The following is a 144,179-nucleotide window of genomic DNA, read 5'->3' as shown; positions in this document are numbered from 1 at the left end:
GCACCGCAGAGCTTGGAAGTGAAGGAGCACCGTTTGACTTTTTCAATGCAGAATTGGCTGGAATTGAGATCGGATGCCATGTCGCGTTTGGAGAGTCCCGGATGTGCCTAAACAGTGGAAACCCCCCACAAGTGATACCATTTTGGAAACTAGACCCCCCAAGGAACTTATCTAGATGTGTGGTGAGCACTTTGAACCCCCAAGTGCTTCACAGAAGTTTATAACGTAGAGCCGTGAAAATAAAAAATCTCATTTTTTCTACAAAAATGATCTTTTTGCCCCCAAATTTTTATTTTCACAAGGGTAACAGGAGAAATTAGACCACAAAAGTTGTTGTGCAATTTCTCCTGAGTACGTCGATACCCCATATATGGGGGTAAACCACTGTTTGGGCGCACCGCAGAGCTTGGAAGAGAAGGAGTGTCGTTTTACTTTTTCAATGTAGAATTGGCTGGAATTGAGATCGGACGCCATGTCACGTTTGGAGAGCCGCTGATGTGCCTAAACAGTAGAGACCCCCCACATATGACACCATTTTGGAAACTAGACCCCTTAAGGAACTTATCTAGATGTGTGGTGAGCACTTTAAACCCCCAGGTGCTTCACAGAAGTTTATAACGTAGAGCCGTGAAAACAAAAAAATCGCATTTTTTCTACAAAAATGATCTTTTTACCTCCAAATTTTTATTTTACCAAGGGTAACAGGAGAAAATGGACCCCAGAAGCTGTTGTACAATTTGTCTTGAGTACGCCGACACCCCATATGTGGGGGTAAACCACTGTTTGGGCGCATGGCTGAGCTCAGAAGCAAAGGAGCGCCATTTGACTTTTCAATGCAAAATTGACTGGAATTGAGATCGGACGCCATGTCGCGTTTGGAGAGCCCCTGATGTGCCTAAACAGCAGAAACCCCCCAAAAGTGACCCCATTTTGGAAACTAGACCCCCCATGGAACTTATCTAGATGTGTAGTGAGAACTTTGAATGCCCAAGTGCATCACAGAAGTTTATAATGCAGAGTCGTGAAAATAAAAAATATATATTTTTTAACAATAAAGATTTTTTAGCCCCCAAGTTTTTATTTTCACAAGGGTAACAAGAGAAATTGGACCCCAAAAGTTGTTGTCCAATTTGTCCTGAGTATGCTGGTACCCCATATGTGGGGGTAAACCACTGTTTGGGCGCATGGCAGAGCTCGGAAGGGAAGGAGTGCCATTTTGGAATGCAGACTTTGATAGAATTGTCTGCGGGCGTTATGTTGCCTTTGCAGACCCCTAATGTACCTAAACAGTAGAAACCCCCAACAAGTGACCCCATTTTGGAAAATAGACCCCCCAAGGAACTTATCTAGATATGTGGTGAGAACTTTGAATGCCCAAGTGCTTCACAGAAGTTTATAATGCAGAGTAGTGAAAATAAAAAATATTTTTTTTCCCACAAAAAAGATTTTTTTAGCCCCCAAATTTTTATTTTCACAAGGGTAACAAGAGAAATTGGACCCCAAAAGTTGTTGTCCAATTTGTCCTGAGTATGCTGGTACCCCATATGTGGGGGTAAACCACTGTTTGGGCGCACGGCAGAGCTCGGAAGGGAAGGAGCGCCATTTTGCAATGCAGACTTTGATAGAATTGTCTGCGGGCGTTATGTTGCGTTTGCAGACCCCTAATGTACCTAAACAGTAGAAACCCCCACAAGTGACCAAATTTTGGAAACTAGACCCCCTAAGGAACTTATCTAGATATGTGGTGAGAACTTTGAAAGCTCAAGTGCTTCACAGAAATTTATAATGCAGAGTAGTGAAAATAAAAAAATATATTTTTTTCCAACAAAAAAAGATTTTTAGCCCCCAAGTTTTTATTTTCACAAGGGTAACAGGAGAAATTGGACCCCAAAAGTTGTTGTCCAATTTATCCCGAGTACGCTGATGCCCCATATGTGGGGGTAAACCACTGTTTGGGCGCACGGCAGAGCTCAGAAGGGAGGGAGTACCATTTGACTTTTTTAGCGCAAAATTGGCTGTCGTGTTTGGAGACCCCCTGATGTACCTAAACAGTGGAAACCCCCCAATTCTAACTCCAACCCTAACCCCAACACAGCCCTAACCCTAATCTCAACCCGATCCATAATCCTAATCACAACCCTAACGATAATCACAACCCTAACCCCAAAACAGCCCTAATCTCAACCCTAACCATAACCCTAATCAAAACCCTAAATCCAACACACCCCTAACCCTAATCCCAACCCTAACCCTAATCCCAACCCTAATCCCAAACGTAACACTAATCCCAACCCTAATCCAAACCCTAAACCTAATCCCAACTCTAACCCTAACTTTAGCCCCAACCCTAACTTTAGCCCCAACCCTAACCATAACTTTAGCCCCCGTCGTCACAAAAAAAGTTCAATGTAACCTTTTTTTTGTACGTCGCGTCCGCCATTTCCGCGGATGCGTGGCCGTAACTCTGCCCCCTCCTCCCCAGGACATAGACTGGGCAGCGGATGCGTTGAAAAACTGCATCCGCTGCCCACGTTGTGCACAATTTTCACAACGTGCGTCGGTACATCGGGCCGACGCATTGCGACCGCCCCGTACCGACGCAAGTGTGAAAGAAGCCTTAGGCTACTTTCAGACATAGCGCATTTTTGAGCGCTATTTTGCGGGCGCTTTTCAAAAATGCGCAATGTCATTTTCGTCTGCCGGCAAAGTGAATGAGAAATTCACTTTGCCGTTCAGACACACCGCAAAAAAACGCGGCGCTTTTGTCTGCAAACACTCCGGCGTAAAAAGAATTGACATGTCAATTCTTTACACAGCGGCGTGTCTGCGTATCCCCCTAGGGCCCCATATTACCTTCCACACACAGCGCCTTTGTCCTGGGTGTCGGCGTCTTTGTACGGAGGGGTTGACACCCAGGACCGGACGTGACGTCGGACAGGAAGAGGGAAGCCCCCGCCCCCCAGTGAAGCAGCATGGAGTCCTTCTGTGTGTGTGCGTGTGTGTGCGTGTGTGTGCGTGTGTGTGTCCCCATGCGACGCTAGTGCCACCATTGTGCTAAGTCGCCGTATGGGACTACTACTCCCATCCGGTATTAGGATGGGAGAGTTGTCCCTGTGTCCGGCGACTTAGCACAATTGTAAAGTTACACAAAACACCTACACACAATACACATACATGACACACAGTACATACAACATATAACACAGAGTATATACTCACCAACAGCACACTTGTAGGCGAAGCCCTCGATCCTCCAGGAAAAAATCCAAAAATAATAAACCAAATTCATACTCCCTGTCCGCAGAATCCATAAAACGAGTGTCCCACGCCGATCGGCTGCTCTCCGGCGATACACTGCCAGGAGCGAAGCTCCTAGCAGTGTATCGCGTACTGTTCCGGAGTTCAATGACTCCGGCGTCTCGGTTAACAGCAGTACAGCTGCGTTGAACTTTCCCACGCAGCACTGCCGTTAAGCGAGAGTGCCGGGGTCAATGACCGCCGGTAAACTCGCTCGCGCATGCGCAGTGACACACCGACAGGAACTATGGCTCCTGTCAGTGTGTTGCTGCAGCCGTGGAGAGCAGACATATCTCTGGATGTGTCTGTTCTCCATGGAAAATCTTGATACGTGGCACTTAAATATGTGGCAATTAAATACGTGACACGTGGCACTTATACGTGATACGTGTCACTTAAATACGTGGCACTGAAATACGTGATACGTGGCACTTTGATACGTGGCACGTGTCACTTAAATACGTGGCACGTGGCACTGAAATATGTGGCACGTGGCACTTTGATACGTGGCACGTGTCTCTTAAATACGTGGCACGTGGCACTGAAAGATGTGGCACGTGGCACTTTGATACGTGGCACGTGGCACTTTGATACGTGGCACGTGGCACTGAAATATGTGGCACGTGGCACTTTGATACGTGGCACGTGGCACTTTGATACGTGGCACGTGGCACTTTGATACGTGGCACGTGGCACTTTGATACGTGGCACTGAAATATGTGGCACGTGGCACTTTGATACGTGGCACGTGTCACTTAAATACGTGGCACTGAAATATGTGGCACGTGGCACTTTGATACGTGGCACGTGTCTCTTAAATACGTGGCACGTGGCACTGAAAGATGTGGCACGTGGCACTTTGATACGTGGCACGTGGCACTTTGATACGTGGCACTGAAATATGTGGCACGTGGCACTTTGATACGTGGCACGTGGCACTTTGATACGTGGCACGTGGCACTTTGATACGTGGCACGTGGCACTTTGATACGTGGCACTGAAATAAGTGGCACGTGGCACTTTGATACGTGGCACGTGTCACTTAAATACGTGGCACGTGGCACTGAAATATGTGGGACACGTCGCACAAAAAAGTTACATGTAGTTTTTTTTGTGTCGACGGTCCGCCGAAGCACGACGCATCCGTCGCACGACGGATGCGACATGTGGCAATGCGTCGCTAATGCAAGCCAATGGAGAAAAAACGCATCCTGCAAGCACTTTTGCAGGATGCGTTTTTTCTCCAACGACGCATTGCGACGGAAGCCAAAAAACGCTAGTGTGAAAGTAGCCTAACCCTAACCCTAGCCCTAACCCTAACCCTAAATTTAGCCCCAACCCTAACTCTAACCCTAACCCTAACCCTAATTTTAGCCCCAACTTGTCTTCTCCTGCCGGCCGGCAGATGGCAGCAGATGGCGGGCGCACTGCGCATGCGCCCGCCATGATGAAAAAGCCGGCTGGCAGGAGAAGACAGAAGAGGACCCAGGGACCCCGGGTGAGTATGATAGGGTCCCCGAATCCCCCTATTTCTCTGTCCTCTGATGTGCGATCACATCAGAGGACAGAGAAATAACTGATCGCTTTTTTTTTTTTTTTTGCGGTCGCCGGTAAACTGTTAATTACCGGCGATCGCAAAGCAGGGGTCGGTGCAAATCGACCCCGATCATGTTCTTTGGGGTCTCGGCTACCCCCGGCAGCCGAGACCCCAAAGAACATCCGGGTGCCGGGCGGCGGGCGCACTGCGCGTGCGCCCGCCATTTTTTCCCGGAAAAAAGATGGCGGCGCCCATGGGGAGACACGAGGAGCACCGGGGGAGGTAGGTAAGTATTGGGGGGCTATTGGGGGCCATCGGGGACCACATTTCTCTGTCCTCCGATGTGCGATCACATCGGAGGACAGAGAAATTAAACGGCAAATCGCGTTTTTTTTTTTTTTGTTGCGACCGCCGGTAAACGGTTAATTACCGGCGATCGCAACTCGGGGGTCGGTAAAAACCCCCCGAATCATGTTCTCTGGGGTCTCGGCTACCCTCGGCAACCGAGACCCCAGAGAAAATCCGACTCTGGGGGGCGCTATTCACTTTTTCCACAGCGCCGTTAATTAACGGCGCTGTGGTTTAAGTACCCTTAGCGGCCGCCGTTAAAAGGCGTATCGGCGGTCGTTAAGGGGTTAAAATCTAATATATAATTGCCTAGAATACTACTTCCGGCAATTTGTGCCAACTTCCGTGGCTTTGTCCGGAGATAATGTCCGGAGATAAGTGACGTCACCAGCGTCCTACACCCGCTCAGGGTGGACAAAGATATATGCCTTCGTGGTGCGCGGCACTTTTCTGATTGGTTGCCGCCTGCCGCGAGCGACCAATCAGAAATGTGCCGTACTGTCAAGAATTGTCAAGAGCTGGTGAGTGCAGCCATTTTTTGTTCTTTCTTACTATTATTTATTAATTGTATTATTCTTACATTTGAATAAATAAAGTATATATGGATTCTAGACTCCCGATTCTTTAGAATCGGGCTGCCATCTAGTATACATATAATTGTCTAAGGGGTACTTCCGTCTTTCTGTCTGCAACTTCCGTCACGGAAATCCCACGTCGCTGATTGGTCTCGCCAGCTGCCTGTCATGGCTGCCGCGACCAATCAGCGACGGGCACAGTCCGATTAGTCCCTCCCTACTCCCCTGCAGTCAGTGCCCGGCGCCTGCTCCATACTCCCCGCAGTCAGTGCCCAGCATCCGCTCCATACTCCCCGCAGTCAGTGCCCGGCGCCTGCTCCCTACTCCCCTCACCGCTCACACAGGGTTAATGCCAGTGGTAACGTACCGCGCTATGCCTATGCAGCGTCAATAGTAAAAACATCTAATGTTAAAAATAATTAAAAAACAAAAAAACCTGCTATACTCACCCTCCTTAGTCCGACAATGCGCTCGCGGCTGCCGCCATCTTCCGTTACCAGAGATGCTTTGCGAAATTACCCAGAAGACTAAAGGTACCTTCACACAAAGCGACTTTGCAACGATAACGATAGCGATCCGTGACGTTGCAGCGTCCTGGATAGCGATATCGTTGTGTCTGACACGCAGCAGCGATCAGGATCCTGCTGTGATATCGCTGGTCGTTGCTGAAAGTCCAGAACTTTATTTGGTCGTCAGATCGGCGTGTATCGTCGTGTTGGAAAGCAAAAGCAACGATGCCAGCAATGTTTTACAATGGTAACCAGGGTAAATATCGGGTTACTAAGCGCAGGGCCGCGCTTAGTAACCCGATATTTACCCTGATTACCATTGTAAATGTAAAAAAAACCAAACAGTACATACTCACCTTCTGCTGTCTGTCACACGTCCCCCGCCGTACGCTTCCCGCACTGACTGTGAGTGCCGGCCGTAAAGTAAAAGCAGAGCACAGCGGTGACGTCACCGCTGTGCTGTGCCTTACGGCCGACACTCACAGTCAGTGCAGGAAGCAGACGCCGGGGGACGTTACGGACACCGGAATGTAAGTATGTACTGTTTTTTTTTTTTACATGTACACTGGTAACCAGGGTAAACATCAGGTTACTAAGCGCGGCCCTGCGCTTAGTAATCCGATGTTTACCCTGGTTACCCAGGGACTTCGGCATAGTTGGTCGCTGGAGAGCTGTCTGTGTGACAGCTCTCCAGCGACCACACAGCGACGCTGCAGCGATCGGCATCGTTGTCGATATCGCTGCAACGTCGCTTAATGTGAAGGTACCTTTAGCGGTCTCGCAATGCATCCTGGGAACGGAAGATGGCGGCAGCCGCGCGCATAGGGACAGCTTCGCTGGATCCCAGGAGGTGAGTATATAACTATTTTTTGTTTTAATTATCTTTTTTTAACACGGATATGTGCCCACACTGCTATATACTACGTGGGCTGCGTTATATACAGCGTGGCTGCTATATACTCCGTGGCCAGTGTTATATACTACGTGGCTGTGTTCTATACCGCATGGGCAGTGTTATATACCGCGTGGGCTGCGTTATATACCGCGTGGACAGTGTTATATACTATGTGGGCAGTGTTATATACCGCGTGGTGTTGTAAATTGGATTCTGGGCTCCCCCGGTGGCCACTTGTGGAATTGAACTTGTGTGCATCATCCCCTCTGTTCACCTGCTCCTATCAGGATGTGGGAGTCGCTATATAACCTTGCTCCTCTGTCAGTTTCTTGCCGGTCAACAATGTAATCAGAAGCCTTCTGTGCTTGTTCCTGCTACTAGACAACTCCCAGCTAAGTTGGACTTTTGTCCTTGTGTGTTTTTGCATTTTGTTCCTGTTCACAGCTGCTGTTTCGTTACTGTGTCTGGAAAGCTCTTGTGATCGGAAATTGCCACTCTGGTGTTATGAGTTAATGCTAGAGTCTTAAAGGAATTTCTGGATGGTGTTTTGATAGGGTTTTCTGCTGACCATGAAAGTGTCCTTTCTGTCTTCCTGCTATCTAGAAAGCGGACCTCGATTTTGCTAAACCTATTTTCATACTACGTTTGTTATTTCATCTAAAATCACCGCCAATATATGTGGGGGCCTCTGTCTGCCTTTTGGGAAAATTTCTCTAGAGGTGAGCCAGGACTGTCTTTTCCTCTGCTAGGATTAGGTAGTTCTCCGGCTGGCGCTGGGCATCTAGGGTTAAAAAACGTAGGCATGCTACCCGGCCACTTCTAGTTGTGCGGCAGGTTTAGTTCATGGTCAGTATAGTTTCCATCTTCCAAGAGCTAGTTCTCATATATGCTGGGCTATGTTCTCTCGCCATTGAGAATCATGACAGCGTGGGCAGTGTTATATACCGCGTGGGCTGCGTTATATACCGCGTGGACAGTGTTATATACTATAATAAACCAATGAGAAAGGAAGCACCAGAGGAACCAAAGGTAAAATATAATAACAACTTTATTGAAGACAAAAATATAATTGGACATATAAAACACAGAGAGAACACAGGATGAAAGACAGGGAATACACCATGAAGGTGGCACCACGGAAAACCAACAGGTAAACCACAGTAAGAAGCATCAATAAAACTAAATTCTGTGCACCCAATCAAGGTAAGCATACAAGTATACAAAAAATGCCTGGACAAATGCCAATAGAGAGGGGCACCATTAAGGAGTAACTAAATATTAAGAGAGACAAGTGAAGATGCAATAAGTAACAGTAACGTGGAAAATACCTGTGGGACCGTGATGCCACCCACCCCAACGCCGCGTTTCGGCCTCGTGCCTTCTTCCGGGGGTTCCCGGAAGAAGGCACGAGGCCGAAACGCGGCGTTGGGGTGGGTGGCATCACGGTCCCACAGGTATTTTCCACGTTACTGTTACTTATTGCATCTTCACTTGTCTCTCTTAATATTTAGTTACTCCTTAATGGTGCCCCTCTCTATTGGCATTTGTCCAGGCATTTTTTGTATACTTGTATGCTTACCTTGATTGGGTGCACAGAATTTAGTTTTATTGATGCTTCTTACTGTGGTTTACCTGTTGGTTTTCCGTGGTGCCACCTTCATGGTGTATTCCCTGTCTTTCATCCTGTGTTCTCTCTGTGTTTTATATGTCCAATTATATTTTTGTCTTCAATAAAGTTGTTATTATATTTTACCTTTGGTTCCTCTGGTGCTTCCTTTCTCATTGGTTTATTATACTCAAGTAGCACTGAACCTCACTAGATATACCCTGGCACCTCGTCTATATCTTTTTGGTGTGGTGTGTATATTTCGCTTTTGGATTTATAAGTGTTATATACTATGTGGGCAGTGTTATATACCACGTGGGCAGTGTTATATACCGCATGGGCTGCGTTATATACCGCGTGACTGCTCTATACTACGTGGCCAGTGTTAGATACTATGTGGGCTGTGTTATGTACTACGTGGCCTGTGCTATATATTACATGGCCACTGTTATATACTGCATGGCCTGTGTTATATACTACGTCGCCTGTGTTATACACTGCGTGGCTGCTATATACTGTGTGGGCTGTGTTATACACAATTTGGGCTATGTTATATACTGCGTGGCCACTGTTATATATTGCGTGGCATCGGGTATTCTACAATATGTATGTATGTATGTATGTATATAGCAGCCATATAGTATATAGCACAGGCCACGTAGTATTTGTCTGCTATATACTACATGGCTCCTATATACTACGTGGCCTGTGCTAAATACTATGTGGCTGCTATATACATACATACATACATATTCTAGAATACCCGATGCGTTAGAATCGGGCCACCATCTAGTATTAGATAAACGCGAAAAATCCTGAACGTGTGCACACAGCCTGACAGTTATTCCACTTCTGTGGTGTAAGGCCCTCATTTTTTAAAATGTGAACACTCCTGGTTGGGTGTCAATCTGCCGGATTGGGCGTAGTGGAGGACCTGTTGCTCCCTATTATACTATCTATACTGTGGTGAAATTGATGCCACTTTTGTGGTGTCTGCCAGTAAATTTTGGAAATGTGAACACTGCTGGTTGGGTGTCCATATGCTGGATTGAGTGTAGTGGAAGACCTATTGGTCCCTATTCTACTATATCTACTGTGGTGAAATTGATGCCACTTTGGTGGTGTGAGCCAATAATTTTTGGAAATGTGAACACTCCTGGTTGGGTCTCCTTCATGCTTGTTGCCTGTAGCAGCAGGCCTCCGACTCCGTCAGGCCTCCACTACCTTGGACTCAACTACCCGTGTTACTATCCTTAAATTTTTCTGACAATAGTAGTCTACAAAACTGATATTTGTGCCACCTGAGTGTCGCTCAGCATGAAAGCAGGGAGAGGTGTTGCATGTGGTAACAGGACTCCCAGCAAAGGGGCCCTACACCGATCCCTCACCCACCTCGTCTTACTGTGACGTTCATTGGAAAACTGTAATTGCTGTCCCAGACCCCGATACCTCATGCCTAGCTGATTGCTGCAGTTCCATGCTACTATTTGTACTGTGGGTGAATTGAGGCCACTTTCCTGGTGTCTGCCCCTCATTTGATGTGTTTTGGCAGCATTTGGGGCCGTTATAAGGTGTTGTGCGTTTGTTTTTGCCTCCCATTGACCTGAATGGAATTTGGTTATGTTCGGTGAATATTTGATGAATTAATTGGCGAATATTGCAAATTCGGCTATTGTAATCTGAACCGAGCATTGAAATATTTGCTCATCTCTAGTTACCACTACAGTGTATGCACAGGGCGCAGACACAGAGGAGATGACTGAAGCAGTGCAGGAAAGGTAGAACTGTACATGTTACCATCTAAAATGTCAATTTTTTTCAATTTGGAACAGCAACATTTTCTTTAGTGGGACAACCTCTATAAAAGGGAAACTGTCACCAGGTTTTTGCTACTTCATCTGAGAGCAGCATAATGTAGAAACAGAGCCCCTGATTCCAGCCTTGCTGCAGCTTTAATAAAATTCTGGTTTTCTCTGTTGCAGATGTACCCGTTCTTTACGTGCTGAGCTTGTATAACACTGCACACACCACTGGGCGCACACACCACCGGGCACACACCACCGGGTGCAGGAATCCCCCTTCCTCCGTGGGCCCCTGTACAGAAGTGCCCCCCTATGAGTAGTAACTGGCACAATTCACTTGTTTCACTATTTGCAGACAAGGGAAGCAATTCATGACTCAATAAACTGGGTAATTTGTGAATTATTATATAAATGCAGAGGTAAATTAGTCTACCATTGTGTCTATTAAAGTTGTGGCCAGGCCTAAAAAGTAATTTTACTCTACCACTGTGTCTGTACGGTAGGGTGCCTAAAAAATAATTACACTCTGCCTCCATCCCTGTGAGAGTAGTGTGCCTAAAAATCACTTTCAAAATAAGAGCATCAAATAGGGGACGTGGGCTCTTGGCACCCTGATCCGACACTGTTAACCATTGATTGTTAGTTTTCTGCCTATGCACAGTGTACACAGACAGCTGCCAATCAGTGGTGGGGGCGGGATAATATAGGGCTCATGAATATGGAGGACTACATGGCAGCAGGGTTATTAGTCCTTTAGTGATAAGCTCCTGCTGATAAATCAGGGATTTTATCAAAACTACAGCAAGCTGCCCAGTGACACCGCTGGAGTCAAGGTCTCTGCCCCTACATTATGCTGCTCTCAGATTAGGTGGCAAAAACCTGGTGACAGGATCCCTTTAACGAGAACCTGTCTTAAGTGCGTGTGATGCAATGGTCCTAATCAGGGCCGCCATCAGGGCATTACTGCCCTGACTGGCATAAGGGGCCCGGTGGGCAGAGGGGGCCCGCATCGGGCCCCATCTCATCTGCTCACCGGGCCCCTACCCTACTGCCGCTGCGGCAGTTTAACGCTATTGACGTGCGGGCTCGCGCCCGCACGTCAATAGTTAACAACCACCAGCCAATCAGAGGCTGGCAGCTGACGTGAGCCGCAGCGCACACTTCGTGGGCATCTGACGTCATTGTCAGCCGCCGGCGAGTGCGCGCTTCACCTGCGTGGAGGGAGTGAGTTTCTCCCGCCGCAGGAGCGCGGCCAGGTAAAAACTTGGGTGTTTTTTTTTTTTTTTGAGAGCGGCGATCCAGGGGGCCCCGGGGCAGAATGCTGGACACACTGGGGGCAGAATGCTGGACACACTGGGGGCAGAATGCTAGACACACTGGGGCAGAATGGTAGACACACTGGGGGCAGCATTCTGGACACACGTGGGGCAGAAATGCTGGACACACTGGGGCAGAATGGTGGACACACTGGGGCAGAATGGTGGACACACTGGGGCAGAAATGCTGGACACACTGGGGCAGAAATGCTGGACACACTGGTGCAGAATGCTGGACACACTGGGGCAGAATGGTGGACACACTGGGGGCAGAAATGCTGGACACACTGGGGGCTGAATTCTGGAGACACTGGGGGCAATATGCTTGACACACTGAGGGCAGAAATGCTGGACACACTAGGGGAAAAATGCTGGGCACACGGGGGGCTGAATTCTGGAGACACTAGGGGCAATATGCTGGACACACTGGGGGCAGAAATGCTGGACACACTGGGGGCAGAAATGCTGGACACACTGGGGGCAGAATGCTGGACACACTGGGGGCAGAATGCTGGACACACTGGGGGCAGAATGCTGGACACACTGGGGGCAGAAATGCTGGACACACTGGGGGCTGAATTCTGTAAACACTGGGGGCAAAATGCTGGACATACTGGGGGCAGAATGCTGGACACACTGGGGGCTGAATTCTGGAGACACTGGGGGCAATATGCTGGACACACTGGGGCAGAATGCTGGACACACTGGGGGCAGAATGCTGGACACACTGGGGGCAGAATGCTGGACACACTGGGGGCAGAATGCTGGACACACTGGGGGCAGAAATGCTAGACACACTGGGGGCTGAATTCTGTAAACACTGGGGGCAATATGCTGGACACACTGGGGGCAATATGCTGGACACACTGGGGGCAGAATGCTGGACACACTGGGGGCAGAATGCTGGACACACTGGGGGCTGAATTCTGGATACACTGGGGGCAATATGCTGGACACACTGGGGGCAGAAATGCTGGACACACTGGGGCAGAATGCTGGAGACACTGGGGCAGAATGTTGGACGCACTGGGGCAGAATGCTGGACACACTGGGGCAATATGCTGGACAAACTGGGGCAGAATGGTGGAGACACTGGGGGGCAGAATGGTGGACACACTGGGGGCAGGACTGGAGACATAGGGGCAGAATGGAGATACGGGGCAGAATGGAGATACGGGGCAGAATGAAAGACAAGGGGGCATGATTGGAGACAGATCGTGCAGGATCATGGGGCAGGAGACAGATGGGGCAGGATGGGTATATCATATGGGGCAGGATGGGGCGATCATATGGGGCGATCATATGAGGCAGGACGGGGAGATCATATGGGGCGATCATATGGGGCAGGATGGGGAGATCATATGGGGCAGAATGGATACTCATGAGGACAGGATGCAAGAACATATGGCTGAAGCCAGGAATGAGACACACGGGGGCCAGGATGGGGAATATTATTACCATAGGGGCTAATTAAGGGATATTATTACTGCAGTGATGTATTTATTTTATTTTTTGAGTATACTGCTTTAAATGGGGGGGGGGGGGTCCTGTTACTGTGTAGAGTGACACTATGTTGCCTCTTTTTCTTCATGTGGTGTAGTGTAGAAGTTGGGAAAAATAAAGTAATTTGTTCTGCAAGCGGAGCTCAAGATAACTGTGTTATTTCCTGCAGAGACGAGTCCTGGCTGGAAGAAGTGACGGCGGTCTGTGCTGGATGAAAGTTGAAAGATGAAGGACTTCACCTAGAGATGTCACTGGTGAGTCAGTGTGTTACCTATACACTGACATTATACACTGTATACTATATACAGAGGTCCTGTGTATAATGTCACCAGTGATCACTGTATTACCTATACATTATATACAGAGCTCCTGTGTACAATGTCACCAGTGATCTCTGTATTACCTCTACACAGACACTGCATACTAAGTACAGATCTCCTGTGTATAATGGCACTTATGGTGATAGTATTGTGGCTTTTTTTTTTTTTTATTACTGATCAGTATTGTAGTATTCAGTCACTATGTGTTGGTAATATGTGGTCTGGACATGGTGTTGCGTTATTTGTCCCTTGTATGTGCTATTTGGTCACTTTGTGGTGGTAATATGTGGTATGGTCATGGTGCGGTGGTATTTGTTCCTTGTATGTGATATTATTCGGTCACTGGTGGCAATATGTAGTCTGGACATGGTGTGGTGGTATTTGTCCCTTGTATGCGCTATTTGGTCAATATTTGGTAGTAATATGTGGTCTGGTCATGGTATTTGTATTTGTTCCTTGTATGTGATATTATTGGTCATTTTAAAAATTGAAAAATAAATGAAAATATACCTAAATTGTATTGCATAGTTTAACAAATATTTAATAGGTTACAGTAGAGTAGGGCCCGGCCCAAAGTGTCTACCGTATTATGGTGGCGGCTTAAAAAATCTTTTGGCCAAAACAAAAGCTGCCGGTTATATGTGTGATCTGGTGATGGGAACTATCAATGTGTGATAGGTGAGAAGTGGAGTTATTCCAAGAGAGAGCGGTGGGACTGTGGACAGTTCGAGGGGTGGAGCGTGGAGGCGGGGCTGGGGTGGAGCCTGGGCGGAGTCTCAAGGGGGCCCAAAAAAATTTGCCAGTATGGGGCCCCAAAATTTCTAGTGGCTGCCCTGGTCCTAATGTCCACTTAGTTCAGCACCGCAGAATACCAGTAAGTACGGACGTCCGTCCTGGCTAGTGGCAACGGCAAACTCCCACCATAGCTGTGATTGGCAGGCTCGGCGCCTCCGGCTGTCCGACACACACCAGACTGTGGCTACAGGGGACAAGCATGAGATTTGTTACTAGATGCAAATAACGGACAGGCCGACGTCCCATCACTCCGGGCCGGAGATTTCCATCCGCCATCGGATGAGGATACGGCAATACGTGTCACCGCCCTCACAATGGCCCCTCTAGTGATTTCCTGGGGTCGCTGCGACCTCCTCCACTGCCGCAGTCACAATGTTACCGAATGTGCCGGATTATTGGGGCCAGTAACAAGTCTCTGACGCTGGTCACATCCGCTGTGGCTTCTCTGGGACTTGGCTTTTTTTTTTTTTTACAGTAAGAATTCACAGTGTGTAAACCGTGGCAGACACGTTGCACCGGGCACAGAGCGGCCACAGGCTGTGGGGGGGTTATCATGAGGAGAATTTCTGCCATCATTTTGCTGGAAGCGACGTTACCATTATTTTCACCAAATGTAACAAAGTGTCGCATGTTACTCTGCAGCTTTAGCGTTCAGGCCACAGACTGACCAACCTGCCCAAACATCCGACCAAGTATGTAGAAAGCGGCGTAACATCAAATGAAAACGGAAACAAAGTCTCAGAAGCCGCGATACGGTCACAGCGTCCGTATACACCAGGCTGCAGTTCTAATTGCTTCCAGAAGATGGCGCCAATAGGTAAAAAGTGAACCCGGCCTGACAGCGCAGACTTGCTGCACTCTCGTTGGCTGGGAGCGGTCACACCGGGGCCGGTGACGTAGGCGCAACTAGAAAGAGCCCTCCCGGCCGCCACCAGTCACATTCCGGAAGAGGGACGAGCAGGCAACATGGTGAGGACGGGCGGCAGGGCACTTGGAGTTCGGGGCTGCTGGTGTATGCCGGGGCTGGCTCGGGCAGTGTGAGGTCCCGGTTTCGCCCCCTCCCCGGGTGTAGTAATGGCGGGCGTCCTGTGCTGCCCTGAGCTCTGCACTCACCTTTGCTCCGGGCGCTGCACACTATGACGTCATCGGGCTGCACAGGTTCGGGGTGTGGATGGTTTTGCCGGTGTCCTGTCTGATGCATTTTCCTTGTCTTTGTTCGCACAGAGCGACTTCTCCGAAGATCAGATCTCCGGTAAGTGAACGCTCGTGTCTGTTCCGTCATTGCTCTGATCTGGTCATTGCTTCTGTGTTCTTCCTCCTTCCAGTCATCCTTCATTTCCAGCATCTCCCTCCACCTCTCCTTCCTGTCTGCCCCTCTCTCTTCTGGTGACCAGATTGCATTGCCCCATCTGCTAGGTGGTAAGTGACTGTGTGTGAAGGACTACTGCCCCGATCATCCCCTACTAATATCTGTGGGACTGCTGTGAGGTTACAGTACAGTCCCAGTAATCTTCCTGCAGGGGGCGCTGTATCTGTACAGGTGCTGGCCCCTGCTGGTCACTTAGGGGGTCCGCCGTGCTCCTGTCACCCCCCGGCTTCTCGGGTCAGAGCTGATTGTCACGTCTCACTCTGTTTGGGGGTTCTCCGCGTCAGGTCTTTTTTCAAGATGTATTTGGGGCTAAATATTTTTGCTCTTGAGTTTCACTAAAAATGTTGCAGTTTGTGTTTTACAAACTTTTTTGTTTCTCTGCACTTCAGACCTTGGTGTGGTCTGTGGGAGACAAGCAGAGAGGAGCTCAGGGAAAGACAGATAAGAGCGTTTCCTCAGCCCCTTGCCGCTAATAAGGCAGACAGCGAGCGGGCGCCCTAATAACCCCAATAACCTTTCTGGGATATAGTTTGTGATTTGGTAAAACTTTTAGTATTGCGTCAGTCAGCAGATTCCTGTCCGATCGCCCCTGTGCTGCACACTGCGGGCTACTGTGGACTCCTGGGTTCCATTTTTGGTGCTTTTATGGCCGGGGTGATAGTGGTGACTCCCGCACTAATGTGGGCACTTTGTGCAGAGTGATAATGGGGCTGCTATACCCCCTACTGCAGGGTCATGCACACAGTCCCCTGAGGCTGTCCTAATTGCCTACAATACTGGGCACATGTGATTTTACACAGTATCACTATGTGGTTGGTAAAGCCTAAAAAATATATTCCTTTCTTTCTTTTGTACCCAGAATGGTGCCACCTCTGCCTGTAGGCTGTGACTGGTATTGCAGGTTCGCTCCATTCCCTTGAATGGTAATGATCTGTAATGTGGGCCACGTGCTAGGGACTGATCTGAGGTGGTGCTGTTTCTTTGGGGTTTTTTTTTGTTTACACTCTAACTTTTATCAAATATGATGGAAAATGCAGTACATCTTGTATAGATTACGTGTGAGGTGACATTACAATGGGGTCACACAAAATCTTGTCCCCCTCAGAGCCAAGTGAAGTGGGCTGTGTGCCCCTTTTTGGCCTCCGTACACATCAGGAGTGCCCGGTCCGCTAGGCCTGTGTAGCTGTGGTCCACACCAACGGTTCTGATACTGTGTCATTTCCTAATGCCAGGCTCTGGGCCACCAGATATATAGATATTTCTCCTTTAGTGCACAGTGGGGACTAGTAAAGTCCATTCCAGACTTGTCACAATTGGATGGCGGGCTGTGTGTATGGACTATAGTCTGGGTGTACACCATCTGCCCGGGCCGGTACCGGCCTTATAAGGTGGTCTGCAGCGCCTGCTGTGAGGATGTTGTGTTCTGCATGCAATCCTTTGCCTTGCCCTGACACAGCCCCGCGCCCCCTCCTCTCCACAAACATGGCTGCCGGGCTGTATGTGGCTGCCTTATATGGTAACAAAGCCTCATTCTGGGCTGTTAGTACAGAGCTGCCGGGAAGGAGGAGTCAATGATGGGAGTCAATGCTGTACATTCTTCTCTGGGAAGTGCCCTGGGCATCTTCACCATCGTTCCCTCTGTGGCCATAGCCCATACCGATAAATAAGGGTCTGCAGTGGGCTGAGGTAACCTGGGCACTGCATTGCCTCACTACGGCCCTTGTGTGGACGGCTTCTCCCTGGAATGCAGCAGGAGGGGTGGATGCAGGGAGTGCCACAGGAAGGAAGCGGCAAGCTGTCTGCCAGCAGGGCTCCGAGCCTGTGGGAGCTTGTGCTGAGTGAGGGGGCGAGCTGCTGGTACAGGACCCCTGGTGTACACTGCCCCTCCACATGGCCAGCACTTGTGTGCACGCCTGTATCCGGCCTGCTTCATATATGTAGAACACAACTTTGTGGTGTTTTTCTTCTCTGATTGAAGTCACTTTATAGCCATTTAGTTTTCTGTGATCAGGAAATGACCTAATAATAGAACTGTTAATGTGAGAGGTTTAGGGGTTCCTGGGTCTGATACTGGGGACCACAGCGGCAGAGGGGGATTAATTATATTGTCCCAAAAATGTATGCATCAACCCATAGGAGGATGAAAAATCTGTATAGTAATTGGCCCAAATCGAGCACTTATTCCAACATGGGGCTGCAAGGCCGATCACTGATCCAACTGGTTACGTGGAAATTATCAGTGATTTTGGCTTCTTGCTGACATACCTGCACAGTGTACATCATGTTTTTTTGACCACTGTGTTATTTTTAACTCAGATTTGCCCAAACTCTTACTTTTGTTATTTGTCTGACTTTAAGTTAAAGGAAGAATGTGCCACTTATAAAATATTTTCTAATCTCGTCCTGATGGCCCACTTGCAGCTGTCATTGTGCTTCTGTGGTATACGGACAATTCCCAGCAGTGTGTTTTTGTTTTTTTTTGTTTGTTTTTTTTTCCTATGTCTTAGATTTGTAATTCTATCAATGCTAATATTAATCTAATTATTCATGCCAGATTTCAGGGAGGCTTTTGCTCTCTTTGATCGCACTGGAGATGGCAAAATCGTTTACAACCAGTGTGGAGATGTCATGCGGGCTCTGGGTCAGAATCCCACCAATGCTGAGGTCCTCAAAGTCTTGGGAAATCCTAAGTCTGAAGGTGAGTAATGTGGTGGCCTAAAATAAAATTTCCAAAAAGTATTAATTCTGCGACATAAGACTGTTCCTTAGTAAGGCCAAATGTTGTTGTTGTTGTTTGTTGTTCCATTGATTCCATGGTGCTGTACATGAGGAGGAGTTACATACAAATTACAGGTATCACTTACAGTAAGCAAACTAACAATTACAGACTGATACAGAGGGGTGACGACCCTGCCCTTGCGGGCTTACATTCTACAGGATGGTGGGGATGGAGACAATAGGTTGAGGGTTGCAGGAGCTCCGGTGTTGGTGAGGCGGTAGCTCCGGTAGTGGTGAGGAGGCAGCGGGGTCAGTGCAGGCTGTAGGCTTTCCTGAAGAGGTGGGTTTTCAGATTCCATCTGAAGGATCCGAATGTGGTTGATAGTCGGACGTGATGGGGCAAAGAATTCCAGAGGATGGGGGATATTCTGGAGAAGACTTGGAGGCGGTGGGGTGAGGAGCGAATAAGTGTGGAGGAGAGAAGGAGGTCTTGGGAGGATCGAGATTACGTGAGGGAAGATATCGGGAGATTAGTTCAGAGATGCATGGAGGAGACAGGTTATGGATGGCCTTGTAGGTCAGTATTAGTAATTTGAACTGGATACGCTGAGGGAATGGGAGCCAGTGAAGAGATTTGCAGAGGGGGGAAGCGGAGGAGTAGCGAGGAGAGAGATGAATTAGTCGGGCAGCAGAGTTAAGGATGGACTGGAGAGGTGCAAGGGTGTTAGCAGGGAGGCCACAGAAAAGGATGTTGCAGTAGTCAAGGCTGGAGATGAGGGCATGCACACGCATTTTAGTAGATTGACGGTTGAGGAAAGGATGGATTCTGGGGATATTTTTGAGCTGGAGGCGACAGGAGGTGGAAAGAGCTTGGATGTGCGGTTTGAAGGATAGGGCAGAGTCATGGGTTACCCTGAGGCAGCGGACTTCCGGTACAGGAGAAATTGTGATGTTGTTAATTGCGATAGATAGGTCAGGTAAGGAAGATCTGTGAGCTGGAGAAAAGATGATGAGTTCAGATTTGTCCACAATGACTTTGAGGAAGCGAGAGGAGAAGGAGGATATGGCTGATAGACATTCCGGAATTAATTGTATATAGTTTCTTCACCTAGAATGTCCCATTTGCATACATAGCCTTGTCTGCTCCTGGTGGTCTTCTAATTATTACCAGTGTTTCTTTGGTCTTTCAGAGCTGAACTCCAAGACACTTGGCTTTGATCAGTTCCTACCTATGATGCAAACCATTGCCAAGAACAAGGACCAGGGCACAACAGACGACTTTACTGAGGGGCTGAAAGTATTTGATAAGGAAGGCAATGGCACAGTTATGGGCTCAGAGCTCCGTCATGTTCTTGTCACACTAGGTAATCAGAAATGTAAATCTGCTCCCTGTATTCCTCTATTCTTTTGATAACTTTGAGGCTATGTGCACACGTCAGGAGATTTCTTGCAGAAATTTCCTGAGCAAAACCGGACATTTTCTGCAAGAAATCCGCATGCTTTTTTTTTTTTTTTTTGCGTGTTTTTTGCGTGTTTTTCTCGTGTTTTTTGCACCTTTTTTTGTTTTGTTTTTTTTTTCCCGGAGATTTCCCATTGCAATAATATAGTGGGAAATCCACCAAAAATCCACAAAATTAATGAACGTGCTGCTTTTTTTTTTTTTTTTTTTTTTTTTTTTTTTACGGCGATGCGCTTTTTTTTTTAAGCGGAAAAACACGCATCATGTGCACAAAAATTGCAGAATGCATTCTAAATGATGGGATGCATATGTATGCTTTTTTTAATGCGTTTTTATAGCGAAAAATCCACAACATGTGCACACAGCCTTATTCTGTTTGTATTTTACATAAAGCTTTGACCTGCATTTAATATATATAAAAAAACAACGCTCCTAAGGATGCAAGACTCCGTGTAAGGCTACGGTCACACTATAAGTGTTTGGTCAGTATTTGTAAGACAAAAACCAAGATGGGTGATAAATACAGAATTGGTGACGTGTTTCTATTATACCTTTCCTCCTGATTTTTTCTCACCTAGTTTTGGTTTACAAATCCTGATATAAAATACTGATGGTGTGACCGCCGTCTAATGCTCACACTGGCGTACATCTGCTGTCTGCCAGTGCCCATACGCCTCATCTGCAGCCCGTTGTGTAATGATACGTTCCGACATGGACTGCCTAACGATCTATCATCATTTTTCAGGAGAAAAAATGACAGAGGAAGAAGTGGAGATGCTAGTCTGTGGCCATGAAGATGCCAATGGATGCATTAATTATGAAGGTGAGAACATCCTTCATATTGGGTTAAAGATGGTACTTTGGAATTTACACTCTTACGTTGTCTGCTCTTGATATTTCTTCTAGGGGAATTTTATTACTGCAAATATTTTACATAATATTTCATGGTTATTTCAGAAGTGTGTGATACCTCGCCTTTACCAAGAACTTAAGTGGTCCCTCTATATAATGTATGTGTGTGTGTGTGTGTATATATATATATATATATATATATATATATATATATATATATATATATATATATAATTTTCCAGTTACTGTAATGCTGTGTTGGCGAAAACCACTTTTGTAATCTGTCTAATGTTCAAGTGGATAACATGAAGTAAAGCAATAACGGCATCAATACCTTTTTGTTTTCCTGGTTCCCATATTCTCATTAGGAGATTCTGATTTTTCCGTGTCTTCTCTGAAAGCAGGAATTAACTTTACACCGTTTTTTTTTTTTTTTGTTTTTTTTTTCCCCTTGGTAAGGTTATGTTTGGATGTGGCAGATTTGTTGCAGACATTTCTGTGGCAGTAAATAACAGTTCTTGTTTTTTTGTCTTGGCAGAACGTACATGGATTTCTGCAAATTCTAATGAACAGAGCAGTCATAAAAACTTAAAGGGAATCTGTCACCCCAAAAATTGTATATGAGCTAAGGCCACTGGTATCAGGGGCTTATGTACAACATTCTGTAATGCTGTAGATAAGCCCCCGATGTAAACTGAATGGTAAAAAAAACGGTTATATTATACTCACCCAGGGCCGGTCCCGGTTCTGTTCAACGATGACATCCTCTTCTTCCTGCTCCGGCGCAGGTGTACTATATCGGCCCTGTTGAGGGCAAAGTACTGCAGTGCGCAGGCGCCGGGAAAGGTCAGAGAGGCCCAGCACCTGCGCACTGCAGTACTTTGCTCTGCCCTCAACAGGGCAAATCAGTACGCCTGCACCGGAGCAGGAAGACAAGAAGAGGACGTCATCGTATGAAGCTAGGAGGCGCCGGACCGCGATGCCCATCGGACCCGAACTGGGACCGCCCCTGGGTGAGTATAATGTAACCTATTTTTCTTACCTTTCAGGTTACATCAGGGGCTTATCTTCAGCATTATAGAATGCTGTAGATAAGCCCCTGATGCCGGTGGCCGCAGCTTATATACGATTTTTGGGGTGACAGATTCCCTTTAATACAATGTTACCCTAAGGCTATGGTGCAACATGTGTAAATTCTGCCTCTCCCTATAGGTTTTTATGGGAAGTCTGGTGGAAAAAATGAATTTTTCACATGCAGGAACATGGCCTAATGGTGAATTCTTAGGGTATGTTTCCACGTTCAGTATTTGCTGCAGATTGGACACTGCGTACAGCCACAGCGTCCAAGCCGCAGCAGCCAGATGTTACAGCATAGGGAATGGGATTTTATGAAATCCGGTCTCCACTATGCGGGCCTCCGGCTTCCATGCGTAACGTCTTTCCAGAACGCAGCATGTCTACTTATCTTGCGGAGAGGCTTAGCCTCCGCAAGATAAATATCACAGTCCAATGTATAGGATGCGGTGATTCCACACGGTTCAATGAACACATGCGGAATCACCGCGCGCATAAAAGCTGGCACCACTTTGGACGGAGCTGCGTCCAAAGCACTACCAATCCGTACCATGGAAACATACCCTTAGGCTGAAGATTTTATTCGAGACATTTCTGTGTATGTTCCATTCATCTTAATGGGTTAATTTCAGATGGATGGGATAGTTGTAGAACTTTCTGCAACATCTGTAGCAAATGCACTACTGAGTGTCTTAGGGCAGAGCACATCAGTTACAATGACTTCTAACTCTGTCCTCTGTGTGCCGGGATACTATGTATCTAGGGTTATATTGAGTGTCTCTGATGAATCTTCCTTCCTGCAGACTTTGTCAGGCACATCATGGCGTTGTGATCTCTCCCCTCCTGGGTACGCTGGCTCCATCATCTGGTTCAGTTTGTGATACTTTTGATTCTTATTCCCCTTCTCTAAGCCTCTAGAATTTATTTTTTTTTCTTCTGGATGTCTTGGCATATCTCTGCATGCTATCTGCTGTGCCAGAGCCGATATTACTAGACTGCAGCTGTAGAGAAACTAAAACTGAAATCTGCATCTTCTATTCTGCCAAAGAGTCTCCTTTGCAGAAAGCCGGCTACTTCTGCTGTAGTGACTGAGTGTGGAACGATGTGTGCCATTCTAGAAGAATCGGGCCGTGTTAACGTCTTGAACAAGTTCTTGCTCTACAAAAAGATGATAGGTGGGAGTATATACAAATGGAAATATGACAGATGAGTCCTGTCTGTCTTACACAACAAAATACTGTGTTCTGTGTATTAAAACAAGACTCTTCTGCAAAATCACCATGGCTGCAGTTCACGCAGATGTCCTGTGCTACAATACATAAAGGCACGTATAAAAGCAAAATCTTCTTGTAAAAGGGTTTTATGTTTTTAGAAGAATTTTATTTTGCTTTTAAGTAAATAATTATAAATCCACAACCAAAATATGACAGAAGGAACGTTCAGCGCCATTGTGCAGATGACTGTGTCATGACAGGCATTGGTTCAGCACAAGGCCAGTTTAACACATCCGTGACATGTTGACCGTTCTTGCGTTGGAAGAACACCCCCCCCCCCCCTCCTCCCGACCAAAGCTGCTTAATAGGAATATATGACGTAGTTTGCTCAGATTGGGAGACCCCCAACGTCAGGCCGGGTCTTCTGATGAGATAACGGGCCAGTTTCACACATCCGTGAAATGTGGACAAGTGTGAGATTTGTGTGAAATGTGTTTTCTCCTGCAGTTCTGAAATTTCTTGCTTCATTGCTGATGGCAATCTGCTGATTGCTTCCAACCTTTTCTGTAGATAATAGAAATATCTTTTGCCTATGCCGTTTTAATATATAGTTTGCTGTAGATTCCATGTCTTAATCATTAGTAGAACTTAGAAGATCGTTAATCTGGGAGAAGGGCTCCTATGGTTCTCTGGATGGGTGAAATGTTAAATTATCCTTCAATATATTCACTAGCCTTTTAATGATGAATTATTAAAAGCCATGAATTTATCTGTAGTGTGCATGAAAAGATTCATCTGTCCACAGTTCAGCTGATTTGGAAAGATGGTACTTAAACAAAACATTACATAATCTGCTTCTCAGAAGTGTTTTAAGTGTTCTGACTCCATGTATTTGATGCAGATTTCCATAATCAATATAATGGATCAACATATTGCACAATATTTGGACTATAAAGTTTTCTGTAAATCTGGCCAGTGTGTCAATACACATCTGATGCACATTATTCATTAGAAAGTAAATGGGTTTAGTATTTTGGATACATGAACACTGATCAGATACTCCGCACGCCTTGATCATATGTTTATCCACGATTGTTCTTTACATACTTGCAGATGCCAAATTGTGTGATAACACATGAATTTAGTATTTAGGAAATTCCAAGTTTCAGCACCCCATCTACTAATATAGGAGCTCTTGCCCCTTTACATGGGACTGTGTGCTCGTTGACCCGCTGCTTTATGGGCCTCTTAGTGTTTCATACTTTTGTTTTATATGAAACAACTCTTTGAAGCAATTTTCTGTTGAGCTTGGACATTTCAAGGCATCAAAAGTTGTTCATATGTTCTGTGCAGGGTATAAGCCACTTTCGGCTCTGAAGCTCGTCAGTAATTGTTGTTTTTTCTTTTGCAGAACTTGTCCGGATGGTAATGAACGGCTGAATCTTCTACACTGCTTTCTACCAGCCAGACCAGAGGGGCAGCTTCACGTATTAATGTTTCTATTTGCTATACTTTACATGGAAGGACATTTGGGTTATATAGTGAAGGTCCCTGAAAGCTTTCACCCTTTGTCCTACTCGTCCATCTCTCCGAGTGTTGACATCTGATCTCGTGAAGGAGTTGGTGCCCATAATGCAAGGTGTGACTGCAAGTTTGGTCCTCCATAGAATGAATAGTAAAAATAATCTGGAATTTATGTACAACCACTCAGTAAATTATTCTATTTTTCCCAACTACCAAATAAACAGAACTTCATGTTTTTTCAAAAATTCCCTGTGAATTTTCTTTGTATTAACCAGAATAGCCTTGAAAACCATGGACAGGGTCATAAGTTACTACATTGTTTGCAATGTCTGCTCAAAATAAATACCGTCAATACAGAACAATGTTGTTTGACTCGTAAATTAGATAGATGAGGAAGGAACAAGATGACTAGGTTGCATGTGGGCTTTTTATTTTCTATTTTTTTGTATGTTCTGTGTAGTTCATGTACAGCTAAACTTTCCAGAGCCGCTATAAACGTGTATACTTTGCTGATCCTGCGTATTGTTCCTTGTTGTGTTTAGGCAAATGGGTTTGCTAGTGTCCGAGTGGGTAACTTACATTGGCAGCTATCCTATCCCAATGGGGTATTTGGCTTAGAAAGGTAGACTAGACAAGGTATTCCTCGGAGAGATATTGGGTCTTTAAAAAAAAAAAAAAAAAAAAAAGTTAGCCTCTGAATTATAATAAACTGAGTGGAAGTAAATCCAATATTTCCATTACCGTATACAGGGGGTAGTGAGGGGCTGCAGGAGATTGTTCTGGTAAGCACAACACTTAGGCTGACCCTTTTACTACCATCTTCTGTACTCTCATTGAGTGTGCTGATATCCATAAAGCTGAGGGCAGGAAAAGGACTAGGGAGGAAAAAAGCCAGACTTTGGTAGCCATTTGCATGCAAACTTTGTTTCAGGAATGAAGAACTATCACAGTGGCTTGCAAAGTTTCATAACTTCCCATACTGTACATGTTATTACTTCCCCACCCGTTGGGTTAAAAATACATAAACCATACTGGGAAAAAAAATATGCATCAGTGTTTTCTTAGGCTACGTTCACATTTGCGGTCTGCGCCGCAGCGTCGGGCGTCGCCGCATGCATCATGCGCCCCTATAGTTAACATGGGGGCGCATGGACATGCGTCGCACTTGCGTTTTGCGCCGCATGCGTCACTGCGGCGCACGCGTCCGGGCGCAGAGGTCGTAGCAAGTTGCGTTTTTGCTGCGTCCAAAATCAATGAAAAAAAGGACGCATGCGGCGCAAAACGCAGCGTTGTGCATGCGTTCACATTTGCGTTGTGCGTTGCGTCGCCGACGCTGCGGCGCACAACGCAAATGTGAACGTAGCCTTACAAAACTGCTCCTAAAACAGTTAGTGCTGACTTTAAGAACTAGATTGGAAAACCCCTTTAATACTCTGATGATCCAAGTTTGATCAGTTGAATCTTTAGGAAGGGCCATCATCTGAAAACTGGTATCCAGCAACCAGAATCTACTAAACATAAATATAATTAAAACGTACATATTTCTTAAAATGGGAAGGCGGAGAAACCTCACAATTTAAAAATCCTATGATGAAAAACATGCTCACAGAATGTGCCATATTAACCCAATATATTAAACATTGTAACCAAATAGTCAATATTGAAAAAAAAAAAAAAAAAATCACGGCCTTGACAATTAATCCCTGTAGTGAGCTTGTATATAACTAGAAAATCCAGTCTGATTTCTGTATGAAATAATTTTTGTATGGTCAGATGGCCGTAGATTCTACCATCCCAGGAATCGGGCTAATGATGCTTGTATCAAACTCTGATCAGAGTGACAGCATAGTGTGATCAATACTCTTGGATGAGAGAATCGGAGCACACTGAAAAGAAAGAGAACAAAATTTCTCCATTCTGTGGGGTGCGGAAAATCGGTTTGTCTGATTGAAATCGGGGGGCCACTTGGATTCAAGTCTGTGGGTGCATGAAAAACAAAGTGAAATTACAGCATGCTGCGAGGGTTTTTTATTTTTTTTCCCACCTACCCTTTGGCAGATCCTGATTATAAAGGCTATTCTGCTCTGCAGTTACTATTACATTGTGTCCAGTTCCAAGTGGAAATTTTGGTGAAAGGCCCTCTGTAGGCATGGAAAATATCTATGGTGAGCAAGAAGCCTTGGTGTCTAGGGTATTTTGCTAGAATGATGGATCTGATTGCAGCATTGCCCATCTCGTTGCTTTGACCACAAGGTGGCAAATATTGGCCTGAGGGCTGAATCAGTTGCCTCAAAAGAAATATTTTGTGGAGCAGTCCATTTTGCAGGTCCTGTGATGATTCTGCAACTACCATCGATAGTAACTTGTGCTTTACAAAATGGTTTTCATTGTTGAGCTGGAGGTTCTACTGTTGACAAGGAGAGAATACAAAACGTCTAATCGCAGGTTCAACTGACCGCATTGATGAGAAAAGGAACATTGCGCTCCCTCTCCCAGCATCCATGTCACGGTCATCCTCCAGCATACACCGACAGTGGGCGCGATGACGTCACTATTCAGCACCTGCGGTCCAGACGTGTGGGAGCAGCGCAGGAACCAGGAAGAGAGGTATTTATTTTATGGGGCTGCATTATGCTATAGAGGCTACTTATGGGGCTGCATTATGCTATAGAGGTTGCCTATGGTGAGTGCATTATACTATAGAGGCTGCCTATGGGGGCACATTACACTATAGAGGTTGCCTATGGGGGTACATTATGCTATAGAGACTGCCTATGGTGAGTGCATTATACTATAGAGGCTGCCTATGGAGGTACATTACACTATAGAGATTGCCTAAGGGGGTACATTATGCTATAGAGATTGCCTATGGTGAGAGCATTATACTATATAGGCTGCCTATGGGGGTACTTTACACTATAGAGGTTGCCTATGGGGGTACATTGCTATAGAGACTGCCTATGGTGAGTGCATTATACTATAGAGGCTGCCTATGGGGGTACATTACACTATAGAGGTTGCCTATGGGGGTGCATTATACTATAGAGGCTGCCTATGGTGAATGCATTATACTATAGAGGCTGCCTATGGGGGTGCATTACACTATAGAGGTTGCCTATGGGGGTGCATTACGCTATTAAAGCTGCCTATGGGGCTACATTATGCTATAGAGTCTGCCTGTGTTGGGGTACATCATACTATGTGGAGGCCTATGGGGAGTATATTGAGGACTATCTGGTGTATTATACTATATGGAGGCTATCTAGGGGGCAGTCATACAGTGTGCAGATTAGTGACAGGGCCATCATACAGTGTTGGAACGATTAAACAGTTTTGGGGATATTAAGGGGTCAGTGTATAAATACAGTGAGGGGCATTGTACTGTGTATAAGAGAGCATCATACTAGGTACCGGGGGGAAGACTCGGGACATTATTAAATGTAAAGTGGGCACTTGTTATAGGGGAACTCAGGTTACTGTGACTATCAAAGGGGCACACAGAGGGCATTATTACTTTGTAGGGGGGGGCAAAATATGGGCAGTTTTCTAGGGCACTTGCACCTGGCATTACTATATTATAGAGGGGTGCTTTAGAATTGAGGGCACAGAGAACCACACAGCAGGTGCAGTAATAGGAACACATACAGCAGCAGCGGATGAGGAGGTTGTGCAGGTTGGGAATAGATGGTGATTAGTGATGAGCGAGTGTATTCGTTGCTCAGGTTTTCCCAAGCACGCTTGGGTGGTCTCCAAGTATTTGTTAGTGTTCGGAGATTAAGTTTTCATCGCCTCGGCAGCATGGTTTACAGCTACTAGATTACATGTGGGGATTACCTAGCAACCAGGCAACCCCCACATGTACTCAGGCTGGCTAATAGCTGTAAATTATTCAGCTGCCGTGATGAAAACTAAATCTCCGAACACTAACAAATACTTGGAGGTCATACGAGCATGCTCGGAAAACCCGAGCAACGAGTACCCTCGCTCATCACTAATGGTGATGGGGTTGGAATATGAGAAGTGAAACGTGTCTTTGTTATCTCTGCAGCCAAGTCCTGGCTGGAAGTTGTCATGTCAGTTTTGGCCAAATGGAAAAGAAGTGAAAAGTGAATGACTCCATCAGAAAGAACGTCAGCGGTAAGTCATTATCTCTAACTGTGCTGTGATCTCATATATGTTCTGTAGGACTGGTATCTACCACTGACCATATGGCAGTAATATCAATATCGGTCTTCATATAGATTATTTTCAGCAACATCGCTGTCATCTTCTGAGGTTCTCATCCACTATTAGGGTGCATCACCCAGTTATAATCAAAGTTACCTGGTTAGGGGCCCACTCAGAAGTTTCAACAGACCTCCCACCATCACCCCGAACCCTAGCTACGCCTGAGGTAGGGGAATGTTGATAGCTGCCTGAAGTAGACCCTTAGCTATTTACAGGTCTGTCTCAAGATCCTCCTGAAGTGGTGGCTTCCTCAGTGTTTTAGGGGCCTGTAAGGTTTTGCAACACATGTTGAGATTAATATAGGCACCTTTATGAAGTCTGTTGCCTAAAATAGGAAGAAAACTTATTCGGGTTAGAAACTGAGTGATGCTGAAGATGGGGACGGTCTATGACGCAGATAACGCTGAGGGTTTGAGTAAACAAATTTTGCACTACCATGGGAACATTCAAAATGCCGACTACCACTGTTGCTTTACTTATTTGTTCTGACATAGTGTAGCACTCTCATATTTGCAGAGAGTAAAGCTAATACATAACTGGCTGGTGGTTATGGACGTCAAAAAAAGGTACAGCTAGTGAGAAGAAAAAGTGTGAGTATACCATCAGCCAAACAGCAGGGTTCCCAGAGTTGCACACAGGCGGAGAAGGGAAGATGCTCCTGCTACAAATGAGGAAGAGACATTTATTATTTAATGGCCTTCAGCTCACTCTCAAGCCATGGTGACTTGATAGATGAACGATCTGTAGGAAGATCAATCTTGTGTCTGCCTAGCTAGCTCCACAGGGTCTTGTTTGTATCAAGCCACCTTGTTGAGGCTATTCTTCCCACCATGATGTCTTCCAGTGATTGCTCTCTTCATACAGTGCCTACAAGTAGTATTCAACCCCCTGCAGATTTAGCAGGTTTAATAAGATGCAAATAAGTTAGAGCCTTCAAACTTCAAACAAGAGCAGGATTTATTAACAGATGCATAAATCTTACAAACCAAAAAGTTTTGTTGCTCAGTTAAATTTTTATAAATTTTAAACATAAAAGTGTGGGTCAATTATTATTCAACCCCTAGGTTTAATATTTTGTGGAATAACCTTTGTTTGCAATTACAGCTAATAATCGTCTTTTATAAGACCTGATCAGGCCGGCACAGGTCTCTGGAGTGATCTTGGCCCACTCCTCCATGCAGATCTTCTCCAAGTTATCTAGGTTCTTTGGGTGTCTCATGTGGACTTTAATCTTGAGCTCCTTCCACAAGTTTTCAATTGGGTTAAGGTCAGGAGACTGACTAGGCCACTGCAACACCTTGATTTTTTGCCTCTTGAACCAGGCCTTGGTTTTCTTGGCTGTGTGCTTTGGGTAGTTGTCTTGTTGGAAGATGAAATGACGACCCATCTTAAGATCCTTGATGGAGGAGTGGAGGTTCTTGGCCAAAATCTCCAGGTAGGCCGTGCTATCCATCTTCCCATGGATGCGGACCAGATGGCCAGGCCCCTTGGCTGAGAAACAGCCCCACAGCATGATGCTGCCACCACCATGCTTGACTGTAGGGATGGTATTCTTGGGGTCGTATGCAGTGCCATCCAGTCTCCAAACGTCACGTGTGTGGTTGGCATCAAAGATCTCGATCTTGGTCTCATCAGACCAGAGAACCTTGAACCAGTCAGTCTCAGAGTCCTCCAAGTGATCATGAGCAAACTGTAGACAAGCCTTGACATGACGCTTTGAAAGTAAAGGTACCTTACGGGCTCGTCTGGAACGGAGACCATTGCGGTGGAGTACGTTACTTATGGTATTGACTGAAACCAATGTCCTCACTGCCATGAGATCTTCCCGGAGCTCCTTCCTTGTTGTCCTTGGGTTAGCCTTGACTCTTCGGACAAGCCTGGCCTCGGCACGGGAGGAAACTTTCAAAGGCTGTCCAGGCCGTGGAAGGCTAACAGTAGTTCCATAAGCCTTCCACTTCCGGATGATGCTCCCAACAGTGGAGACAGGTAGGCCCAACTCCTTGGAAAGGGTTTTGTACCCCTTGCCAGCCTTGTGACCCTCCACGATCTTGTCTCTGATGGCCTTGGAATGCTCCTTTGTCTTCCCCATGTTGACCATATATGAGTGCTGTTCACAAGTTTGGGGAGGGTCTTAAATAGTCAGAAAAGGCTGGAAAAAGAGATAATTAATCCAAACATGTGAAGCTCATTGTTCTTTGTGCCTGAACTACTTCTTAATACTTTAGGGGAACCAAACAGAATTCTGGTGGGTTGAGGGGTTGAATAATAAATGACCCTCTGAAAAAACTTTTCCCAATTTAAAAAAAAAATAAACAAAGAAATAACATTCTTTTTTGCTGCAGTGCATTTCACACTTCCAGGCTGCTCTACAGTCCAAATGTCACAATGCCAAGTTAATTCCAAATGTGTAAACCTGCTAAATCTGCAGGGGGTTGAATACTACTTGTAGGCACTGTATGTGTCCAAAGTAGGCAAGATGTAATTTGGTGATCCTTGCTTTGGGTGATATGTAGCTTGATTTGTTCCAAAATTGATGTGTTCTTGCCATCCACGGTATTAACATCCGTCTCCAGCACCACATTTCAAAGGCGACGATTCTTCTTTTGTCTTGTTACTCGTCCAGGTTACATATCCACATTGTAAGAAAAAAAACAAAAACCCTTAACTATGTACAAGCCGTGTCATTGTTGCCAGTGAAATGCTCGTCGATATGAAGACTTTGCCCTGTGACTTCATTGTTGATTTCCCCATAGCTATTGTATTGACTCCTGGTGTCCTCGCTGCATCTAGTGGTGATCAGTGATTTGAGTTGGTTGAAGTCCTTTACAACTTCCAGTGTTGAGATTGACCACCCCTTTTCTTCTAGAGGCAAGGCAGCACACAATTCTCACTCCTCAAGTGACCCGATGATTCAGACCTTTCTTAATAAAAAAGGAAAAATTAAAAAAAATGAACCTGCACAGCAGGTATAGCTGCTTTCTATAGACACTAGCCTAAAACTGGTTTAGCTCATTGTCTGCACTTAAGTGTCCAATTCTTATTGGCATCAGCTAAGTTATGAGACTCCAGGACCCTAGCTCTTGGAATAGTAATAACTTCCACAATTTGGTGTATTTAAAAAGAAAAAATGTTCCTATGCTGAGATCTATCTATATAATTGTCTAAGGGGTACTTCCATCTGTTTGTCTGTCTGTCTGTAACTAAATTCCGTAACAGAAATCCCGCATCGCTGATTGGTCGCGGACGGCTGGCCGTGACCAATCAGCGACAGGCTTAGTCCGGCTGCGAATTGGCCCCTCCCTATTCCCCTCCAGTCAGTGCTAGTGTGTCACCCCATCCCAGACCAACTTTTTACTATTGATGCTGCCTTTGCAGCATCAATAGTAAAAAGATATAATGTTAAAAATAATTTTAAAAAGTGCTATTCTCACCTCCGTTGTCCACCAATGCGCGCGATGAGACCGCTAAGTCATCTGGGTAATTTCGCAATGCATCACTGGGAACGGAAGCATCGCGCGCATCGGAACAGCTTCGGTGGACGCCGGAGGGCGAGTATATAACTATTTTTTATTTTAATTTTTTTTTTTTAACAGGGATATGGTGCCCTGCTATATACTACATGGGCTGTGTTATATACTGCGTGACCTGTGCTACATACTGCGTGGGCTGTTATATACTGCGTGGGCTGTTATATACTACGTGGCCTATGTAACATGGGCTGTGCTATATACTATGTGGCTATATACTACATGGCTGTGCTAAGCGCGACATACATACATATTCTAGAATACCCCATGGGTTAGAATCGGGCCACCATCTAGTAATCTTATAAATGTGCCCCTGCTGTGTACTGTGTATTGGCTGTGTCTGACCATACAGGAACATGGCATGATCATACCACAGCTCCTGGGCAGGAGAGGTGTGAGGGCGAGTGTACTGACATTACAACATAGCTTAGCAAATGAGTCTCTCTTTGAAGTAAAACATTGCTTAATAACAGGTGGGGAAATTTTTTACTTCACAAAAAGAATCATCTGAGATCCCCGGCTGTCCTGTCTGTATACTCTTTTGCTTCCTCCCCTGCCCAGGAGCTGTGATATGATCAGACCATGTTCCTGTACGGTCAGACACAGCCATTACACAATACACAGCAGGGGCACATTTATAAGATTATCTCAGCACAGGAACATTATTTAAATATCCAATTGTGGAAATCATTTTAATCAACAGATGTTGGAATAATAAACTTTTGTTTGTGGGTAAACCCCTTTCACCGCAGGTACAAAAAAAATCGCATACTTGTGGTCACGTCTACCCATTTGGACGGGAAGTACAGAGAGTTGTGACAGTGGAGTTTATGTGGCTGCAGAACTTTCTTCTTAGACCGGAAAACTCCTTTCAGACTCACCTACCAGCAACTACCTGCACACAGTGCAGGTATCTCCATGGTCTGCACCACACAGTTCACCAGCAGCCAGACTGCGGCCTGTGAATGGCTGCAGCAGTCAGGTGACAGGAGCAGCACACCATGGGATGTTTTTCTGATGGCGCGCAGTCACATGCCTGCTGCAGCAGTCCAGTGACGGGTTAAAAGGTGTCTCCAGTTCCTGTGCCAGCACAGACCCCACCGTACAGCTTCTGCATCCACGTGGGTTATTTAGTTTTACACATCCGGTACCCTGAACAAGTTTTTAATTTTCCTGGGCGACCCGTATAATCTTGACCATCACTTTTGACTGGAATAAAGTATTTTCTCTGTAACATAATAAAGATCAAAGAAGGTGCCAAAGCTTAGAGGCTTCCACATTGCATTTGTTACACGCTCGGTGGCCCCGTCAGGGCGCATGTCCAAACCCCCTGCAAAACGGGACTCAGGCTTATGCACCAACGGGGCCATAGATTGTAATGGTGCCGGCAGAGCCGACGGTCGCCCTGCTGTGCATCATTTGCGGCAGTGTACGCCTTCTGTCATAGTTCAAGGAGAAGATGGTGGGAAGTGAGTATATTTAAAACATACACAACATTACACATACACATTTATAAAAAAAAACTTCTGGAGATGGTAAAAAAAACCACACTTCACAAGTATGTAGGATTTTACATTTTTAGACTATAAAGACAATTTCACTAAACCTGTGCATACAGTTGGTCTGTGTTGACCTTTGATGTCACCACTAGTGATGAGCGAGCGTACCAGTGCTAGTAGAGTATCCTGTGTGTCCTAGAACACTATGCTCGAGTCCCCGCAGCGGCATGTCGCATGTTCGACACATACAGGGATGGCCTGTTTGTTATACAATCCCTGCATATGTTTTTGGCTGTTGAAAAGCTGTGAGACATACAGACACGGGGACTCGAACATCGTATTCGAGCACACAGAATATACCCTATTAGCACTCGAGCATGCTCTGATAACACCTTATCCGAGCACGCTCGCTCATCACTAGTCACCACCCAACCATTTTATTTTTTTTTCTAAAATAACTTGACCCAATTGATACATTTCTGCCAACTAGAAAACAGCAATATATAATAGTTTAAATGTATCACATGATCCTACCAAAATCTTGAGAACATAGCATAAGCAGGAATTAAAACATAACTTGTAATGTATAACCAAATAAAGAAATATATTAATTAAACTGTCACCCCCCCCAAAAAAAAAAAAAAAAAAGTGTATCAATAAAAAAGTACTACTGGGTATATGCCATACAAAATTTAGTACTTATTAAGGATTTTTGTGCAGACGCTGGCAGTGGTCCAGTGTCCTATCACTCAACCCAAGGTACCTGATTAAATGGAGATAATGCCTATAGAGGAAGCATTTATCAAATGCCAATACAGATAACCAGATAATCTTGGTTGCATTAGTATTAAATACAAAACTCCCAAATACATTTTGTGAGCGCACGAGGTCTGGCAGTAAATATGCCAAGAGACCCCGACCTCACCAAATCAGCTCAAAACAAACCATGCCAAAAGGAGAAAAATTCAGAGCAATGATTTATAAAACAAAACTTTAATTGCCATAAATAGTACAAAAATATATATCAAAACATTACATTATTTAATGACTAGAGCACAGGATGAATGTCCCAGGAATGCTGGAAAAGCGCCCATCCCCCCACTCCCCCAGATGTAAATACCCTTGTAATGGTATGCATAAGGAAAAGCACCTACACTATCCAACCAAGGTCACCCCAAAACAGTGGGATTCTATAAAAATGCCATTGAGTATGGTGGTGGAAAAAAGGTGCTAGCACTTACCACTACACAGAGGTAGGAGGGGGCGGTCGGGCGATGGTCCCCAACGCACGTTTCGTGGCCACCAGTGCCACTTCCTCACTGGCACTGGTGGCCACGAAACGTGCGTTGGGGACCATCGCCCGACCGCCCCCTCCTACCTCTGTGTAGTGGTAAGTGCTAGCACCTTTTTTCCACCACCATACTTAATGGCATTATTATAGAATCCCACTGTTTTGGGGTGACCTTGGTTGGATAGTGTAGGTGCTTTTCCTTAGGCATACCATTACAAGGGTATTTACATCTGGGGGAGTGGGGGGATGGGCGCTTTTCCAGCATTCCTGGGACATTCATCCTGTGCTCTAGTCATTAAATAATGTAATGTTTTGATATATATTTTTGTACTATTTATGGCAATTAAAACGGTAATTAGTTCTTACCGGTAATTGTATTTCCAGGAATCCACCTGACAGCACCATTGGAGGACGTCCTTCTTATCCGCAGTGGGACAGGAACCACAAGTTAAAAGGACCCTCCCCACTCCACCCACCAGTGATTTTCTAAGTACCACATCTGGATGGATGCAAAAAGAGAGAGTTTATTTACAATTACACACCCATGTTACATCACATTAGTCAGTAGTAAAAGTTTGCAGTGGGAGGGAACTAGTAGTGCTGTCAGGTGGATTCCTGGAAATACAATTACCGGTAAGAACTAATTACCGTTTTCCAGTCCACCACCTGACAGCACCATTGGAGAATACCAAAGGATGTTAACTAGGGTGGGACTACTGCATGTAAGACTTTCCTACCAAAGGCTAATTGGTCTGATACGACATCTAATTTATAGTGTCTAGCAAAGGTAGAAAGACTAGTCCAAGTCGCCGCCCTACAGATTTGCTCAGCTGAGGCACCCCCTTTCTCTGCCCATGATGTAGAAATGGCTCGTGTTGAGTGGGCCCTAAGAGTGTCCGGGGGATCTTTCCCTTGGTCTGTATATGCTAGGCTAATCATGTTTTTAATCCACCTCGCAATGGTTGATTTTGCTGCCTTGCAACCCCTATTTGGACCACCGTATTGAATGAATAAGTTAGTGTCCCGTCTCCAGCTTTCTGTCGCCCCCAGGTATTTTAGAACAGTCTCCCTAACGTCAAGGTTATGGTAGACCCCTTCTTTTGCGTTTTTAGGGTGTTGGCAGAAAGAAGGAAGGATTATTTCCTGGTTTATATTGGTAGATGATACTACTTTGGGGAGGAAAGCTGGGTTATGTTTGAAGACTATTCTGTCGTCAAAGATTTGAAGATATGGGTTCTGGATAGAAAGAGCCTGCATCTCCCCTAGCCTTTTAGCCGATGTGATGGCAATCAGGAAGGCGGTTTTAAAAGAGAGATTGGCTATGTCCATATCTTCTGATAGTAAGTAAGGGGTTTTACACAAAGTGTTAAGGACCAGGTTTAGGTCCCAAGGAGGGGTTGACTTCCTCACAAGTGGCCTCATTCTCTGTGTGGCCCTGGAAAATCTGGCTATCCAGGGATGGGAGGCTAGTGACGTATCAAAAAATACACTAAGTGCCGAAATCTGTACTTTTAGAGTACTAGGCCGAAGGCCCTTGTCAAATCCGAGTTGCAGGAAGTCGAGGATCTTGGGGATATCTGGTTTCGAAGTATCCACATGACCTTCTCCCACAAAGGAACAATACCGCTTCCAGATCTTGTTGTAAATCGCCGAAGTCACCGGCTTTCTGCTTGCCTGGAGTGTGGTAATGACATCTTCTGACAGGCCTCTGGATCTTAAGGTTTGCCGTTCAGGATCCAAGCAGATAGGTGAAAAGAGTCTGGATTCTTGTGGAATACTGGACCCTGAAGTAGAAGGTCCTGCCTGCTCGGTAGAAAGACTGGTTCCTCTGTTGACATCTTGGATAGTAGAGAAAACCAGCTCCTTTTCGGCCAGAAAGGAACCACCAGGATTACGGTTGCTCTTTCGTCTCGTATCTTCCTGAGTGTCTTCGGTATCAGAGGAAGAGGCGGAAAGGCGTATAGGAGACCTTCTCCCCAATACTGAGACAAGGCGTCTACTCCTGTGGCTCCATCTAGAGGATTCAGAGAAAAAAATGCTCTGGTCTTTGTGTTTGACCTGGTGGCAAAGAGGTCCACCTGAGGCGTTCCCCATTTCTGGCACAGACTGCTGAATACTTCCGGGTTCAATTCCCATTCTCCGGGATGTACCGACTTTCGGCTCAGGAAATCTGCAACCTGATTCTTGGCACCTTCCAGGTGAACTGCCGAGATGGATTTGACCGATCTTTCTGCCCACCTGAAAATCTGGTCTGCTAGGTGTTGCAGTGGTGGATGTCTTGGACCTCCCTGGTGCCTCAGAAATGCCACTGCAGTGACATTGTCGGACAGTATTCTCACATGTCTGTCTCGGACTAATGACTGGGCCTGGCACAACACTTTCCAGATCGCGTACAGCTCTCTGAAATTCGACGATCTTGCGGCAATTTGAGGAGTCCATTCTCCCTGGAAGTATGTTCTCCCTATATGACCGCCCCATCCGTATTGACTGGCGTCTGTGGTAACCGTAACACAGGGATCGAGTATCCATGGAACTCCCTCTCTCAGATTCACCGGTGTGGCCCACCAGGTTAGGGATTTCTTTGCCGAAGGAGACAGAAGCATCTTCCTGTCTAGGGAACTTTGTTTTCTGTTCCAAGATCCTAGGACTTCTCTTTGCAACTTCCGCGAGTGGAATTGGCTCCATTTCACACAGGGTATGCATGCTGTCATGAAACCGAGTATCCTCATTGCCTCTCTTATGGAGGGGGTACTTCTTCTGAAATGGTGGATGTGCCTGATCAAGGTCTCTTGTCTGTCTTCTGGTAAAAAAGATGTTCTTAGATTGGAATCTAAGATCACTCCCAAAAATTTTATTCTGGAATTTGGGACCAGGCAGGACTTTTTCCAGTTCACAATCCACCCCAGCTCCTGTAGGATGGAAAGAGTGAACGTGCAGTCTATCTTGAGGAGTTTCTGTGATTTCGCCATTATCAGGAAGTCGTCCAGGTATGGGATTATGGTCACATTCTGATTCCTTAGATAGGCCACAACTTCCGACATCAGCTTGGTAAAGATCCTGGGCGCTGAAGCAAGCCCGAAGGGGAGACATCTGAACTGGAAGTGATGTACAATCCCCTTGTTCATTATGGCGAACCTCAGGAACTTTTGGAAGGAGAGGTGTATCGGGACATGATAGTAAGCGTTGCTTAGGTCTAGGGTACACATTACCATGTCCTTGTCTATTAGAGGCGTCGTGGATCTTATAGATTCCATCCGGAATCTTTTGTACCGGACCCATTTGTTTAATGGTTTTAAATTTATAATTGTCCGGGAGTCCCCGGATGGTTTCTTTATTGAAAACAAATGGGAATAATGGCCTCTGCCTCTTTCTGAGATGGGAACTGGCACAATCGCTTCTAATTCTAACAGCTCCTGGATGTTTGTCCACATGGAGGAGTCTGAGAGCGGGCAAGGTCGGGTCACTACAAATCTTTCTGGGGGACTGCTGGAGAACTCTAATTTGTATCCCTGTGCCACTACTTGTAGAATCCAAGGATTCTGGGATACCTTCTGCCAACCCCCTAGAAATTTCTGTAATCGACCTCCCACCTTTATGTCATTTATTTGACTTTGGTGTGCCTGCACTAGGGAAGATGGAGTCTCTACCTTTTCCACCCTTGGGATAAGACCACCTCCCCGTCTTCCCTTTCCCCTTGTAGTTTGTCCTCTGACCAGGTCGGGACCTACGAAAGGGCTGATATTTTTTGGTATTCTCCTCAGGGAAACCCTTCTTTTTATCTGAGGCTTTCTCTAGAATATCGTCTAGAATCGGCCCAAACACTTTATTTCCTGAGAATGGGATTCCACACAATTTATTTTTTGACTGGAGATCCCCCGACCAGGTCTTTAGCCATATGGCTCTTCTGGCCGCATTAGACAGGGATTCGCTTCTGGCCGCAAATCGTACAGATTCGGCAGAAGCGTCCGCCATAAAGCCTGTTGCGAGTTTTAGCAAAGGCAATGATTTAAGGATAACCTCTCTAGAAGTCTTGGCTTTGAGGTGATCCTCTAAGTCGTCAATCCATAAGTGCATTGACCGGGCTACGGAAGTTGCCGCTATATTGGCCCGTATTATTGCCGCGGAGGACTCCCAAGTTCTCCTTAGCAAACCATCCGCTTTACGATCCATAGGATCCTTTAACGCGGAAGAGTCCTCAAATGGGATTGAGGTCTTCTTCGCCACTTTTGCTAGTGGGACATCGATCTTGGGAACTTCATCCCACATTTTAATGTCCTCCGGGTTGTAGGGCAGACGAAGTCTAAAGTCCCTGGGAATCACTAGCTTCTTCTCCGCTTCCTGCCACTCTTCCAGGATCATGGAACGGATGTGGTTGTTGACGGGGAAGACTTTTGTCACCTGGGCATGTAATCCGCCAAACATCTTGTCCTGGATCGAGGTTTCCTCTGGTGTATCTTGTAGCTGCATGGTGTTACGTACAGCATAAAGAAGTTCATCTGTATCTGTTGCGGCGAAGAGATATCTCTTCCCTTTGCCCACAGATCCGTCTCTATCTTCCTGGTCAGAATCCTCCGAAACCTCACCCTCGGAAGAGGGGCTAGATTCCCTCAGCCTCTTCCGTGAAGTCTGTGGTTCTGACTGAGTAGCCTGGGAAAGATTCAAGCTTGAGATAGAAGCCTGAACCTCCTGACGAATCATGGTCCTCATACTGGATAGCAGCGCTGTCTGCTCGTCACCCACAATTTTGGATGTGCATGATTTGCACAATGGTTTCCGCCAGTTTTCCGGAAACTTAGTGGAACATATCGGGCATTTATTTTTCCCCGATTTTTTCCTTTCGGCTGTGGGAATGGAAGGCTCAGCCTAGGGAAAAATAGAGATACGTGTACCGTAAGAAGGGGGGAGGGGGAGGGGTGAGCTTTGTGGTATGGCTTTGCATAGCCCACTCACGTGCCCCTGAAGCTGGTCAGTCCCCTCAGGTCTGGCAGTCTCCTCCATTAGTGCAGGTGACAGTATGTACGTATAGCCGAGTGCTCCTTTGTCAGGATGGCCGGCGGTATACAGACCCCCCTGGTGAGATTATATAGGTTTTACCTGGTTGATCCTGCCCTCCTTACCGCCGCTGCGGTGACCGCGCTGAGCCCCTCACCGAGGCCGGCGCTGCTGCCGGCGTCATCCTCCATGCTGGCCGCACCGGAAGTGACGCGGTCGTCGCGACCGGAAGTGACGCGGCCGCTGGACCCGGAAACCGCGGCCGCACGCTGGAGCTGGCCGCACGCTGGCTACGGTGCACCACCCGGCATGCAGGCACCCGGGCCGAGAGCCCCCCGAGGAGGAAGCGGACCCGACCCCAGGAGCAGCGCTACACTGGGGAGGCTGAGGGACCCCCCATAGTAGGTATCAGCCGCAGATATCTTGCGGCGGGGAAGGGAAAGGCTGGGCCCCCCGATCCCCACCATCTGCACAGCACCGTCGGAGGGCGTCTTGCAGTTCCTATCCGCAGTGGGACAGGAAAAACACACTGGTGGGTGGAGTGGGGAGGGTCCTTTTAACTTGTGGTTCCTGTCCCACTGCGGATAAGAAGGACGTCCTCCAATGGTGCTGTCAGGTGGTGGACTGGAAAGTTTTGTTTTATAAATCATTGCTCTGAATTTTTCTCCTTTTGGCTTGCATTAGTATTAGCAGTTATCACAAAATAAAGGGAGGGGTAAGATCAATTGGAAAAGATATGTACACAAATGTAATATTGGAACAATCTCTCCAGTTGCTGAGGATAGGTAAGGCGGAGCCCCAATTCGTTTAGGTGGAGAAATCCTTCAAGCCACAACATCAGGAGACAATTCCCTGTCAGTCCCAGGGGGGCTATCAATAAATCTCAATCCCCGAGCTCCTGCCCTTACAAGGACAGTCCACATCTACCCCTAAGGGTTACACTAAATGATTTACCAACGATCACGACCAGCGATACGACCTGGCCGTGATCGTTGGTAAGTCGTCGTGTGGTCACTGGAGAGCTGTCACACAGACCGCTCTCCAGCGACCAACGATGCCGAAGTCCCCGGGTAACCAGGGTAAACATCGGGTTACTAAGCGCAGGGCCGCGCTTAGTAACCCGATGTTTACCCTGGTTACCATTGTAAATGTAAAAAACCCCCCAAACACTACATACTCACATTCCAGTGTCACGTCCCTCGCCGTCTGCTTCCCGCACTGACTGTGAGCGCCGGCCGGCCGTAAAGCACAGCGGTGACGTCACCGCTGTGCTCTGCTTTTACTTTACGGCCGGCACTCACAGTCAGTGCGGGAAGCAGACGGCGAGGGACGTGACACCGGAATGTGAGTATGTACTGTTTTTTTTTTTTTACATTTACGATGGTAACCAGGGTAAACATCGGGTTACTAAGCGAGTCCCTGCGCTTAGTAACCCGATGTTTACCCTGGTTACAAGCGAACACATCGCTGGATCGGTGTCACATACACCGATCCAGCGATGACAGCGGGAGATCCAGCGACGAAAGAAAGTTTCAAACGATCTGCTACGACGTACGATTCTCAGCAGGGTCCCTGATCGCTGCTGCGTGTCAGACACAGCGAGATCGTACGTATATCGCTGCAACGTCACGGATCGTGCCGTCGTAGCGACCAAAGTGCCACTGTGAGATGGTACCCTAAGGTACAACATGCCCTGCACTCTCCCTATTTCCAGGTCCCAACGCATTTCTTTGCAAGCAGGATCATCAGGGGTCTAGCTTGCATGGGAGATAAGGTGCTTCAGTGCTACAAATAGAGTTACCACCCTCTATACTAAACTGCAGACAGTTTATTTAATATATTCCTTTATTTGGTTATACATTAAAAGTCATGTTTTAATTCCTGCTTATGCTATGTTCTCATTTCTGCCAACTCTCCTTACAGTGAGGGCTGGAAAAAATGCCAAGTCATTGCTTGATTATAAACAGATGAGATACTTTAGGACATCGCTAAACATACTAGTTGTAATAATTCCGAAATACCAGTTCATCCCTTTTTATTCCAGAATGCATATATGAGCAGGGTTTCGGTGCTATTACTTACTCGTGAGATCCAACTATATGCATTACTTGTGCTACAACATAAAAGGGAAACAGGCGAGTATCTGACTCCATCTGGTAAGCGCAGCCCCCCAGATAAACATACAGCAGAGACATTCCTCTGCTGCTCAGAGGCCTAATATGGTCAGCAGGAGGCCCCTGTGTCCTCCACACCCGTCCTCCGGTCATACGGGTTCCCACCACAATGATATACAGCCTCATACCAGCTATACACTGTGGACCGGGTCCATCTTGCCCCAACCATATATTATAGCTGTAATTATGGGCAGTAGTTAGCATCACAAAAATATTGTATATAGAATGTATACACACTTACTGTCTATAGAAGAAAAAAACTGTTAGAAAATGGATCAACAGGCGTCTTACGCTTTTATGATTACAGTATATCCATGGGCTCCGGATTATCATACATTAAGTTGCAAAAAATATTTTGTTAAACTTGTACACTTATTGAATTAATCAGATTACAAGTGTTTACAAAATTATTGTGTGTACTTGGGCAAAAGTAAATGCTAACGTGTGTGCGTATAAGCAGGTCTGTAGAGTCGGAGTCCATTTTGGTGGAGTCGGAAATTGAGTAGTCGGAGGTTTGGCTTACCGACTCCACAGCCCTGAGTACAAGTATGAGAAGTCCGAAATATACATGATGATAATGGAATCCATTTACATCCACAGTTCATACATAATTTACTAACTTTGTATATGTGCTGCGATACTTACCTAAAACAGATACATATGGTCCATTTAAATGGGTCACAGGGGCAACGAGTGTTCATAGGAAAGATTAATCCTGACTATAGGCCAGTTTGAAAAGGCCAACAAACACCTGATGAATGTGTGAAATGCTCATTCATTGGGTGCGATAGTTTTTATGCTGGTTTAAAAAGCAATGTTCTCTACAGCACAATTGCTAAAATGGGACAGAAGCATCATATTAACTATTGTTCTGTGCGCCGCCCTGATCAGCTTGCATCTAGCTAAATGATGATCATTTATTGGCCTATGTAAAAGGGTCATTTAGTGCCAATCGGTGGGAGCACCAATGCTTTAAATCCCACCAAAGACAACATCTGTAACAAACAAACGTATGTCCTCCCCGTATTTGCGTGGGTTTCCTCCAGTTTCCTCCCGCACTCCAAAGACCTACTGAACCTACTGATAGGGAACTTAGATTGTGAGGCCCAATGGGGACAGTGATAATGACTGTAAAGGGCTGTGGCATATGATGGCGCTATATAATAATAATGTATTAGCTTCAAAGCCCAACACTCATTGCAGGCTTCTGCCCGGTCTCAAATGTCACCTCACAACACAACAATAAGAGGTGTGCTCTTTTGGGATCAGTGATGGATGACATCTTTTGGGAGGGGCACAATGTGATGTTAGATAGGGAGCGAGGCAAAAGTCCATACATTATTGACATTGACTGCGCCCCCGACATATGCTAACAAGTGTATTTGTATAGAGATTTCTACACTTCTGAATTTACAGCCATCATGTAATAAATCTTAGATATCCTTGGAAGGCCAAATATAATGGAGCACTTAGGGCTCATGAAGACATCCGTGCAAGTAGGTCTGAGCGTGGACTGCTAATGCACGGCTCTCCAACCGGAGCATGACAGCTTCATGTATACCTGTCTTTGTGAGATTGGACAGAGATCCACGGACCTTTAGATGAGCCCATCAATACACCTCTGATGAGCGCCAAGTGCATCACTCATTTACTAACCTTTTTACATAAGCAGACAAACAATAACAATTAGTCTCCATACAGCACTGTCGACAGTACACCATGTTTACACGTATAATGTGCTGCCGATAATATTTTTTTTTTTCTTTTTGCAGACAAACAATAATGAGTCTTGCTTGTACATCGGCTGATTGCTGGCAAGTTTACATAAGCAAATAACCGGAAGGTGATACACGCTCGTTCACTGGTTATCTACTTGCTTGAATGCGCGTGTGTATACATTAAGGTGACAATAGTTGTGGTATCATGTACATCTGCAAGCTCTGCAAAATGGCTCTCCATTATGGTAGTTTAGCCATATCTGTGATGTAACACACAGGGTTATTCCAGAAACTCTCTTTCGTGACGCAGTGGTGGTAACACATGATGGAGCACACAGCTCATCTTCATCTCCTCTGAGCACCGTCGCTCCCTCCAAAATGAAGAACAAGAAAACACTCTTTAAATGGCCTGAGGCGCAGACACTGCAGAACCTCCTTTTATGGGCTGGTTAATATGAAGCACATGTAACAGTCAGGAATACGTACACTGTACATCTACAGCCTATGGCGTGAACTTGTATATCCTTTACAGCCATGAGAACATATATACTATGTGATATATTGTAACTGCTGCTCGTTTCATTCATAGTGTGAAGTTTACATTGAATATATGGTATATCTGTGGGTGGTAGTTAGCCCAGCAGCTTTGTACAATTACATCATTTGTACTTACCGTAATTTATCATTCTAAATCCATTGTTTTTTCTTTTTTTCCTCAACGCAAGAATATGTTCACATGGATTTTTATAAATTTTTAACGTTTTTAATGCCCCATGGATGGGGAACTGTAAGATGCACAGACACAGGATAATGTACAGGTAACATGACTTGCAGACCGGGTGGGGGGTCAGCATAACCAGGAGGTTATCAGAGGTCCAAGGAGGTTGACAAAGTACTCACCCTAAAAAAAAAAGAGGAGTCCTCTCCTTTCAAAGCGCTAGCAAATCACCCAATGCTTTCTTCTCTAGACCTTGCAGTAAAAAACATTAACTCTCACAGCCTCCATTCAATAAAGTGCACTCTGAACCCCCGATCTTCCAATCTCTGCCCAAAAATATTTAAAATACAATGATCCAAAATGATTAAAAAAAAGCTTATATAGTTAAAAGCTAAAATATTTTACTAATAGGTCAAATAGTGCACTGTAGAGCGAGACAGATTCCCTGTTCTATCCTTCCACAGGGATATAAAATTGCTCGCACTCTCCTTCCGCCAAAAGAAATGGGCCCACTTCACCAAAGAACTCGCCCTCCGTAGAAATGTGTGCGATCTCCCCATTTTGTACAATGGAGCTACAGGAATATACAACCCCAGTAGCATTCATCAGACATCAAAGAATGAAATGACCTTCAACCCAGTGCAATTAGCATCATACTGGACAATAATGTTGGGAAGCGATGACTCCCTTACACCATTACTACAGAAGCAAAGAAGCATCAAAGCCCTAGCGCCTCTGGAGACACCAGCATTAGATGCAAGAGTTCGGTCCTCCACAGACCTGTACAGAGACGGGTCGTCCACTGCACCATGACCTCCATCCCCCATTACAGCAACCACTTGTGGTTTTTGAAAACCAAACACTATAAGTCTCCTTCATTAGTCTTCGTAGCTAGACGGGAGCATGGAGAAAAATGTGGTTCTATTGAACAAAAATGGCAGAAAGGCTCCTCCTCTCCCTGGCAACTTTTGTGGTTGTGTCTTCTGTAAGACATCTTGATCAGCTTCTAAGCAGTCCATAGCTTCATAAGAGTAAAAGGTCCATCCTGTTATTGCAGGTAACCACAGTCTCGGCTCCTTTTCTGAATCTATGGGATGTAACCGTGAATTCTGTAAAGCCTACTCGTCAGTGATCCGTCCCTCAGTCCAGGTATAAACTGCGGCAAACCTTATGGTCCAGGACAGTCATTACAAAACATGAATCACAGGCATGACACAAAAAGGGGCACCATGTCCCTGGCGAGCTCACTGTGTGGTACTCAACCGGTCGGGGAAATTGGAACCGGAATGAAGTGGCAGGAAAAAAAAAATATTTCCACAAGCGTTCCCACTTCACCCTCTGTCCTTTTACCCAAAGAAAAGAACCGTTCTAAAATTACTGCTGGGCAGGAGCAACTGTGTTCCCCAAGGACTCTGGAGGCAGAGGTGTCACGGGATCTGGAACAAGAAGTACACATATTAGGGACATGTTGGACATTATAAACTCTGCTGTGGGTCCAGCCCTGCCCATTTCATAATTCCACTCATCACTTACCTCCCGTACTTGTCTAGCTTTTTTTTTCTTGCATCTACAAAAAGTATTTACTGCCTGGAATTTTACAAATTTCCCACTGTCCATTAAAGTAAGGGTATGTTCACACATCGCGTCTCTGCCGTGTCGTTCCTGCCCCCCTTCCTGCATATTTTACAATCCCAGGAAAATGAATGAGATTTCTGAAATCTCATACACACGTTGCTTATTTTTTTCTTGCAGATTTTAAGCAGTTTTCAAATCTTTCATTTCTCAAGCCTTTCAGAAGTTTTGCAGCGTTTCTCACCCATTCTAATGAATGGGAATAAAAATATTTAAAAAAAAAAAGCATAAAAACCCCATGCATTTATCCTGCCGAGAGACACGTTTGATGCGGAAATGTCGGCAGCAAATACTTAGCCGCACATACCCTTCATAACCGGTCCCAAAAAGTGCGAAATGCTAAAAACAATAAACATATCCAGTACAATGTAAAAACGCTTGCTGTTCCTTGGGGCTTCTTGGTGAACATGAAACACTTAAAAGACACAAAGCGGATAAAAGAAGTGACCTGACCATGCTTCAGGTGGAAGCCGCCCATTAGCTTATGCAGTACAAGAAAAAACAACCAAAAAGACAGCGCAAACGGCACGTCAGGGACTTCAGCCTGAAAATCTCGGCCAGTACACACACATCTAAAAGAGGATGAGCGGACATAGCTAACAAAGTGAAAACACATCTCTATCTTATCACATCTCTACTTTTTATCTAAATATTACATCAAAAGAACCGAGAAAAATGTAAAAAAAAAAACAATGGGGAAAAAAAAAAATTTGAAAGACAACACAGAAGTGTTTCCAGGTCATTGACTATGTGAGTAACCAAACAAAATCTGACCACACACGATAGCGGACGGACAAGCATTTGGGGGCAGCTACCTCTTCCAAATACCCCATAAAAATTTAAGTTCAACTTGGCTGCATTGTCACGTTTTTAAAGGGGAGAGCTGAGAAAGTCGCTGTCAATGGCCTTCTGGCAGCCGCTTATCAACTGAAAAAGGTTCGGGCATTAAAATTAAGACTGCCCAAACTTTATCTCCACCTACACCATCTGTCGGGGGAACGTGAGGATGCCCTCATACACATTAGACCGATGGGGGAACCGGACGATATCGCCAGGTTTGGATGTGCCTCATGGCCGTAAGAGTAACGATGTAACACAAGGGAGGACAAACACCACATTACACTGCATAACAATGAAAACTGCACATCAAAGCAAACAAATTATCAGATGAATCATGTCTCACAAGTTGTGGATTTTATTACCATACATTGCAAAGGGTAACAAATCCACTGAAAAAAAAACTGACCTATGTGATTTAAAATCCGCACTGCAAATCAATTTTTCATTCAATTATTTTTTCACATTTTGGAAAAATCTCATTCAGAATGCTGGTACTGTCAAGTATGCAGATGAAAAGTCTGCACCCTATCCACTATGTGTGAACATACCCTAAAAATTGATGGAAGATGCAGATGGTCAAGTTACTTATACAGTGGTACAATGCTGGAAGCTTCACAAAAGGAAACTACCTGCCCGCTATATACATCCAAGAAGTTATATGAGAAACTACCATCGCCATGGTGGCACATCACAGCACTGAGGTTCTTACAGGTCACCTCCTGACAAAGGCTTGGGTCGAAACGGGAGGACGACACACCACCGGGAAGAGATTATAATCAGTATATATTGGATTTACTCATGACTTTCTGTTCTATATCCCCAGAAATGATGTGTGTATCCTTATACCTATTTGTGTGAATATATATTATATATATATTTTTTTAGTTTAACTCTTCTAGACAGGCCAGCACTATTTTCCACTATCTTTAAGTCGCGGATTGCTATACTTATTCTGTATAAACTAATCTGCAAGGTGTTTGCTGCCTCTTCCACTTTGTCGCCGCTTTTTGCTTTTTTAAACCCACTATTATACTTATTTCTAATATGTTTTCATATATACTTTTTAGCGTAGGATTGCAAGAAATTATATATATATATATATATATATATATATATATATATATATATATATAGCTTTATACAATATTAGTAAGCCATTTTTCCTAAAAGCATAAGAATAGTTAGTGAAAGTAAAAAAAAATAAACAACAAAACAGAGAATCAGTCAATCCAACTTTAATAGAAAATAAATAAAGCAACCAAAAAAACTATTAGTGCAGCAAGTCTGTGCAAGGAGTGGTATAAAGAGGTCAGTAACACAGAGGAGTAACATAGCAGACATGCCCACTGCTCCCCCAAGTGTCTAAGAAAGAACACGTCTTTGTCTGAAACTGATGGAGCAAACTGAATTTATAGACGTCTTGTCAAAATCAAATAAAATCTCTGTCCATAGAGATATTCTAGATGTGAAATCAGTGGCGCCATATAGAATGCAAAACAAAACTCCAACAACTGTGGCTTTCACACCATGGAAAATTACATGCATCATTGTAATCTGCCTGTGTATCCCAAGTGTCAGGTTAAAGGGAATCTGTCAGGAGAATCAACTCTCCTAAGCCATCTATATGGACGTGCAAGTTATAGAAAGTTAAATAAAATGATACCTTCATATCTGTGATCTGATGTCTTATGATATACGTGGATTTCTCTGGAATATGTAAATCAGTTGATAAAATCTATGGGCAGCACAGAGATCTTCCCAAGAGTTTGTCTGTAGGGGTGTATACTTCTTGCGCCTGTATGACCATGATCAATGATGAGACAGAAACTTGAAAGGGAAAGCAGAACATGCCCCCCACAATAGCGTAGAGTAGGTTTCTCAGTGTGAGACATGTAAAGACAGACAGTCTGCTCTCACTGGTGACCCTGTTGAGCTGTGTGTGATTACATAGTTATCTCTTCTCTACTTACAGCACTAACACTTCTTCAGCTTTCACAGCAGCCACAGGTGTGGGGGGAGGGCAGTATAAAAGAGCTGAGCTTTGTCTCATTACAAACTATTAGCTCTACTCTCAGTGTTGTCATTACTGCACCTCCCCACACTGTAGATGCAGGGACTAAAGTCGAAGAAGTGTTCGTAATAACACTTATTTTTGCACTACTTTCGACACTATAAATGTCATTACTAACACTTCATCTTTCATCATGGCTGAGCTGACAGCAATGAGAGAGGAAAGCGGATTATCACAAACCTGAGACAAAGCTCAGCTCTTTTGTACCGCTTCCCCCCACAGACTTGTGACTGTTGTGATGAAAGCTGAAGAAATGAGGCAACCGAGACTTCACACGGGGATAAAAAGTAGCTATTATTCCATTGAAGAAAAAAAAAACACATGGCAAAAGTACAAAAGTGAGGTAGATGATGCGATGTTTCAGCCATAATAGGACTTTTTCAAGCAAGAAATATAGAAACATAACATATTTATTGTCTGTATTTCTGGCTTAAAAAAGGCCTATTATGGCTGAAACATCGCATCATCAACCTCACTTTTGTCATTTTTTTTTTTTTTATGGAATAAAAGCTATGTTTTGTCCCTATGAGAAGTCTCTGGTATCTTGGACTTGTTGGGGGTCCCCCCGAGTATGCACAGAGTGGCCATTGGTGCATGAGTAATATCCACTGCATGAGCTGAAGAAGTGTTAGTACTCACATGTATATCTGCGGTGCTCCTGGCACTTTGTGATCATACACAGCTCAGCAGAGAGAACAACGAGACCCCTGCTCTAAGATATTGAGGGGCACGGTCCCCTTTCCCCTGCATGTTGCTGCTTGCTTATGATTGGTCAACGTCATACAGGAGGAAGAAGTGCACGTCCCTAGAGGCAGACTCTTGGGAAGGTCTCTGTCCCGCTCATGGATCTTAACAGCTCATTTACATACTCCATGTTTTTCTTAATAAGATTTCAAATTTCAGAATACAATTTTAGTCAACCTTGTTTGCATGCCCACACAGGCAGCATATGACGTTTGGGGCAAACCTTGAGCCATATATTGGAAGAGAGTCACAAGCAGAGGGGGCATAAAAAAAGCGCAAAGACAAAGCAACCTATACAGTCATAGCACTGGCCCAACACAGAAGCAGTTTTCCTACTTTTAACCCTTTTTTTTCTTAATAAATTGCCTTTGACATACAGAATTGTTAGCATGCAAATTTTACCCCTCATAGTCATAACATATTAAATGAAATCTGGATCAAAAGCTGAAAATAAATTACAAAAATAATCTGTAACATTCCCTGAAATCTTCACCGCTTCTTTCTGTTTATTGAAAAAATGGGGCCTTGAAAAAACATTCATAAAATGCATTGTTCTGTACGTTGCTGCACATATTCAGAAAGGGTTTAGAAAGCCTAATTAGTGCTATTGCTCAATCTATTAGAAGGTAATCTCAGGAAATGGAAAGCCTCGACTTCCAAAAGTTTAGGAGGTTTATAAAGTGCTGCTCACTTCAACATAAGAGGTGAATGGTGCTGATGACGTCGCGCTCTCACACATCCACTGAAACAAGTGTACGATTGTTCGGTACGGTGAACGCTTCCTATTCTAATGAATAAGGCACATGCACAACACCACAACACCAGCACGTCGCGCATAACACCTGCAGATCGTGCATAATACCCGCAGATCGTGCATAATACCCGCAGATCGTGCATAACACCTGCGGATCGTGCATAACACCTGCAGATTGTGCATAACATCTGCAGATTGTGCCTAATACCTGCAGATCGTGCATAACACCTGCAGATCACGCATAACACCTGCAGATCGTGCATAATACCTGCAGATCGTGCATAACACCTGCAGATCGTGCATAATACCAGCAGATCAATCATAATACCTGCAGATTGTGCATAATACCAGCAGATCGTGCATAACACCTGCAGATCGTGCATAATACCAGCAGATCAATCATAACACCTGCAGATTGTGCATAATACCAGCAGATCAATCATAATACCTGCAGATCGTGCATAATACCAGCAGATCGTGCCTAATACCTGCAGATCGTGCATAATACCTGCGGATCGTGCCCAATACCTGCAGATCGTGCATAATACCTGCGGATCGTGCCTAATACCTGCAGATCGTGCATAATACCTGCGGATCGTGCCTAATACCTGCAGATCGTGCCTAATACCTGCAGATCGTGCATAATACCAGCAGATCGTGCCTAATACCTGCAGATCGTGCATAATACCTGCAGATTGCGTATTATGCCAGCAGATCGTGCATAACACCTGCAGATCAATCATAATACCTGCAGATTGCGTATTATGCCAGCAGATCATGCATAACACCTGTAGATTGCGCAGGCATCTTGGCAGGAGTGTGGGGTTGTAACATTTGATAGAGATAACTGCAGCACTCCATACTGAAATCCCGCTGCATGCGTTTATTAAATCCATAACACACGTACGGCAGCTTTTCATTATGGAGTCCTGTGGTTATCTCTCTTGTACGAGGTTAGAGATCCCAGTGGGCCAAGGATCTTGATCTGCAGAAACCCAATTACCTGTTTTTCTACTATAAGGTTGTGTTGTGACGTCATTAGCACTTCTCACCTGGATGAAGAAGCGAGTGGCGCAAGATAACACCTATACGCTGATTAAGGCAGAGGCTATATGTATGGTGCCACGACTGCCACAACTAGGATATACCCTGAAGTCGCTCGAATCCCTCAATCACGTTGACACTTTTTCATGCATGGTAGACATAACACTCATAACTGTAAGTATAAGAGTAGGCGCCTTGTAAATTCTGGAAGGTATAGTAAGACCTGCATTTCATTTTAAGGCACATTCACACAAATACTACTAATATTCACCTACTATATTACAGAAATGTTGCCAAGCCATGTAACACTATATAACTCGTCAGAAGAGTCTCTGAACTATCACATTTAACACTGAGATGAAGTCTTCACTTTCCTTCAGCACTAGGCCCAGAATCAGTATGATCACTCATTTTTGCTCACTTTTTTTAATAGAGCTCACCTGGCACAGGACTGGAAGTGATGGCAGAGCCTCCCTGCATTGCAGCTACGATGGCGGGGCTGTGAGATGCAGCTGAATTCAGGAAGGATGGTAAGTTAAAAGGGGCTGGAGACATGGTTACAGTAGGGTTATGTGTAAGTGGAGGTGGCCCTCCAACAAGACATGCTGCTGGGGGAAAGATGCCATGCATGGAATGGTGAACTGAGTAGGGGTTAGTTGAATGGTTGTGATGAAAAGAGTCAACTAAGTCACTACCCATATTAAATGGGACAGGAAAAGGCATGCTGGGATGCTGATTACCGGGCACCGGTGGCTGGGAAGGAACTGGTACTGCTGTTGGGATCAATGGGTTAGGTGTTTGTTGACCTGTGTATGAACCAGAACCTGCAAGAAAGAAATTGAGACAAAGAGAATTTTATTAATACTGATATACAATACTACACATACACAAGTCTTTATCCACATATGCAAAAAAGAAAAATATAACGGCATTGCTGTGGGGCCAGACAACCATATGCTGAATGGAGTGCTTTCCGGATAGAGACCGCCTCTATGGACTCCGGGTGCTCATGCAAAAACAGGGTGTATGCAGCAAAGAAGAAAAATGCAGATAGCACTCACCGGTCCTTAAAACTTCATCCTTTATTCAAACTTTAAAATGTCATGGCCAGAGGAACAGGTTGCTGGGATGTGCAAGCTGGTGTAAGACGACGGCCGTTTCGCGCCACTTTGACCCGCTGAAGCGCTAAGTGGCACGAAACGGCCATCGTCTTACACCAGCTCGCACATCCCAGCAACCTGTTCCTCTGGTCATGACATTTTAAAGTTTGAATAAAGGATGAAGTTTTAGAGACCGGTGAGTGCTATCTGCATTTTTCTTCTTTGCTGCACAAGTCTTTATCCGTTCATATATTTCCGTCAGCGGCCATGTCTCTGCCCTTGATGTGGGCTCACACTCTGAGGCCGCATCTTTCCCCTAACTTGATGACTGATTTACTCACCCATCTATCTATATATATAATTGTCTAAGGGTTTTTCCGTCTGTCTGTCTGTCTGTCTGTCTGTCTGTCTGTCTGTCCTGGAAATTATTCTCCTGGCGGCCTCGACCAATCAGAGACGGGCACAGCATGGCGACGATGATGTCATAAAGGTTGCCTCGACCAATCAGCGACGGGCACAGTCTGCCGCCAGGCCTCGACCAATCAGCGACGGGCACAGTATCGACGTAGATGTCATAATGGTTGCCATGGCGACGATGATGTCATAAAGGTTGCCCCGACCAATCAGCGACGGGCACAGTCTGCCGCGAATTCTGGAATCATCATTGTCCATATACTACGGGGACATGCATATTCTAGAATACCCGATGCGGTAGAATCGGGCCACAATCTAGTATATATATAATTGTCTAAGGGTTTTTCTGTCTGTCTGTCTGTCTGTCTGTCTGTCCTGGAAATCCCGCGTCTCTGATCAGCGGCGGGCACAGCATGGCGACGATGATGTCATAATGGAAATCCCGCGTCTCTGATTGGTCGAGGCCGCCAGGCCTCGACCAATCCGCGACGGGCACAGTATCGACGTAGATGTCATAATGGTTGCCATGGCGACGATGATGTCATAAAGGGTGCCTCGACCAATCAGCGACTGGCACAGTCTGCCGCGAATTCTGGAATCATCATTGTCCATATACTACGGGGACATGCATATTCTAGAATACCCGATGCGTTAGAATCGGGCCACAACCTAGTAAAGTGAATAAAAGCCGTGGGTGGATTAGACATCCATCCCCTGCTGTTAACCATTTAAATGCTGCTGTAAATCACTGACAGCGGCATTTAACGTGCAGACAGGAAGTGGCGACGATGATGTCATAATGGAAATCCCGCGTCTCTGATTGGTGGAGGCCGCCAGGCCTCGACCAATCAGAGACGGGCACAGTATCAACGTAGATGTCATAATGGTTGCCATGGCGACGATGATGTCATAAAGGTTGCCTCGACCAATCAGCGACACCATCACATGTTTCTCAACGCAAGCATGTTTATAGTTGTATGTATTTATAAACATATTTTTTTTAATTTTTATTTTGTATTTATTTTTTTAAACTCAAAAGTTCAAATCATCCGCCTTTTGCCTCATTAAAAATAAAGGAATTAAAAAAAAAAAAATTATAAATACACATTTGGTATCGCTACATTCAGAAATGTTCGTTCGAAATATAAAAAAATAAATCAATTTGATCAGTAAACAGTGAGAACGAGTGAACAAATCAAAACTCCAGAACTGTTTTTTTTTGTCGCCTCAATATTGCAATATAATGTAATAAAAGGCAATGATAAAATCTACCCCAAATTGGTATCCGTAAAAAACAACAGCTCGAAAAATTAGAACATTACAGGTCTTGGAAAATGGTGACAAAAACTACAATTTTTTATTTTTTTTTACAAATTTCTGAATTATTTTATGAAATAAAAAAAAAAAACTATACATGAGTGGTATCTGCATACTCCTAAAAACCTTCAAAATCATATTGCCAGGTCAGTTTTACCATATATTGAACATGTTAAATAAAAAGCCCAAAAAAACATTATGGAATTGCACTCTTTTTTTGCAATTTCACCACACTTAGAATTTTTTCCCATTTTCCAGTACACTATGTGGCAGAATGAATGTTGTCATTCAAAAGTACAACTCATCCCGCAAAAATTAAAGCGCTCACACGGCTCTTTGGCTGGAAAAATAAAAAAATGTATTGCTTTTGCAAGAAGGGGAGTAAAAAAAAATGAAAAAGCAGAAAATTGCCAGGGGATGCAAGGGTTAAGACACATTAATGTTTAATTAACAACTAGAAACTTAAGGTCACCAATACACTAACATTGGCCGAACCTGCAGATATCGATAGGTTTGGACGACAGTCTAATATGTGTATATGAGTTTCCAACAGACGATTGTCAGGAAAGGTAAGGGACTGACATGTAGGATTTCAGACTGACGATCCTTTTATCCTCTGAGAGACAAGGCACCGCCAGAGATATCTGGCAGCGGCTCTCTCATAGAGAACACAGGAGTACTCGCTCGGCCAAGAGAGCGCTCCGGTGTATGGGAGGAGGTGGACAAACGAGGTGGTGGACAAAGATTTTAAGGAAGCTGAAATAAAAAGGTTGATGTGAAACAAGTGTAAGATGAATACCGCAGAGCGGACGTGTGGTCACTCACTGTGTGCTGGACTGGGCTGGGTGGCTCCTTGCGGCTGACTGTTTACTGGTGGCTGTGCGGAGGATGAATTTGGCTGAACGATCCCCTCTGAACTGCTTGTTGTATTTGCAGGCCCGGGTGTGACAGATGCTTGTGGCACTGGGATGGAGTGGGCCGTGGGCGGCACCGGCTGACCACTCGGTGGGGTCTGGTGTTGCTGCTGGTGTTGGTTCTGGATCTGCTGGAAATGTTGCTGACGAGCCCTCAGTTCTGCATACTTTAACTGCTCCATATGAAATGATTGTCTGTCCGCTAGAAGCTGCTGTCTCTGGTATTCCAGCTACAAAATGAAAAAAATAAGACACAATTTCAAGACCATCTGACCAGATCATTGGCCACAAATGTTTTAAAGTCTGAATGATGAGCCACATCGGTAGAAAACCTTGATGCCTTTTCTCTGACGAATTTCCCCCACATCCAGCAATACAACCGCTAAGATCTGCTAAGAGGGGGCTCACATGACCCCTCACATCATATATTCATTGAAATTTAACCCATCATACTCAAATGACGGAAATATATCAAGGGATCAAATATTTGCCAGATCATTCCTTTCTGTGACGGCGCGGACAAGGTGGTCTTTGCATTACCACAGTATCACTACTTGGATTTTATGAAAATGTTTTGGCTGGATGTTTTCATACATATTAATTACTTGTACATTTTAATTTCTGTTGCATTCATTTTATAAAGCTAACATTTAGTGATGAAAAATCTAATCAAATGAAGGTCATAATTTTATTTTCAAAAGTGATCCTGTCATTAGATTCATGCTGCCGAAACCACGGGCAGGGGAATCAGAGACTGGCTGTGACCTGTATGATTCACCCTGACACCCTGCAGTATTTCAGTGAGGAACGGCTTGAAAAGCCAAAGGGGCATTTCAGCTTCTCCACACTCCAGCAGATTAATGCGTCTCTCCCAATGGGTGAACAGAGGGAGAGACCTGTAATCACCTGGAGAGGTGTGGGGAGAAGCCGGCCGGGGGCCAAGCTATTAGGTCCCTCCCTATAGTCCCTGGCCGGTTTTCCTCTGAAATGCTGCAGAATTTCAGAGTAAATCATACTTGGCTGCAATTGTGCAGCTAGTGTCCGATTCATTCTCCCCATGATTCTGGAAGCATGGATCTAGCGACAGGTTCCCTTTACATATGGCAGTCAATGGGGCCATTCTGAGGGCCCAGCTGCCACTGCTTGTGTGCTGCGGAGGACAGAGATGGGCTGAAAATGGATCCCCTCCTTCCATGAGTTTGATCTCATAAATACTGCAGATGCCAATGACAGCCAATCTCCGGCTGATGATGGCACAAGCACGGTTGGCACAGACGTCATTCTTGAGGTTTAGAGGCTAAAGTTAGACTGTGGGCGACAGAAATGAGAACGTACAGCTTCCCTCTCTCTGTCCATGATGGTTTCAAGCTCCTCAAAGTGCCGCAGTTTAATTTCCAGCTTTTTCATCTGAGTCTCCACTAGCAGGGCCACCAGGGACTTGATCTTCCGCTCCTCCACTGCTGCCAGGTGCTAAGAAAAGAGAAACAATTAAACCATTACTGAGATCCGGAGGCCATGCAATATTTACCATGTCATATCACATAACGGCTGATAAACCACAGCGTACATCTGAGGTTCCCACAATACCAGAACGCTGCCGACTGGAGGAGCAGATACCTTACTCACCTTCGCCTTCACAGCAGCAGCAGCCAGAGCCGCCGCAGCAGCGGTGGACAGATTGCCTTCTCCAATTTCTCTTTCTACCTTATTTTTAACTTCAGTCTCTTCCTTATCTGTCTCTTCTGATCCTTCTTTGCTGTCTGAAACCTTCTCTCCATCTGCAGAAAAAGACGCAAAGTAAACAATCCTGTTACTGTATATCCTGAAGGATCCTTGATGCTGTGATCCTCATTTAGATTTTCTTAGCAATTAGTGTGAAATTCTTTCCTCCAAAGGCTAAAAAGATAAAAGTGACTCCTCTAATAGTAAACTAGACTCCTCAGCACTATAGGTTTACATGTGAAGATCAGAAAAGGAGCAACCATGGGACTTTTAAGCCGTATTCCCATATGCTAAAATGCTGTGACAACGGTAAAAGCTTTGAAAAATTGCACATTTTTTCGTGCAATGTAGAGTTGGGCAAAAAAAATCTTTTTGTGTTTTCATGTGACTTTGGATCAGTTTCGCCAAAATGTGCAGATCTGGATGGGGCAGGGCGTAGTCCACCCATTTGACTCCTGAAAAGCGGCGCTGTTTTTTTATTCAAGAAACGCTACTCCAGTTTCTAAGAGGCGCGCCAGAAATACTACTCCAATTCCTAACAGGCGTAGAATTTATGGTGCGGCACACAAAGGCACAACCACTCAGAAGAGGCGCGCACCTCTTCTAATCCACCAAGACGGGCATAGCGCGAGTGTGTGCTACGCCAGTCTTGATGAATTAACCTTTCTTTTTTCTGAAGGTGTCAGTACCAAAATGCGCAAAATCTGCTGTGATTATTTCATGTTGCTGCAGATTTGACACGGCTATATTTTAGTGCAGAAACATGCATGTAATTGTTTTTACCTGCATTTTTTTCCCCCAAAGAAGCCTATAAGGAAAAAAAACACTCCAAAAATGCACAGTTCAAAAGCATCTTTAAAGGAAACCTGTCTACAGGATTGTGCTGAGTGACCTACAGACAATGTCCGGTTGGCGCTGTTATACTGATTACAATGATACTGTGGTTGATGAAATCCGTCTTGTGGTTGTTGTGTAATCTTTATTTTCCGTTTTCAGTTAATGATATGCTCGTGCTCTGGGGCGGCCTGTGGGGGGCTTCATGTGGTGCTCTGATTAGGTATTCATGTGTATGACTTCTGACAGGTCACTGATCCCTCACTGACCTGCCCCTAGTTTACATACTAAATATAATACAGTTTTTAAGGCTGTGTGCACACTTTGCAGATTTTTCGCGGTTTTTTTCGCTATAAAAACGCGAAAAAAACCGCATACATTATGCATTCCATCATTTAGAATGCATTCCGCAATTTTTGTGCACATGGTGCGCTTTTTTCCGCGAAAAAAAAATGCATCGCGGTAAAAAAACGCAGCATGTTCATTAATTTTGCGGATTGCTTGCGGATTTCCCACTATATTATCGCATTGGGAACCTCTGGAAAAAGCGCAAAAAAACCACACCAAAAACGAGGTAAAAACACGAGTAAAACGCATGCGGATATCTGGCAGAAAATGCTCTGTTTTGCTCAGGAAATTTCTGCAAGAAATCCTGAACGTGTGCACATAGCCTAAAAGAAAAAAATCCACATTCATGAAGCAGTCATAGAATGATAAGGGTTATAATATGCCAACTTTCATTTTATTTAGATATATGGTGGTTTTGTTTAAGTTTTTTGTTTCCCTAAACAAAATGGCACCGGCGGCCAACATGCATAGTAACATCTATCGCGTTCCGATAGATACTACTGTGCAGGTGTCACCACCAGGCCCATTTTGGCAGAGAAAAAAAAAATAGGCTTCATCAAGATGGCGCCAGTGGTGCCAGGACAGTAGCATCTATCGGAATGCGATAAATGCTACTGCACAGGCGCTAGCACCATTTTGTTTGAAAGAAAACAAACAAAAAACTTTAAACTATATGTCTAAATAAAACAAAAATATGCATACTATCCTCTGTATCATGCTACAGCACAGGCTCCGCCACAGACGCTGCCCCACCTGCCTGATGAATGTGAATTTTTTTTTTTCTCTAAAGCTGTATTATATTCACTATGTAAACTAGGGGGCAGGTCACTGAGGGCTGCATTATGAATGTCTAATCAGAGCACCACATGAAGACCCCCACAGGCCGCCCCGGAGCACGGGCATATCATTAACGACAAACTGAAAATAAAGATTAAACAACAACCACAAGACGGATTTCATCACCCAGGTATCATTGTAATCAGTATAACGGCACCGACCTGACACTGTCTGTAGGTTACTGTGCACAATCCTGCTGACGGGTTCCCTTTAAGACAACAGTGGACATGAGTTTTCATGAAATGGTGTCCATTTTGCTTCCTCTGTTACACAGAGATTTTCTGTGCAAAAAATGCAGAAGGAAAAATGCAGCATTTACATCATCATGTGCTCCGGCTATGTACTGTCTAACTTGCTGTGAATGTAATTGTTAGGAATTAAATTATATACTAAAACAGACATGTCAGGAGAGCAGACAAGTCCTCTTTACATAAATCTTCATATAAAATACTAAAAATTAAACAGTCTATGATAGTTAGATAAAAACAATGAAGAACGTCATAAAGAATGGAAAAGTCTCCCAGGTTATGATGCATGAGAAAACATCACTGAAATGACAGTGACAAAATCATATTAAAAGACTTTTCTGGGTATTAAAAAACAAACAAACCCACACAATCTGGTTATCCCTGTAAATAGTACTCAAATTCCCCTATTAGCTTTATTTTGTATTTTAGTTCCCCCTGGAGCAATCCTTGCTCATAGCACAGACAGGGAACCTCTGCAGTCTGTGCTTTGAATGAACCATAACAGGAAGGTGCTGGAGGGCAAAAAAGGAAACATGGAGGGCACCACCGTATAATGCTAAAAGGGGTTCAACCATATATAGAAACATGGCAAAAAAGAGAAGAAGAAAAGCATGCCCATAAAGTGGGAGCACCCAGGCTAAATAAAAGGGGTTTGTAGTTTTTATTATTATCAATATCAAACAGTGATTGCACAAAAGACACAACAATAATTAAAATCATTTAAAAACACAATGTGAACCGCTCTATAGTCATGCCGTATGATATAGGCAATGACCAACCACAACAAATTTCTCAGCCTGGATGTTATATACACTGGCTAGAGGTGTACACATGTTCAGGCAGGAAAAAGGAGATCTTTGTGTACTCACCGTAAAATCTCTTTCTATTAGCCTCTAATTGGGGGACACAGGACCATGGGACACATGACCATGGGTGTTATGCTGCTGTCCACTAGGAGGCGACACTATGCATAATCTGAAAAAGATTAACTGTGGCTCCTCCTCTGCAGTAAACACCCCTGGACGGCGTCAGCCTTCTCCAGTTTTGTGCAAAAGCATTAGGAGGAACGTAACATGAATAACATAACCATGCCTATAAGAAGGCCACTATGTACGAGCTTAAAGAACAATATGAGAACTCAACAGTAACAACAGCCCGTAAAGGGCAACAGGGTAGGAGCTGTGACCCCCAATTAGAGGCTAAGAGAAAGATTTTACGGTGAGTACACAAAAATCTCCTTTACTATGTCGCCTCATTGGGGGACACAGGACCATGGGACGTCCCAAAGCAGTCCCTGGGTGGGAAGCAATGGACGAATATTGTGCAGACAGGCCCCTATACTTGGGGCACCGCCACCTGCAGAACACATCTACCCAGGCTTGCATCTGCTGGGGACTGGGTATGAACCCTGTAGTGTTTAGTAAACGAGTGTGGGCTAGTCCAAGTGGCCACCTTACACACTTGTTGTGCCGAAGCCTGGTGCCGAATGGCCCGGCAGGCCCCTCCCGCTCGTGTAGAGTGTGCCGTAATACCGGCAGGAAGAGGAGAATTCTTAAGGCGCTAGGCCTCTTGTATGGTGGATGTAATCTACCTGGTAAGGGTAGCTTTGGAAGCTGGCAGACCCTTGCGGCCGCCTTCCGGAAGAAGGAAGAGAGAATCAGACCTCCGGAAGGACGCAGTCCTAGACACATATATACACAATGCCCTGACAAGGTCAAGCGCATACAGAGCCTTCTCCACTCTATGAACCGGGACCGGACAAAGGGAAAACAGAGAAATTTCCTCACTGAGGTGGAAGTTGGACACAACCTTCGGAATGAAGGATGGGACCGTACGGAGAACTACCTTGTCCTGGTGAAAAAACAGGAAGGGCCATCTGCAGGAGAGTTCTGTCAGTTCAGACACCATGCGTAGCGAGGAGATTGCCACCAGGAAAACCACCTTCTGGGAGAGGAGGCGGAGCGGGACCTCCTTAAGGGGTTCGAAGGGTGGTTCCTGCAATGCTGTCAGGACCAGGTTGAGGTCCCACGTTTCTAGTGGTCGTCTGTAGGGGGAACCAATCGGGGAAACCCCCTGAAGAAAAGTCCTTACTTGCGGCTTGGTAGCAATGCGCCTTTGAAAAAGCATTGAGAGGGCTGACACCTGGCTCTTAGGCGAGCCCAGGGACAGCCTGGCCTCCAGACCCGATTGGAGAAAAACCAGGTAGTTTGGGGAGGGAATAAGGGAATGGGGTCTGCCCGCGAGATTCGCACCAGGTAAAGAGAACTTTCCAGGTACGGTCATAGATCTTGGCAGAGGCTGGTCTCCGTGCCCTGATCATGGTCCTAATGACGTCCATCGAGAGCCCTGCCCGTGTTAGAAACCAGGTTTCAAGGGCGATGCCGTCAAATTGAGAGCCCCTGAGTTCTGGTGGTAGAACGGGCCTTGTGATAGAAGATCTGGGCGGTCGGGGAGGCGCCAGGGGGAGTCTGCTGAAAGTTGTACGACGTCGGAGTACCATGTACATCTGGGCCAGACCGCTGCGATTAAGATGGTTGGAACTCCCTCTTGCTTGATCTTCCTCACCACTCCGGATAACAGGGGGAGAGTTGGAAAAATGTACAGAAGCTGGAACTGGGTCCAGTCCTGAACCAAAGCGTCTGCTCTGAGCGACCGCGGATCGTGTGTTCTGGCCATGAAGTTGGAGACCTTGGCATTGAAGTGGAATGCCATTAGGTCCACATTTGGGGTCCCCCAGCGATGGCAGATCTGGCGAAAAATTTCGGGATGGAGAGACCACTCTCCCGAATCTATTCCTTGTCGTCTGAGGAAGTCTGCTTCCCAGTTGTCCACACCTGGAATGTGGACCGCCAAGAGAACCGAGACTGTGTCCTCCACCCAGTGGAGGATGTGTGACTCTTCTCGCATCGCTTGGTTACTGCGGGTCCCCCCTTGGTGATTCACATATGCCACATTCGTGGCATTGTCCGATTGTATTCTGATGTGAGAGGCTGCCAGTAAGTAATGGAAGGCCCTCAATGCCAGGAGGATGGCATGAATTTCCAGGATGTTGATGGGCATGGTCGCTTCCACTGGGGACCACTTGCCCTGTGGTGTAGGTGCACTGCACCCCAACCCGTCAGGATCGCCTCGGTGGTCAGAACCTTCCGTTGATCTTTGAGAAAGGATTTCCCCTTTGCTAGCAAGGTTGGCTTGAGCAACCAGTGCAGGGACCTCCTGGTTGATGACATTAGCTGGAATTCCCTGTCGAGAGAAAAAGGATTTCTGTCCCAGGACTTGAGAATGGCTAGTTGGAGAGGCCTGAGGTGAAACTGGGCAAATGGGATCGGTTCTATTGCTGCCCCCATCCTGCCGAGGACTCTCATGGCAAACTGGAGAGATCGAGGGGGTTTGCGGAGGAGGGTGCGAACTCTTAGACGGAGAGCCAGTGCCTTGTCCCTGGGAAAGAGCACTAGATCCCTGGAGGTGTTGTATAGCATTCCCAGGAAGGTCAGAGACTGACTCGGGGTTGGTGATGACCTTTGTAGGTTGACTAACCAGCCCATGCGACTCAGAGTGTCGGTTGTGATTGAGAGGCTGAGCTCACAGTCCTTGAAGGTAGGAGCCTTGATGAGTAGATCGTCCAGGTATGGAACGACTACTATGCCTCTGGAGTGCAGGACGTCCATGGTGGCTGCCATGACCTTGGTAAACACTCTGGGAGCCGTGGCGAGTCCGAACGGGAGAGCCACGAACTGGTAGTGGTCCTGGTCGATTGCGAACCTGAGAAAACTCTGATGAGCAGGTGGAGTCGGTATATGCAGGTATGCGTCTTGTGCATCTATGAAGGGGAGATATTCTCCCTTCTCCATGGACGCAATGATGGATCGAAGAGACTCCAGCAGAAGTCTCCATGACCATGACACTACTCTGTTCTCCTCCTCCTCGACCTGTCGGCTGCCTTTGACACAGTGGACCATTCCCTATTATTACAGACCCTCTCATCCCTTGGCATCACAGACTTGGCCCTATCCTGGATCTCATCATACCTAACAGACCGGACATTCAGCGTCTCCCACTCACACACCACCTCCTCACCTCGCCCCCTCTCTGTCGGAGTCCCACAAGGTTCAGTCCTTGGGCCCCTGCTCTTCTCCATTTACACCTTTGGCCTGGGACAGCTCATAGAATCTCATGGCTTTCAGTATCACCTCTATGCTGATGACACACAGATCTACATCTCTGGACCAGATATCACCTCCCTACTAACCAGAATCCCTCAATGTCTGTCCACTATTTCATCCTTCTTCTCCGCTAAATTTCTGAAACTTAACATGGACAAAACAGAATTCATCATCTTTCCCCCATCTCACGTGACCCCCCCAACGAACCTATCCATTACAGTAAATGGCTGCCCACTCTCCCCAGTCCCACAAGCTCGCTGCCTCGGGGTTATCCTTGACGCTGATCTCTCCTTCAAACCACATATCCATGCCCTTTCCACTTCCTGCCGACTTCAACTCAAAAATATTGCACGAATCCGTTCATTCCTCAACCAAGAATCTGCAAAAACCCTAGTCCATGCCCTCATCATCTCTCGTCTTGACTACTGCAACCTCCTGCTCTGTGGCCTCCCCTCAAACACTCTCGCACCCCTCCAATCTATTCTAAACTCTGCTGCCCGACTAATCCACCTGTCCCCCCGCTATTCTCCGGCCTCTCCCCTCTGTCAATCCCTTCACTGGCTCCCCATTGCCCAGAGACTCCAGTACAAAACCCTAACCATGACGTACAAAGCCATCCACAACCTGTCTCCTCCTTACATCTGTGACCTCATCTCCCGGTACTTTCCTACACGCAACCTCCGATCCTCACAAGATCTCCTTCTCTACTCCCCTCTTATCTCCTCTTCCCACAATCGTATACAAGATTTCTCTCGCGTATCACCCCTACTCTGGAACCCTCTACCACAACACATCAGACTCTCGCCCACCATCGAAACCTTCAAAAAGAATCTGAAGACCCACCTCTTCCGACAAGCCTACAACCTGCAGTAACCACCGATCAACCAACCGCTGCACGATCAGCTCTATCCTCACCTACTGTATTCTCACCCATCCCTTGTAGATTGTGAGCCCTCGCGGGCAGGGTCCTCACTCCTCCTGTACCAGTTATGACTTGTATTGTTCAAGATTATTGTACTTGTTTTTATTATGTATACCCCTCCTCACTTGTAAAGCGCCATGGAATAAATGGCGCTATAACAATAAATAATAATAATAATAATAATAAGTGACGAACCTGTACATATTTGTTGAGTTGTTTTAGGTCCAGTATGGGCCGTACGCTGCGTCCTTTCTTGAGGACTACAAATAGATTGGAGTAGAACCCTTGGAAGCGCCCGGCCGCGGGAACCGGTACTATGACTCCTGCTTGAAGAAGCGAGGAAACCGCTTGGTGAAAGGCACGAGCCTTAGCTGGCGGTTTTGGGGGAACAGAGAGGAAGAATCGGTTCGGTGGGTTGGAAATTGAACTCTATCTTGTATCGGGAAGACACTAGTTCCCTGACCCACCTGTCTTCTGTAGTAGGCATCCAGACTTGCTGAAAGAGCAAAGTCGGCTGCCTACGGGTGGGATGTCTTCCGGGGTCCGTGAGTCATGAGGAGGAAAAGGTCTGAGGTTTTCCTCCTTTGGGCTTTGACTGGCCTGCTTTTAACTGCCAGGTCTAGTCCGACCTTTGCATCGACCGTGAGTTGTCCCTGTGTGGGGAACAGTTACGATTTTGTGCTGGACGCGAGACGGACCAGCCCGAGGAATTCCGAAAGGATCGGAATCGGGTTTGTTACACTTCTTGTAAGTGCGTATAGGTTTCAGTTGAGGGAGAGAGGTACTCTTACCCCCGGTGGCGTTGGATATCATTGTGTCCAACTTTTTACCGAAAAGTCACCTACTGAGATACGGGAGGTGCGTGAGGGACTTCTTTGAGGCTGCGTCCGCTTTCCATTCCGCAGCCAGAGGATACGCCGAATCGTGATGGCGTTTGATGCTATCCCCGCAACGCCCCTTGCTGATTCCAGAGCTGCATGAAGCATGTAATCTGCTACAACTGCTATTTGAACCGCTTGGTCCGACAGCTCAGGAACAGATGCTTGGAGGCCAGCTGGTAAATTTTTGGCCCAAGCCAGGATGGCCCTGGCAGCCCAAACTGAAGCGAACGCGGGAGCCAGGGAGGCCCCTGCCGCCTCGAAAATTGAACGAGGCATGCGTTCTACCTGCCGGTCTGCTGCGTCCCTGAGGGTTGAGCTATCTGGCAGTGAAAGAAGGGTCTGTGCTGCTAGTCTAGAGACTGGCGGGTCCACTTCGGGTGGATCTGTCGATTCCTTGGTGTCCTTCTGTGGGAAAAGGTACCTTGCCTCCAGATATTTGCGATTAGCGAATTGTTTCTCAGGCTGTGAGAGCTGCTTTTTAAGGATCGCTTTAAACTCTGGGTGGTTAGAGAAAACCTTAGGCGGCTTTAGAGGTCCTTCAAAAGGAAATCTTGTGTTCTGGGGCCTCTGGTGGCAGATTAGAAATGTCCAGCACCCGATGGATGGAAGAGATTATGTCCTCAACTAGCGCTGTATTGCTAGGGGGGATTGGGATCAGGGACCCCTCCGTTTCCCTGTCTGAGTCGGAGTCACAGATGCCTTCCGAATCCTGTGTATCACTCAGGCGTCCCCTGCTGGTTGAGCTGGGGAGGAGGCCTTCTCTGGTCGGGGATTGTGTAGATCTGCATTGTCTGCCCCTGGAAGGGGACGGTCTAGATGACCTAGAACTACGGTGTCTCTCCCTAGAAGTGGATGACCGTGTGCTATGGGATGACGAAGATGGACTTGACCTATGGGTCCGCTTGCGTCCTGACCTAGACATGGATGTGCCACGGTCGTTCTGTTCCTGAGTCAAGCTCTCCCTTTGCTGGGTAACGGTCATAGCTGAGGCATGACTCTGCAGAGCCTGAAGCAATGTGGAGGTTTGGTTATCTATAGACTGCGTCATAGATTGCGACCTCTGAGTGACCCATTCCAGCGTGGCATTAGACACCGAGGCATTTGCAGGGGCTTATTGGGGCTCTGACGCAGTAGTCTGGATGCAGTCCTGGCAGTGCGTTACGTGCTGCCACTGGGGAGAGCGGTCCTGCAGGCTGTGCAGAATGCATAATAGCAGTCCTGCCCGGTTCTCTTGGACCTTGAGCCCAGTATAGTGCACAGAGTGCAGAAGGGCTGGCTATGCAGAGGACCCTTAGGGGTGCAGAGGAACCTATAGGGGAGCCTTACAGGGAATATGGTTTCACAGCCGAGTAAAAAACCCAGCTGTGATCTTACCCCACCAGTTTGCTCCTAGGTCCAGCGCCGAAGATCCACAGTCCTGTGCCCCCCAGAGACTGGCTGGCCTGGTCCTGCTAACCGGGAGGTGCAGGGTTAATCCCTGCAGCAGAAATGGCCGCCGAGAAGAAGAGGAAAGGGGAGAAGGGGGCGGAGAGCTGAAAAAGGCAGCAGAGCTGTGTAAAAAACGCGCCCTTTCTGTCTTGATCCGCCCCCTCTATGACACTGTAGAGTGTCATATTTGTCATCCGGGGGGTGGGCCGGGGGGCAGAGAGGAGGCGGCGGCTTCAGCTAGGCCGAAGCCGGGGCCTGAATTAGATGCCGGATACCCAGGAAGGCTCCAGGCCGGCACGGAAGTCCTGGAGGGGGTCGGATCTGAACCGGACCCCCCCCCCCCCCCGGATTTAAAGGCAGGATAGCGGTGGGGCTATAAGCGGAAGGGAGGGCCCGGTGAGGGGTCCCCCTGAGGCAGTATAGAGCTGGTGCTGCCGCAGAGACAGGGGCGCAGGGAGCCCTGTGTCTCTATTGTGCCATGCCTGCCTGCACTCCACCCGGCACCGACAGGAGCCCGCAGCTGGGCTGGGGTCCCTGGATGCAGGCGCAGTGTGCTGGCCCATTGCTGGGAGCTGCAGAGTGCTGCCTGTACAGGCCCTACCTGAGGTGTCTCAACCTAATACCCCCAGAGGGGGATTAGGGAGGGTGCTGTTGTCACCTTCGGGGGGGCTTTATCCTCGCCTCGACCTCAACCCAGAAACCAAAAGGAATTGGGGAAGGAGGGGGGTCTCGACTTCGAACCAGCACCCGAGGGACTGGGGAAGGAGCGACATGGGGAATAGCCATCTCCACTTCAACCGGGCACCCCGTAATAGGGGGCCGAGGAAGGAGCCATGCCGGGAGTCTCGCAGGAGGCCCACTTTTCCTCATCCGTAATCCCGTCGGAAAAACGGAGTAAAGAAAATTTTTTTTAGGTGTGCCTCCTATGCGACACTAAGCAAAAACTGGAGAAGGCTGACGCCATCCAGGGGTGTATACTGCAGAGGAGGAGCCATGGTTAATCTTTTTCAGATTATGCATAGTGTCGCCTCCTAGTGGACAGCAGCATAACACCCATGGTCCTGTGTCCCATGGTCCTGTGTCCCCCAATGAGGCGACAGAGTAAATATATCCATATATGTACCGTATATACTCAAGTATAAGCCGAGATTTTCAGCCCATTTTTTTTAGGCTGAAAGTGCCCCTCTCGGCTTATACTCGAGTCATTGTCCCTGGGGATCGGCGGCTGTGACATACTCACCTGCTCCTGGCGAGGTCCCTGCATCTCCGGGCGCTGACAGCTTCTTCCAGCGTTGAGCAGTCACCGTTACCGCTCATTACAGTAATGAATATGGACCCGACTCCACTCCCATAGGGGTGGAGCCGCATAATAATTACTGTAATGAGCGGTACCAGTGACCGCTCAACGCTGGAAGAAGCTGTCAGCGCCCGGAGACCGGAGATGCAGGGACTGCGCCGGGAGCAGGTGAGTATAATGGAGAGGGGGAGCACTGCGCGATAGTCACCACTCCTGGTTCCGCCGCCGCTCCGTCTTCCGCGTCCTCTGCAGTGACGCTCAGGTCAGAGGGCGCGATGACGCGATTAGACCAAGCAATGAGGGAGAGGATATATCCAATAAAGAGCCATGTGAGCTGAGAAAAACAGGAGTGGGTGAGCGCCCCGCGCGTATCGCCACAGCGTTGTGGCTTCTTCAGGGGAAGGTGCTGGAGGTCACATCACCACATGTGACAACTCAGGAAAAGAGCTGAATTTTAACAGCAAGAAAATTCATGTCTAGCAGTTTTTACAATGCTTTAATATAATCCATGTGCCTGAAAATACCTTCATACTTGACAAAGATGCTGGGGAATTATTAAAACATGAGTGTGTTTCACTTAAAGGCTGCAAACACCTACCCATATCAACATCGCTCTTCTCAGAGTCCTTGTCTGTGTCAACATCTTTGTTCTTATCGTCTTCTTTCTTGGTGGCATCAACCACACGTTCCTTTGTGTCCTCCTCGGGTGCGGAGTCACTGGGAGAATCCTTAGGATTATAATAGAAATGGGAATTGCATTATTATCAATTTCATAACATAAAAGAATACTTTGAGCCTCTGATCATGAGTGATAATTTTTCATAAATTTTTTTTTTTTTTACAAAGTTTTTAAGTTCTATTCCGTTGATAGGATAGGGAATAATTTACAGGATGCTGAGGTTTCAACCGCTTTAGAATGGAGAAAAGCTGAAGCATGGGCTCCATTCATTCTTGGTCAGATCTCTGGAGAGCACAACCCTCGGTAACAGAACTTATAAGACCTAGTACAATCCCTTTAATTCAGAGGTTGTCCACTATCCCAAGTTACTGTTATTGCCATAAATGCCTAAGGATAATGTCCCTAAAGAACTCCATATACCTTTTTTTGCCAATCTTCCTCTTCAGACCCCTCTGTTCCGTTCTAACTACATATGTATATTTCCCATCATTCCTTGAGGCGGCCTGCATACTAGCAGTGATCCCACCCCCAGTAATTCCCCCTAAACTCCTTTCACTTCTCCCCCACGGTCACATACAGCCTCAGCAGAATATCCTGTCTGAGATATTGCTGTAGGCAAGTCACGGATACAGTGAATAGACGTAAAACAAAGCACCAGAACACCAGTTCTGACAATAAATGAAGATTTTTGGTACTTGCCATGAAATCTTTCTCACAGCCTTCATTGGGGAGCATAGGAGCTATAGGCTAGGTCTGCTGCCACCTGGTGTCTGACTGTCATAATACACCTTAAAAAAAAAAAAAAAAGTTGGCTCCTCCCCAGCAAACTACATCTATCCTACTGGGACTCAGGTACCCAGTTAATGAGAAAGTAGTAGAAGAAGCAAAACAACAACTGTAAAGCACAACTACCCCAAAAGTAAAAAAAAACAAAAAAAAAAAAACTTAGAAACGATGACCAAATAGCTGTCTTACAAAGTTGCAGAACAGACGCTTGGAGTCAGACGGCCCAGAAGGCTCCCACAACCTGCGCAGAGTGAGCCCTAAGCCTAAATGGGGGAGATCTAGCCTTTGCCTTACATGCTTGTAGAATGGCCGAATCAAGCCAGCAATGGTCACTTTAGAGATGGCCAGGTCTCTGCATGGGCCTTCTGGAATGACAAGGCATCTGAACGTCTGAACATAGCGGAGGCTGACAAGAAGCACTGCACAGCTCTGGCGACATCCAGCTTAAGCAAAGCTCTCTCAGCGGGAAGAAAGGGCGAGAAGGAAGGTAGGTCAATGCCTTGGTTAAGGAGGAAAGCTGAAATTATATAGAGAAAATACAAAATGAGGGAAGGGGGCAGGGGGTCAGTACGGTGGCCTCAAGTGAACCAATCTCTGGATAAAATCTTGAATTGAAGGGCTTGGAAACCAGATGTCTCTAAAATAGAATAGCCAAGGCAAAAACCTGGCCCCTGAGAGAGCTAGTAGCCAGTCCTGACTCCAGGTCAGACCGCAAAAAGGAGAGAAGCACTGGCAAGAAGGATACTGTGGCAACATCGCTGGCATCAGACAAATGAAAATAGGCCTTCCAAGCGCTATTGTAGATCTGTAACTAGGAGGGATTTTGTGCCCTAATCATAGTCTGGATAACTGGACGCAACAGGCCCGATACGTTCAGTATAACGGCTTCAGCAGCAATGCCATTAAATTGAGTGACCGCAAACTCTGAGGGCAGAGCAGACAATGGGAAAGAAGATATGGACAGTCTGGGGGAGTCCATTGAATGTCTACAAGGAGGTTGACAATGTCCGCATACAAGGATTTTGAGAGCCAGTCTGGTGCGATCAGGATGACTGAAATCCCCTCTGGCTCTCAAGTAATCTGGGTAGAAATGGCAGAGGTGCAGAGAGGTACAGGAGAGTAAACTGTGACCAAGGGATTGCCAAAGATTCGGCTGCAATAGCCTTGCGGTCTGGAAGCCATTAGATACATATCTGTAGTGCACCAACAAAGACAAATCTGGCTGACAACATCATGATGAAGTGACCACTCTCCTGCCGATAACCTTTTGCGACACAAAAAAATCTTTGGCTTAATTGTGTTCTCTGGGTTTGTGGATCACTGGGGTCAATGGCACACTGTTCTATGCCCAATCCAAAATTCTTATGACCTCTGCCAAGACTGACTCTGTGCTCCATCCTAACTGTTGATATATCCCACCGCAGTGGCATTGATGGACTGAATCCAGAAGGGTAGACCAAAATCATGTGCCCTGATAAAACAGGGTCGACGGTTAAAGAGGTTATCCAACACTGTAAAAAGAAAAAAAAAAAGCGCCTAAGCACTAACAGGCATGTAGTTGCTACGTAACTGCCTGTTGTGCCCGACGCCATTCTTCACTACCAGAGCTACTATAGGCAGCTTCTGCCGGCGATTTGGTTGCCTCTGCTGACGTTACGTTGACAGAAAGGCGGCTTCTTTTCCACCCTGCTCGGTCGACAGGATGTGACTGGCAACATCATGAGGATTGACAGATGGCTCCCCCAGTTAGGCAGCAGGGATCTGGTTATCAATCAGAATGTCATCAGTCCCGTCCTGTCTACAGAGCGACGCAGAAAAAGAAGCCTCCGTTCCATCGACATTACGTCAGCGGTAGCAGCTGAATCACAGGCAGGAGTGGACTGTGACCACTCTGTGCCAGTGAACATTGGCATTGGACACAATAGGAAGGTAGGTTGCAAATACCTGCCTGTTTGTGATTAGGCACATTTTTCTTTTTTCTTTACAAAGTCCCAAATTTTTCCTTTAACTGCCATCCGAGAGACTAATGGACGTGCAATGGTAGACAGACCAGTCAATTCAAGGACCTGTCACAACAAGACAGAAGGGTGTTGTGCAAGGGTCTGGAATGAAACTGAAAGAAAGGAACCGTCTCGGAAGCCACCACCATTTGCTTAGGTGCTCATGCAGAGACAGATGGAGTTTCTCACTGGTCGTCTCAGGTACCGGATGCCGGACAGAAGAGCTAATTTTTCTCATCAGGGAGAAAAGACTCTCCCCTGAACGGTGTCAAACAATGTCCCCAGAAATCGCAAGCATTGTGCCGGGACCAGAGAGGCCTTCGCCCTGTTGCGAATCCTCTCAAAGCAAAACAAGACAATCTGTTCACTATCCAGATTTTCCGAGTAAGTAGGAGCCTTTACGACAATGTTGTCCAGATAAGGGATAAGCCCAATCCCTCTGGTTCGAAGCAGCACCATGACTGGGGGCAAGATCTTTGTGAAAACCGTTGGTGCTATGGTGAGGCCGAAGGGAAGAGCTACAAACTGAAAATGATCCTGGTTGAACGCAAAGACGAGAAACCTATGGTGAGCCGGCTAAAAGGGAATGTGGAGGTATGCATCCTGAATGTCCACAGGAGACAAAAACACCCTGGGTTCCATACAGGCAAAGACAGAGAGCAGAGACTCCATCCTGATGTGGTACATTCGGTCCTTCTGTAGTATTAGGTCCAGGATAGGCCGCACTGAGCCGTCCTTCTTTGGTATGGTGAACCAAATGGAGTAGAAACCCTTGAAACGATTTAGAAGCGGAACCTGGAGAAGAGACGTGATGGCCTGGCTAAAAATGGATCTTATGGCGGGGTCATGGGGGGACAAGATTAAAAAAAAAAGGGTTGTGTGGGAAAGTAGTAAACTATCTTGTAACCAGAGATTACTTCTTTGACCCAGACATTGTCATCCACCCCTAGCTATGCGTCTTGGAAAAGAAGGTGACGAACACCCACCCAAGAGAAGTCCCCAAGTGGGGTAATCCGTCAAGCATTGGACTCTCTGTTACCTTTGGTCCTAGAGGCACTGTCTCCAGGACAGCAAGCAACCTAAGATGGGAAAGGCTTGAAAAATTTCTCCTTTCCTGGAAAGCCTGAGATCTGTCCGATGGAAGAATCCTAGGAGAATTAGAAAGAACACCCTTCCAAATGTGTTTGAGCTGTGTTGTAACCACGTTAAACACCCAAGTGGTATCAAAGGCTAGGCACAGGACAGAGCCTGCGGCTTCAAACACTGACCTGGGCATGGACTCAATACATCTATCTGTAGGGTTTCTTAGTGCTCTAGCACTGCAGGTATCAGGGGCAGCAGAGGACTTGGGCAATCGTTCGACAACCATAAGCAAAGTCTGTGATTCTTTGGTTAACTCAGCTACTCAATGAGCTAAAGCCAAGTTCCGCGCAGGGCTGCATGGGTCCCTTGAGTGCATATCAGCAGAGGAGATGGGAGCAACAAGAAAATTTGGAAATTTGTATATAAGAAAAAAATCAAAATAAAATATTGCTTGTGTCGCCATTTTCCCAGACCCGTAACGCCTTAAATTTTCAGAATATGGAGCTGTGTGAGGGATAATTTTTTGCGCATTGAGCTGACGATTTTACTGATATGATTTTGACGTAGACACTAGTGTTGAGCGAATAGATTTGGATAAGCACTTATCAGAATAGCTAAAGCGCTTCCCGAATAGCTGCTTCGGGAAATCCCGATAATCAGATGTCCGGCGCTGCAGCTGCATGTGTCGCGGCTGTGTGACATATGTATGGAGAGCCTGTGTGTTGTGACTGTCACACAGCCGCGACACATGCAGCAAGCAGCGGTGCCCAACAGCTTATTACCGGGAGCGCTCCAGGTATCCGGGTTCCTGAAGCAGCTATTCGGGAAGCGCTATAGCTATTCTGATAAGTGCTTATCCAAAGCTATTCGCTCAACACTAGTAGAAACGATGCGTTGATCGCCTCTTATTGCAATGTTTCTGCAGCCAAAAAAACGTAATTCTGATGTTTCAGTTTTTTCTCACTATGCCATTTACCTATCTGTTTAATTTTATATTTTGATAGATCAGACTTTCACGAACGCAGCGATACCAAATATATATAAATATATGTATTTTTTTAATGTATTAATTGTTTAATTTTTAGTGGGGAAAAAAGGGGTCAGTTGAATTTGTTTTTTTACATATTTTTAAAAATATACCGTACTTTTTTTTTTACCGTACTTGGGACTTAAAGCTGCAATTATCTAATCACTTGTGCTATACATAGCAGTACATCAGCACTGTTCTGTATAGCTAAAATCACAATCTCCTATGAATGACAGCTAAATGTAGTGACAGGCATGGGGGTCAATAGCAGACCCCCAGATGTCATGGCAACCCATCAGCGCCTCACAATCACGTCATGGGCACAACGATAAAAGAGCAGAATCACATGACCCCCTGCTGGTGTGCAAAATGTCGCTCTCAGAGATGGACAAAGGTATTTAACAGATTAAATCAGCTATAATCTGCAGGAAAAGCCGCGGGTATGGCGTGCAAGCCCGTATCAAAGTCAGGGACACAACCCTTAATGTACATGTACGTCAAAAGTCGTTAAGGGCTTAAGGGGAATTCCAGCCAGAAGTATTGATCACCCACCCACTACAAAGCCGATACGTGATAGATAGTGGGGGTATTAACTCTGGGCTTTTTTTGTCAGACTTTAAATAGAGAAGCAGGGCATGACCACCAGCCAGACAAACTCCTTTTTTGGGGGGTTCTTAGTGGCTAGGATACGCTATTTTGGCAAATTATGTGCATCCAGTTGGCGGATGCCAACCATCATGCATGTAGACCCTTGTGACTGGAATACCCCTTTGAGTATGCTAGAAAGCTCAAATGACAATTGTCCAATAAAATGAAAGCCATGCTCCAACTCACTCTACCATACTCAAGATTTGTCTATCCTCAGCTCAGATGAGCAGTGATTAGTGTACAGAGTTACAGAGCAGAATAAGCCGACCTCTATAACAACTTACCAACAGTAGATACCTATTATATAGGGGTTCATACACCCGGTCATCACATCAGAAGTTACCACCACTAAAGCACAATGCTATTTTTTGTACCCCACACCCTTTTAAACTGTTTAAATGGATAATTAATAAAAATCTGTGAAGCTAAAGCGCAATGATATTGTCTGTGATATGTAGGATTTTACCTTTGGCTCTTTTTTTTCTTCGGTCGGCTGTATTTCGGGAGGGGGCTCTTCTGTACTGTTCTCCTCTGGGGAAGAAACATTGTTGTCAGTGCTGGAAATTGAAGAACATTTAGAAAAGGCACCATGCAATAATGACTGCTCCACAGGAAAAATACTTTGTCCTGTCCACCTATTCTTAGTTGACCCATCAGACAGAGAGGAGCAACACAATGCAGAGAATTGTACATCCCACCCTTTATGCAGGTGCCATGGGCAGGATACAATGGTTACTTATGCCAGCCTGGAATCTGACAATGCCCTGCAGGCCCAGGCTACCATTATGCAGTGCAGAGAAGTGGGTGCTTCACATTGCCTTGTGTTAGTTTCCCCTTGAAATACAGAATGCGTGTTTCTGCAATGCCATCAATATTACTGGGATTCTACATCAATATAAAGCTGTCTATATGTTCCCTTCTGGACCTGCAGCTGTTGGGGTAGCAATTGTAAATGGATATACCACATGTGTAACTTATACAGCTGCTCAGTAGGAGGAGGGGTGCTCGGGGGCACTGTCAACCTCAAAGTAACTTATAATCACTCCTAAGTGTACGCGCCCGCTATCAGGAAGAGCCACATTCTGGATACAGCTCACCTTCACTGCGTCCAAAACGCTGCTTTCCACATTAGAAGCACAGTGGGTGAAATTTATAGGAATCCCAGGCCCACTGTGCTTCTACTTAATGCTGCATGAACTCACGCACGGTGCGGGTGTACGAGCCGCAGCATTTCAGTTATCTGCAGCAGACACTAGTCTCTCTGTGTAGTTTTACTTATAGCCATTCAGCCATACAGATTAGGAGGATGCATGCAAGATTTTAAGTCAATAGTTACACGGCCCTCAATTACGACTGCTAAACATCACACAGCAAAAGGATCTTCTAGAAAGTCATGAAGGAGTACTATGACTTGCACCCCATGGTAATAAAATCAACAGTTGGGAAACAAGGGGCCCACATACTGTTTTTGCACAGAGGCCCTCTGCTTTCTGTGTCCGCTCCTGAGTGAAAGAGTATATGGGTCAGTGTCTGCTCTCGTCACATAACAGTATCTTTTTCAGCAAGGACAACAAAACTCACCTATCCGGTCATTTTCTTCATAGTTCGTGCCAGCAATACCGCTGCTCTCAAGTCCATAACTAGGATCAGGTTTACCCGTTATTTTGGCTGCATCTTCAACTTTGCGAACATGAGCTTCCACCAACGCAGTAGGAACTTCTTCCTTCATCTTAGAAAACTCATCTGTTAGGAGATCGCGTAAACCTTAGGAATATTTCCACTGAATCTAACTTACCTCATTACAAAGAACTTACCAAGAGCCGATTTGGCAGCAGCAGAAGCCACCCGAGGGTCCACCACAGATGCTAGGAAAGCCACTGTGCTCATCACTGGGTTACCAGACTGGCTGAACGGTATAGGCTGATAAGCCAGGGGCCCAAGAGACGCTTCAGAGTCCTCCAAATAGGGGTCCTCAATAGGCAGCCGCAGAAAGTGTAAGATACATTCATCTTGAGTCCGGCTGCCAACATGTTCAGACACTTTGTTCCAGTCGTCTTTGTACATTTCTAGAGCCTAGAATGTAATTTAAAAGCTCAGGCTTATAAACACCACAAAGACGTATGGCCTTGTATTTTGAGTGATTCCATCAGATATCACCTCTAGAAGTAGAAGAGTCTCCTGTTCTGTCCACTCTCTCGTTGCACTTGCAGCAGATTTACTCTAAAAAAAACAAACAAAAAAACAATGAAAGCTGCTACCTGACTTCATACATTTGCGTAAGTAGGGCTGTGCTCCAATGTACAATGTATACAGTGCTGCCACTGGCACAATGAGCTGGACGCAGCAGGTGCCTGACAGAAAATGCTTTGTAGCGTATAGCACCAATAGGATACACCAATCAAACACATGCTGATAAAAAAGCAAGATCCAGACCTAAGGCTTGTTAGGGCACAAGAATATTTTAGACTACACTTTCTATGTATTTATTAGGCTAGGGTCACACCATCGTACTCTCTCATCTGAGAGAATCAGGCCGATTATGCTTATCACTATGATCAAACTCTGATCAGAGTTTAACCCCTTAGTGACAGAGCCAATTTGCTGCTTAATGACCAGCCCAATTTTTACAATTCTGACCACTGCCACTTTATGAGGTAATAGCTCTGGAACGCGTCAACACATCCCGGTGATTCTGAGGCAGTTTTTTCGTGACATATTGTACTTCATGATAGTAGTAACATTTCTTTGATATGACTCGCATTTATGAAAAAAGGGAATTTGGCAAACACTTTAAAAATTTTGCAATTTTCAAACTTTTAATTTTTGTGCCCTTAAATCAGAGAGTTATTTCACATTTGGAGAGACATTTTTTGTGCCTTACAGTGGAAAACCCCCACAAGTGACACAGTTTTGGATACCATGCCCCTCAAGGATTTTATCCAGGTGTATAGTGAGTATTTTGAACCCACAGGTACGTCAGAGAATTTGATAACATTAGGCTGTCATATTGAATATGTCGTCATTAGTGTTGAGCGCAAGCCCTCGCTACTCCAGTTTGCGTCGGGTGCTCGAGTGACATGCACAAGTTCCTGACCCGCATGTTTCGTGGCTGTTAAGACACCCAGAAAAAAACATGCGGGGATGCGTGATACTCTGTGCATCATACCCAAGCACCCAATGTAAACTCAAGTAGCGAGTAGATACATGCAGATGCGGAGCAGAATATCTGATGCAGGAATCCGGGTTCCCTCTGTAGCTTATTCGCCAAGCGCTAGAGCTTGCCGAATAAGCCCTGACTCTTCAAATTCCCTCAACTCTAGTAGCGATCACTTGCGCTTAACAACTAGCCGTCATATCATCATCATTTTTGTTTTTTACTTTTGAAAAAACTGCAGCCCTAACCCCAACTGAAAAAAATGGAAAAAGTACAATTTTATTTCTAACTAAGGGAGTGACAAAGGAGGATTTGATTTACTATTTTTTTTATTTTGATCACTGGGATTGGGTCTATCACAGTAAACCAACAGGAAAAATTCTCTATTGTTGCTGGGTACCGGTCAGCAGATCTCGCGGGTGCACTGCACATGCACCCGCCATTTTTTTCCCAGGAAGATGACGAAGAGCGCCGGGGGACAGATCAGGAGGCCCTTGGGATGGCGGAGGTACCGGAGGGTCTCAGGGGAGACCTCATTTCTCTTTTCTCTGGTATCTCTAGATCATATCAAAGGAGAGAGAAGTTAATTAAATTTTTTTTTTGTGATGGTTATTTGGTGAATAACGGCGATCACGTGACAAGGAACCGTAAAAACCGCCCCCGATCACGTTCTCCGGGGTCTCAGCTACCCCTGGTAGTCGAGACCTCGCAGATTTTCTGACTCTGGGGGGGGGGCGCTATACCGTTATTTCTCAGTGCCATTAAAAAGCTGCACTGAGGAAGAAGTACCCTTAACTGCCTCCATTAAAAGGCATATAGGTGGTAGTTAGGGGGTTAATCACAGTTTGATCACATTGTCATCTAATTTTCTTGGATGTGAAGAAGATGAAAACCAAAAAATTCTCCATCTTCTCCATTCTGTCAGTCCATGAAAATCTGACCACAGTTGGATGTCATCAGAGTGCAGTCTGCTTTTTTTCCACGGACTCCCTGACCTGCATGGCCGAGTGTGATTCGAATATCGGATGCAAATCCAGCATGCTGTGATATTTTTTTTGCTCAGAAAGACTCTGACATATGCACAGTCCCATAGAATAACAATGGTCCGAGTGCGACAAATGTTATTCTTACGATCGCCTGCACGAGCACTTAAAGTAAGACTTACATGGCTGTACGGTCAGCTTACCTTGGAAGTGGTGCTCTTCTTACTGTACATATCGGTTCGAAGCCCAAAGTTTTGTAAGTCAGTAGGTTTTTCTTTATTTTTGTCAGGGAAACTCAGCATCTGTTGTGAAGCAGAGGTCTGGAGAAATAAAAAAGATGAGGAGTAAAGTATTGAGGGGGTTTTAAGTTAAAAAGGCAATAATGTCTTGGAAAGCATGGCGTGCCATTTTATAAAGAGCTGTTCACATCTCCATTGTGGATTTTACTTAGAACAGAAGAGACAATGCTCAGTTGGATCAGTCATGCGACAAACCAACCCTGTTGACTTATAATAGGGTCCATCTGGCTCCAATAAGACATCTGTAGATCCAGCAGGAAAATATAGTGCTGCAGGTACGGATAAACTAATGTCAAACGGTCCATCAAGATCAACTTATGTCTTTTTATTCAGCTTATGTAACCGTATTTCCATACAAAAAATACAACTGGATATGATGCTACAAAGGGGAAATTCACCTGTGGTGTTTTGGGTTGTAGTGGTACCAACCCTGATGGGGTGTCAGCTAAAACATGGAAATGAGAAGTAGGTGGTGGTCCCATGGGTGTGGGGCGGCTCTCAGCATCAACCTGATAGTTGATTAGACCCCACTGTTCCAAGAATGCATGAACCCTGCAACAATCAAAAATAATTAAAAAAAAAAAAAAAAATCTCTAGTCACATACTAAACCACCAAGAGCCAGAAAAGGGTTGCATATAAATTGCTCTTTTAGCATTAGTACCCCCCGTTACTCGCACCTCATAATAGCACAGACATCCCCGGCTAAGTTGCGGCGGCATGCCGTTGAAGTGAGGTATTCCTGAGGGTTGAGCCGATAGGTGTCAATCATGAAGTTTCGATATGCTAAATATCTAGAACAGAAAATACCACGTCTCAGTGTTCACATACTGAATTGTTACATGCGCAAAAATAAGACATTAGGCATCTTTATTCTGCAAACTTAAGAGATTAGTACCTTAAAGGGAACCTGTCACATTGTAAATACTCGCCCATCTGTGGACAATGAGCTGAGCAGACTTATATGTAGAAAAAAAACGTGGTGGGGTGGCTTTTACTTTTTTTTTTTTTTAATCAAAATCACGTTAACTAAGTACCCTATGCTACTTTCATGCACTATTTGCTCATGTTATCTCAGGTTTTGTCTGTTTACAGTAGTGGCCAGTGTGAACATGAATCTACAGGCTTCAGGCACACCAACTAAGATTCCAGGTCATCTCTTTGGGCTTTTGTTTCAACTTTTGCTTTCTGTGCCGATAAGGGTGTAGCCTCCCTTTTGTTTGAGCTGGGTATCACGTTTATACAGCATCCTATGGCTGGATGTCTGTCCTGCTCGACCCTTATTCACGCTGACGTCATTTGACATATGGTAACGTTTTAGTGATGAGCGAATATACTCGTTACTTGAGTTTTCTCGAGCATGCTCGGGTGTCCTCCGAGTATTTTTTAGTGCTCGGAGATTTAGTTTTTTTCGCCGCAGCTGAATGATTTACATCTGTTAGCCAGCTTGATTACATGTGGATTCCCTAGCAACCAGGCAGCCCCCACAAGTACTTAGCCTGGCTAATAGCTGTAAATCATTCAGCTGAGGTGATGAAAACTAAATCTCCGAACACTAAAAAATACTCGGAGGACACCCGAAATCTCGAGTAATGAGTATATTCGCTCATCACTATAAAGGTTTCAATACTAGAGGTTAGGACAATCACGAATAGGGTCACCTTGACGTGGTGGGATGGTCTTAACATTTTTTTTTAATCAAAATTTTGTTAACTAAGTACCCTAATGTTATTTTCATGCACTATTGCTATTTATTGCAGGGAATTTGTTCATTTTGTTTTTATCTTGGGTTTGATTCTATGCTGATGAGTCAGGGGGCGATCTCTCTTATCCATTGTCCATTACAAATTAGCTGTCAGTCAGCAAAGCTGTTAATCTATGTATAGAACCACCTACTGGACTCCTAAATCTTTCCCCACAAAACTCTATACTACTCTGTTGGTTCTTACTGCTCTATAACATGATGTCTGCAGTTTAGAATCAAAACTCAATTTGACAGGTTTTCTTTAAAGGTTCATTCCCATCTTCATAAATGGGTATGGGTTGGATAGTGATTGTAAATTCTAGCAATTTACTACTCATTAAAAGTTTCAGCCGCTAAAGACACTAATACTTATCTTTTCTTTAGAACTCGTTGCCTTGAGACCGACCACTGCTGCTAGACAACAAAACATACCATACATGCTATCTGCTTACAGGCAGTGGTGGTCAATCTCCAAGGCAACGAGCTGTAAACAAAATAATAAAGTGTTAATGGGCTTTGTCCAGTAAAAACAAATTATCACTTAATCATGATAGGATATCATTTTTTGGCTGATGCGTGTCCCACCGCAAAAGCTGCATCGTTCAGCAGAATGGGGAATTTTTACCCTAATTACGAAAAAAATTAGGCAGCTTTTCGCCACACCATTTACTATGTATGAGGCTGCGGGAAAAAGACAAGTACAGCACTCTGCAGCCCCCCGTTTGGGATGAATGAAGCAGCGTTCAAGCGTGTGCATTGCTGCTACATTCTAATGTGTGTAAGGATTAATGCAGGTCCCGGCTGTTGGACCTCACCGATCGACAAGACATGACTTGTACATAGGTGATAACTTGTTTTCACAGGACATCCCCTTTAATATCTCAAGAACGGCTTCAAATTTTAAGAAGCAGTAACTTGCAGAAGTGCTTGTTTTTACTGTCTGAGAATATCCATCTACGGGAATAACAATACAGATGAGCAGCAGATAGAAATATAAAAACTGGGCCAATGACCATAGCATACAATTAGGTAGCACTCACATCTCCGGCGTTTTAGACTTGTTCTTGCCATTAAAAAACTCAGGTAGTGCTCTTCGCTCAATGGCATGTACACTGCAGGAGAAATTCCAATGAAAGGCAAAAATAAACAGATTGTGATATTGAGTATATATATATATATATATATATATATATATATATATACATATACATACACACACACACACACACACATACATATATATAATAAATAAATATAAAACACAATCTTTTGTTACCTATTATAATCGAACCATGCAGCGTAGCTGGGGATGATAATGTGGTGTGTTTGTTCAGTTACATTATCTTCATGAAGATCAGAAGTCTTCACTTGTTCACTTTTGATCCCTGTAGGGCTCTCTTCTTCCTCCTAGGAGGAAAATCGAAAACGCACAATCAGGCCTTGTTCACACAGTGCTGTTCCTGCCAAAACAGGAAAGGGAGCCCTCTACATGGAGAAGTTTGAGTGTTTAGATATATTTGAATTTTTTTATAGCTAAAAACATTATCCTAAATTCAAGCTTCAAAATCTACCATCCCAGTACTGATTTTGGCCTATGTATTCCCATCATAGGCCGATGGCATGTTTATGTCAGTTATCGTTTAAGCCTCTATGCTCATAGTTCACAACATTAAACTAGAAGGGTAGATATAAATTTATTTTGAAATGTTACTGAACATCAGAAAGATTATACACTGAAACAAGCAAGTTCATAAACAATTCTTTGAGAGCACTTTTAAACAATGAAATCCACAGCAGAATGCACCAAGTTCAGTGGAGTTAATCTGTGGTTTTCAGCATAAAATCGGCCATTATTCAATGTGGATTTTATTTTTTTTTTTAAATCATGAGAATAAAACATAAAAAACAACCTAATTTCACATGCATTTACAGCAGTATCGCTTAAGATTCTGAGCAGACTTGACAATAAAGCTATATACCGTATATCATGTATTTTGAGTGTTCATACATTTGTAAGCTTTGGTCTCCTTTGTACCCGGGGATTGAGCCAAAGACTCAACATTAAAAGTAGAAGCAGAGTAATGTCAAAATGTCAACTTGTGTAACACGGACCTTAGTGATAGCATCCATACTCTCATCTTCCTGTTCATCTGTTAAGAAAAAGGTGATAGTATTAATGACAATAATGTTCCTCTGAGCCAATAGGTTGTAGCGTATATATCTTTTTAATGAAGGTAAAATAATGAATGAATAAATGAAGAAAGTGCTCAGACTGGCTAACTTTAGGTTCTAATAAATATTTGACTTAGAAACTATTTAAAATCAGAAAAGCATAGTAAAAACTCACCTAGGTCAGTCACTGTACCACCTTTCACTGGGGCAGATTCAGAGTCTTTCTTGGTATTAACTAGAAAATGATGAAATGCATACATATCTGTGGGTAATGTTACATACTCCAAGAAATTATCTTATCTTTGGACTATACAATGCACTTTTTATCGTGTATAATAGTTGGTCAGGGAATCCCAGCAGTGGTTGCGGTAGAACACCAGTGTAAAAAATGGACTTCTGAATCAGGCCTTATACATGTAATCAGTTGACAAACTTCATATACAGATGCATAACACAAAAAGAAAAATACCCGTTTTTGGGAGTGTAACTTCTTCTACATTAGGCACTGGGGATGGCTCATCCATATCTTTTGTCAGATCCTCTTGTTCTTCCTCCCGATGACCCCTTTTTGACTTGTTATAAGGTGTAGATGGTCTATACAGTACAGGAAATGCTGTTAAAGGGTTATTTCCTTCTGAGGATATGCTATACAAGTCTGATAGATGTGGGTCCTAGCTATTCAGGGAATGGGCTTATTTACATGCCATCGTGAATGGAGAGGTGGCTAAACATGTGAGGCTCCCTCCAATCACTTGTATGGTAGTTCCAAAAATATCAGACCTCTGGGCGGACGTTCCTTACACAGTGTCTGCCACGCAGTGACGGCTGCCTATACAAATCATTCCTGTGTTCCTTAATTAAAATGAATGATAAATGGGCAGATCTCAGACGCCCGATACGTTTATAACAATTGTGGCGAAGAAAGACAAGCACTGGGAATAGCAAAAATGGAGCCAAGTGAAATTAATATCCAATAGCAAATTAACAATTAATTGTAATTAGTAAAGAAAGAGGGAGAGGATTGTGGCTGACATCACTTAATGGGTTTGTTTGGTTTTTTTTTAACTGTTATTACTAAAACGTTTTGTCTTGAGTTTATGACAACATGTAGTAATATACACCATTGTAGGTTTAAGAGAAAACACAAAACTGTGAGCTTATACCCCATATGAATATTACATCAGACAGGTTTCCACCCCATGATAATAAGATCCATCATACGACTTTCAGGTGTACCACAGTAATATTTTCATTGAATTATCACTTTTACCCGGTTTATAATTGGGCTCATCCCAACTTCCTGACCAGGCACTTTTTGGGGTTTCATCGTATATGCGCTTTTTTTTTTTTTACATCATGTATTTTTTATTAAAGCATATGACACGCCATTAACACAGTCCGATACAATTTCCAGACAAATACAGTACATTAGATATATGACCTGATAATATATTTTCATTTTACTAAACAACACCCTTACCCCCTAACCAACCCCCCTCTCCCTCCCCCCAATCTCTTGCCCATTATCCAATACAACCATCTGACAGCATCACCTCTTGAGAAAAGATAACAAGCTTTACAAAAACACGCCTGTACATGTAGGAGTCCCCCCAGAATCAACTACACGACACCCATTCTACTTTGCAGTAACTCAGCAGATGCCACACCTGGGTAATCCATCCATCCACCCCACACATTTTCAAATTTTGTATTCTGACCTCTCTTACTGTATATATTTCTTTCCATAAGGACAATAAAATGTATCTTGTTGATAAATTCCTTTTTCCCTGGCGGTTTTTCATCCAACCAGTGCATTGCGATAAGCTTTCTCGCAGCATACCGCAATCTTGTGATAGTCAGCCTTCCACATTCATCCGTAGCAATATCATCCATACAGCCCAAAAGGCAAGTCAGCGGGTTACGCACCACATCTACTCTGTCACCTCCTGGATCAAGTTAAGCACCTTCACACAAAAGGGTTGGAGGCGAGCACAAGACCACATCATATGTAGCAGATCAGCGCCTTCCTCACCACACCTGGGACATTCTGAGTCACCTCTCAGTCCTGCCTTCCTCATCCATGCCGGGGTCCTGTACACCCTATACACCAGGTATAACTGTGACACCCTCTTAGCCTCACTCAGGGAAGCCCTGGGGATATATTGAAGTCTCCCACTGGGACTCCGACAAGCGGCCCACATCCGCCACCCATTTCTCCTTAATCCTTAAAGGGCCACTGTCACCCCCTCCAGCCGTTATAAACTAAAAGAGCCACCTTGTGCAGCAGTAATGCTGCATTCTAACAAGGTGGCTCTTTTAGTTTTAGGTTCAAGTATACCCCAAATAAAGCGTTTTTATACTTAGCCATAATTGGTGTCTCTAGCCAGGTAGGCGGGTCCTCACTCCCCAGCTTGGCCAGCTCCTCTGCCGTCACTCCAATCTTCCTGCGTTTTCAGCGCCGCCCCCTCAGCGCTGTTATCGTTTCAAAACCGGCGCCTGCGCTGTGTACTGGTGTCCTGCGCAGACGCAGTAAGCTCTGGCCGTCTGATGTCCCAGCCAGGCTTGCACACTGCGCGGGCATTGCGGCCAGCCACCTTTGGAATCCCCGCCCCGCACTGTGTTATGCATTATGCACAGTGCGGGGCGGGGATTCCAAAGGTTCCACCTATGCAGAATATTCCACAGAACACCAGGATGGATTGCTGCACAGCAAATAGCTGTAGGACCTGCGATGACGTCACTGCCATGTGATTGCCCTAATCACATGGCAGTGACATCATCGCAGGTCCTACAGCTATTTGCTGTGCAGCAGATCCATCCTGGTGTTTTGTGGATGTCTTTTGTTCTCTGGTGTCAGCCATTACACGGAATATTCTGTATAGGTGAAACATAAATATATACTGATAAGAAGACGTTTTCCGGGGATTCCAAAGGTGGCTGGCCGGCGGCCGCAATGCCCGCGCAGGCGCAGTGTGCAAGCCTGGCTGGGACATCAGAGGGCCAGAGCTTACTGCGTCTGCGCAGGACACCAGTACACAGCGCAGGCGCCGGTTTTGAAATGATAACAGCGCTGAGGGGGCGGCGCCGAAAGCGCAGGAAGATGTGAGTGACGGCAGAGGAGCTGGCCAAGCTGGGGAGTGAGGACCCGCCTACCTGGCTAGAGACAGGAATTGTGGCTAAGTATAAAAACGCTTTATTTGGGGTATACTTGAACCTAAAACTAAAAGAGCCACCTTGTTAGAATGCAGCATTACTGCTGCACAAGGTGGCTCTTTTAGTTTATAACGGCTGGAGGGGGGTGACAATGGCCCTTTAACGGATGCTTCAATAAAAAGGTATCCATCAGACCCCTATACATCAAGGTAATGAACCCCCTCGTACTCCTCCGAGGCCCAATAAGATTCAACAAGCTATCTGACTGCAGATTCACGCGCGACACCTCATTTTGACAGTTTAGGGCATGTCTCAACTGCAGGTACTGAAAGAATGACTTCTGGGTTAAAGGAAACTCAGTCCTAAGTGTCTCGAATGTTTTAATAAAATCTCCATCAAGCAACTGAGACACGAACCAAATGCCAATGCGCCTCCACTGGTACATGCGCTTTTAATGGCTCTGAAAAATGTTCTCATTTGGATATTCAAATAGTTTTGGTCCCTTTTTTTGCCATACATGGGACTTAGCTTTTTTTTTTTCAGGTAGGCAAAAATTAGAATGCTGCTTCCTTCGAGTATACAGGTTTTTTTTTTTATTAAAGCGGCCATACAGTTCCAGAGATATGGGCCTTTTTATGTAGTGCCAATTTTTACAATCAGAGTAGTAACACAGAGCAGCCTTTAAAAATTAATACAAAATAAAAAGGCCCATATCTCTGGAGACGTGTGGCGGTTATAAAAAAAAAATAATTGAATACTCAGAAGCAATAGGAATAAAAAAAAAAAATAGCATAAACTGGTCACTTCTGACCTGGTGACAGCTCCTTCTTTAAAGAAGTTTTGCAACAAAGCGCATGCAGGTTTATGAACCAACCCTTTCTTGACATTCTTCTTTTTTGCTTCTGCACTTGGAGGAGGCGAAGGAGAACGTTTCCTCTTTTTATAATTGGGTCCTTTCTTGTCCCTGCGATCTGAGTCAGGACTGCTTACCTTTAATGAGAAGGCAAAAGCAACACTCAAGATTCAACATTGGATGCATCTGTTCCTGTCATAGGGCATCACCTCCTGCTTTTTAGGAAGTGAACCATAAAAACTAACCTTTTATTTTTACCATAAATCAACAATAGAAGCACATATAAGAAACTTTGTAACATATCTCAGGGATAAATCCTCTTTCTGGACTTTTCACACAATGATTACCCATTCACTCACAAAAGCTCTTAGTGACTAGTGTCTGCAGAGCAGAAAACTGCTAAAAAATACAGGATATAAGTCAGATGAAAGCCAAAAGAAGGCATGTACACACATGACAACAACAAGGGGAATCTGAAAAAAAAGAAAACCTTCATCCATAACATTTTATTTTCTGTGTAATTACCAATCCTCCCCACCCCAATAAAAAAGCAACCATTATTTAGAAGAGCCTGCAGATCTAAGAATAGGAAGTTTCAGGTAGCCATTGGAAAAGGTTTTCCATGAAAGACAGAGGCAAGTGAGCATATATCTGGCCATCTTTCTGCTGGACTTAGAATGGGTCATTTGAATTCTGAGGATCTTCGAGCAAAACAGATAAAAATCTAGAAATACGAAATTAATTTAAGAGGTTGGCCACTATTTTTTTTATTGATGGCCTATCCACAAGATAGGCCTTCAATATCTGATCGGTGCGGATGCGACACCCGGCACCATTACCGATCACTCTTTACCGGCCGGAATTTCTCGGATGCTGGGGGAGCACAAGGGTCCATCAAAACCATGCTAGCCATGGCCGGGTACAGATATGCCTTTGTTAAATAAAAAAATTAAAAGATAAGAAGTACATGTATCTCTTCAGAGAGACTATAGCAGTGAAATAGACAAAAAGCGTAACAGAGAGACCTCTACAAGGCCGGTTTGCAGTATGGATCTCACCTCATCAGTTAAGGTCTTGGCTGAGATCTTCTTGCGGCGTGTAACTGGACTTTTTTCATCATTCACCTCATAATCTTCTTCATTCATCCATTCGTTGAAGAGATCAGTGTCGAGAATCCACTTGGCATGGACCTGGCGTGAAAAATATGGAAAGATTTCATTATCAAAAAGTTAGCAGCAAGTATGAAGGTATAGTTTAACAAATCGTATATGAACACAAAATGTAGACTCAGATCCATTAATTAAAAAAATATGGACTTGAAAAGTAGAAAAGAAAATGTAAAATATCCATTTATTATTTAATGAATATGCAGAGATATCATTTGTTGAAGTTGTTTATTGGCACAGTACTTCCTACCTGTGATCTGGGTCTTAAAGGGGTTGGACAACTCCTCCTTAACAGCTAAAGTCCGCCATAAACGGTACTTATTCCCTGGACCAGCTCTGCTCCTCCAATGTTGGCACAGAGGCTCTTCCTATGTCCTTGCAGGACGTCCACTCTGATGGATTACTAAAAGGCTGCGGCTGCAGCCCCTGATTGGCGGCTGCAGCCCCTGATTGGCGGCTGCAGCCATGTGACATAAGAATGTCATGTGGCCCCCAGGAGACAAAGTGTCAACATCCAAGGAACCTTGCTGATCATATTATTCTCTATTGTTTTATGTGGGGCCTTTTAGCTGTTAAGATGCGGCTGTCCAGTAGCGGACAACACCTTTAATGTCTGCAGAATCATTAGTTTCTTTGAACAAAGACAGAAACCTAAACTAGGAGACTTTTTTTTTTTTTCTAAATATTTTTTTTTACAGTTGCTCATACATTTTCCATCTACAAATAGAGATGACCAAAGATGTACCTTGCGAGGTTTTTCTGGGGTCGGTGCATCCTCAACTGGAGCTTCCACTTCACTTGCCGGAATCCAGGTATCATAACTTCAAAATAAAAAGCTGAATTTTTTAGCTATACAAGTAACATCATAATAGCAAAATGTATTTATTTATAAAGTAGCAAAACATATACATTTATAAGACTGCAAAGAATGGTACTTTCTAAGAAGCCAAATGAACACGGCCCTACAAGATACTGGTTTTGTGGCTTATTCTAACTGATGTTAACTATATTGTAGTGCTTTATTCTAACCAACAGTAATATTACTAACAGTGATACAATACAATGCTGCAGACAATTGTAGTGAACTTTTAGCACATTATATTCATTATAACTTGACGTAAGGCTCTATATCTGATTGACATATCTGTATAATACAAAGGCAACCTACTAGCAAAGAAAAAAAATGCTACATATCTAGAAAGATAAGTAATGAACAGGCAAATATCATTTTACACATGTTCATCTGTCTATCTATCCAGCAGTGCAGCTGCAGGGAGAAATGGATGTTAAATTCTCCTTACATCTGCTCGCTTCCAGTCATCTGGGGGTCTCCCTGGGCTGTGATCACACAGATCTCCATGAGTAATCCTTGCACTCCTTGACTGATATCCTGCTTCGTTCACACACTGCTGACGTCAGTGAATGAGAAGAGGGGATGACTGCACCGTACACCGACGGCTGACAGCCCGGGAACCGACCCAATGACTGGAAGCAAGCGGCTGCAGGAAGAATACAACTTCATTTTCTCTCTGCAGCCACACTTTCAATTCAGAAACCACATAGCTAAAACTGTATTTAACGGAATATTATCACTATAGCTGCAGGTGGACAGGGTTTTTTTGTTTCTTTGCTTATAGGTTTCTTTTAAATACTTTTTTCAGTTTTTATTGGCCTTATTTCTAATCTAGTTCTAGATTGTATGATCCAGGTTAGGCCAGCTCTTTAATATAAAATACTCATATACAGAAATAACAGATATACATGGATTACAGTGCGGGTCTTCAGGGCTACTGAGGTGTTCATGAGCCATTCACACCCAACACTATTGTCCATGGGCTGTGGTATAAAGGACAGTCATACACCCTTACCTATCAGGATAATATCCCCAGTGAAGAAGAACCTGCTTGTCTCTCTTCAATATGGGCCTCACCCATTCCTCTAAACGAAGATGATCATGACAAAAGCGTGAGTGAAATAAAAAATTAACTACAAATATCAAAAGGACAGACTGAAAAATCCTTTGTAGAATTTACAAGATACCTAGTATTTAACACAAAGCACTGGAGATAACTGAAGCTTATACCAGTTATTTATGGGCCTTTTCTTACATTAGTTCAGTATAACAAACAATACTGTGTTATATGGATGGCACAAGCTTCCCATAAAAGTCTCAGTCCACCTAAAAGCAAGCCCATTTGTTGTCCACCACCCCAACCCTGACAAAAGGATGGAGAACTAGCACACGTAAACGGATTGGTTTAGGGTAGTCCCTTTCTAAATGCCTCATTACGGCATTCTGAAACAGAAAAGGGGAAGGAGCAATTACTGCGGTTTTAGAAAGGATAGCTAGAAAAATTATTGGGAATCTTTATGCAAAAGTAAGAGTACTATTCTAACCTTCCTCCAAGGATCCAGGAACTGGAACAACCACATGGGAGGCATGACTTTTGTCCTCCGTCACTGTGCCCTACAAAAAAAATAAAAATAATAATAGCATAAAACAAAGCATAAACATGGAATTAATGGTACTAGAAAAATAAATAATAATAACACTAATGCACATCTGTTCTCTTTGAGAACATCAGCGAGTGGGAGATGTGTTCCTCAATAAAGGCAACAAGAATTTTACATTAAGTACAAAAATCCAATGCTCTTGTTAATAGCACTGGGGGCACACAGCAATATGGGTGGGAAACAAAACCAAGAGAAGTATTTACCATGTTGTCCACCTAGTGCTCAGCTACTTTTATGAGTATTTTGCAGCACAGGGTGGTATCAGAGGAAGTCACTGTATAATGCTAGAAGATCCAGGTGAAGCTGTGAACTGAAGCCCGGGTGATAACCTTACAGGTACGAGAGGTTGATGACTGATGACATATCAGTCATGATGTCCCAATCTCAACCTTATCCTTGGGCTGGTAGGATTCAGTGATACAGACCAGATCTAGCGAGCAATGGCAGTTATGGAAGCCGGAGATCATGAACTCAAATGGTCTTTCGTGTGCTACGGGAGACTTTGGCCAAGTATGGTAGGTGTTTTGACCATTAAATATCGTCTGAGTGGACATAAAAGGACATCAAGACGTTAAAACCTCATAATTAAACTCAGTTAAGGCACAGAGAGTTTACCTACAGACCATGGAAAGGAGGTTGCCCAATGTAGAAGAGGCAACAGCAGTTCATCAAACAAAGACAAGGTTGGCATAACAGGCCTCACATGACCAGACTTGAAAAACCAGATCAATGAGGGAGCCCTCCAACATGATCCTTTTTGAGAAGGGGAAGAAAGAAGTAAACCCTTTTCAATGAAAGATGAGTGCAAAGGCAGAGGACTTGTCAACTCTGACTGTGTCAATAGGAACTTTGTTTTTCAGATGGGACACAAGAAGGTTAACCCCTTCATGACCCAGCCTATTTTGACCTTAATGACCTGGCCGTTTTTTGCAATTCTGACCAGTGTCCCTTTATGAGGTAATAACTCAGGAACGCTTCAACGGATCCTAGCGGTTCTGAGATTGTTTTTTTGTGACATATTGGGCTTCATGTTAGTGGTAAATTTAGGTCGATAATTTTTGCATTTATTTGTGAAAAAAATGGAAATTTAGCGAAAAATTAGAAAATTTTGCAATTTTCAAATTTTGAATTTTTATTCTGTTAAACGAGAGAGTTATGTGACACAAAATAGTTAATAAATAACATTACCCACATGTCTACGGGTTAAAATTTGACCAGCGATTCTCATTTTTACAACGAAATTTACAAAACCATTTTTTTTAGGGACCACCTCATATTTGAAGTCAGTTTGAAGGGTCTATATGGCTGAAAATACCCAAAAGTGACACCATTCTAAAAACTGCACCCCTCAAGGTGCTCAAAACCACATTCAAAAAGTTTATTAACCCTTCAGGTGCTTCACAGCAGCAGAAGCAACATGGAAGGAAAAAAATGAACATTTAACTTTTTAGTCACAAAAATGATCTTTTAGCAACAATTTTTTTATTTTCCCAAAGGTAAAAAGAGAAACTGGAACCCAAAAGTTATTGTACAATATGTCCTGAGTACGCTGATACCCCATATGGGGGGGGGGGGGACCACTGTTTGGGCACACGTCGGGGCTCAGAAGGGAAGTAGTGACGTTTTGAAATGCAGACTTTGATGGAATGGTCTGCGGGCGTCACGTTGTGTTTGCAGAGCCCCTGATGTGCCTAAACAGTAGAAACCCCCCACAAGTGACCCTATTTTGGAAACTAGACCCCCCAAGGAACTTATCTAGACATGTGGTGAGCACTTTGAACCCCCAAGTGCTTCGCAGAAGTGCGCACAAAAGGGCTCGGAAGGGAAGGAGCGCCATTGGACTTTTGAATGAAAAATTAGCTACAATCGTTAGCGGACACCATGTCGCGTTTGGAGAGCCCCTGTGTGCCTAAAGATTGGAGCTCCCCCACAAGTGACCCCATTTTGGAAACTAGACCCCTCAAGGAACTTATCTAGATGCATAGTGAGCACTTTGAACCCCCAGGTGCTTCACAAATTGATCCGTAAAAATGAAAAAGTACTTTTTTTTCACAAAAAAATATTTAGAATTGAGAGTCCTCAGTGGTTGATACCTTTTAATGGCTAACTGAAAAGATGGTAACAAATTGCAAGCTTTCGAGACTACATACGTCTCTTCATCAGGCAAAGACTAAAACAAATTCTGAAGAATCACATATTTATGCACAACATAGTATAGAAGAAAAAAAAAAAAAAGGGAGAGGGGAAAAAAACCATGGATAAGCCAGGTGACATGAAGCAGAATTACCATGGGTGATAAACAGTTACGTCCATAAATATTGGGCCAATTCTTAGATAAGGATTGTTTTATTGTCCTGTGATTAGGGTCTGGTTCTGTTGTGATGACCCCACATGGTCTGATGGGCAAGTTCATTAGTTGATGTAAAAAGACATAAATCCGTGTGACACATTCATTCCTGCATTTAGAGTGTCAAAGGTCGTCATCAGTTTATATTCCCAGACTCTCCTGTCTTTCTGCGATTTGAAGTTATCCTTTTTCACAAAAAATTTATTTTAGCCTCAATTTGTTCATTTCCACATGGGCAACAGGATAAAATGGATCCTAAAATTTATTGGGCAATTTCTCCTGAGTACACCGATACCTCACATGTGGGGGTAAACCACTGTTTGGGCACACGGCAGGGCTTGGAAGGGAAGGAGCGCCGTTTGACTATTTGAATGAAAAATTAGCTCCAATCGTTAGCGGACACCATGTCGTGTTTGGAGAGCCCCTGTGTGCCTAAACATTGGAGCTCCCCCACATGTGACCCCATTTTGGAAACTAGGCCTCCCACGGAACTAATCTAGATGTGCGGTGACCACTTTAAACCCCTGAGTGCTTCACAGAAGTTTATAACGCAGAGCCGTGAAAATACAAAAACATTTTTCTTTCCTCAAAAATTATGTTTCAGCAAGCAATTTTTTATTTTCACAAGGGTAACAGGAGAAATTAGACCCCAATAGTTGCTGCCCAGTTTGTCCTGAGTATGCTGGTACCCCACATGTGGGGGTAAACCACTGTTTGGGCACACGTCGGGGCTCAGAAGGGAAGTAGTGACGTTTTGAAATGCAGACTTTGATGGAATGGTCTGCGGGCGTCACGTTGTGTTTGCAGAGCCCCTGATGTGCCTAAACAGTAAAAAAAAACCACAAGTGACCCAATTTTGGAAACTAGACCCCCCAAGGAACTTATCTAGACATGTGGTGAGCACTTTGAACCCCCAAGTGCTTCACAGAAGTTTACAATGCAGAGCCGTGAAAATAAAAAATCATTTTTCTTTCCTCAAAAATTATGTTTTAGCAAGCAATTTTTTATTTTCACAAGGGTAACAGGAGAAATTGGACCCCAATAGTTGTTGCCCAGTTTGTCCTGAGTATGCTGGTACCCCATATGTGGGGGTAAACCACTGTTTGGGCGCACGTCAGGGCTCGGAAGGGAGGGAGCACCATTTGACTTTTTGAACGCAAGATTGGCTGGAATCAATGGTGGCGCCATATTTCGTTTGGAGACCCCTGATGTGCCTAAACAGTGGAAACCCCTCAATTCTAACTTCAACGCTAACCCCAACACACCCCTAACCCTAATCCCAACTCTAGTCATAACTCTAATCACAACCCTAACCCCAACACACCCCTAACCACAACCCTAACCCCGACACACCCCTAACCCTAACCACAACCCTAATCCCAACCCTAACCCCAACACACCCCTAACCCTAACCATAACCCTAACCACTAGCCTAACCACAAGCCTAATCTTAACCCTATTTCCAACCCTAGCCCTAATTCCAACCCTAACCCTAAGGCTATGTTGCCCATGTTGCGGATTCGTGTGAGATTTTTCCGCACCATTTTTGAAAAATCCGCAGGTAAAATGCACTGCGTTTTACCTGCGGATTTACCGCGGATTTCCAGCATTTTTTTGTGCGGATTTCACCTGCGGATTCCTGTTGAGGAACAGGTGTAAAACGCTGCGGAATCCGCACAAAGAATTGACATGCTGCAGAAAATACAATGCAGCGTTTCCGGGCGGTATTTTCCACACCATGGGCACAGCGGATTTGGTTTTCCATAGGTTTACATGGTACTGTAAACCTGATGGAAAACTGCTACGAATCCACAGCGGCCAATCCGCCGCGGATCCGCAGCCAAATCCGCACCGTGTGCACATAGCCTTAGGGTATGTGCCCACGCTGCAGATTCCATTGCGGAATTTTCCGCAGCGGAATTGATAAATCCGCAGTGCAAAACCGCTGCGGTTTTTACAGCGGATTTATTGCGGTTTCTAGTGCGGTTTCCGCTGCGGGTTTACACCTGCAGTTTTCTATTGGAGCAGGTGTAAACCTGCAGCGGAATCCGCACAAAGACTTGACATGCTGCGGAATATAAACCGCTGCGTTTCCGCGCGTTTTTTTCCGCAGCATGTGCACTGCGGATTTCGTTTCCCATAGGTTTACATTATACTGTAAACTTATGGGAAACCGCTGCGGACCCGCAGCTGCGGAAACGCTGTGGTTCCGCAGCGTGTGCACATACCCTAATTCTAACCCTAGCCCTAACCCTAGTTCTAACCCTAACCCTAGTGTAAAAAGTAAATATACTTTCGTTATTTTTATTATTGTCCCTACGTATGGGGGTGATAAAGGGGGGGTTCATTTACTATTTTTTTAAATTTGATCACTGTGATATAACCTATCACAGTGATCAAAATGTACCTAGAACGAATCTGCCGGCCGGCAGATTCGGCGGGCGCGCCGCGCCCGCCATTTTGGAAGATGGCGGCGCCCATGGAGCAGACGGATGGACACGGGAGGCTTGGTAAGTATGAGGGGGAGGGGAATCGGAGCACGAGGGGAGCGGACAGGCGGACGGAGGGGAGCGGAGCACAGGACGGAGGACTGGGGAGGCGATCGGTGGCGGTGGGCAGATCAGGGTTTCCAGCCATGGCCGATGATATTGCAGCATCGGCCATGGCTGGATTGTAATATTTCACCATTTTCATAGGTGAAATATTACAAATCGCTCTGATTGGCTGTTGAAAGTGAAACAGCCAATCAGAGTGATCGTAGCCACGAGGGGGTGAAGCCACCCCCCCTGGGCTGAAGTACCACTCCCCCTGTCCCTGCAGATCGGGTGAAATTGGAGTTAACCCTTTCACCCGATCTGCAGGGACGCGATCCCTCCATGACGCCACATAGGCGTCACAGGTCGGATTGGCACCGACTTTCATGACGCCTACGTGGCGTCACAGGTCGAGAAGGGGTTAATATCTGAGGAGCCCAAGAGAGCTCATGAGGCAGTCAGGGATAAAGTAACTTCTAGTGCAGTGTAGCAGGCTCTTCATATTGGAACTGTGGTCACTAGAGGCTAAAAAGGTGGAAAGATGACAGTAAACCACCCCCTACACTTTAGATCTCTGTTCAGCCGAATAATGATTTAGCCAAACATTTGGTCAACAGCTATCTTGCTCAACTCTCAGATACCCAGGGGTGCTCATTCGGTCGGTAGCTATTAGTGATGAGCGAATATACTCGTTACTCGAGATTTCCCAAGCATGCTCGGGGGTCTTCTGAGTATTTTTTAGTGCTCGGAGATTTAGTTTTTCTTGCCGCAGCTGAATGATTTACATCTGTTAGCTAGCATAAGTACATGTGGGGGTTGCCTGGTTGCTAGGGAATCCCCACATGTAATCAAGCTGGCTAACAGATGTAAATCATTCAGCTGCGGCAAGAAAAACTAAATCTCCGAGCACTAAAAAATACTCGGAGGACCCCCGAGCGTGCTCAAGAAATCTCGAGTAACGAGTATATTCACTCATCACTAGTAGCTATCTTTTCCGACTCTCCCATATACTAGGGGTGCTTGCTTTTGCCAAGTTTTCCAGTCTTCTCTATGAGAGCTGTTGTCAAACATCTCCGATGAGTTATGTCTTACAGAACAAATGGATTGGCAGTCTAAAGTAGGACATGCCGGAACCTTATCTCCCACCCATACACATTAGTATGTTTGCCAAACCTGTAGATATCGGTGGATATTGGCAGAGGTCAATCTAATGTGTATGGGTGTCTTATTGGGCTGTGATTTTTCATCCCATGTCACTTGGAAAAACATTTCCAGGAATTAAAAGTTTTTATGCTACTCTCCAATTTCAAATGAATATGGCACCAAGTATAATGATACCAAGATGTAAAGGCGGTTTCCAAGAATTCCTCTTTTGTTAACTGCATGGGATTGCAGATTTTAAGTAGCAAAATGGGCTTTTCTCACCCACTAATATTCCAGCTCCAGCTCTCCTCCACTGCCCCCAGTCTTTGTTTACAGAGCACATGACCACTGCAGTCAATCAGTGGGCTCAGCAGTGTTGCCAAGGTAGGGAACACAAGACCACTGACTCCACTGATAGGCTGTGGATGTGACCTTTGCAGCCTATTAACAAAACTTAGGGACGGTTTAGACACTTGGGGCTGGAGCAGCACTGGGCGAGTATTGCTCAGTTTGATATTTTTAACCTCAGCAAGTCTGTGCAATACAACAATACAATTCATACAAAACCACTCACGTTCTATTCCACATATTAATGCGGCAGAAAGCGCTCAACATCATGATTTATTCGATATGTCCTTGGCAGAGGGTTTCAGGCATTTTATTCTTACAGAGTGAAACCGTCACCCTACCTGATGTCTTTTTACAATGTCTTTAAGCTTGCTCTGCAGTTTTGAGTCTATATCTGGATGAAGGTATATATTTGGTCGTGACAGACAGTTATTCTGAAGGATTAAAAAGAAGACAACACAATAAATAATAATTCTAACATACTAAAAAAACATCGTTTGAAATTAAGGGTCTGTTCACACCGAGCAGAATTACTGTAGCACATTCATGCATCAATTCCCCCTGGAACTGCAGAGACATCCCTATCAGCAAATCCGCACCAAATCTATAGGTAGAGAATTGCCCCCGCCACACCAGACGAAAGAGAAGGCATCCAAACCTGCACAAGGGACTTTTCAATGTTCATAAACATTTCCACATTACGATCCATGCGGGAAGGGTTCTGGAAATCAAATCTACGCCTAAAGGGATACGAGATTGAAATTAGAGATAGCAAATGCTGGTACGATTACATCCAATATTAATGTGAAAATTAGTTTTGCTAAAGGTGTCACCTGTCATCCTGCAGACGTGCCGAGGGCACATATTGATGAAGGTCCACCCTTAATTCTGCCCATCAGAATTAATCAGGGATTAAAGCCCAAATAGCAGGCACCAAGTTCCTCTGAAGCCACAACACAGAGTGAGTACACTGATTAATGTAAGGCCGTCTTACCATCCTTGGTCACTCTTAAATTTGTAAGCAGCAGCGAGGATATGACAGAGCGCTCCTCCAACTTTGAAATCCAGGAAACATTTCATCTGTAACACAAGAATCATGGGAATGAACAAACAATAGATGTTAGCAGGTGATAACACCCAATATGGACGATAACAGGTGATGACACCCAATATGGACGACAGCAGGTGATGACACCCAATATGGACGACAGCAGGTGATGACACCCAATATGGACGACAGCAGGTGATGACACCCAATATGGACGACAACGGGTGATAACACCCAATTATGGACGATAGCAGGTAAACAATACTTTAGAGTTTAAAGGAGTTTTCCCATGAATATAGTACATTTTAATAAACTGATCTTAAAAATAACTTCCACAATTGAAAGTGTTAAAAAAATGTCCCTGTGCTGAGATAATCTTATAAATGTGCCCCTGCTGTGTACTGTGTAATGGCCGTATCTACAGGGACATGGTTTGATCATACCACAGCTCCTGTGAAGGGGAGGACGCAAAAGAGAGGATACAGACTTTACAGCCGGGGATCACAGCTTATTCTTTCTGTGAGGCAAAACCTTTCCCTGCCTGTTTAAAAATGTGTTTTACCTCACAGAAAGAATCATCTGTGATCCCATGCTATAATGTCTGTATATTCTTTTACCTCCTCCCCTGCCCAGGAGCTGTGGTATGATCAGACCATGTCCCTGTACGGTCAGACACAGCCATTACACATTACACAGCAGGGGCACATTTATAAGATTATCTCAGCACAGGGACATTTTATTTAACATATTCAATTGTGAAAATTATTATTATTCCAAGATCTATTCATTGAAATGTACTTTATGGGAAAACCTCTTTACGGAAGACATACACATTAAAGGTGACCGCTCCAACTGATTTTTGCGGATCATCTAAGGTGTATGGGAAACTACCAACTGCCCCACAACAGATGATATCAGGGGACATAGAAATTAGACGATGGAATTCAAATGCCCAATCCTTTTTTTTGACGAAGACATAAGCCGCTGCCCAATTAATCTGGTAGCAGCTCTCTCATAAAGAAAACAGGAACACTTGGCTGAGATGAGTGTTCTTCTGTATGGGGAGAGGGGAGAGATGGCTGACCGCTATCTAATCTGAGTGGCCAGCTTAAGGCTAAGTTCACACGTTGCAGAATTGCCGCAGAAATTTCCGCTGCAATTCTGCGCCTCCTGCCGTGGGTATATCGCATGCAGAATTAGCATGCATATACCCGCAGAAAACTAGCGTTTTGCAAGCATAACTAGCTTGCAGAATGCTAGAGTTTTCCAAGCGATCTGTAGCATCGCTTGGAAAACTGACTGACAGGTTGGTCACACTTGTCAAACATAGTGTTTGACAAGTGTGACCAACTTTTTACTATAGATGCAGCCTATGCAGCATCTATAGTAAAAGATCGAATGTTTAAAAATAATAAAAAAAATAAAAAACATGGTTATACTCACCTGCAGACCTCAGCGGCGTCCGTTCCTATAGCTGGAGTGCAGTGAAGGGCCTGCGATGACGTCACTGTCTTGTGATTGGTCGCATGAGTCACATGAGCGGTCACGCGACCAATCACAAGACAGTGACGTCATCACAGGTCCTGAACCACATCATCTATAGGAACGGAAGAGAGATCATGCACCGGAGAGGCGGGAACACTTCGGGGGCCATCAGAGGGTGAGTATAGGACTATTTTTTATTTTAATTCTTTATTTTTTACCAATTATATGGTGCCCAGTCCGTGGAGGAGAGTCTCCTCTCCTCCACCCTGGGTACCAACCGCACATGATCTGCTTGTTTCCCGCATGGTGTGCACAGCCCCGTGCGGGAAGTAAGCAGATCAATGCACTCCTATGGGTGCAGAATCGCCGCGATTCCGCAATTTTAATGAACATGCTGCGTTTTTTTCTGGAATGCGATTCCGCTCAGGAAAAAAATGCAGCATGTGCACAAAAAATGCGGAATGCATTCTATTACATAGGATGCTTAATGTAAGCGTTTTTTTCGCGGTTTTATAGCGTTTTTATAGTGAAAAACCGCAAAAAAAAACGCGAAAAATATGCTACGTGTGCACACAGCCTTAGTTCCAAATATCTAAATTCTGTGAAGAGAGAAGGATGCTGCTGCCACTAGGAGGCTGACACTAAGTGATACAAAGAAAGTTAGCTCCTCCTCTGCAGTATACACCCTCCTGCTGGCTCTCAACTAACCAGTTCGGTGCAAAAGCAGTAGGAGATCAATAACAACATATGAGCGTATAGCATGTCATATTATATATGAGAGTACAGCATGTCAGATTATAAAACAAGCATAAGCTAATAACAGGGTGGGAGCTGTTTCCCCCAATGAATGGCTCGAAGAAAAGGATTTTACGGTGAGTACACAAAAATCCCTATTTCTCCTTCGCCTCATTGGGGGACACAGACCGTGGGATGACCCAAAGCAGTCCCTGGGTGGGGACAACATGAGATCAGGCCCTGTGTAACCGCTACTTACAAGTGCGCCACCGCGGCCTGCAGAGTCCGCCTGCCCAGACTCCCATCTGTGGAAGTGTTGGAATTAAAGTGCTTCAAGAATGCATGCGGACTGGACGAATGTGCAAGCTTGCAGGCATGCTTTGCCGACGCCTGGTGCCTAGAACCCTCGTCAGACAGGGAGATAGGCTGACATCTAACACAGAAGGACTCCTGGATGGTGAAACGAATCCACCAGGCTAACATGGCCGATGAAACGGCTAAACTCTTCCTGTAAACGTCAGGAAGCCTTCCTCTTACCATCAGGAAGCCCAAATAAAGCGTCCAACCTTCGGAAGGACGCCGTCCTGGAGACGTACCTACTCAGAGCACTCACTTCGTCCAGAATATGGGGAACTCATTCCATTTTGTGGACTGGTGCCGAAAGAGATGAGGGAAGAACGATGCCCTCATAACAGTGGTAATACAATACCACCTTGGTAACAAGGGATGGGGATGGCCTGAGGACAACCTTGCCTTGAAGGTAATAAGGGAAAAAAGTCTGAAAGAACAGAGCAGCTATCTCCGAAGACTCATCAGGATGAGGATATCGCAGAGAAAAAAGGGCAACCTTCCCTGATAGTAAAGTCTGTCCGGATCAAAAGGAGTCTACTGTAAGACTCCTAGGACCATTAAGGTCCAAATGATCTAACGGTATGCGATAGGGAAGAACTACGTGTGAAAACTCCCTGCGAGAAAGTCCCTACTTGCAGTTTTGTTGCAATAAGGCGGAAAGATACTAGCTCCGCAAACAAAAAACTGACGGATCTCGGATCTCCGAGGATCACTGGGGCCCTTTCTGCTTCCGAAAGGCTTTCGGAAGTAGTGGAAGGGGAGTTATGGAAACTGGTACCACGGAAGAACCAGAGCATGCAGTGCGATGGCTCTTGGATCTCGAGGCCGAACCACGAACTCGAGTACATTGGCGTTCAGTCTGGACGCCATCCGATCTACAACTGGAGAGCTCCAGTGAAGGCAGATCTGATGGAAGACTTCCGGGTGAAGTTCCCAGTCACTTGAGGCGGAACCCTGACGGCTGAATATGTTTGCCGCCCAGAGTTCTACTCCTCGGATATGTACTGCCGAGATCACAGAATGATAGATCTCGGCCCATCAGAGAATGTGAGGTACCTTGGCCATGGCGCCTGACCGTGGGTACCTGCTAGATGATTGATATATGGCACAGGCGTGGCATTATCCAATTGAATTCGGATGGGGTGACCTGCCAGAAGGCAGTGGACCTGCTGTAGGACTACCGTTCGGATCTCCAGAGCAATGATCGGGAATAGAAGACTGGCACTGGTAGTTACTAATAACCATTGAACCTGGAGAAAGGCCCTGGATGAAGAAGAAGCTCAGAGACTACCGTCTGAAAGTCTGTTTGACTTGCTGAAAACGAGCGGAGCGAAGGAAACGGCTTCCATTGTCGTCACCATTTTTCCTCAGAACCCTCCTAGCAAATCGAATGAAATGAGGGGATGAGTGATCAAGTGCGCGAGCTCCCTGTTGAAGGGCCATGACCTTGTCTTGAGGGAGAATTACCATCCTTCTGGAAATGTGCAGGATGATCCTCAAAAAGGATATCTGCTGGGCTGGAAATGAGGAGAACTTGTCTAAGTTTAGCTGCCAGCCCAGGTGAGAGGGTATCGCAAGTGATATAGACGACTCAACTTAGTCCTGGAAGAGCGGCTAGACAGTCGACCAAACAGGGCAGGATGACCACGCCTCAAGGGTGCAAGAGGAACATGACAGCCGCCATGACCCTTGCGAACACTCTGGGTGCGGTCGAAAGGACGAAGGACAAGGTCGTGACTTGAAAATGCTGTTCGCGAATGGAAAAGTGAAGGAATTTTTGAAGAGGGGAAAAATAAGAATGTGAGGGTAAGCATCCAGAATGTCGATGAATGCCAGAAACTGCACCTTTTTCTGTTGAAGTAATGGCTGAGCGGATGAACTCCATCCGAAGAAGGAGGACCTTGACAAAGGTTGTTAGAAGTTTGAGGTCCAGGATCAGTCTTACTTTTCGTTCCCCTTTTTGAAACCAAGATCCCTTAGATCTAGACTGTCCTGCACAACCCTTCCACTGCTGGTTGAGTCTGTAGGAAACATACAATTTTTTGTTAGTCTCCTGCTCAAAAGATTTGATTGGCCAGTTGTACTGTATTCGGAAAAAGGTTACTGGTGTGAATCAAAGTAGTTCAGGTCTCCAGCCAGGAGACCATTGCTCTAGCAATCCATGCGGCGGCTAGGGAGGGTAGAGCGCTGAACCCGAAGCCGCAAGACGGAACGAACCAGATTTGCTATCTGACAGTCCGTGGTAATTTTAATTGATGACACATCGGGCAGGGATACTGGTAGGTATACCACAGTAGATTCCACCCGCTTAATCTGCCAAGTGGCAGAATGCGCGGCTGCATCCAGCAGGTCATAGTCTCTTACCATCGCCACTCTCTTTTGACGGTGCAAAGTTCAAAATTAGGAACCCTCAATCCACTGTGCTCTTAACAGGGAAGTGGAGAGGGATCATCTGCCTTCCTGCTAAACAGTGGTGATGCAGAGGGGGGTGCTCGGACGCCAAAAAGGGTGCCTCTGTACATCCACGGAGTTCAAGTCTCCGGGTGGACAGGACAGGTTGTCTGGCGTTAGGCCGGGATGTAGATGAGGATACATGGAGGCGACACTCCGTGTGCTCGTCTGTTGATGGTGTGGGGAGATCGTTGCCCTTTAAAGGACCCGTCGCCCTAAAAATCAGACCAGGCATGGCATCCCACGTAGAGGCTTCTGTTGAATGAATAGCTTATCCGGACTGAATGGCAAATCCTCTACGAGGGAGTTTAGTCTCCTTATGAGGGACACTGCGTAGTCTAGAGCAGAACCGGAGTCCTCGTCAATGTACAGAGATTGGTTGATGATATAAATAGGCGAGTCCATCCTTTACTGAAGCTCTGGCAAGTCCAGGTCCAAGGCAATATCTGATTCATATTCAGAGTCTTGTTCTCAGCAAATCATTGGGGAGAGAGCTCATGAAATGAAAACTTCCGTTTTCTAGATGCCTGTACGTTTCTAGACGCCTGTACGTTTCTAGAATACTCGCGGCCCCTGCTAGCCGACGGCTCCCATGTAGGAGAGGGACCATGTATATCGGTCCTGCGAGCACTCCGAGCCACAAAGGGATCACAGAGGGATTCAATCTCTTGGTCAGAGAAACCATGGATTGCGGTCAGTGACGAAGTCCACCGAGGGAACTAGGTACTCTGGGATAAACTGGGATTAGAGGCGGAGGGCTCCTGAGCTCATTTAGGGTGACCGGCTTCGGATTGGTCATGTGCCTTTAAGACCAGGGAATACTGGTCGTGTGCCTTTTAGACCAGGGAATACTGGTCGTGTGCCTTTTAGACCAGGGAATACTGGTCGTGTGCCTTTTAGACCAGGGAATACTGGTCGTGTGCCTTTTAGACCAGGGAATACTGGTCGTGTGCCTTTTAGACCAGGGAATACTGGTCGTGTGCCTTTTAGACCAGGGAATACTGGTCGTGTGCCTTTTAGACCAGGGAATACTGGTCGTGTGCCTTTAAGACCAGGGAATACTGGTCGTGTGCCTTTAAGACCAGGGAATACTGGTCGTGTGCCTTTAAGACCAGGGAATACTGGTCGTGTGCCTTTAAGACCAGGGAATACTGGTCGTGTGCCTTTAAGACCAGGGAATACTGGTCGTGTGCCTTTAAGACCAGGGAATACTGGTCGTGTGCCTTTAAGACCAGGGAATACTGGTCGTGTGCCTTTAAGACCAGGGAATACTGGTCGTGTGCCTTTAAGACCAGGGAATACTGGTCGTGTTGCTTTAAGACCAGGGAATACTGGTCGTGTGCCTTTAAGACCAGGGAATACTGGTCGTGTGCCTTTAAGACCAGGGAATACTGGTCGTGTGCCTTTAAGACCAGGGAATACTGGTCGTGTGCCTTTAAGACCAGGGAATACTGGTCGTGTGCCTTTAAGACCAGGGAATACTGGTCGTGTGCCTTTAAGACCAGGGAATACTGGTCGTGTGCCTTTAAGACCAGGGAATACTGGTCGTGTGCCTTTAAGACCAGGGAATACTGGTCGTGTGCCTTTAAGACCAGGGAATACTGGTTGTGTGCCTTTAAGACCAGGGAATACTGGTCATGTGCCTTTAAGACCAGGGAATACTGGTCATGTCATGTCGTTGTGCCCCTTTAATGCAAAGTCGTCACCCCTGTGTGAGCCGGCCGGGTGGAACAAGATGGGCACCGGGAGTTGCAGAGGTGATAAAATCTCGCAGAGAGTGAGAAGCGCCAATTCGGGGGGTGGAGCCACATGCATGATGTGGGCGGAGCCTTGAGACTTCCATGAATAGGCCCAAGCCGGGGCCTAAATTTCTGCAGCCGGCGGGAGCGATACCAGCGGTAGACGTGAGGGGAGTTGTAGTGGCTGAGAAAACTGAGCGCTTCTGTGCCAGGCGAGATGCGCCAGAAAAGCGGGCAGAGACGCGTTAGGGCGCCATAGTGCGCTTCCGGGGTGCGGCCTACACATCAGCCGAAGCTGGGGGCTAAATTTTTGCAGCTGGCCGGAGCGTTACCTCAGGGAGGTGGGCCACAGGGAAGCCTGAGACTGCCTGTGAGTATGTGAATATCCTGCTGCAGAGGCCACCGCTGACAGGATCCACTCACCATCGGTGCGCGTCCCGGCATGGAGCCGCCACAGATAACTGCAGGTAGGTCAGGTATTGCAGCGTGGACGGTGCAGGGATAGAGGGATAAACCTCAATCCACCATCCCTTTGTTAGGGAGGCGGAGAGGAACCGTCCGCCTCCTTGTGCCATCCGCTTTTACAGTGGTGGGACAGTGGAGGGCTGCTCGGACGCCATAGAGAGGGGCCTCTGTACATCCACGGAGTTCAGCCCCCAGGTGGACAGGGCCAGTTGTCCGGCATTAGGCCTGGCTGGGAAAGAGGGTACGGGGAGGCGACACTCCATGTGCTAGTCTGTTGATGGTGTGGGGAGATCGGTGCCCTTGAAGGGACCCGTCGCCCCTAAGAATCAGCCCAAGCTTGGCATCCCACGTCGCAGGAGAGGGTACGGAGAGGCGACACTCTCTGTGCTCGCCTGTTGATGGTTCGGGGAGATCGGAACCTTGAAAGGATCCATCGCCCCATTCGTCCGTGGAAAAAATAAAATCAAAAATGTAAAAGAAAAAAATAAAATAATAAAGAGTTTTGGGTCTGAATAGCAGACCCATCCGTGTGCCTCCTAAGGACACTAAGCAAGAACTGGTTAGCTGAGAGCCAGCAGGAGGGTGTATACTGCAGGGGAGGAGATCACTTTCTCTGTATCACTAGTGTCAGCCTCCTAGTGGCAGCAGCATTCAACACGGTCTGTGTCCCCCAATGAGGCGAAGGGGAAAGTATAAGGCCATGTGCACACGTTGCGGTTTTTACTGCGGATCCGCAGCGTTTTTGATGCTGCGGATCCGCAGCAGTTTTCCATGCGGTGTACAGTACCATGTTAGCCTATGGAAAATAAAAACCGCTGTGCACATGCTGCGGAAAAAAACGCGCAGAAACGCTGCGGTTTATTTTCCGCAGAATGTCAATTCTTTGTGTGGAATCTGCAGCGGTTTGACACCTGCTCCATATTAAAAAACCGCAGGTGTAAAACCGCAGTAGAATCCGCACAAAAACCGTGGTAAACCTGCGGTAAAAACGCAAGAAAAACACTGTTTTTGCCCTGCGGATTTATCAAAATCAGTGTGGAAAAAAACAAAACACACCAGTCCTGAATCTTTAGGCCACACACAGCCTAAAGATTCAGGTGGCTGCAGTGCAGTAAGTCATTCCTATAAATCGGCCTGAGATCTGACTGCTATACATGGACTGGCTGTCGGCTCTCCCGACTTGAGCATGACAGCTTGATATACTTCTATGCAGCTGCCACACTTGGGTCAGGAGACCCGCCGGCCAGTCCGTGTATAGCAGTCAGATCTCAGGCCGATTTATACAGGCGTCAGACTGCGCCATAAATGTGATCCCATCATGGCTTAGCAATTAGAAAGCCATCTAGTAACTTGTGCAATGGTAGAAATGTGATTTGAACTTTATCTGAAACAAAAGCACAAGTTATGGCGGGCTGCTAGTAATAAAGTGGTTCCTGATTGCTGGACCCATCAGTAAGGGTTTTCATGCTTTATTACAGTAGCCATCCGGTTGGCTATGCTTTATGTTTGGGATCATCCATCCGTCCATTAGGGCCAAAGGCTGAAGCATTGCAATGACCGGTCAGAGGTGCACCACGGCTTTAGGACCTCAGCGTATGTGTCACACCATAATCCAAACATGGAAAGCGCTAGCACTGGACAATAGCTGTAGTTACCGGCAGTTTGGTGAGTGGAGCGTTGCTGACGTGTTTCCCAAACACTTCTTCTTGGAACTGCAGGAGCTGGACCACCAGGCTGGACAGAGACTTATTAGTGGGGGGCTCGGCCTGAATGTACTGAAATAAGACAAAGCAACTGGTTATGTAGAGTAAACGGAGGGACTATCACGTATAAGGCACATATACAAGAACTACTGAAATACAGAATATTTGCCTTTGTTAGGCCAGGAGGAAGCATAAATGGCATCTGTGATCCAAGGGGCGGCAACGCTTATTCAGTGCCGAGACCCCTTTACGTCTTTTCATGCACTGGGACACAGGAAACTACAGAACTGCTCCATTCAGGTATGTAATCACTATGATTTGGGGGTTAGCTCCCCGTACCCCCACACTGAGAATGACGTGCGGAGATGCCCTGTATACTAGCACCCCCTGCACCCCAGCTGTCCAGGGAGCGGCAGCCGGCCGTGCTCATTTACATGGGGCTCTTCTGTAGTCACAGTGGGTGCTCGCTGTGCAATATAACACAAAGTGAGGGGGACGCAGGCCTGTATCTTTTCCATTCTCAGGATTGCTGGGGGGTCCCAGAGGTCAGACATCCACCGATCATAACATAATAGTGTAACATCCCCCAAAAGTCATGATCGATAGAACCTCCAACTGCACTCTCACTGTCCATGACCAGTCACAACGCCTTCCCTAACGGCCACATTAGGGTCACCCTTGCCCTTCTACCAATGATCACAGAAGAGCCCTCCTTTTCACCAGTTCTCTCTACGCCTAGGGGCATATCAGTACCCCCCTCTTTCACAGTAGACAGATTCGGCCGAGGCCTTCTCCTGTGGATGCAGCATGGCCTCCCTGTCCACCAGTGACATCTGACAGCCACAGTCTGCTCTCTACTGGAACGTGCGTCCTGTCACTGGTGTCTTATGGGAAACAATATGGCGACTTCTATACTTTAATAATTCTGCTGACAGCAAAGAAGATGACCAGTATGAGCTTTCACTGGCATGTGTGGGAGACCCGGAGGGGCACGTTGGTTTTCGGACTTTTGTAAAGTAAAGTGTTACCATAGCAACGAGCATGATCAAATGTCTGCCTGGCCGGACACGCTGGCAATTATTACACGGGCAGCCACAGCTGAGTAATGCTACAATCCTAAGGGAAAGCGGCAGATTAGCCCCATTGGCTTTCCATAAGGCCAAACAGCGGATTTTTCAAAAGTCCGCTGCATTTCACAGAGCCAACATGGTACATGGGTGTAAGAAAGCTCAGGCTCATGCTACAAAATACATCTGCAGCTGAAAATGACAGGAGCTGGGGGTCTCAGATCTGCAGCACGTCAATTTAGGCTCTGGATGTGGGGGCAAATTTCATCCTTTAGAATGGAAATAGCAAAATCTGCAGCTCTGCTCCTTCTTCACAATGACACCCACAGCAAAAAATGCCCCCAGCACACATCATTGTGGGGGTCCACCGAGGAGATGCTACATGGGAACTGACACCTGTCAGGAGTCTAAGGGTATGCTTCCACAGTCAGTAAACGCTGCGGGTTTGATGCTGCGTCCAGGCGCAGTGTCAAACCTGCAGAGTCCAGATGTTACAGCATAGTGGAGGCGATTTCATGAAATCCCATCTCCACTATGCGTTAAAACACGCCCGCGGCTCCCTGCGTAAATGGACATGCAGCGCGTCTTTATAGACTGCAGCATGTCTATTTATGTTGCAGAGATGCTCAGTCTCCGCAACATAAATTTCCCATAGACGATCATTAGATACTACGCATGTGTACTAATTTAAATAATGTCTTACCTTGTTTCAGCCGTAAGTTCGCGTCCCCTGCAGTTCTCGCTATGAGATCAGCTGACCGCAAGAACTGCTGTGCACATGACCACCGGGGATATCTCCGGTCACTGGCAAAGTTCTCACGGTCAGCTGATCATGAGAACTGCAGTACAGGTGATTGCCGGAGACCGAGCTATCTCCGGTGGTCATCTACAAGCTCTGCTGGGACTGGATGTCAGGCTGGATGGTGGCATATTGCCACTGTTCAGCCAAAGGCATCCAGATGTAGCAGAGCTGGATTCGTCGTGGGACACTCGGTAATTGGACTACGTTGGACTAGGGAGTATTTGTGTTGGTTTATTTTATTTTTTTTTTGCAGGAGATCGAGGGAGTCGGGGATAATAATAATTTTTTATATAGCGCCGACATATTCCGCAGCACTTTACATTATAGAGGGGACTTGTACAGACAATAGACATTAGAGCATAACAAAAATCACAGTTCAAAACAGATACCAAGAGGAGTGAGGGCTCTGCTTTCAAGCTTACAAACTATGAGGAAAAAGGGGAGACACGAGAGGTGGATGGTAACAATTGCTTTCGTTGTCCGGACCAGCCATAGTGTAAGGCTCAGGTGTTCATGTAAAGCTACATGAACCAGTTAACTGCCCAAGTATGTAGCAGAACAGACAGAGAGGGCTATTAACTGCATAAAGTGTATGAGAACATGATGCGAGGAACCTGATTAACCCCTTCACCCCAAAGCCTGTTTACACCTAAGTGACAGGGCCAATTTTTACAATTCTGACCACTGTCACTTTATGAGGTCATAACTCTGAAACGCTTCAACGGATCCTGGTGATTCTGACATTGTTTTCTCGTGACATATTGTACTTCATGATAGTGGTGAAACTTCTTCGATATGACTTGTCGAAAATTATGAAAATTTAGCAATTTTCAAACTTTTAGTTTTTATGCCCTTAAATTAGAGAGTTATATCACACTAGACTGTGGCCCGATTCTAATGCATCGGGTATTCTAGAATATGCATGTCCCCGTAGTATATGGACAATGAGGATTCCAGAATTCGCGGCAGACTGTGCCCGTCGCTGATTGGTCGAGGCAACCTTTATGACATCATCGTCGCCATGGCAACCATTATGACATCTACGTCGATACTGTGCCCGTCGCTGATTGGTCGAGGCCTGGCGGCCTCGACCAATCAGACGCGGGATTTCCATTATGACATCGGGACGCGGGATTTCCAGGACAGACAGACAGACAGACGTAAAAACCCTTAGACAATTATATATATAGATAATATAGTTAATAAACAACGTTTCCCACATGTCTGCTTTACATCAGCACAATTTTGGAAACATAATTTTTTTTTGTTAGGGAGTTATAAGGGTTAAAAGTTGACCAGCGATTTCTCATTTTTGCAACAAAATTTGCAAAACCATTTTTTTTACGGACCACCTCACACTTGAAGTGACTTTGAGGGGTCTATATGACAGAAAATGCCCAAAAGTGACACCATTCTAAAAACTGCACCCCTCAAGGTACTCAAAACCACATTCAAAAAGTTTATTAACCCCTCAGGTGCTTCACAGGAATTTTTGGAATGTTTAAAAAAAATTGAACATTTAACTTTTTTTTTCCACAAAATTTTTACTTCAGATCCAATTTGTTTTATTTTACCAAGGGTAACAGGAGAAATTGGACCATAAAAGTTGTTGTACAATTTGTCCTGAGTACGCTGATACCCCACATGTTGGGGTAAACCATTGATTGGGCACATGGCAGAGCTCGGAAGGGAAGGAGCGCCATTTGACTTTTCAATGCAAGATTTGCTGGAATTGAGATCGGAACCCATGGCTCGATTGGAGAGCCCCTGACGTGCCTAAACAGTGGAAACCCCCACAAGTGACACCATTTTGGAAAGTAGACCCTCTAAGGAACTAATCTAGATGTGTGTTGAGCACTTTGAACCTCCAAGTGCTTCACAGAAGTTTATAATGTAGAGCCGTAAAAAAAAATTCATATTAATTTTCACAAAAAATGATCTTTTTGCCCCAAATTTTTTATTTTCCCAAGGGTAACAGGATAAATTGGACCTCAAAAGTTGTTGTGCAATTTGTCCTGAGTAGGCTGATACTTCATATATGGGGATAAACCACTGTTTGAGCACATGGCAGAGCTCAGAAGGGAAGGAGCGCCGTTTGACTTTTCAATGCAAAATTGGCTGGAATTGAGATCGGAACCCATGTCGCCTTTGGAGAGACCCTGACATGCCTAAACAGTGGAAACCCCCCACAATGGACCCCATTTTGGAAAGAAGACCCCCTAAGGAACTTATCTAGATGTGTGGTGAGCACTTTTAACCCCCAATTGTTTCACTAAAGCTTAGAATGTAGCGCTGTGAAAATTAAAAAAATAATTTTTTCTTTCCACAAAATGATGTTTCAGCCTGCAATTTTTTTTTCTCCCAAGGGTAACAGGAGAAATTGGACCACAAAAGTTATTGTCCAATTTGTCCTGAGTATGCTGATATCCCATACATGGGGGGGAACCACTGTTTGGGCGCACGGCAGAGCTCGGAAGGGAAGGAGCGCCGTTTGAAATTCAGACTTAGATGGATTGGTCTGCAGTTGTCATGTTGCATTTGCAGAGCCCCTGATGTACCTAAACAGTAGAAACACCCCACAAGTGACCCCATATTGGAAACTAGACCCCCCAAGGAACTTATCTAGATGTGTTGTGAGAACTTCGAACCAACAAGTGTTTCACTACAGTTTATAACGCAGAGCCGTGAAAATAAAAAATATTTTTTTTTTCCACGAAAATGATATTTTAGCCCCCACGTTTTTATTTTCCTAAAGGTAACAGGAGAAATTGGACCCCAAAAGTTGTTGTCCAACTTGTCCTGAGAACGCTGATACCCCATATGTTGGGGGGGACCATTGTTTGGGCGCACAGGAGAACTCGGAAGGGAAGGAGCACTGTTTTAGTTTTTCAAAGAAGAATTGGCTGGAATTGAGATCGGACGCCATGTCGCGTTTGGAGAGCCCCTGATGTGCCTAAACAGTGGAAACCCCCAATTCTAACTGAAATCCTAACCCCAACCTTAACCCCAGCCCTAACCCTAGCCCTAACCCTAATGGGAAAATGGAAATACATACATTTTTTAAAATTTTATTATTTTTCCCTAACTAAGGGGGTGATGAAGGGGGGTTTGATTTACTTTTATAGCATTTTTTTGGCGGATTTTTATGGTTGGCAGCCATCACACACTAAAAGACGCTTTTTATTACAAAAAATAGTTTTTGCATCACCACATTTTGAGAGCTATAATTTATCCATATTTTGGCCCACAGAGTCATGTGAGATCTTGTTTTTTGCGGGACGAGTTGACGTTTTTATTGGTACCATTTTCGGGCACATGATATTTTTTGATCGCTTTTTATTCCGATTTTTGGGAGGCGGAATGAACAAAAACCAGCAATTCCTGAAATTCTTTTGGGGGGGCTTTTATACCGTTCCACGTGTGGTAAAATTGATAAAGCAGCTTTATTCTTCAGGTCAGTACGATTACAGCGATACCTCATTTATGTATTTTTTTTATGTTTTGGCGCTTTTACACAATAAAAACTATTTTATATAAAAAAATAATTGTTTTTGCATCGCTTTATTCTGAGAGCTATAACTTTTTTATTTTTCTGTTGATGCTGTATGGCGGCTTTTTTTTTGCGGGACAAGATGACGTTTTCAACGGTACCATGGTTATTTATATCCGTCTTTTTGATCGCGTGTTATTCCACTTTTTGTTCGCCTGTATGATAATAAAGCGTTGTTTTTTGCCTTGTTTTTTATTTTTATTTTTTGCGGTGTTCACTGAAGGGGTTAACTAGTGGGATAGTTTTATAGAGCGGGTCGTTACGGACGTGGCGATACCAAATATGTGTACTTTTATTGTTTGTTTTTTTTTATTTACAAAAATAAATGGAATTACTGGGAAAGGTTTTTTTTTTCTTTATTTGGGGATTTTTTTTTATTTTATTTTTTATACATTGTATTTTTTTTTTTTTACTTTTTACCATTGTCCCAGGGTGGGACATCACTGTTTTAGATCAGATCGTTGATCTGACAGTGTGCATAGCACTCTGTCAGATCAACGATGTGACAGGCACGTTCCAGAGGCTTGCCGGCGCCTGCTATTAGGAACTCTCAGCAGGCGCCGGCAAGCCAGGTCAGTAAATGACCCGGAAGGAGTCCCGCGGCCATCTTGGATCCGGGGACTCCTTCCAGGTCACCGGAGCAGCGCGATCTCATCGCGTTGCTCCGGTGGGAGAGCGCAGGGAGCCCCCGTCCCTGCGCGATCCACCTCTATGCCGCTGTCACTATTGACAGCGGCATCAGAGGGGTTAAATAAATGCCCGCGATCGGCGCTAGCGCCGATCGTGGGCATTGCTGCGGGGTGTCAGCTGTCATATACAGCTGACACCCGCACCCGATCACCGCGGCGCTCAGCGCGAGACCGCGGTGATCGGTCCGCCGTACTAGTACTGCGGCTGGCACAAATGCAGTGCCGGCAGCGCCGTACTAGTACGGCGGATGGCGCGAAGGGGTTAAGGTTTTGTTTTGTTTTTTTTTAAATGGGCTTAGGCATTTAAGTAAGTATGGTTAATTAAGATTAATAAAGGACTTTATTCTGGTAGTGTCTTTTTTGACCATATAACCATAGGATTAGTAATGGATAGGTATCAAAAAATAAACAATTCACAGCACCGTATAGCAAATAAAGGGTTAACTTTTACCCACAAGTGCTTGAAAAAGACCATGTAGATCGAAACGTTGCCACAGAGGGCAGAATAAAGGAACTGTGATTTTTCACCAACGTATGAGGTGCTGTCTTCATTCTCTATTTGAATGTTTAGTAATGGATAGGTGTCTTATTATTATTATTATTATTATTATTATTATTAATATAGCACCATTAATTCCATGGTGCTGTACATGAGAAGGGGTTACATACAGGGTTATAGATATGGTTAACAGTAAACAAATGTACAATGACAGACTGGTACAGAGGGGAGAGGACCCTGTCCTTGCGGACTTACATTCTATATAGACGATTCTCCATTACTAAGCCGTTGGATTGATGTCACATGACAAAACACAGGTGACATCCCCACAAATATTACCCCACTTGCCACCACTACTAAGTGGGAAGAGCAGGGTAAAGTGTCACAATTGGCGCATGTTTGGATGCGCCAATTGTGGGGCGGCTGCGGGCTGCTATTTTTAGGCTGGTGAGGGCCAAAATCCATGGGCCTTGCCAGCCTGAGAATACCAGGCCGCAGCTGTCTGCTTTTTCCTTGGCTGGGTAACAAAAATAGGGGGACCCCATGCCGTTTTTTTTGGAGTGGATCCCACTATTTTTGCTAACCATCCAAGGTAAGCAGACTACTGCGGTCTGGTATTATCTGGCTGGTAGGGCTACTTTCACACTAGCGTCGTACGACGAATTGCGTCGTTGCGACGTACCGACGCAAGCAGTGAAAGCGCTGCACAAAGGGGGCAGCGGATGCTGTTTTTCAACGCATCCACTGCCCCATTGTGAGGTGCGGGGAGGCGAGGGCGGAGTTCCGGCAGAGCATGCGCGGTCGGAAAAGACGGGCACGACGCACCAAAAAACGTTACATGCAACGTTTTTTGGTGGCGACGGTCCGGCGCAACACGACGGTTGCGACGTGTCGCACTGCGTCGCTAATGCAAGTCAATGGAGAATAAACGCATCCTGCAAGCACTTTTGCAGGATGCGTTTTTTCTACAAAACGACGCATAGCGACGTGCAGTGCACGACGCTAGTGTGAAAGTAGCCTAAGGTTCATGGATATTGGATCCTTACCAGCCTGAAATACCATTCCCAGTAGTCTGCTTTACTCTGGCTGGTTAACATATATAGGGGGACCGCAGAGTATTTTTTTTTTTTATTATAATTTATTTATTAAAAAGGAGGGGACCTCTCTGTGCTTTCCTCCACTTTCTGTGTCATGTACGTCCGGCTGTGTCACTAGATTCACCACTATGTAAATTAGTACACATGCGTAGTAAGCTGCGCTCCCGCACTTAATACACATGTGACTAGGAAGATAATGTTGTTTTACCGCTTCTTCTGAAAGTGTATGGGTAATTTACGCAGCGGAGACTGAGCGTCTACACTACATAAATTGACATGCTGCAGTCTGGAAAGACGCGCCGCATGTCCGTCTCTGCGGGTGAGTCGCACGCATAGTGGGCACGGATTTTTTGAAATCCCATCCACTATGCTGTAACAGCTGGAAGCTGGCGGGTTGGACGCTGCAGATGTATGCAGCGTCCAATCCGCAGGGTTTACTGAACGTGGGAACATATCCCAATATATCTGCAAACAGGAAACCACTTTTTTTTCCTTCCCAGAAGAAAACTTTCAATTTGCTTTATTTCAAGTGACAAAAAAAAACGCATGCAATGAAGAAAAGCATGTAAAAAAAACGCATCCAAAACGCAGGTGACCTGCCAGTGACCTTAGATGCCGACTTGGTGCAGATTTTACCTGTATCACATCCTGAGCAAATACTAAGCCATTCCTGACTGTGGAAACATACCCTAATGCTGCCTGAACAGGATGGAATCCAGACAGGATCCCTCATTATACAGAGCCATGGCTTACTACATGAAAGCCAAGTGCAAGGAGAAAGGCCACGGAGCAGCCTCCAGCTTTTCTCCACACAGGATGAGACTTGGGGCGCTTTCACACTGCGTTTTGGCACCCGTATGTTAACCTCATCGAGGATTATGTCTGAACCCCCAGCAAAACGGGATTGGGGCGTATGTGCCAACAGGACCATAGACTATCATGGTATACACCCTCTGGAGACGCTCAGATGTAGTAGACAATCAATGAAGCCGAGCTGATGGGCAAACTGCGGCAGCGCTCATCTCCTGTAGTAACAGAGCAGTGGGCATGTCAGCGGCCAACTATCAGCAGATTGTCAGTGGGATCGACCACTCAGCGCCACTGAGACACTGCCACTCAGGAGAGTGGGAAAGCTGAGTAGCGGCCAAAGTGACTGTTTACTGACGAGTCCAGAAAGTAATACAAGTGGTGACAGAATTACAGCGGACTGACTTGTACACTTTCTTTTTGGGGAGGTAATTCCCTGTATACCAGAGGCACTGGCAGTGATTACTAGTCAACAGACAGACTGGAGAGGGATCTTCTTCCCTGCGCTAATCATAGGAGCAGACAGCGGTGCCCCCTCCATGCAGGTCAGAGGTGAGGGAAGGTCACAGGAAGCTGAGCACATGCTGCAGAGATCCGGCAGTTAAACAGTGTGGCACACAGGAGAGGCCAGACACTGTACATACACAGGAGAGGCCAGACACCGTATACACACACTGTATACACACACACCGTATACACACACACTGTGCACACAGGAGAGGCCAGACACCGTATACACACACTGAGCACACAGGAGAGGCCAGACACCGTATACACACACTGTGCACACAGGAGAGGCCAGACACCGTATACAAACACACCGTATACACACACTGTACATACACAGGAGAGGCCAGACACCGTATACACACACACCGTATACACACACACTGTGCACACAGGAGAGGCCAGACACTGTACATACACAGGAGAGGCCAGACACCGTATACACACACTGTATACACACACACCGTATACACACACACTGTGCACACAGGAGAGGCCAGACACCGTATACACACACTGTGCACACAGGAGAGGCCAGACACCGTATACACACACTGTGCACACAGGAGAGGCCAGACACTGTATCTACACAATGTGCACACAGGAGAGGCCAGACACCGTATACACACACTGTGCACACAGGAGAGGCCAGACACCGTATACACACACTGTGCACCCAGGAGAGGCCAGACACCGTATACACACACTGTGCACACAGGAGAGGCCAGACACCGTATACACACACTGTGCACACAGGAGAGGCCAGACACCGTATACACACACTGTGCACACAGGAGAGGCCAGACACCGTATACACACACTGTATACACACACACCGTATACACACACACTGTGCACACAGGAGAGGCCAGACACTGTACATACACAGGAGAGGCCAGACACCGTATACACACACTGTATACACACACACCGTATACACACACACTGTGCACACATGAGAGGCCAGACACTGTACATACACAGGAGAGGCCAGACACCGTATACACACACTGTGCACACAGGAGAGGCCAGACACCGTATACACACACTGTGCACACAGGAGAGGCCAGACACCGTATACACACACTGTGCACACAGGAGAGGCCAGACACCGTATACACACACTGTGCACACAGGAGAGGCCAGACACCGTATACACACACTGTGCACACAGGAGAGGCCAGACACCGTATACACACACTGTGCACACAGGAGAGGCCAGACACCGTATACACACACTGTGCACACAGGAGAGGCCAGACACCGTATACACACACTGAGCACACAGGAGAGGCCAGACACCGTATACACACACTGTGCACACAGGAGAGGCCAGACACCGTATACACACACTGTGCACACAGGAGAGGCCAGACACCGTATACACACACTGTGCACACAGGAGAGGCCAGACAGCGTATACACACACTGTGCACACAGGAGAGGCCAGACACCGTATACACACACTGTGCACACAGGAGAGGCCAGACACCGTATATACACACTGTGCACACAGGAGAGGCCAGACACTGTATCTACACAATGTGCACACAGGAGAGGCCAGACACTGTATATACACACTGTACACACAGGAGAGGCCAGACACCGTATATACACACTGTACACACAGGAGAGGCCAGGCACCGTATACACACAATGTGCACACAGGAGAGGCCAGACACCGTATACACACACTGTGCACACAGGAGAGGCCGGACACCGTATACACACACTGTGCACACAGGAGAGGCAGGACACCGTATACACACACTGTGCACACAGGAAAGGCCGGACACCGTATACACACACTGTGCACACAGGAGAGGCCGGACACCGTATACACACACTGTGCACACAGGAGAGGCCGGACACCGTATACACACACTGTGCACACAGGAGAGGCAGGACACCGTATACACACACTGTGCACACAGGAGAGGCAGGACACCGTATACACACACTGTACACACAGGAGAGGCCAGACACTGTATATACACACTGTACACACAGGAGAGGCCAGACACTGTATATACACACTGTACACACAGGAGAGGCCAGACACTGTATATACACACTGTACACACAGGAGAGGCCAGACACTGTATATACACACTGTACACACAGGAGAGGCCAGACACTGTATATACACACTGTACACACAGGAGAGGCCAGACACTGTATATACACACTGTACACACAGGAGAGGCCAGACACCGTATATACACACTGTACACACAGGAGAGGCCAGGCACCGTATACACACACTGTGCACACAGGAGAGGCCGGACACCGTATACACACACTGTGCACACAGGAGAGGCAGGACACCGTATACACACACTGTGCACACAGGAGAGGCCGGACACCGTATACACACACTGTGCACACAGGAGAGGCAGGACACCGTATACACACACTGTGCACACAGGAGAGGCAGGACACCGTATACACACACTGTACACACAGGAGAGGCCAGACACTGTATATACACACTGTACACACAGGAGAGGCCAGACACTGTATATACACACTGTACACACAGGAGAGGCCAGACACTGTATATACACACTGTACACACAGGAGAGGCCAGACACTGTATATACACACTGTACACACAGGAGAGGCCAGACACTGTATATACACACTGTACACACAGGAGAGGCCAGACACTGTATATACACACTGTACACACAGGAGAGGCCAGACACTGTATATACACACTGTACACACAGGAGAGGCCAGGCACCGTATACACACAATGTGCACACAGGAGAGGCCAGACACCGTATATACACACTGTACACACAGGAGAGGCCAGACACCGTATATACACACACTGTGCACACAGGAGAGGCCAGACACTGTATATACCTGTACACACTGTGCACACAGGAGATATCAGACACTGTATATATACACAGTGCACACACAGGAGAGGCCAGACACTGTATATACACACTGTGCACACAGGAGAGGGCAGACACTGTATATACCTGTACACACTGTATATACCTGTACACACTGTGCACACAGGAGATGTCAGACATTGTATATACCTGTACACACTGTATATACCTGTACACACTGTATATACCTGTACACACTGTATACACCTGTAGACACTGTATACACCTGTAGACACTGTATACACCTGTAGACACTGTATACACCTGTAGACACTGTACACACAGGAGAGGCCAAGCACCGTATACACACAATGTGCACACAGGAGAGGCCAGACACTGTATATACCTGTACACACTGTGCACACAGGAGATATCAGACACTGTATATATACACACAGGAGAGGCCAGACACTGTATATATACACACTGTACACACAGGAGAGGCCAGACACGGTATATACACACTGTACACACAGGAGAGGCCAGACACTGTATATACACACTGTACACACAGGAGAGGCCAGACACTGTATATACACACTGTACACACAGGAGATGTCAGACACTGTATATACCTGTGCACACAGGAGAGGGCAGACACTGTATATACCTGTATATACCTGTACACACTGTATATACCTGTACACACTGTATATACCTGTACACACTGTATATACCTGTACACACTGTGCACACAGGAGAGGGCAGACACTGTATATACCTGTACACACTGTATATACCTGTACACACTGTATATATCTGTACACACTGTGCACACAGGAGAGGGCAGACACTGTATACACCTGTAGACACTGTATACACCTGTAGACACTGTATACACCTGTAGACACTGTATACACCTGTAGACACTGTATACACCTGTACACACTGTATACACCTGTACACACTGTATATACCTGTACACACAGGAGCTGTCAGACACTGTATATACCTGTCCACACTGTACACACAGGAGCTGTCAGACACTGTATATACCTGTACACACTGTATATACCTGTAGACACTGTATATACCTGTAGACACTGTATATACCTGTAGACACTGTATATACCTGTAGACACTGTATACACCTGTACACTGTATATATCTGTACACACTGTGCACACAGGAGCTGTCAGACACTGTATACACCTGTACACACTGTATACACCTGTACACACTGTATACACCTGTACACACAGGAGCTGTCAGACACTGTATACACCTGTACACACTGTATACACCTGTACACACTGTATACACCTGTACACACTGTATACACCTGTACACACTGTGCACACAGGAGACTTCAGGGCAGCGCACACACCTGTACACACTGTATACACCTGTACACACTGTATACACCTGTACACACTGTATACACCTGTACACACTGTATACACCTGTACACACTGTATACACCTGTACACACTGTATATACCTGTAGACACCGTATATACCTGCAGACACTGTATATACCTGTACACACCTGTACACACTGTATACACCTGTACACACTGTATACACCTGTACACACTGTACACACCTGTACACACTGTATATACCTGTACACACTGTATATACCTGTACACACTGTATACACCTGTACACACTGTATACACCTGTACACACCTGTACACACTGTATACACCTGTACACACTGTGCACACAGGAGACTTCAGGGCAGCGCACACACCTGTACACACTGTATATACCTGTACACACTGTATACACCTGTACACACTGTATACACCTGTACACACTGTATACACACTGTACACACCTGTACACACTGTACACACCTGTACACACTGTACACACCTGTACACACTGTACACACCTGTACACACTGTACACACCTGTACACACTGTACACACCTGTACACACTGTACACACCTGTACACACTGTACACACCTGTACACACCTGTACACACTGTATATACCTGTACACACTGTATATACCTGTACACACTGTACACACCTGTACACACCTGTACACACTGTACACACCTGTACACACTGTATACACCTGTACACACTGTATACACCTGTACACACTGTACACACCTGTACACACTGTATATACCTGTACACACTGTATATACCTGTACACACTGTATACACCTATACACACTGTATACACCTGTACACACTGTGCACACAGGAGACTTCAGGGCAGCGCACACACCTGTACACACTGTATATACCTGTACACACTGTATACACCTGTACACACTGTATACACCTGTAGACACTGTATACACCTGTAGACACTGTATACACCTGTACACACTGTATACACCTGTACACACTGTATACACCTGTACACACTGTATACACCTGTACACACTGTATACACCTGTACACACTGTATATACCTGTACACACTGTATATACCTGTACACACTGTATATACCTGTACACACTGTATATACCTGTACACACTGTATATACCTGTACACACTGTATACACCTGTACACACTGTATACACCTGTACACACTGTATACACCTGTACACTGTGCACACAGGAGACTTCAGGGCAGCGCACACACCTGTACACACTGTATATACCTGTACACACTGTATACACCTGTAGACACTGTATACACCTGTACACACCTGTACACACTGTATATACCTGTACACACTGTATACACCTGTACACACTGTATACACTGTATATACCTGCAGACACTGTGCACACAGGAGACTTCAGGGCAGCGCACACACCTGGACACACTGTATACACCTGTACACACTGTATACACCTGTACACACTGTATACACCTGTACACACTGTATACACCTGTACACACTGTATACACCTGTACACACTGTATACACCTGTACACACTGTATACACCTGTACACACTGTATACACCTGTACACACTGTATATACCTGTACACACTGCACACAGGAGACTTCAGGGCAGCGCACACACCTGTACACACTGTATATACCTGTACACACTGTATACACCTGTAGACACTGTATACACCTGTACACACCTGTACACACTGTATATACCTGTACACACTGTATACACCTGTACACACTGTATACACCTGTACACACTGTATACACCTGTACACACTGTATATACCTGTACACACTGTATATACCTGCAGACACTGTGCACACAGGAGACTTCAGGGCAGCGCACACACCTGGACACACTGTATACACCTGTACACACTGTATACACCTGTACACACTGTATACACCTGTACACACTGTATACACCTGGACACACTGTATACACCTGGACACACTGTATATACCTGTACACACTGTATATACCTGTACACACTGTATATACCTGTACACACTGTGCACACAGGAGACTTCAGGGCAGCGCACACACCTGGACACACTGTATACACCTGTACACACTGTACACACCTGTACACACTGTATATACCTGTACACACTGTATATACCTGTACACACTGTATATACCTGTACACACTGTGCACACAGGAGACTTCAGGGCAGCGCACACACCTGGACACACTGTATATACCTGTACACACTGTATACACCTGTACACACTGTATATACCTGTACACACTGTGCACAGAGGAGACTTCAGGGCAGCGCACACACCTGGACACACAGCGCTGCTCGGCGCCAGCTGCGGGGACGTCAGGACAGCGGTCACATGATGGCACAGTGCCGGACATGACAGCTGTGCGGGGACTCCGCATCTGTAGGACACGGCCGGGTATGGCGGGTACATGGCGGCTCCCAGCGGTGCTCTGCCCCCCGTGTCATGTCCCCACATCGGGCACGTGCAGGCCCCACATCCTGGCACCGAGCCCCCGGCCCTGCCATCCCTCCTCGTGCAGCTGCCCCCAGACCCCCGTGTGTACAGCAGGTGACAGGTCGCCGCCGGGACCCCCGTTTCCCCCAATGTCGCGGATCCCCCCACCCCATCGCCGGGCCCGACTCTTTGTTCTCCGTTAACAGCTGAGGGGATACACCGCCGTTCTCGCCGTGACACTCAGCATCTCCTCCCGGTACCTTCTTGTAGTTTTTCCCCAGCCATAGTCGCACGTTGTCGAACTGGGAAATGGTGTCAGAGGACTCGTAATATTTCACGTTCGGGCCGCCGTCCTTCTTCCGCACCGCCATCTTCTGCCAGCCTGCCCGGCACTTGCAGCCACATAGTAGAGACGACCCCTAGCGGCTGCGCAGTGCACTGCAAGACAGGAGACCAGGGGCAATAGTGCCTCCTGCTGGCCGAAAGGGGAAACTACTAGGAGACGGCATAGAGGGCGCTAGAGGAAGACTGGCAGAGGAAGGGCCTGAATGGAAAGAGGGGGAGACGTATAGTATTACTGTTGTGTGACATTAGGAGTCACCGAGTACTCTGTGGCCGACTGATGAGAAACATACTTCGTCACAAAGGAGGCGCGAGCGTGCTGCCAGAACGAGACGCAGCTGCAGTGCAGGGCAGAACGAGTTAATCTGCGGTCCACCAATGAGCGGAGGGCACGAGAGGAGGAGGGTCGTAATCTGTGAGGGAGCTGTGCGCGGCCGTTGGCTGACAGTCACGGTGGCCGAGTGGTTAAGGCGTTGGACTCGAAATCCAATGGGGTTTCCCCGCACAGGTTCGAATCCTGTTCGTGACGAGATTTTTTTACTTTCTGCTTAGAATTTAGTTATAGTTATTTACAGGAAGTCAGGTCGTCATGTATATAATTATATATGTGTAGATATATATAGTCATGTATGTATAGTTATGTATGCAATTATATATATACTAGATTGTGGCCCGATTCTAATGCATCGGGTATTCTAGAATATGCATGTCCCTGTAGTATATGGACAATGATGATTCCAGAATTCGCGGCAGACTGTGCCCGTCGCTGATTGGTCGAGGCAACCTTTATGACATCATCGTCGCCATGGCAACCATTATGACATTTACGTCGATACTGTGCCCGTCGCTGATTGGTCGAGGCCTCGCGGCCTCGACCAGAGACGCGGGATTTCCATTATGACATCATCGTCGCCATGCTGTGCCCGTCGCTGATTGGTCGAGGCCCAGGCGGCCTCGACCAATCAGAGACGCGGGATTTCCAGGACAGACAGACAGACAGACGGAAAAACCCTTAGACAATTATATATATAGATATATGTATGTATGTGTATAGTCATGTATGTAATTATAGATAGTCATGTATGTGTATGGTTATGTATATGGCTATATATCTGTCATGCAGGGCCGGACGGGGACTAAAATTCAGCCCTGGCATTTGAAGTCACACAGGCCCACTTGTCGCATGGTGACTGTATACTATCTCTATACACTTGTAGGTTACAAGAAGTGAGGGGAGTGTAACACGACTATATAACATATAATTACAGCTGTATCCAGCATTACAGCTCAGTCCTATTTATGGCTTTTATCTCGTAGATAACCTCATTCTGATGCTCCATACACAGTGCCTACAAGTAGTATTCAACCCCCTGCAGATTTAGCAGGTTTACACATTTGGAATTAACTTGGCATTGTGACATTTGGACTGTAGATCAGCCTGGAAGTGTGAAATGCACTGCAGCAAAAAAGAATGTTATTTCTTTGTTTATTTTTTTTTTTAAATTGGGAAAAGTTTTTTCAGAGGGTCATTTATTATTCAACCCCTCAACCCACCAGAATTCTGTTTGGTTCCCCTAAAGTATTAAGAAGTAGTTCAGGCACAAAGAACAATGAGCTTCACATGTTTGGATTAATTATCTCTTTTTCCAGCCTTTTCTGACTATTTAAGACTCTCCCCAAACTTGTGAACAGCACTCATACATGGTCAACATGGGAAAGACAAAGGAGCATTCCAAGGCCATCAGAGACAAGATCGTGGAGGGTCACAAGGCTGGCAAGGGGTACAAAACCCTTTCCAAGGAGTTGGGCCTACCTGTCTCCACTGTTGGGAGCATCATCCGGAAGTGGAAGGCTTATGGAACTACTGTTAGCCTTCCACGGCCTGGACAGACTTTGAAAGTTTCCTCCCGTGCCGAGGCCAGGCTTGTCTGAAGAGTCAAGGCTAACCCAAGGACAACAAGGAAGGAGCTCCGGGAAGATCTCATGGCAGTGGGGACATTGGTTTCAGTCAATACCATAAGTAACGTACTCCACCACAATGGTCTCCGTTCCAGACGAGCCCGTAAGGTACCTTTACTTTCAAAGCGTCATGTCAAGGCTCGTCTACAGTTTGCTTATGATCACTTGGAGGACTCTGAGACTGACTGGTTCAAGGTTCTCTGGTCTGATGAGACCAAGATCGAGATCTTTGGTGCCAACCACACACGTGACGTTTGGAGACTGGATGGCACTGCATACGACCCCAAGAATACCATCCCTACAGTCAAGCATGGTGGTGGCAGCATCATGCTGTGGGGCTGTTTCTCAGCCAAGGAGCCTGGCCATCTGGTCCGCATCCATGGGAAGATGGATAGCACGGCCTACCTGGAGATTTTGGCCAAGAACCTCCGCTCCTCCATCAAGGATCTTAAGATGGGTCATCATTTCATTTTCCAACAAGACAACGACCCAAAGCACACAGCCAAGAAAACCAAGGCCTGGTTCAAGAGGCAAAAAATCAAGGTGTTGCAGTGGCCTAGTCAGTCTCCTGACCTTAACACAATTGAAAACTTGTGGAAGGAGCTCAAGATTAAAGTCCACATGAGACACCCAAAGAACCTAGATAACTTGGAGAAGATCTGCATGGAGGAGTGGGCCAAGATAACTCCAGAGACCTGTGCCGGCCTGTTCAGGTCTTAGAAAAGATGATTATTAGCTGTAATTGCAAACAAAGGTTATTCCACAAAATATTAAACCTAGGGGTTGAATAATAATTGACCCACACTTTTATGTTTAAAATTTATAAAAATTTAACTGAGCAACAAAACTTTTTGGTTTGTAAGATTTATGCATCTGTTAATAAATCCTGCTCTTGTTTGAAGTTTGAAGGCTCTAACTTATTTGCATCTTATTAAACCTGCTAAATCTGCAGGGGGTTGAATACTACTTGTAGGCACTGTACGTTGCCTACAGCCACTTTTGGTTCAGCTGCGCAGCACGAGACTCGGTGACTCTGAAGAGCGGTGACATCAGTAACGTCACCGCTCTTCAGATATTCCGGGTCTTGCGCTGAGCTCGGCGACTGTGAAGAGCGGTATTGTTACGACCGTCACCGCTCTTCAGAGTTGCTGGGTATCGCCAGGTCTGGGCTAGTAGTGGGGGTGTCCGATAGACACCTCTCCATTACTTACACCAGGGATTGATAGCAGCTGACATTACGCAGCTGACATCAACCCTAAAAATCATTACACATACCAGAATTAAATGCTCTGGCGGCTGGGAAAAGCAGTAGAGTTAGCGCTATTGCCAGGCGCCGGGTGCTAACTACAACTGTCATCATCCTTGTCTCATCTCCCTGCGAAGCATTTCTGTTGTATTTACATGCGCTGATCTCAGGCCACTAAACGAGTGTGATTGACAATAGTGAAGTCGTTCGCTTGTTTCCCGGCCTCTTTACACCAACTGAGAAAGAATGAAGGGAACAGAACAATCACAATTAGATCAATCTGTCCCCATACAGTATCATGTTATCAGCAGCACATCTACAGTTTACACCGGCGATGTGCTGCTGAGAACAAGGATTTCTGTTCCCACATAAACAATCCAATCACTCGATGAATAGGCAGTATTTTGCTTGCTTAGTATAATACACCCCATAGTCCTCAATATATTATAATGTGCACCACAGCCCTCCATATAGTATAATACACTCCTCAGTCCTCCATATAGTATGTGTTGTGAATTCCGCTCTTGGGCTCCCTCCGGTGGTTGTAAGTGGCACTTTTGTGAGTTCTGCTCTTGGGCTCCCTCCGGTGGTTTTGAGTGGAACTGCTGCTCCTTGGATTTAGCATTCAGCAGCTGCTTCCACTGATCGTCTTTCTGGCTCGGCTATTTATCCTGGCTCTATCCTTCAGCCTGGGCCAGTTGTCAATGGTTCCTGGTTGGATTCACATCTCTGCTTGGATTTCCCTGATATTCTGACCAGTTCAGCAAAGATAAGTCCTTGCTTGTTCTTTTGCTGTCCACATATTGTGGACTTAATCGTTCAGCTCTTTCTATGTTTTTTCTTGTCCTGCTTGTCAATATGGATTCATTAAGTTAAGCTGGAAGCTCTGGGAAGCAGATTTACCCTCCACACCTTTAGTCAGGTGTGGAGATTTTTGTAAACTCTGTTGTGGATTTTTCTAGTTTTTTTATACTGACCGCACAGTATTCTGTCCTGTTCTATCTATCTAGCTAGACTGGCGTCCTTTGCTACATTCTGATTTCATTCTGCGTATGTCATTTCCCTCTCCACTCACAGTCAATATTTGTGGGGGGCTGCCTTTCCTTTGGGGATTTTCTCTGAGGCAAGATAGCTTTCCTGTTTCCATCTTTAGGGGTAGTTAGTCCTCCGGCTGTGACGAGGTGTCTAGGGAGTGACAGGAACATCCCACGGCTACTTCTAGTGTTGTGATAAGCTCAGGAACTGGGGTTAGTACAGGTACCACCTCCTCCAGAGCTCGTCCCATGTTGCTCCTAAACCACCAGTTCATAACAGTACAACTGGCCAAAAATGAATTAAATGCATCTCAAAAGAAGGAAAAAAAAGTTCTGAGCCATTTTTTTTTTTGCAGTCTGTTTTGTCTTTTTTTTCCCTCTTAATCTCTGGGTGGTTCAGGATTTTGGCGCTGGCATGGATGTTCAGGGTTTGTTTTCTCGTGTGCATCAACTTGCTGCAAGAGTACAGAGTATCCAAGATTATGTTGTCCAGACTCCGGCTTTAGAGCCTAAAATTCCTACTCCTGATTTGTTTTTTGGGGACAGATCTAAGTTTTTGAACTTTAAAAATAACTGCAAATTGTTTTTTGCTTTGAAACCCCGTTCCTCTGGTGATCCCATTCAGCAGGTTAAGATTGTCATCTCTCTGCTGCGTGGTGACCCTCAGGACTGGGCATTCTCCCTTGAATCAGGGAATCCGGCATTGCTTAATGTAGACGCATTTTTTCAAGCGCTCGGATTATTGTATGACGAACCTAATTCTGTGGATCATGCAGAAAAAACCTTGTTGGCCCTATGTCAGGGTCAGGAAGCGGCAGAATTATACTGCCAGAAATTTAGAAAATGGTCTGTGCTCACTAAATGGAATGAGGAGGCTCTGGCAGCAATTTTCAGAAAGGGTCTTTCTGAAGCCCTTAAAGATGTTATGGTGGGGTTCCCCACACCCGCTGGTTTGAGCGAATCTATGTCTCTAGCCATTCAGATCGATCGGCGCCTGCGCGAGCGCAAAGTTGTGCACCATATGGCAGTGTCCTCTGAGCGGAGTCCTGAGCCTATTCAATGTGATAGGATTTTGACTAGAGCAGAACGGCAGGGATTCAGACGTCAGAATAAGCTGTGTTTTTACTGTGGTGATTCTGCTCATGTTATTTCTGATTGCCCTAAGCGTACTAAGAGGGTCGCTAGGTCTGTTACCATCAGTACTGTACAGCCTAAATTTCTCTTATCTGTGACCCTGATTTGCTCATTATCGTCCTTTTCTGTCATGGCATTTGTGGATTCAGGCGCTGCCCTGAACTTAATGGACTTGGAATTCGCCAGGCGCTGTGGTTTTTCCTTGCAGCCTTTGCAGAGCCCTATTCCTTTGAGGGGCATTGATGCTACACCGTTGGCCAAGAATAAACCTCAGTATTGGACTCAGCTGACCATGTGCATGGCTTCAGCACATCAGGAAGATTGCCGTTTTCTGGTGTTGCATAACTTGCATGATGTTGTTGTACTGGGTTTTCCATGGTTACAGGAACATAATCCGGTGCTGGATTGGAAATCTATGTCTGTGACTAGTTAGGGTTGTCAAGGGGTACATTGTGACGTTCCTTTGATGTCAATTTCCTCTTCCCCCTCTTCTGAAGTTCCTGAGTTTTTGTCAGATTTCCAGGATGTATTTGATGAGCCCAAGTCCAGTTCCCTTCCTCCACATAGGGACTGTGATTGTGCTATTAATTTGATTCCTGGCTGTAAGTTCCCTAAGGGCCGACTTTTCAATCTGTCTGTGCCAGAGCATGCCGCCATGCGGAGTTATGTCAAGGAGTCTTTGGAAAAGGGGCATATTCGGCCGTCTTTGTCACCATTGGGAGTGGGATTATTTTTTGTTGCCAAGAAGGATGGCTCCTTGAGACCCTGTATTGATTATCGCCTTCTTAATAAGATCACGGTCAAATTCCAATACCCTTTACCTTTGCTTTCTGATTTATTTGCTCAGATTAAGGGGGCTAGTTGGTTTACTAAGATTGACCTTCGAGGGGCATATAATCTTATTCGTATTAAACAGGGTGACGAATGGAAAACTGCATTTAATACGCCTGAAGGCCATTTTGAATACCTTGTGATGCCTTTCGGGCTTTCTAATGCTCCTTCTGTATTTCAGTCCTTCATGCATGATATTTTCCACAATTATCTTGATAAATTCATGATTGTGTATTTGGATGATATTTTGATTTTTTCCGATGATTGGTAGTCTCATGTGAAGCAGGTCAGGATGGTATTCCAGATCCTTCGTGATAATGCTTTATTTGTGAAGGGGTCTAAGTGCCTATTTGCAGTTCAGAAGGTCTCTTTTTTGGGTTTTATTTTTTCTCCCTCGTCTATAGAAATGGATCCTGTTAAGGTCCAAGCCATTCATGACTGGATTCAACCCACATCGGTGAAGAGCCTTCAGAAATTTTTGGGCTTTGCTAATTTTTATCGCCGTTTCATTGCCAACTTTTCCAGTGTGGTTAAGCCCCTGACCGATTTGACGAAGAAAGGTGCTGATGTGACGAATTGGTCCTCTGCGGCGGTTGAGGCCTTTCAGGAGCTTAAGCGCCGATTTACTTCTGCCCCTGTGTTGCGTCTGCCGGATGTTTCTCTTCCTTTTCAGGTTGAGGTTGACGCTTCTGAGATTGGGGCAGGGGCTGTTTTGTCTCAGAGGAATTCTGATGGTTCTTTGATGAAACCGTGTGTCTTTTTTTCCAGAAAGTTTTCGCCTGCGGAGCGCAATTATGACGTTGGCAATCGGGAGTTGTTGGCTATGAAGTGGGCATTTGAGGAGTGGCGACATTGGCTTGAGGGAGCCAAGCACCGCGTTGTGGTCTTGACCGATCATAAGAATCTGATTTACCTCGAGTCGGCTAAGCGGCTGAACCCTAGACAGGCTCGATGGTCCCTGTTTTGCTCCCGTTTTGATTTTGTGGTCTCGTATCTTCCGGGATCTAAGAATGTTAAGGCTGATGCCCTCTCTAGGAGTTTTTTGCCTGATTCTCCTGGAGTCCTTGAGCCGGTTGGCATTCTTAAGGAAAGGGTGATTCTTTCTGCCATCTCCCCTGATTTGCGGCGGGTGCTTCAGGAATTTCAGGCTGATAAACCTGACCGCTGTCCAGTGGGGAAGCTGTTTGTTCCTGATAGATGGACTAGTAAGGTAATTTCTGAGGTTCATTCTTCAGTGTTGGCTGGTCATCCTGGGATTTTTGGTACCAGAGATTTGGTTGCTAGGTCCTTTTGGTGGCCTTCCTTGTCGCGGGATGTGCGTTCTTTTGTGCAGTCCTGTGGGACTTGTGCCCGGGCCAAGCCTTGATGTTCCCGCGCTAGTGGGTTGCTTTTGCCTTTGCCGGTCCCTGAGAGGCCCTGGACGCATATTTCCATGGATTTTATTTCGGATCTTCCTGTTTCCCAGAAGATGTCTGTTATCTGGGTGGTTTGTGACCGGTTCTCTAAAATGGTCCATTTGGTACCTTTGCCTAAATTGCCTTCCTCCTCTGATTTGGTTCCATTGTTTTTTTCAGCATGTGGTTCGTTTGCATGGCATTCTGGAGAATATTGTGTCTGACAGAGGTTCCCAGTTTGTTTCTAGGTTTTGGCGGGCCTTTTGTGCTAGGATGGGCATTGATTTGTCTTTTTCTTCGGCGTTCCATCCTCAGACAAATGGCCAAACTGAGCGAACTAATCAGACCTTGGAAACCTATTTGAGATGCTTTGTGTCTGCTGATCAGGATGATTGGGTGGCTTTCTTGCCGTTGGCCGAGTTTGCCCTTAATAATCGGGCTAGTTCGGCTACTTTGGTTTCGCCTTTCTTTTGTAATTTTGGTTTTCATCCTCGTTTTTCTTTGGGGCAGGTTGAGCCTTCTGATTGTCCTGGTGTGGATTCTGTGGTGGACAGGTTACAGCAGATTTGGACTCATGTGGTAGACAATTTGACGTTGTCTCAGGAAAAGGCTCAACGTTTTGCTAACCGCCGTCGGTGTGTTGGTCCCCGGCTTCGGGTGGGGGATTTAGTCTGGTTATCTTCTCGTCATGTTCCTATGAAGGTTTCTTCCCCTAAGTTCAAGCCTCGGTTTATTGGTCCTTATAAGATTTCTGAGATTATCAATCCGGTGTCTTTTCGTTTGGCCCTTCCAGCCTCTTTTGCCATCCATAATGTTTTCCATAGATCTTTGTTGCGGAGATATGTGGTGCCCATTGTTCCCTCGGTTGATCCTCCTGCCCCGGTGTTGGTTGAGGGGGAGTTGGAATATGTGGTGGAGAAAATTTTGGATTCTCGTTTTTCGAGGCGGAGGCTTCAGTATCTTGTCAAGTGGAAGGGTTATGGCCAGGAGGATAATTCTTGGGTTGTTGCCTCCGATGTCCATGCCGCCGATTTGGTTCGTGCCTTTCACTTGGCTCGCCCTGATCGGCCTGGGGGCTCTGGTGAGGGTTCGGTGACCCCTCCTCAAGGGGGGGTACTGTTGTGAATTCCGCTCTTGGGCTCCCTCCGGTGGTTGTAAGTGGCACTTTTGTGAGTTCTGCTCTTGGGCTCCCTCCGGTGGTTTTGAGTGGAACTGCTGCTCCTTGGATTTAGCATTCAGCAGCTGCTTCCACTGATCGTCTTTCTGGCTCGGCTATTTATCCTGGCTCTATCCTTCAGCCTGGGCCAGTTGTCAATGGTTCCTGGTTGGATTCACATCTCTGCTTGGATTTCCCTGATATTCTGACCAGTTCAGCAAAGATAAGTCCTTGCTTGTTCTTTTGCTGTCCACATATTGTGGACTTAATCGTTCAGCTCTTTCTATGTTTTTTCTTGTCCAGCTTGTCAATATGGATTTATTCAGTTAAGCTGGAAGCTCTGGGAAGCAGATTTACCCTCCACACCTTTAGTCAGGTGTGGAGATTTTTGTAAACTCTGTGGTGGATTTTTCTAGTTTTTTTATACTGACCGCACAGTATTCTGTCCTGTTCTATCTATCTAGCTAGACTGGCCTCCTTTGCTACATTCTGATTTCATTCTGCGTATGTCATTTCCCTCTCCACTCACAGTCAATATTTGTGGGGGGCTGCTTTCCTTTGGGGATTTTCTCTGAGGCAAGATAGCTTTCCTGTTTCCATCTTTAGGGGTAGTTAGTCCTCCGGCTGTGACGAGGTGTCTAGGGAGTGACAGGAACATCCCACGGCTACTTCTAGTGTTGTGATAAGCTCAGGAACTGCGGTTAGTACAGGTACCACCTCCTCCAGAGCTCGTCCCATGTTGCTCCTAAACCACCAGTTCATAACAAGTATAATTCACTCCTCAGTCCTCCATATAGTATAATACACTCCTCAGTCCTCCATATAGTATAATACACTCCTCAGTCCTCCATATTGTATGATATACTCCTCAGTCCTCCATATAGTATAATACACTCCTCAGTCCTTCATATAGTATAATACACTCCTCAGTCCTCCATATATTATAAGACAATCCTCATAGTCCTCCATATATTAAAATACACTGCTCAGTCCTCCATATAGTATAATACACTCCTCAGTCCTCCATATAGTATAATATACTGCCACAGTCCTCCAAATAGTATAATACACTCCTCATAGTGCTCCATATAGTATAATGCACCTCCATTGTCATCCATGTAGTACATTTCATCTCCCATAGTATAATGCACCCCATAGTTCTTCATATAGTATAATGTATTCCCCATAGTCCTCGATACAGTATAATGCAGCCCACATATAGTATAATGATGACACTCCAGAGTATAATGCAGCCACCCCACAGAATATATTGTAGCCCCCTGAGTATAATGTACCCCCCAGAGAATATAATGCAGCCCCTGCATATTATTATTATTATTATTATTATTATTTATTTATATAGAACCATTGATTCCATGGTGCTGTACATGAGAAGGGGTTACATACAAGTTACAGATATCACTTACAGTAAACAAACTAACAATGACAGACTGATACAGAGGGGCGAGGACCCTGCCCTTGCGGGCTTACATTCTACAGGATTATGGGGAAGGAGACAGTAGGTTGGGGGCTGCAGGAGCTCCGGCGTTGGTGAGGCGGTAGCTCCGGTAGTGGTGAGGAGGCAGCGGGGTCAGTGCAGGCTGTAGGTTTTCCTGAAGAGATGAGTTTTCAGGTTCCGTCTGAAGTATCCGAATGTGGTTGATAGTCGGATGTGTTGGGGCACTGAATTCCAGAGGATGGGGGATATTCGGGAGAAGTCTTGGAGGCGATTGGATGAGGAGCGAATAAGTGTGGAGGAGAGAAGGAGGTCTTGGGAGGACCGGAGATTACGTGAGGGAAGATATCGGGAGATTAGTTCAAAGATATATGGAGGAGACAGGTTATGGATGGCTTTGTAGGTCAGTATTAGTAATTTGAACTGGATACACTGAGGGAATGGGAGCCAGTGAAGAGATTTGCAGAGGGGGTAAGCGGAGGAGTAGCGAGGAGAGAGATGGATTAGTCGGGCAGCAGAGTTAAGGATGGACTGGAGAGGTGCACGGGTGTTAGCAGGGAGGCCGCAGAAAAGGATGTTGCAGTAGTCAAGGCGGGAGATGATGAGGGCATGCACAAGCATTTTAGTAGATTGAAGGATGAGGAAAGGACGGATTCTGGAGATATTTTTGAGCTGGAGGCGACAGGAGGTGGAAAGAGCTTGGATGTGAGGTTTGAAGGACAGGGCAGAGTCGAAGGTTACTCCGAGGCAGCGGACTTCTGGTACGGGGGAAAGCATTATGTAATTGATTGCGATAGATAAGTCAGGTAAGGAAGATCTGTGGGATGGAGGAAAGATGATGAGTTCAGATTTGTCCACATTGAGTATATATATGGTAGCCCCCTCATAGAGCATAATGCAGCCCCCATAGAATATAATGTAGCCCCTCCATAGAATACAATGCAGCCCTCCTCATATAGTATAATAAAAAACCGCACTAGCAGTCAAAATTTCCCATAAAAAATAGCTTTATTTATACACAAATACACACATAAAAAGTTGTGAACCAGGTAAATGGACAACAGGGAAAGGCAAAACACGCACTACATGTCGGTCAAAAGTGCCCACAGGCTCAGAGCAGATTTATTGCGACGGTATCAGTACAATGCGAGTAGATACAATAGTGCATACAAAGTGGGGCCCATAGTAAGTAATGTGAAAAATCAATGCCCCAAACAGCGCACATAATAACATTGCATTGCAAAACCAATGAATAGCATATGTAATTACCTGATACCGTTCACAGATAAATGCCCAGAGCACACCCGACGTACGTTTCGGAGCTCCCCGCTCCTTCCTCAGGGGCATTTTCTCATATAGTATAATGTAGCTCCCCATAGAATATAATGTAGCCCCCTCATAGAGTATGATGCAATCACCCCTCATAGAATATAATACAGCCCCCATAGAATATAATGTAGCCCCCATAGAATGTAATACAGCCCCCCATAGAATGTAATACAGCCCCCCCATAGAATATAATACAGCCCCCCATAGAATGTAATACAGCCCACTTCCCCACAGAATATAATACACCCCCCATGTTATATACTGTAGCCCCATAGAATGTAATACAGCCCCCCATAGAATGTAATACAGCCCCCCATAGAATGTAATATAGCCCCCCCCATAGAATGTAATACAGCACAGCCCCCATAGAATGTAATACAGCCCCAATAGAATGTAATGCAGCCCCCCATAGAATGTAATATAGCTCCCCCCATAGAATGTAATACAGCACAGCCCCCATAGAATGTAATACAGCCCCAATAGAATGTAATGCAGCCAGCCCCCATAGAATGTAATAAAGCCCCCCCAATAGAATGTAATACAGCACAGCCCCATAGGATGTAATACAGCACAGCCCCCATACAATGTAATAAAGCCCCCCATAGAATGTAATGCAGCCAACCCCGATAGAATGTAATGCAGCCAGCCCCCATAGAATGTAATAAATCTCCCCCAATATAATGTAATACAGCAATGTAATGCAGCCAGCCCCCATAGAATGTAATGCAGCCAGCCCCATAGAATGTAATACAGCACAGCCCCCATAGAATGTAATACAGCCCTTCCCTATAGAATGTAATACAGCACAGCCCCATAGAATGTAATGCAGCCAGCCCCCATAGAATGTAATAAAGCCCCCCCATTGAATGTAATACAGAATGTAATGCAGCCAGCCCCCATAGAATGTAATGCAGCTAGCCCCCATAGAATATAATGCAGCCAGCCCCCATAGAATATAATGCAGCTAGCCCCCATAGAATGTAATGCAGCCAGCTCCCATAAAATGTAATGCAGCCAGCCCCCATAGAATGCAATACAGCACAGCCCCCATAGAATGTAATACAGCCCTTCTCCATAGAATGTAATACAGCCCTTCCCCATAGAATGTAATACAGCACAGCCCCCATAGAATGTAATACAGCCCCCCATAGAATGTAATGCAGCCAGCCCCCATAGAATGTAATGCAGCCAGCCCTGTTGTGAGTTCCGTTCTTGGGCTCCATCCTGTGGTTGCAAATGGTATTTTTGGAAGTTCTGCTCATGGGCTCCCTCTGGTGGTTTCAAGTGGTACTTAGCAGCTGCTTTCACTAATCGGTTCCCTGTCCTTGTTATTTAACTGGGCTTTGGGCTGTAGTGGATGCCAGCTGTCAATGTTCCTTCCTGTGGATTCAATCCTTTCCTGGAAGTTCTCTGTTGATCAGTCCATTTCAGCTTAAGATAAGTTCTGTTAGTTTTTGGGTGTTTCCCTGCCTATGACCTTTTGTTCAGTTTAAGTTATGTCTCTTTTGTCTAGCTTGTCATCATGAAATATTCCGGCTAGTTGAAAGCTCTGGGGTTGCAGATTTGCCCCTCCACACCGTGAGTCGGTGTGGAGGTTATTTTTGTAAACTCTGCGTGGACATTTAGTTTTTATACTGACCGCACAGTAGCCTTTTCTTTCTCTGTCTATTTAGATAGTAGTGGCCTCCTTTGCTAAAATCTAGTTTCATTTCTGAGTTTGTCATTTCCCTCTTCACTCACCGTCAATATTTGTGGGGGGGCTATCTTTCCTTTGGGGGTTTCTCTGAGGCGAGATAGTTTTCCGTTTCCATCTTCAGGGGTAGCTAGTTCTTGGGCTGTGAAGAGGCGTCTAGGCAGAGATAGGAATGCTCCACGGCTATTTCTAGTGTTGGTGTTAGGAGTAGGGATTGCGGTCAGTAAAGTTACCACCTCCTCAGAGCTAGTACATTATTTGTTTTACCCACTAGGTCATTTCAGTGCTGCTCCGTAATCACTAGGTCATATAGGTGATTACTGTCTGTAGAGCTGCCACCTCCTCTGAGCTTGTCCATGATTGGTTTTACCCACCAGGTCATCTCAGTACCACTCCGTAACCACCAGGTCATAACAGTACAGCTGGCCCACAAAGTGTTAAATGCATCTCAAAAGAGGGAAGAGAAAGGTCTGAGTCATAGTTTTTTTTTTCTTGTTGCTTGTTTCGTCCTTTTTTTCCCCCTTGATTTTTGGATGGTGCAGGAGCTTGGTACTGATATGGAGGTTCAGGGTCTGTCTGCGCGTGTTGATCATCTCGCTGCAAGGGTACAGAGTATCCAAGACTATGTTGTTCAAACTCCTGTTTCTGAGCCTAGAATTCCTATCCCTGATTTGTTTTCTGGGGATAGATCTAGGTTTTTGAATTTTAAAAATAATTGCAGATTGTTTTTTGCTCTGAGACCCCGTTCCTCTGGTGACCCCATTCAGCAGGTGAAGATTGTTATTTCTCTGCTGCGTGGTGACCCGCAGGATTGGGCATTCTCCCTTGAGCCAGGGAATCCTGCATTGCTCAATGTAGATTCATTTTTTCAAGCACTTGGATTGCTTTATGACGAACCCAATTCTGTGGATCAGGCAGAAAAAATTTTGCTGGCTCTGTGTCAGGGTCAGGAAGTGGCAGAGATATATTGTCAGAAATTTAGAAAGTGGTCTGTGCTTACAAAATGGAATGAGGATGCCCTGGTGGCTATTTTCAGAAAGGGTCTTTCTGAAGCTCTTAAAGATGTTATGGTGGGGTTTCCCACGCCTGCTGGTTTGAACGAATCAATGTCTCTGGCCATTCAGATTGATCGGCGCTTACGTGAACGTAAGGAGGAGCACCATATGGCGGTGTCCTCTGGGCAGAGTTCTGAGCCTATGCAATGTGATAGAGTTTTGACGAGAGCAGAACGGCAGGAGTTCCGACGTCAGAATGGGCTGTGTTTTTACTGTGATGACGCTACTCATGCTATCTCTGATTGCCCGAAGCGAACTATGAGGGTTGCTAGTTCAATTACCATCAGTACTGTACAGCCTAAATTTCTCTTGTCTATTACCCTGATTTGCTCATTGTCGTCCTTTTCTGTAATGGCATTTGTGGATTCTGGCGCTGCCCTGAACTTACTTAATGGACCTAGAATTTGCCAAGCACTGTGGTTTTTCCTTGGAGCCTTTGCAGAGTCCTATTCCCTTGAGGGGGATTGATGCTACGCCATTGGCCAAGAATAAACCTCAGTACTGGACACAGTTAGCCATGAACATGGCTCCAGCACATCAGGAAAATATTCGTTTTTTGGTGTTGCATAATTTGCATGATGTGGTTGTGCTGGGGTTTCCATGGTTACAGGTACATAATCCAGTACTGGATTGGAAATCTATGTCTGTGACTAGTTGGGGTTGTCAGGGGATACATAGTGACATTCCTCTGATGTCAATTTCCTCGTCCCCTTCTTCTGAAGTTCCTGAGTTTTTGTCGGATTTCCAGGATATATTTGAGGAGCCTAAATCCAGTCCTCTGCCTCCTCATAGGGACTGTGATTGCGCTATTAATTTGATTCCTGGCTGTAAGTTCCCTAAGGGTCGACTTTTCAATCTGTCTGTGCCAGAGCATGCCGCTATGCGGACTTATGTAAAGGAGTCCTTGGAGAAGGGGCATATTCGCCCGTCTTCGTCACCGTTGGGAGCGGGATTCTTTTTTATTGCCAAGAAGGATGGCTCCTTGAGGCCCTGTATAGATTATCGCCTTCTCAATAAGATCACGGTCAAATTCCAGTACCCTTTGCCTTTGCTCTCTGATTTGTTTGCTCGGATTAAAGGGGCTAGCTGGTTTACCAAGATTGACCTTCGAGGGGCGTATAATCTGGTCCGCATCAAACAGGGTGATGAATGGAAAACAGCATTTAATACGCCCGAAGGCCATTTTGAATATCTTGTGATGCCTTTCGGGCTCTCTAATGCTCCATCTGTGTTTCAGTCCTTCATGCATGATATTTTTCGGGAGTATCTGGATAAATTTATGATTGTATATTTGGACGATATTTTGTTTTTTTCCGATGAGAGGGAGTCTCATGTGAAGCAGGTCAGGATGGTATTTCAGATTCTTTGTGCTAATACACTGCTTGTGAAGGGGTCTAAGTGCCTTTTTGGAGTTCAGAAGGTTTCTTTTCTGGGGTTCATTTTTTCTCCCTCGGCTATTGAAATGGACCCTGTTAAGGTCCAGGCTATTTATGATTGGACGCAGCCCACATCTGTGAAGAGCCTTCAGAAGTTTTTGGGCTTTGCTAATTTTTATCGCCGCTTCATTGCTAATTTTTCTACTGTGGTTAAACCTCTGACCGATTTGACCAAGAAAGGTGCAGATGTGGTGAATTGGTCCTCTGCGGCTGTGGAGGCCTTTCAGGAGCTTAAGCGTCGTTTTACTTCTGCCCCTGTGTTGCGTCAGCCAGATGTCTCTCTCCCTTTTCAGGTTGAGGTTGATGCTTCTGAGATTGGGGCAGGGGCTGTTCTGTCTCAGAGAAGTTCTGATGGCTCTGTGTTGAAACAGTGTGCTTTCTTCTCCAGAAAGTTTTCCCCTGCTGAGCGTAATTATGATGTCGGCAATCGGGAGTTGTTGGCTATGAAGTGGGCATTCGAGGAGTGGCGACATTGGCTTGAGGGAGTCAAGCATCGTGTTGTGGTCTTGACCGATCATAAGAATCTGATTTACCTTGAATCGGCCAAGCGGTTGAATCCTAGACAGGCTCGGTGGTCTTTGTTTTTCTCCCGTTTTGATTTTGTGGTCTCGTATCTTCCGGGATCTAAGAATGTGAAGGCTGATGCCCTGTCTAGGAGTTTTTTGCCTGATTCTCCTGGAGTCCGTGAGCCGGCTGGTATTCTCAAGGAGGGGGTGATTCTTTCTGCTATCTCCCCTGATTTACGCCGGGTGCTTCGGGAGTTTCAGGCTGATAGACCCGACCACTGTCCTGTGGGGAAATTGTTTGTTCCCGATAGATGGACTAGTAAGGTGATTTCTGAGATTCATTGTTCAGTGTTGGCTGGTCATCCTGGGATCTTTGGTACCAGAGATTTGGTTGCCAGGTCCTTTTGGTGGCCTTCTTTGTCACGGGATGTGCGTTCCTTCGTGCAGTCCTGTGGGATCTGTGCCCGGGCTAAGCCCTGCTGTTCTCGTGCTAGTGGGTTGCTTTTGCCCTTGCCTATCCCTGAGAGGCCCTGGACGCATATTTCCATGGATTTTATTTCTGATCTTCCTGTTTCTCAGAAGATGTCTGTCATCTGGGTGGTTTGTGACCGGTTTTCTAAAATGGTCCATTTGGTACCTTTGCCTAAGTTGCCTTCCTCCTCTGATTTGGTTCCTTTGTTTTTCCAGCATGTGGTTCGTTTGCATGGTATTCCGGAGAATATTGTGTCTGACAGAGGTACCCAGTTTGTTTCTAGGTTTTGGCGGTCCTTTTGTGGTAGAATGGGCATTAATTTGTCTTTTTCTTCGGCGTTTCACCCTCAGACAAATGGACAGACGGAGCGAACCAATCAGACCTTGGAAACCTATTTGAGATGCTTTGTGTCGGCTGATCAGGATGATTGGGTTACCTTCTTGCCGTTGGCTGAGTTTGCCCTTAATAATCGGGCTAGTTCTGCTACCTTGGTTTCGCCTTTTTTTTGTAATTTTGGTTTTCATCCTCGCTTTTCTTCAGGGCAGGTTGAGCCTTCGGACTGTCCTGGGGTAGATTCTCTGGTGGACAGGTTGCAGCGGATTTGGACTCATGTGGTGGACAATTTGACACTATCTCAGGAAAAGGCTCAACGTTTTGCTAACCGCCGTCGGTGCGTTGGTCCCCGGCTTCGGGTTGGGGATTTGGTCTGGTTGTCTTCTCGTCATGTTTCTATGAAGGTCTCTTCCCCTAAGTTCAAACCTCGTTTTATTGGTCCTTATAGGATTTCAGAAATTATCAATCCAGTGTCTTTTCATTTGGCCCTTCCAGCTTCGTTTTCCATTCATAATGTGTTCCATAGATCTTTGTTGCGGAGATATGTGGTGCCCGTGGTTCCCTCCGTTGACCCTCCTGCTCCGGTGTTGGTTTGGGGGGAGCTGGAGTATGTGGTGGAGAAGATTTTGGATTCTCGTCTTTCAAGGCGGAAACTTCAGTATCTGGTCAAGTGGAAGGGTTATGGCCAGGAGGATAACTCTTGGGTTTTTGCCTCCGATGTTCATGCTGCCGATTTGGTACGTTCTTTTCATTTGGCTCGTCCCGATCGGCCTGGGGGCTCTGGTGAGGGTTCGGTGACCCCTCTTCAAGGGGGGGGTACTGTTGTGAGTTCCGTTCTTGGGCTCCATCCTGTGGTTGCAAATGGTATTTTTGGGAGTTCTGCTCTTGGGCTCCCTCTGGTGGTTTCAAGTGGTACTTAGCTGCTTTCACTAATCTGTTCCCTGTCCTTGTTATTTAACTGGGCTTTGGGCTGTAGTGGATGCCAGCTGTCAATGTTCCTTCCTGTGGATTCAGTCCTTTCCTGGAAGTTCTCTGTTGGCCAGTCCATTTCAGCTTAAGATAAGTTCTGTTAGTTTTTGGGTGTTTCCCTGCCTATGACCTTTTGTTCAGTTTAAGTTATGTCTCTTTTGTCTAGCTTGTCATCATGAAATATTCCGGCTAGTTGGAAGCTCTGGTGTTGCAGATTTGCCCCTCCACACCGTGAGTCGGTGTGGAGGTTATTTTTGTAAACTCTGCGTGGACATTTAGTTTTTATACTGACCGCACAGTAGCCTTTTCTTTCTCTGTCTATTTAGATAGTAGTGGCCTCCTTTGCTAAAATCTAGTTTCATTTCTGAGTTTGTCATTTCCCTCTTCCACCTCCTCAGAGCTAGTACATTATTTGTTTTACCCACTAGGTCATTTCAGTGCTGCTCCGTAATCACTAGGTCATATAGGTGATTACTGTCTGTAGAGCTGCCACCTCCTCTGAGCTTGTCCATGATTGGTTTTACCCACCAGGTCATCTCAGTACCACTCCGTAACCACTAGGTCATAACACAGCCACCATAGAATGTAATAAATCTCCCCCCAATAGAATGTAATACAGCAATGTAATGCAGCCAGCCCCCATAGAATGTAATGAAGCCAGCCCCCATAGAATGTAATGCAGCCAGCCCCCATAGAATGTAATGCAGCCAGCCCTCATAGAATGTAATGCAGCCAGCCCCCATAGAATGTAATGCAGCCAGCCCCATAGAATGTAATACAGCCAGCAACCATAGAATTTAATGCAGCCAGCCCCCATAGAATGTAACGCAGCACAGCCCCCATAGAATGTAATGCAGTCAGCCCCATAGAATGTAATGCAGCCGGCCACCATAGAATGTAATTTAGCCAGCCCCATAGAATGTAATGCAGCCAGCCACCATAGAATGTAATGCAGCCAGCCCCCATAGAATGTAATGCAGCACAGCCCCCATAGAATGTAATGCAGCACAGCCCCCATAGAATGTAATGCAGCACAGCTCCCATAGAATGTAATGCAGCACAGCCCCCATAGAATGTAATGCAGCACAGCCCCCATAGAATGTAATGCAGCACAGCCCCCATAGAATGTAATGCAGCCAGCCCTCATAGAATGTAATGCAGCCAGCCCCCATAGAATGTAATGCAGCACTGCCCCCATAGAATGTAGTACAGCCCCCCCAATTGCCCCACAATCCAGTTATCACTCACTGATATATTTAAAAAAAACACACTCTCCTCACCTCTTCTCGTGCCTCGCGCTGCTCCCGGTTTCGATCTCAGCAGCTGCAGTCTACCCGGCCACACAGCAGGTGCGCGATGATATGACGTCATTGCGCACCCGCAGTGTTAGTGCGAGGCAGAGCGGGGAATAATGGGAGAGGGAGCGACAGCACAGTTGAATGCGGGGCGGGCGATCGTGGGGGGGGGTGAGTCGGCCCTGGAGGGAGGAGTCGGCCCTGGCGCCGCTGATAGCGGCAGCGGCCCACTCCTGGCACCGGCCCACTCCTGGCACCGGCCCCTCTGGCATTTGCCAGAAGTGCCCGATGGCCAGTCCGGGCCTGCTGTCATGTATGTAATTATATATATAGTTATGTAATTAGTTATATGCTGAAAAACAGAATGGACAGCAGTGGTCTTCATACAGTCTGATCAGAATGTTAAATGAAGAACTTCATGTTCAGTTTTATATATTTTTGCCTGGCGGCATTAGATCAATGTATGATTTTTGGAGGTGCTGTCCATGCTCTTTTTCAGCATGTGTCATAGATATTGTAAGCTTGCGACCAGGACCCTCATTTCCAGGTGTATTTTTATTTATTTTTCGATTTTTAAAATGACCAATAATATCACACACAAGGGACAAATACCACCGCACCATGACCAGACACCATATTACCACCACATAGTGACCGAATAATATAACATACAAGGAACAAATACCACCGCAGCATGTACAGACCACATATTACCACCACAGTGACTGAATAATATCACATACAAGGAACAAATACCACCACACCACGTCCATCCCACATATTACCACCACATTGTGACCAAATTATAGCACATACAAGGAACAAATACCACCACACCATGACCAGACCACATGTTACCACCACATAGTCAAAGGCAGGGAGCCAGCACACCGAGGAAATGCAGAAAGCCCGGATCTCCGTCCTGACGTGACGTAGCAAATGTCCAAAATGAAGAGATGATCCAGCTTCCATATAAAATGTAAAAGTTTAATCCAACATATTAAAATGAGGAGACGACTCCTGGGACGGCATCATACACATAGTAAGGCGAGCGACGCGTTTCGACCTAGCGGTCTTTATCACAGCTGATCTGCTAAATGACATATCCGGTATATATGCAACATAACACCAATCAAATGCTAGATAAATGTCATGTGATGCATAGGCTCAAAAAAATTCAAAGCAAATAATGTGCGAAAAAATAAATACAATAGATAATAAACAATGCACAATGAATAGAAATAAAACCGTAAAGAAATAAAGACATAAAGAAAAAAAAAAAAAAAAAAAAGAGACATTGCTAATAATGGAACATTAGTTCATTTCGTTTGTTCAGACCACCTGGAAACCTTGTACCTAAATTAAAGATCCAGAACGCTTCTCTGGTGAGTAACGCTCTGTGGATATCTCCACCGCGCGGAGGTTTTTTAATTTTCTCAATACCTGTTACTTTTAAAAAAGCTGTATTGCGGGAATGAAAATCAATAAAGTGCCTCGCCACCGAAGAAATGGTGCGACTATTATTTGTAGTACATTTAATATCATACAAGTGTTCCGATATGCGGTTTTTTAATTTTCGAGTGGTACACCCGATATATGACTTGTCACAGAACGTACAATCAATTTTGTAAACCACAAATCGTGTATTACAGTTGATAAATGTTTGAATTTTATATTGATTTTTATTCTCTCCGGTACCAAAAAACTTAACGGTGGTAAGATGTACACATGTAGTGCAATTAGTTACGTTGCATTTGTAGCAACCTATACAATGCAACCAAGTATTAGTGGAATGTTTAGAAGAAAAGTGATTGGGAGAAACTAATGTTCCATTATTAGCAATGTCTCTTTTTTTTTTTTTTTTTCTT

At 45.6% G+C, this 144,179-nt stretch overlaps 2 protein-coding genes and 1 non-coding gene across 7 annotated transcripts; 2 read left to right on the top strand and 1 right to left on the bottom strand.

The window, feature by feature from the left end:
• The first annotated feature begins 15,196 nt into the window (after window positions 1-15,196).
• Window positions 15,197-25,075, top strand: LOC143816770 (myosin light polypeptide 6-like). Of its 2 annotated transcripts, XM_077297556.1 has the most exons (7): window positions 15,345-15,472; window positions 15,728-15,755; window positions 18,427-18,570; window positions 19,781-19,954; window positions 20,795-20,872; window positions 22,779-22,822; window positions 24,601-25,075. In XM_077297556.1, the coding sequence occupies exons 1-6, from the start codon at window positions 15,470-15,472 to the stop codon at window positions 22,805-22,807; spliced, it is 456 nt and encodes a 151-aa protein (XP_077153671.1). In that variant the 5' UTR covers window positions 15,345-15,469; the 3' UTR covers window positions 22,808-22,822; window positions 24,601-25,075. The 2 variants fall into 2 exon arrangements, with proteins under 2 accessions (XP_077153669.1, XP_077153671.1); XM_077297554.1 differs by lacking the exon at window positions 22,779-22,822 and having other exon boundaries at window positions 15,197-15,472.
• Window positions 25,076-44,543: 19,468 nt separating this feature from the next.
• SMARCC2 (SWI/SNF related BAF chromatin remodeling complex subunit C2) lies at window positions 44,544-123,217 on the bottom strand. 4 transcript variants are annotated; one of them, XM_077297546.1, is made up of 30 exons: window positions 122,932-123,217; window positions 106,930-107,049; window positions 97,995-98,080; window positions 97,659-97,740; window positions 97,342-97,434; window positions 90,512-90,581; window positions 89,983-90,052; window positions 88,860-88,935; window positions 88,007-88,138; window positions 86,970-87,085; window positions 83,412-83,536; window positions 83,118-83,177; window positions 82,883-82,920; window positions 82,047-82,177; window positions 81,811-81,882; window positions 79,707-79,820; window positions 79,427-79,580; window positions 78,933-79,049; window positions 76,750-76,812; window positions 76,407-76,665; window positions 76,174-76,335; window positions 76,056-76,094; window positions 75,059-75,123; window positions 68,968-69,097; window positions 57,316-57,467; window positions 57,025-57,159; window positions 55,601-55,919; window positions 52,685-52,768; window positions 52,385-52,456; window positions 44,544-46,295 (listed from the first exon to the last, which is right to left on the bottom strand). In XM_077297546.1, the coding sequence occupies exons 1-30, from the start codon at window positions 123,040-123,042 to the stop codon at window positions 46,234-46,236; spliced, it is 3,309 nt and encodes a 1,102-aa protein (XP_077153661.1). In that variant the 5' UTR covers window positions 123,043-123,217; the 3' UTR covers window positions 44,544-46,233. The 4 variants fall into 4 exon arrangements, with proteins under 4 accessions (XP_077153661.1, XP_077153662.1, XP_077153659.1 ...); XM_077297547.1 differs by lacking the exon at window positions 76,056-76,094 and having other exon boundaries at window positions 44,888-46,295; XM_077297544.1 differs by having other exon boundaries at window positions 46,089-46,295; window positions 52,385-52,768.
• Window positions 123,218-123,460: 243 nt separating this feature from the next.
• TRNAS-CGA (transfer RNA serine (anticodon CGA)) lies at window positions 123,461-123,542 on the top strand. The gene has a single exon. It is a non-coding gene; the product is annotated as a tRNA-Ser (tRNA).
• Window positions 123,543-144,179: the final 20,637 nt, after the last annotated feature.

Source organism: Ranitomeya variabilis, chromosome 3 (genome assembly GCF_051348905.1).
Source record: "Ranitomeya variabilis isolate aRanVar5 chromosome 3, aRanVar5.hap1, whole genome shotgun sequence".
Classification (NCBI taxonomy): domain Eukaryota; kingdom Metazoa; phylum Chordata; class Amphibia; order Anura; family Dendrobatidae; genus Ranitomeya; species Ranitomeya variabilis.
The sequence above is the reverse complement of the archived record's forward strand: the minus strand, read 5'-3'. Positions and strand labels throughout refer to the sequence as shown.

What these genes read in the sequence shown, in the direction of transcription:
- LOC143816770 (XM_077297554.1), top strand. An exon ending in TCATGTTCTTGTCACACTAG is followed by an intron (nt 19,955 to 20,794) that starts GTAATCAGAAAT and finishes ATCATTTTTCAG; the next exon opens with GAGAAAAAATGACAGAGGAA. An exon ending in TGGATGCATTAATTATGAAG is followed by an intron (nt 20,873 to 24,600) that starts GTGAGAACATCC and finishes TTTCTTTTGCAG; the next exon opens with AACTTGTCCGGATGGTAATG.
- SMARCC2 (XM_077297544.1), bottom strand. Translation starts at nt 123,042, where the DNA reads ATGGCGGTGCGGAAGAAGGACGGCGGCCCGAACGTGAAATATTACGAG. An exon ending in TCCTGGATCCTTGGAGGAAG is followed by an intron (nt 90,053 to 90,511) that starts GTTAGAATAGTA and finishes ATCTTCGTTTAG; the next exon opens with AGGAATGGGTGAGGCCCATA. An exon ending in TACAACCCAAAACACCACAG is followed by an intron (nt 79,050 to 79,426) that starts GTGAATTTCCCC and finishes TTATTTCTCCAG; the next exon opens with ACCTCTGCTTCACAACAGAT.